The sequence below is a fragment of the Vanellus vanellus genome, assembly GCF_965231255.1.
Source record: "Vanellus vanellus genome assembly, chromosome: 2".
Classification (NCBI taxonomy): domain Eukaryota; kingdom Metazoa; phylum Chordata; class Aves; order Charadriiformes; family Charadriidae; genus Vanellus; species Vanellus vanellus.
This window is the reverse complement of record NC_138906.1, coordinates 66,001,589-66,130,615: the sequence shown is the minus strand read 5'-3', so window position 1 is coordinate 66,130,615 and position 129,027 is coordinate 66,001,589. Positions and strand designations below refer to the sequence as shown.

The following is a 129,027-nucleotide window of genomic DNA, read 5'->3' as shown; positions in this document are numbered from 1 at the left end:
TCTTTTCAATGGTTCCAAGTGACAGGACGAGGGGTAATGGGCACAAGTTAGAACACAGGAAGTTCCGTTCAAATACACGGAAACACTTCTTTACGGTGAGGGTGACGGAACATTGGCACAGGCTGCCCAGGGAGGTTGTGGAGTCCCCTTCTCTGGAGATTTTCAAGACCCGCCTGGATGCAGTCCTGAGTAATGTGCTGTAGGCAATCCTGCTTTCGCAGGGGAGTTGGACTAGATGATCTCTAGAGGTCCCTTCCAACTCTGAAAATTCTGTGATTCTGTGATTTCTCTTTAAAAGGTCTGGGCCTTTTTAAGTACAGCTTCTAAGTAATTAAAATATTTTTAAAATTAGTTTCTCAGTCTTGACACAGAGCACTTGTGTGCTTTGACTTTTCATGGGCAAGAGCAGACCTCAGTGAAGTCGGGATAAACACTCAGCTGAAGTGTAAAGGTTAATATTGATGGAAAACCAGCCTAACTGCCTAGCTGGTTAGAATAGCATTGCTGCGTTATGGCTCAAAGGTGCTAGCAAAGATGCTTATTTCTGTGCAGGCTTAAAGCTGGTTAGACCATCCAAATGGGTGCCTTACTGGACACGTTTGCACTGGACTGATTTCTGAACTGGCTCATGCTAGCAGGGACAAATATGAAAAAACAACACAGTTTATAGCTATAGACAGCCTGCTGGTTTCATGACCCACTTGACGATGCAAGAAAGGCATTATGCATATTGAACTAATTTTGGTAGAAGCCCAAGTAACCTGAAAACATTGTTTTCTATTCATAGATTTTGCATCCTTCATTTTAAAGAACTTCTGGTACTTAGTCCAACAATGGGACTCCATCAAAAATAACAAGTGGCCCCTCAAAATTTACTTATTTTCCCCAATAGCCAGCTGCAGCCAGGAAACACCTGGTACCCATAGATGATAGTTCCTCCACAGAGCACTCTTCCCTTCCAGTTCCCCACTGTCGTGGTTTAGGCCAAATCCACCACTGGGGACCCGAAGGACCCCAGATGGGACTGACAGATGCTCCCCTCTACCCCTCTACAAAGAGAGAGGCAGAGGAGGAAAAAGAGACTTAAGAGTTTAGAAGAAACTAAACTACTTTAATGAAGTATTAATAATAAAATAAAAAGAAATAATGAAAAATATATACAAAACCGTATCAAGCTCCCGAGATGACAATCACGTCACCGGCTGGCACTGGGGCAGTCCCAGGCTGGACTCAGTAACGGACGGGAACTGGATTCCGGATCTGGAGTCAGGATTGGGATCACAGGCAGAGAGAGTCCTCCTCAGACGTCGGCCATTGAAGGAAGAGCCCGTGACCCTTTGGTCCCTCAGCTTTTATACTGAGCATGAGGCAGATGGGATGGAATACCCTGTTGGTCAGTTTTGGGTCACCTGTCCTGTCCGCTCCTCCCTGCAGGTGGGACCCCACTACGCTTTTCCGCTTCCGACCCTTCAACGTGGCAAATAACAAAGTTGGTTGGCCTTGGCTGTTATGGCAATAAGTGTAAGCAGGAGCCTCTCTGCATACCGTGCTGGGCATCAGCTATAAACAATTGGTCTTATCACTCTGAGAGAGTGAACACTGTCTGCACAATATGCAGTTAATTTCAGTTGTTAGAAGAGGCCCAGCTAAGAAGCGAAGTTACTGAACAAAATTGGTTCTGTTTTACCTCAAACCAGGACACCCACGCAGCTAAGTAGATGAGCATCCTTTCACTGGCTGAATGCCTGAGGGAAGCACATCAGTGGTCACCTATCACAGTTACAAGTATTGGCATCACGGCAGAACTAAGCACTGTAACTCCCACTCATTCCCTGAAACCACCATTTGGTTTTAAGGTTAAGGTATATGTGAAGAAAGCATTTTCCTTACAAAATGTATGTACAAACGCTGGAGGTGCAGAATCTACAGAAACAATTAAAAACAAATGAGAAGAGAGCTTTGCCACTTGTTTCTTCCTTCAGCATCTAAGCTTCCTTCCATTTTGAAGGTGATGGGCTGCTTGCTGTTCACAACCTCCTGACTGATAAGCCAGTCAGCAATTCTGCACCCTTAGGTTACCCTTGATGGGAGATGATCTGGAATTAGGGATTGACACTTCTTTTTATCCTCTAGAAATGGTTACAGTTATTGAGATTTACATCTTCTGCAGTTCTTTGAAGAATTTTTTAATCCTTCCATTAACTAAAAAGGATTTTTGAGCTTTGTCCTAAATAATGACGGACCATCTGGTCCCACTGTTGATGCATTTAGCATACCACAAACCTGAGTTTGCTAATAACTGACCAGATAATGTCTGCCTCTCTCCTAAGAAGTTTGTTAGTCTACTGTGGAACAGAATTTCTTGAGCATTATTCAACTCCTAGTCAAAACTTTTATATAAGCCCTGTATTATATGCAACCACGTCTTTTACAGCCATGTCTAGAATTAATGCACATAGCACATTTCTGGCTCACGTTGAAGACCAGACACAAAAGTGGTGATGGGAGTGTGGGTGTGAGAAATGTTGTGACATTTCAAAGTGTGTAAGAGAGACCATGCTAAGTGCAGTGTTCTGTCTACTGACAGAACAGACTTCTGTAAATCAAATCAAGGTTTATTGGATAGCTCTACCGTGTCCCCTGCTCATGGCCACTGATCACATCTGGATCCCCTTTTGAGGAGTCCAGCTCTCTCTGTGTTTTTTGTAGGAGCTTAGTCAGCCCAAGGTTTGAAATTCCACCCTGGAGAGAATTGTCTCATTTTCAGCAGGCAAATGGACAGAAATTGCTAATTGAAACACCATGTGGTGAGTGAATGAAAAAGGTAGGATGAGAAATTAGCCTTAGCAGGCCCTCTGGACCCTTCTTACCGAACACGCAGGCAGGTCTGCACCTGAAGTGAGGAACAGGACAGAGCCCATGGTAGGAAGTGGCTGCTGCTAGAATCAAGTACGGGGGAATGGGATGCAGGGGAAACTGTCAGAGCATGTTAAAAGCATGAGTGCTTGCCTGCATATAACAGAGTAGCAGCAGTGGTCCAACACAAGAAATAGGAAGCAGGAAACTGAGGTGAGTGGGGAAGACTTGGAGGCACTGGCCCAGGCCATACTCTACCTGTATTGCCTTGCCAAAGTCTCACTGAGGGAAAAGGGCTACAGGGCTGCCCTCCCTTGCTTGTGGTTATGTAAAGTGTATTTATCAAATCATATATTTTATGTTATGTATGTGGTTCTGAGGATAAACAATCTTCCTAGGTGAACTTCACTAGGTCCCATTCAGAGCAAAAGGACATTATCTCCTCAATGGGTTAGGGATTTGCTTGTAGCTTAACTAAGCACTAGGGAAACTGCTGTCTGACTACAAATACTGTCCAGACAGGTATCAACCACTTTTAACCATGCCAAAGGGACATGAGCATTTCTAAAGAGGCGAAGGCTGTCAATTACGTAAAGGAAAAGTATTAAAAGCATTAAAATTACCTCCCCAGCTTTATTTACCACCTCCTCCAAGCTTAGGAGCAATGCATCCCTACAAAGAGGAAGGCAGGCAGAAAAGCCAGGAGGCCTGCATGGATGAACAAGGAGCTCCTGGACATGACCAAAAGGAAAAAGGAGGCCTATAGGGAGTGGAAACAGGGGCGAGTAGCCCGGGAGGTATACAGAGGAATTGTTTGAGCACCCAGGGATCAGGTTAGACAAGCTAAAGCCCAGATAGAACTAAATCTGGCCAGGGACATTAAGACAAACAAAAAATCTTTCTTTAAGTATGTCAGGGAGAAAAGAAAGACTAGGGAAACTCTGGGCCCTCTCTGGAAGGAAACGCAAGAACTGGTTACCCGGGACAGAGACAGAGCTGAGGTACTCAATGACTTTTTTGCCTCAGTCTTCACTGGCAAGGACTGCAGCCACACTACACATGATGCAGAATGCAAAGGTGAGGATTGGGCCCCTCTACTCCACTCTCGTGAGTCCCCACCTGGAGTACTGCATCCAGCTCTGGAGTACATGCCAGAGCGTGTCCAGAGGAGGGCCACGAGGATGATCCGAGGGCTGGAGCACCTCTCCTCTGAGGAGAGGCTGAAAGAGTTGGGGCTGTTCAGCCTGGAGAAGAAAAAGATCCAGGGAGATCTTATTGTGGCCTTCCAGTACCTAAAGGGGGCCTACAGGAGAGCTGGGGAAGGACTTTTCACTAGGGCATGTAGCGATAGGACAAGGGGGAATGGCTTTAAACAGGAAGAAGGCAGGTTCAGATTGAACATTAGGAAGAAGTTTTTCACTTTGAGGGTGGTAAGGCACTGGAACAGGTTGCCCAGAGAGGTTGTTGAGGCCCCATGCCAGGAGGTGTTCAAGGCCAGGCTGGATGTGGCCTTGGGCAACCTGATCTAGTGAGACATGTCCCTGCCTATGGCAGGGGTGTTGGAAGTCGATGATCTTCAAGGTCCTTTCCAATCTAAACCATTCTATGATTCTATGATTCTATCTCAGTAATCTCTGGGAGGAGGAAGAGAATGTGGCTGGACTCTGTGGGTCTCAAAATAGCCTGTTCTGCCAATGGAGGAGAGGAAATGCAAGAGGACTTAGTCACAGACCACATGGATTAGGTAAGAGGCTGGTCCCTGGTGTTATCAGCTGGTTAGAAGGAGAAAAAGAGAGACCTTTCAGATTTCTTCTGAGTGGAGGCAGATAAAGCACGTTTTTCATTAGTTATGAAACTTACAAGACTTGTGTTTGTGTTGTCTTTCTTAGATCCTGCAAATAAATCCTCTGTTTCTTTTAATTGGCTGGAGTGATTTGAAATTGGTACCTTGAGAGTCCTTTCCTCTGAGGAGATGGCAAGCTTCTTCACTGGGAATCTGGACTATGATGTGGAGCACCGTACCTGAATGACTGATGTGTGGGTCTCTGTCTGAGCTAGTTGAGCCAGTCTGGGAGCAGATAATGCAGAGATCTGAGTGATAAAAAGAAATCTAAAAGTGACCAAGATGAGTTAGGAAAGCTACCTGTCATGTTGAGGGATAGAGGAGCATTCCCTGAACACCTGACTCTCCAGTGATTTTATGACAGGCCCAACAGGTATCTGCAGAATGTAACTGTTTTCCTCTATTGTTGGAGACACTAGAAGTTAGAGAAGGTGCCTAACCTCTGGTAGATGTCGTTCCTTCTTCAGAAGCTCTGCTACAAAGGATGGCAGCAGTGTAAAATAAGACTCCTGCCCTCAGGTCTTACATGTTTTGTCTTGAGCTTAGTTCACATATTTCCCCCATCACAGACCCTGACAAGGACAAGCCTGTCACAATCAAGCTGTCTGAGCTGAGGATCAGAGCATAGCCAGAGCAGCGCAGCTTCACAGAGCTGAGGGGGACAGTGAGGCAGGCAGGGCTCCCCAACAGGACATGGTCTCACAGCACTTGAGCAAAAAAAAACAGAGCAGGGCTCACAGGCAGCTGTGTTCCAGCGGTCCATAGGGATGAGGCAGGTCTGAGGTCAAGCCAGAAGAGCAAGTCAGCAAGGTATCATTCCTGGCAGAGGTATACCTACAGCCTAGCAGGGGTGAGGACCTTACCTTGGTGGCTTCTCCCAGGTCTCCCAGCTGTTGAACGCTGGGTACGCACCTGTGCTGTGTGAGAGTCGGCCTTGGGTGCAGGTGGTCTCAGAATATCATCAAAATATGCTTGATGGAAACACTGTCTTTAGTGGAACATAAGAGAAAGGCTGAGTAGGTTAATAAGAATCTGCATGTATAAATACTTATTTATCACACAAATTACATGTGACTTCAAGCACTATATGAAACTTATTTGCTGATAAAATTTAAACAAGGAGAAAATACAGGTGGGAAAAATATAACTCATTCTTTGAATATATTCTTCAGTTTAATAAAGTTCAAAATAATGTAGAAACATTGAAGTTCTAGTAGATTTTGTTATTAGCCCTCCTGTGTGAACTGAACATGTACTCCTATAGAGTTATTCAGCTCCCTTTGATGTTTGTAGACATAGAATCATAGAATCATAGAACCATAAAATGGTTAGAGTTGGAAGGGACCTAGTCCCAACTGCTCTGCCATGGGCAGGGACACCTCCCACTAGACTAGGTTGCTCAAAGTCTCATCCAACTTGGCCTTGAACACTTCCAGGGATGGGGCTTCCACAATTCCCTGGGCAACCTCTTCCAGTGTCTCACCACCCTCACAGTAAAGAATTTCTTCCTAATATCTAATCTAAATCTACCCACTTTCAGTTTAAAACTGTTACCCCTTGTCCTATCATTACACCCCCTGATAAAGAGTCTCTCTCCACCTTTTCTGTAGGTCCCCTTTAGGTACTGGAAAGCTGCTATAAGGTCTCCCTGGAGCATTCTCTTCTCCAGGCTGAACAACCCCAACTCTCTCAGCCTCTCCTCACAGGAGAGGTGCTCCAGCCCTCTGATCATGTCCGTGGCCCTCCTCTGGACTCACTCCAACAGATCCATATCCTTGTGTTGGGGGCTCCAGAGCTGGACGCAGTATGCCAGGTGGGGTCTCATGAGAGTGGAGTAGAGGGGCAGAGTCACCTCCCTCGACCTGCTGGCCATGCTTCTTTTGATGCAGCCCAGTTGACCTTTAGCCAAATACAGTTGAACCTTCTGTGCTGTGAGCGCACATTGCTGGCTCATGTTGATTTTCTCATCAACCAACACCTCCAAATCCTTCCCAGTGCTGCTCTCCACCCACTCTCCTCCCAGCATGTATTTGTGCATGGGATTGCCCCGACTAACGTGCAGAACCTTGTACATACACCCATGTACTTCCAGAACAACCTATGGAAAATTGGGGCAAACTTGAAGGGATGATTGACATTAAAAAGGCAACACCTAATACACTGTTATAATTCGTTTTTAATTCATTTTCTAAAAATAGGGAACATTTGAAAAATAAAATATTAGAATTGTATGTACAAAGTGTTGGCAAAAGCAGCAGTGATTTTTTTCTAGCATTTTCTTGTTTACATTTCCAGACTTCAGAAATTATGAAAAGTAGATTGAATTCTGTCCCAATGAAATTCTCTAAGTAGAAATATTTGCACCTACCGAGGAACTGATTTCCTGCATTACTGTGCATGTTTTATGATTAATTTTTTTTGACCAGATATATTTAATATTTCTAGACATACTTTCTTCAAATTTGGCTAAAGTGCTTCTAACATAAATGAAACTGCAAATTTGTTGATATTTGAAATTCAGAAATATCAGATTATTTCTAAAATTAATTTGATTAATTTTGCATGTGAATTAGTGCCTGAGATACTAATTAGTGGATGGATTTGGAAAGATTCCATGTTCTTTTCTGGTTACCTTTACTTCTTAGTGTGTCTGAATTATTAATTATTTTCTACAACATGACCTGGTATTTTAACATCCATCTTTCTTTTAGCCAAATAAGTGACATAGTATAAAACTAATTTTAAATCTATTTTTTTGTGGGTAAAAACATCTTGATAAACATTGTTTTGTTTAGTAAAGAGAGTGATCTTGCTTCAGCTACAATTAACAAGTAATTGCAATAAATTTTTCCTCTGGAAATCTTTACATTATGCTCATACAAAAAAAAAAAATCATATAGAATATGAGGAGAGGTAATTTCATTAAGTATCCAAACTAATACAACTGATGTAGGGATAAATATCAAGGACAAGTTAATTTGTCCTAGATACTGTATTTTGGCGTATGACATGATCTATTGGTTTTGTTAATATTACCTAATGAAGACTGAGGCTAGAGATTGGCTAACGTTTATATTACCGATATTAATGTGTCTAATTTCAGCACAGAAATTAGGTCCCATTATGTACCTTCCCAATGAGACCTTGGGTTTTAAAGAATTCTCAAGAAAGTCTAGTGCCACCTAGCTATGACAGTGTCTCAGCAGAGAGTGAAAACAGGAAGTTGTGATTAAAAAATTTTATTATGGTAAGTGAGAGAAGGTCCCTGGAAGAGAGCTTCTCTATCCATTTTTTATTTTACAATGATAGTTTTTTAACTCTGTCATCCTTTTCATTTCTCCAGCACTGACTCAACAGTGTGCTTTAAGCTGTAAAAACAACCAGACTTGAATATGGTTACTTCTTGCGTAACTTCTGCTTGTCTGGCATTGTGCTTTGCCTTTACTCTGTGTTTTGTTTCTTGGCTTCCTTTTCCTCTTCTAGAAAAGAAGCTCCTTCATTCTTGATAAAAACTTGCTTACATTCAGTAAGAAGCTTTCTAGGTTTCAGTGGAATTTGGGGCTGATTGAAAGGAACGGTCTGTGCCAGCTTGCATCACCAAACCCTGAGCACAGTAGATATCCTGCTATTTCAATTGGACTTAAGCGAAAAGTACCTTATCTCTTAACATATAAAATTTTTTTTTAACTAAATAATTCAGGAGTTGTAACCACAGGGTACTGTTTCTTAGGAAAGATAGATTAGAGAAGGTCTCCTGCAGGGAGCAGAAGAATGGGGTGGCAGTGGGAAACCGGCACATGGCTCCTTTGGAAACACTTCCCAGCTCTTCCATTTCTCCAGAATCATGGTAACACTACAATAATCAATGAAACACCTTTTTTTTTCTGGCAAATTAAATATATGAACTCTGCAAAGGGAGAACCTGTAACTTCTGTTTGTTGGGAAGAACTTTTGTAAAGTAATTACATTAATCTTTAAACTTCTAGAATAGGCCAATGAAAATATTCAATGGGCAGTTTTGAAAATGATCACTGAGACTGGTGTGCTGCAGCATCTGCTTCAAAAACAAAGAGAATTTTGCTACCATTACATTAATATAAATTGATGTAGGAAATGTACCAAAGAGTTGAAGAGAAAACATATTGGCTGAAAATCCCTGTAAAAAGACAGAGCTCCCCTCTGTCCTCTTGCACTTCACCTGAAGAGCCATCTAGGTCAGTACTGGTTTGGGATCTTACTTTAGGACCTGGAAGGCAGATACAGAAATTAATTCTCCTGACTTTATAGAGTCTGAGGAGTCCCTTCTGCCAACCCAATTGTTGGCTGTACACCTGCAGGTAGGTGCTCTTTGCTCCTGCTGTTCTGCTTGGAGACCACTAATGGGAAAGAGCTGACATTGTGAATCTCCCCCACAGGAAGGAGAAGACAAGGAGAAGGCACTCACAAGTCACTGTGAGCTGCCAAAGCTCTCTCTTGCTGCTATTGTCACTTCCTCCAGACCTGAACTATCCAACAGTACATGGAAAAATATCACTTAATATGTTACTGTCAAATGTCACTTAAAATGTTACTTAAAGGGTGTAACTAACTAAACAAATATTTAACTCCCGTATGACAGCAAAGCTACATGTAATTAAAACACAATCACCCAATTTCTTGATGTCTCCTAGTTGGAGAAGTACTTGTCTTGAAATACATTTCCAATGCAAATGACTAATCCCATTGGATTTAGTTGATCAAAACTATTACCTTTATCTAAGAAAAACTAACTGATCTTTTTACTTTTTACTCTTTACTCTGTTGTCCTCATCCCACTTATTTTTATATTTTGAAATTGTTGACTTATAGGAAAAATGAATACATACATTGCTCATCGCTTTTAACCTTATCCATTTTTCTTCTTCCAAGTCTTCCTCTTAAATTAATTTTGCATGTTGTTATCCTATTTGTTTTTTACAAGGGGAGGAATTTGAAGTTTAGTCACAGGTTTCACTTTGGAAAGTGTTAAGCATGCACTGGAGGCTGATGGACCTACTTCTACTGTGTATGATTTAATGCTGGTCCCGCAATGCAAAAATGTAACCTCCTTTCCCAAGAGAATGAGCACTACCTGCACCTCATTTAAATAGGACCTGAGTTTGACAGCTGGAGATAAACAGATAACAGATTTACAACTAAAGTTGTTATGTAGGTACATTTAATTTATGCACTTTATGATGTAGGTCTTATTTTTACTACTGTGATAGCAAACACTGGTTGATTTCAAAAGCTGTCTGGACATGATCCTGGGCAACTGGCTCTAGGTGGTCCTGCTTGAGCAGGTGGGGTTGGACCAGATGGCCTCCAGAGGTCCCTTTCCACCTCAACCATTCTATGGTTCTGTGAAAATCTGGAGATGTTCCACAGTTTTGCAGCAATCTTCAGCCGTGAAAGACCCTTTCACAACTGTTTTCCCTTAATCTCAATGATATAATCTTTTTAACATATCCATTGTTTGAAACACTCCATGATTATTTGCTTTGTTGCAACAGACGTTTAATGTTGATTATGTGGAAGCCATTGGGCATTTCCATTTTGGCAGAACCATATTTAATTATTTTACTTTATGAATTATTAGACAGCAGCTAATAACTTTATTTCAAATGCTACATTTTACCCAACTGGGACATATCCCTCCTCACAGTGTGCAATAATAATTTTTTATATTGTGGTCATATATCTACTATGAGTAATTTATCTTTCATAGATGGCTGCCCTTTGTTCCATTAATGTTTTTGAGTCTTGACTTACCTATACCCTTACTGCATATACAACGGTGCAAAAAAGTACATGGCTAATGAATTTGTATCATACAAATTTTTAATAACAGAGTTATCACCCAAAAAACCTTGGCACTAACTAGGTTTCAATGCACTTATTGGAGTGTTGACTACAAGGTAAAGAATTTTTGTGGCCACTACTGTAAAAAAAACAGAATAATTTTATGCCAAGGTGAATATTTTATTAGTATTACTTTTCGACAAGATACCAGTCAGTCTACTGCTGTGGCCTTCTTTGATGGGAGTTGGCCAACACATTGACCTGCATGTGAGCTGTATGTAGACAAACAGTGAAATTGTATGACCAAGGCCAATGGCAAAATTCCCCTTGGCTTCCATGTGATAAGCACTTTACTCGTACGGTGAACACTCTTTGAAGTAGGTAGTTTGCATACCCTTTGGAGATGGCCTGAGCAAAGCCAGGACAACCTTGTGGGGAAGACTAAAAGCTATGCCAGGAAGATGGCAGGAATGGCAGGGAGCAGGTCCTGGTGGGCCGAGGATGGGATCCAGAATGGCCACACGCGCCTCCACTGCAGCGAACCTCCTGCCATGACCTGCCTCCTGACTGCTCCAGCCACAGAGCCACACCAGGCATCTCAGCAGTGGCGAGCCACCCACACTGCTGATGTGGCCGGTTGTCTTGGTGCTTGTGGCATGGCTGTTACCTGCCAGCACAGGGCATCACTTGTTTCCATTTTGTGTTCATTAGAAACCATCTGCCATCATGGTAGAAGTAAGAACTGCGTTTGCTGCTCAACATGGACACATCTGGTAGACACAGCTCAAGGGACTGACCTACAGATCCATCTTTCATCAGACTGTGGTACCTTCCAGAACCACAGGTGTGATACCACCATGCTCCCAGACAACACCACCGGAGGGGTGTCTGGTGGGGGTCCTCTGCCCAGGACCTGCACCACAGCTCCCACGGATCCTCGCCATGGTGCCCCAGCCTCCTGAAGCCCCAGCTCCAACCCTGCCATGGCTGCCACGCCTGGCAGAGGAGCCCTAGCATGGGGAGGTGTGAGCCACGGGTGGAGGTGCCAGGTGGGATCTCCTCCAGTGGGAAGCCTGGCTGCCAGGCCTCACCTTGCCTGGTAGAGGTGGGAGGGGCCTTCGGCCCCCCCGAGAATCAAATGAGTCTTCATCCAACATCCCATGCAAATCAGGAGAGTGCTGCTGGGGGGTCACGTCGTGACCTCACGTGATGGGCACGATGTCATCAGGCTCCTCCCACTCCAGGATGATGTCACGCCTCCAGCTCTCGCGAGAGTCACCAGTGGTGCCTCTTGGAGGGCGAAGGCAAGAGGGGCAGGTGAAAAAAGGGCAGGTGAACCCCTGTGCCGAAGGGGCCCCCGCCACGTGAGGCCCCGCCCCCAGCCGCGCCCAGCTCCTCTGGGGAGCCAATGGGAGCATTGGCCTAAGTCTTTTCCCATTGGCTGGCTGCCTGGCATGCAAATGAGGGGCAACGTCACTTCCTGGGATAAATCGAGCGCCATTTTCTCTTTCTGGCTCTGGATGAGGAGCGGGTGGAGGCCGAAGGGCGGGCGCGGGGCGACGGGCGCTGCGCGCGGGGGCTGAGGCGAGGTCGGTCCCGGGCCCCGGCGGTGATGATTATGATGATGCTGCCTTCGCCGCCCTCCCGGCGCGCGGACTGAGCACGGCGGCGGAGGAGGAGCCGCGGGGCGGGGCGGCGGGCACGGCACGGCGCGGCGCGGGAGGGGCGCGGCGGCTGAGGCGGCGGCGGCGGCGGTGGTGGGGCCGGCGCTGTGAGGAGCGGGAGGCGGAGGCTGCGACGCGGGCCCGCAAACCCGGCAGGCGGCGGCGGCAGGAGCGGCGGCAGCGCCGAGGCGACAGAGCGGCGTCGGGCTCCCCCTGCAGCCCGGCCGGGTAGGTGCAGCGGGGTGAGGCGGCGCTGCCGGAAGGCGGCGCCCGCAGGCGGCCCGCACCGGGGGGCGCGGGTAGGCGGGGGTGCCCGGAGCGGGCAGGGCGGGCTCCGCAGGCGGAGGCGCGATAGCCGCAGGTGCGAGCGAGCGGGCCGGCGGCTGTCAGTAAGTGGCGGCTTCAGCGCGCCTCGCTGGCAGTGTTCGCTTCTCGGCTCGCCTTGGCGGGGAGCTGGGAGCCCAGGCCCCGCCTCGCCGAGGGCTAGTGGGCTTCATTGGGGGACGGGCGGCGAGGGTCCGTGCGCTGAGCCGTGCTGCGGGGGGACGCGGGGGCCGGGTCCCTGCCGGGGGTGTTGTCTCTTCGGAACAGCGGGGTTTCCGAGGCTCCGTGCCCGGGAAGCACCTGGAGTCGCCGGAGGGGTTGAAGCCCCCGCGGTAGCTGGACCGCTCCGGGCGGGGGCGGCTCCTGTCGGGCCCGAGGGTGTCGGCCCCGGAGCTGACAGCTACCCTGCGGTCATCGGGCGACCTGTCGGGGCTGCCGGGCAGTGCTGGTGCCCGCTGGCGTGCTCTGGAGACCTAGCCGGCTAAGGGGGCGCAGGTGGGGCAGGGCTGCGGGGTCCCTCCCTGCCGGCCGGGCGGGCGGTGACCGCCGGTGTCTTGCGGGGTGCTCCCGCCGTAGGTGGCGCGGCTAAACCACAGAGATGCCCGCCGTGCTTCTCTGCAGCCATCCCTCGTTGGGAGCGATGCCCCTTCCCATGCCCGCAGCCCACTCGAGCGGAGGAGGCACTTCCGGGTTTGCCCATGATCGGAAGTAGAAATTAGCCTAATGAGACGTTTTGACACAGGGAAGACTTGCAGCTTCATGACTACTGTTTGCTAAACAGTTGATTAGGACCACGGTTTTTTTTTAATTTCTGTCAATACTGAAGCGATAGAGTACCAAAGGAACCAATTTAACAGGTTGTGTTAAAGTCTGTGGATGAAGAATCTGAATTCTTTCTAGGCAATGTGGGTATTTGAAATGGTTTATGGAAAACTAATGTACGTGGGAATAGTATGCATGTACAATTAAAACTAAAACGTTAATGGAATGCTGAATTATATTACATATTCTTGTGGTACTTCAGCAATACATAAATTCATGAAAAAAAAAATTTAAGAATAATGTAAACAAACATATCCCATACAATGCAAATCACGAAAACCGTTTGAATATGCTTGCCTTGTGCTTAAGAGCAAGGAGTAGGAAGTTTTTTGTCCTGATCTGTAAATGGAATGAAAGATAGGTATTTGACTTTTGCTGCATCAGTTTATAGTTCTGCACTGTCAAAATTATGAACAGCTCCCTTTCAGCTGATAAATACTCAAGTTCTGACAGGTAACTGCTGGGGGGGAATTGGTCGTTTTCCTTAAAAAATTTCCTATCGTCAAAAATACATGTCTGAACGCCTAAAAGTTTTAAAGACTTAGAGTGAAATACTTAAAGACTCGCTCTTGGGATCCCAAATCCCTGTAGTCTAAAAATATTGGTGCTCCTTTTACAAACTTCCAGTTTAATTTTGAACAAAAAAAGGGATTTAATTAGAGCAATACTTAGACAACCTATGTGTACTAAATATGCTATATAGTCAGTTTCATGGATGTTTTGTGGAAAAAAACCAAACAAACAAAAAAAAAAAAAAACCAAGCAAAACACCACAGTAACTAAAGTTAGTGATCTAAATTTACTTTGATTTGACTTTTTAGGTAAGATGCAGGTTGATGCGCTCTATCTTTATCTATGTAATCACATACCTTAATACTTTTTACTGTGTTAGCAACTATGGAATGATGGCCACCTTTGTGTTGGATTAAATGGCTCTTTTAATGGGTATGTGATATATAGCCAAGTAAAGAGCGAAGTTATTGTGACTGAGATCTATAATTTGACACTCCTAAAGATTTCTGATTTAGTTGCACAAAAAAAAAAGTTTATTTTTTTTTAACCTGAGACTTCTATCAAGTTGCACTTGGATGGAAATTGGAATTTAAGAAGATGAAGTAGCATTATTTTGTTGACCAGAAGTACTCTTACTAAGTTTTATTATTCTATTTTTTTCTGTAGTCAGTTTAATTTTAATTTACAAGAAATGAAATAATAAACAACAATGTCATCCATTCTAATGAATTGACTGTTTTCCTTTCCAGGAGTCAGATCTTTCAAAGCTGTTAAAACACCTAGGGATGTTATATGCATTTCTTCCTGCTCCCTCCAAAAGCTGGATAAGCTTTGATGGTGCCAACATGCTCTTAAATCCAGTTAGGCTTTTCTCAGAAGGCACAGATAAGAGTGGAATGGCACTGTATGTGTAACGTGCAGTTAAGCAGATATCCAGGTGTGACTTCTTGGAGGGCTTGTAAGCGTATCAGAAACAGTACAGAACTGCTGAGAATAAAATTTGGCATGGTCAGCTGAACTCATATTCTTCTAGGGAGTTTCTCAGCACACCTGTTCTCCTAGCTGCTGTCTTTGCCATCCAGTGTTCTTGTTCTTTAGATTCTGAGAATTAGTAGATCATGTGCTCTTATTTAATTTTCAGGAATAAAGCAGTTGTTACTGTTTTCTCAACTAATATTGAACTATCAATGTCTAATGAGTTTACTAAAATGAATATAAAGAATTCTTTTCTTTGTTGGTGCTTGTCAACTCTGATAACGGCTGAAATATAAGTTGGTGAACACACCTTTAAAAATACTCACACCCAAATATCCTCAAACCTGAGAAAATTTTTATAAAAATCTCTTCCAGAGTTGCTAATGACAGTTTACTAGATTAAAAAAAAGTATAACAAACTAAGAGTGATTGAATTTCCAAAGCAGATAATATGAAAGGATAAAATTCCATAAGACACTTATAATTTCCCTACTATAAATGTTTCTATCAGCAAGAGACTAACGAAAGCCAGCTTCCTAGGAACACATCTGGAGATCTGGCTTCTGTATAGATTATCTGGTGTCTAAAAAGGGTTACATTGAAGCTTTTTTCCTCTGTGGATCTTCTAATAGGGTTTCTCTCTAGCTGCCAGTTTTCATGAAATCTCTAGAAATACCCAATTATCTAGTTTACTATTGGATTTTGCTGGATGTATTTGGATGCTTGCTCCAGCTCCATACCAGCTTCATACTTAATTTGCTTGCGTATGCCTAGTTTCCTTAGGAACACAAACTGAAATAGTGCTGATTTGATGTAAGGAAAAAACCTTTCACTGTGAGCACAGTCCATCACTGAAAGAGGTTGTGCAGAGAGGCTGTCAAACCTCTGTCTGTGGAGGTTTTCAGGATCTGACTGGCCAAGACATAGAGTGCCCTGGTTGCAATTCATTGTGGAGCCTGCTTTGAATAGGAGTCTGGACTAGGTGTCCTCTTGAGGTCCCTTCCAAGATTAATGATTGTTCTTCTAAGAAGTAGACTAAAAGGAAGACAAATAGGAACTTTCCATTTTGTGATGACTTTTCACTTTGACAAGGTGCATTGTTAATATTTTTGCTTTTTTAATGCAGAGAAATTAGTCAAGCACAGTTACTTGGCAAACTAGTAGTATTGGACTAGTACAGTACCGACAAGACTGTTAGCTTGTTGTTTAGACGAGTGTTAAAGTACTACTGGAAGGTAAGAGTTATATTTGTGATCTTTGTTGAGAAGCTGAACATAGTTGGATGTTATAATATATAATTACAAATGTAGAAGTGAAGGGAACCTTTAGTGTTGCATAAACTCCAGTTTGCTGTATTGTTATGGAAGTGTTATATAAGTGAACAGTAAATGCAGGAATAGATTGATGGAAACAATGCTTGAGCCAAGGGTTGAATGACCTTTTTAGAACTGAGTTTGGGACATCAGCTGTTACAGTGATATTTTTATTTTGCTGTTAACTTGCCTTGGTTCTTTTTATGAAAAGGTACTATCTGAAAACTCAATGGATTATCACTTTTTTGGAAAGTACAATTAAAAGTAGTTTAAGATAAATTTGTCATTTAGGTAGTCAGCGCACTAAAAGGATCCAAGACTCTTGGGACAGAGTAACTCAGGTTTAATTTTACTGTAGTGATTTCATGTTGAATTTGCTGGTTAAGAATGGGATGTGTACCAACAAAAGATTGGATGTAGTTACGCATGAAAGCAAAGTGCAAGCTAAGGCTTGAAGAATGTCCAAAATACAAGAGAAACTAGTAGTAAGAAAGTATGTATAGTAATCAGGGAATTAAACTGAGGGCTTGAGGCAATAAGCTTAGAAGTTTGAAATTTTCTGACCTTTACGATAGGCCATTGCTGGTCTAATGGATAGAGAGAATGTTAGATAAGTAACTGGGAGTTTTACTCCCAACTTTTTTTAAAGACCAGCTGAATAACCTTGCACATGATATAGAAATATACACCTTTTTGGATTGAAGACCAGCCACCTGAAAACTGGAAAATAAGTAATTTGTATTCAGATTTCTTCGTTGTTGTTGTTTTGTGTTCCTTATTTTTTTCTTTTTCTCCTGGGTTAGTAACTTTAATTTCAAAAGGATTACTGGTTAAGAAAACTCTTGAGATACATGGATGTTACTTACTATACCACAATGTTTCTTTCTTGTGAGATAGACATGTCTCAAGAAATGTCTGCTGGACCTTCTTCAGTAGCATCAGTGTATCAGTTAAAGGACTGAGACTGTTTCCAGTGGAGCCTAACATATTGAAGTGCAAGGTCCTGCATGTGGGTTGGGGCAATCCCAAGCACAAATACAGGCTGGGCAGAGAATGGATTGAGAGCAGCCCTGAGGAGAAGGACTTGAGGGTGTTGGATGAGGAGCTCAACATGAGCTGGCAATGTGTGCTTGCAGCACAGAAGGCCAACTGTATCCTGGGCTGCACCAAAAGAAGTGTGGCCAGCAGGTCGAGGGAGGTGACTCTGCCCCTCTATTCCACTCTCATAAGACACCCCCTGGCTTACTGCATCCAGCTCTGGAGCCCTCAACATAAGGATATGGACCTGTTGGTGTGAGTCCAGAGGAGGGCCATGAGGATGATCAGAGGGCTGGAGCACCTCTCCTATGAAGACAGGCTGAGAGAGTTGGGGTTGTTCAGCCTGGAGAAGAGAAGGCTCTGGGGACACCTTATAGCAACTTTCCAGTTTCTGAAGGGGGCCTACAAGAAGGCTGGGGGGGGACTTTTTACAAGGGCATGTAGTGATAGGACAAGGGGTAACAGTTTTAAACTGAAAGTGGGTAGATTTAGATTAGATATTAGGAAGAAATTCTTTACTGTGAGTAATTTAATTCTCACTTTATGGTGAGACACTGGAAGAGATTGCACAGAGAAGTTGTGAATACATGGAAGTGTTCAAAGGGCAGGCTGGATGGGGCTTTGAACAACTGATCTAGTGGAAGGTGTCCCTGCCCATGTCAGGGGCTTGGAACTGGATGATCTTTAAGGTCCCCTCAAACCCAAACCATTCTATGATTCTATGAAGTGCATCTCCTTCTGGCTGATCTGAGCGTGGTGACATCCTGTCAGCTCTGTTGTTACCTCAGTGGGCCATGGGGTTGGTGCACATAACCTGCTATCATAGACAGGCTGATCATAAAGCTTTAATGAGAGACTATACAAATTCTGTTTCACTTCACTTTAAAAAGATGATTAAGATGTAAAGCATTAATTTTAATCCTTGGATTCTGATAGAATGCCAGACTAGTTACTCTGATTTATTCCGTTCTGTATAGGTTGCTGTTCCACATCCACCCCAATGGTGTCAGAATGTCTTCCAGACTTCTTACTGGTGAAAAACATTAGAAAACAAGACTAGCATCTGTCAAATGGGGCTCCCTCTCCATTTCTCTCTACACACCTTTCCTTTGGGGGGAGAAGAAGAGGAGCATAGCATGTGAGTTGTTTGAATTTTAATTTAAAAAAACACTCAGTTAAGTTTTGTACATAAATTAAGGTTTTTTTTCTTCGTGAGTGATGACATACAGAGTAGAAAGTGTTTGTTTTTTTTTTTTTTTTCTTTTGGTGAGGCTTAGCTTGTAGCTTGTCTTATGTGGGAGGGTTTTTTCCAACTGTTTATAGGAAACTCTTGCCTTTCAAGGCAAAGAGTTCCTGTTACAGTGGCCTTGCTTTTTTTTCTTTTGAGAAGTATAGTTTTTCAAGACCATCAAGGCTGAAGTACTATTTGGGTATTTTCTCTCTCTCTTTTTTTTTTTTTTCTCTTGTTAGAACTTGTCCTGGATGGATGAATTGTTTAGCAGTAAGGACTGATATCTTTTAAACTCTACTGTGTTATGTGCCAGTTATTTAAGAACAAAGGAATACCTGTGAAGCTCCCAGTGACCTTTTTCAGTAATTCTGTGCCCGTTTAAGTTTCTTAAATCTCAGGCTAAATTGCATTTTCCTGTAATTTAGGAAGAGGGCAATAACGGCACATTCTTCTAAAGCTAAGCCAATTGGGATACCTTACGATGTACTGGGAGCTGAAGATAAGCAACGGGTGCATCCATAGCCCAGCTGCATGAGGAGTGATAAAAGCCTAGTTGTTGGGGAAGCATTAGACTCTTCCTGGTGATATGTTGTAGACAGATGGGCAGCCATGCTGCACAACAACCCTTTAAACAGATGACCCACAGCAGATAATCAGTCTTTCTATAATCTTGCTGTAGTCTTCATCCTCCTTTGGATGTTGGACTCCAGCTATCTCAGCTTGCTAGAGTGAGCAGGGTAGGGTATAAATCCAAATTCTGGAGTAGGGGAAAGGTGATAGAGGTATATACACTTCTTTAGAGGAGGAGCATATGGATATTAAAATAACTTGTCCCAATTCAGCATGCTTAGCTATCACTGCCATACATTAATTACATTTTCCTTCTACTCCATTAACATTGTAGTAGCTTGTTTTATGCCAAGGTCCATATCAGCTTACAGCAGCAGGAACTTCTGCAGGAAATTTAGATTTTACTAGCAATCATATTTTAAGCATGTACATACATATCAACAAATCAGATTATCAAAGAGGCTTTTCATTTTGACACTAACATTCAAAGTGATAGGTGTTGAATTCTTCCTTCCGAAATGAGATGGTAGTAATTTTCTGACTAGAACTTGGTAAAATTCTGGTGTTACAAAATAAAACCCCACAAAAACCTGTATAGCTGCCATATGGACACAAAGATCTGAAAGAAAAACTTGGAATTTTGTGGAGATAGGAGAGAAGAAATGTATCAGATTCTGTTTCCTTTAAGAGGAAGCAGGTGATCTGCTGGGAAATATAAATGAGATCAGTTCTTTGGCTGAAGGCTTTTGGGTTTTCATATTCAAGAATACATGTTTCAGACTTCAGTTTTTGTTCTAATGCTGCTAAATGCAAGTGCCTGTGTTCAAGTATTCCATTGTTTTTTTTTTTTTTATTTCTTCTTTCAGGAAAAGTGCAAAATGTTTCAAATTCCTGTTCAAAATCTTGATAATATCAGGAAGGCTCGAAAAAAGGTGAAGGACATTCTTGTGGATCTTGGGCTTGACAGCTGCAGGGAATTGTTGAAGGTAAAGCTTTTGAAGTAATGTAAACCAATCTCTGAAATGTAAACCCTTGAAAATTATTTCACTTTTCAGTGTATATATGATACTCCTCTGTCATAGACCTTGTATGGTGGGGTCTTTACTTGAAGGATTACTCATGACTGGCTACTCATATGCCAGGGGTGAAATTTAGTGTTTTAGTACATAACACTGAAAGAAACTCTTTCTCAACAAGATGTGTTCTAGATGGTGCTGCGTATTCTCTGCTATTAATATTTCAACAAAATGAAACAGTACAGCTTTAGGAAAAACACCACAGACTAATGAAACGTTATTTGTGTGCAACTGTTTTGTGATTCTTTTAAAATCATAAGCAGGTAAAGACTTGAGTCTACTCAAAAGCATCCTGTCACATATCAAGGGTAAGCCTTTGAAGGGTGTACAAATTGTCAATATTTCTGAAAATGTACAAGCAGTTAGACTCAATCTTGATGCAGGCCTTTAAACTTTGTGTCCAGGGAAAAATACCAGACTTGGCTTATTGAGTTCTAGTTCAGTTCTGCATTTTAAAAAGTATATGCGAGTGGCTTGGAGTGATCAAGATGAACCTAGTACCTTTGTTGCCACTTTCAGGAGGCAGTACTGTGCAACAACCAGGAGGAATTCACACCATCAGATTGGCAAGTCTTTTTTTTTTTTTTTTTCTTTGCAGAAAAAACACAAACACAGTCATACACTACTGTTTAGTCACTGAGTTGTATTTCAGCCAGCTGGTACACAGGCGCTTTTAGCTGTTCAGTATGTTCGTGACTTCAAATTGACCATAGTTAGGAGTTTGGATTAATCTTGTATGATGGTATTAAAGTAACTTGACTCTCTGTAGGTATGCTATTGTGTGTTTTGTGGTGTCTTTTTTTTTTTTTTTTTTTTTTTTCCCTGAAGCTGTATAAGTAAATGATTTGGAAAAAAAATGCTTAAGATCTACATGCAAAACTAATTCTGGAACATTCTTGGTTATTGCAGTTGAACAGTGTTTGATTATATCTAAAATGTAAGAGCTCTGGGAAAAGTGTGTTTGTCTAGTAATTTCCATTTTCTTACTGTTTTTATTGTGTTGTATATTGTTTTGTAATTAAACCTCTTAAGTCAGAAGTTGTTCTGTCTTAACCCTTTGAAGCAGAAATGTTTTGATGCTATTTTTTTTTTTCTATGAAATTGATTGCAGTCTAACTTTTTGATTGCAGTATGGGGTTTATTGATGAATGAGGAATAAGGTATTTTGTGGTTGGTTGTTTTTTTTTTTTGGGGGGGGTGGTGTGTGTTTGGTTTTATTTCATTTTTAATAAATGGTGGTGGTGGTGAACCCTAACATTTCCATTCTGGAAAAAGCTATGTGAAATGTGGGCCAAAAATACCATTTTATTATTTTTGTAAATAACTTTCCCTCAACCAAGTTCATAATTTCAGTTTGTTTTTTCCAGGTAATCTGGGACTGGTTTCTTCTTGCTTTAGCAGCAGGAAGAATGGTTTCTAGAACTTGATTTGTACTTGGCTTATATGATGGTGGTATTTCTTTTTGGTATAATAGTGTGTGTGATGTCTTAATAGGTGAGAAGTAGCCTAAGGGCTGTTTTTATCAAATATGAAGTTTGATTTCTGGACATTGTCCTTGTGAGGAGGCTGGACAATTTAGGAAAAGGTATGAAATGATATGGTACAAATTTGACCTACTATCTGGTCTTAAAATTGGCCTTAAACTATTCTAATAAGGCATGATAATGAACAGTAGTTTGTGAGGAAGGTGAAGGAATTTCATGTCTGGCTAGTGTCTCTTTGTAACTTGAAGACCAAATGGATTAGTTTTTAAACTAGAAGTTCTTAATTGATCTCTGCTAGGAGGAAAACACAAGCCTTTTGTGCTAGATTACTAGTTTGATTCTCAAAGTAGTACTCTTAAGTATACTGTAATGTCAGTCTTTCCTTTAGTAAACTATTATAGCTTCTTATTGTGATCTTTAAGTCTTCATTTGAACTCTGGGCATTTTATCTTTTTGTTCTGGGAAACAGTGATGGTAAGTGATACAGAAGGGAACACAATTCTTAGATTTAGAATGTTTTACTCTTAAAACTTAGAAATACCCACAATGCATCAGGATTAATCAGGCTTCTTGGAGAGTGTTTTTCCCCCTTCTTGTTACCTTTCCCTTCTCCTGTTTTCCTCCCCTCAAAGTGAGAAATGTGGGAAGGGTATAACAAGTTAGCCTGTCAAAGCTTGCTTCTGGGACATCAAGGTGGATATCTGTTTTAAGCAAGAGTTCAGAACAGCTGTTTGCAGCACTGACTAATTGTAGTGATAAGAACAGTTAGCTTGCTTTATCTATGGATATTTTTCTCTGTAGGAAATAGCCATTTCAGCAAAATTATCTAGACTTACTATCATGCACATTTCACTTGTGGGAATCTGGTATTCAAGTCTAGGAGCCTCTCTTAGTAGAGAGTACTCAAACCAAAAGCAGAACATGTTTGAGGTAGACCATAAACTTCAAGAAAGCTTTTTTAAGCGTGTAATTCCCTCCAGTGTGTTCAGCTGATGAACTGTTAGTAAATCTTGAGTCTCTTTTGTTTTCTCTACAAAAAAAATTTATTTTAAGAAAAGCATTGTGTTCGCTAAGGCTGTGGGATTTCTCTTATTCCATGCAAGGGTTCTTTCTAAGGTGTGTGTGGTGTTGTTTTTTTTTTTTTTTAAGGCGGTTTGGCTAAAGGGTTAATAGATGACTCATTCAGTGCCTAGATATTGATTTAGAATGGAAGAGTTTTGTTTATTATTGCCCTGAGTTCTTCAGAATTCTCCTTGGGGAAACTTGAAAAGGCTAGAAAGCTTATTGCAAATGTAATCAAGAATTTAGGGAAAATGTAATGAACTTAATTTAAAACAAATTATCACTGACATGACCTTCTGGCTCACTGCAGTCTGTTACACGGGGATGCTCACACTTGCATGGTGTGGACAGGAGCTTAATGCAGACAGAGCCTGCATTAAGTAAGATTTTGTATTTGTTTGACTACTAGAGGCTTTGTTTCTTTTTGTTGCTGAGTATATCCTGTGTTGCTCGCAAATTTCCCTTAAATACTGCATTGTGTTTTTGACCACAAACTGTTAGATTTATGAATTTCACTTCTGTTGATAATCTTTGCAATGGGTTTTGCAGAGGTGAAAACATCTCGCCCTCTCTAAGCATATTGTAGAATTTTGAGTGAAGAGGGGTTTGTGAAAGGGAAGGAGAATGTGAGGGGAGAACAGATGCTAGTTTTCTGTGGGTTAAGCATGAATTTGTAGCCTGTGTTTCATCTAAGATGCCTTAGTGGGCTGTTGAAGCTAGCCTAAGGTCTTCGGAAAAGCATAGCAAACATGAATTTAGTTACCCAAACACAAACTTCATGGAAAAAAAGTATGTGTGGGCCTCAGAAAATTGGAGAGGAACTTAAGATTTTTAGAGCAGTAGCTGGCTTTGGCTTGAGGAACATAAACTGCTCTGATGTGATTGATTAGAATGCTATAGGGAAAGTTGTTTACCCTGACATGGTTGTTCCTGATGCAATAATACTGTTGCTTTTACAGCTTGAGGAAAAAAGTACTGCTGCTCTTTTGAAATAAGCTTCTGGGAACATCTTTGTTTTTCAAAGTTAAAAGCGTAGCAATGCTATGAAGATTTAATATTAAAACCTGTTGCAAAGTAAACCGTTGTGTTAAGTTAATAAATGGAAAGTAAATTGTGAAATATTACATATTTAGGAGGAGGAAAGTAAAAGGAGAAAATCTTTGTGTTCACTGTGAACTTGGCTAGAAGCAATGGAGTTAAAGGGTAAATATTTTATCCATGTATTTTCAATAACTAAGAAGTGTTCAGAATTGCTACTGTATTATGAAGCAGTCATATGAACAAGTGTTTTAAGGTAAAAAACCAGTCAAATAAGGGTGAAAGAAGTAATTTCTTTGAACTGAGTTTTGAGACCTGTATCTGAATACTGGATGGATTTTCCATTTGTCCTCTGTGCAATTGCTCCTTTTTTATTGCTCTGTATTGAGACTAGCTTTGTATTCAGAACAGACTGCGAAAGCAGATTATTTCTTGTTTTCTTTTTTCTTTTAGAATCTTAAAAGTTTTGACCCAGGTGAAAAACACTTTTGTAACACTTCATGGAGTGATGTCTCTCCTTGGGAGTCTGTGGGCAAAAGGAAGGTATGTATATTTGTTAGAAATTCTGGGTAGACATGTATGTGGAGTTGCTGAATTTTATCACTTTCAGAAGTCCTGGAAAAGTTAAAATACACATTTTTATGGTTAAAAAAAAGCTTTAACAGCTGTTTTCTAAATACTATTAGTCAGGGAATGATCTTTCATTTCTTCTGTGTTCTTCCCTTTAATGTATCTGGTTATAAGGACTATATATGCCATTTGCTGTCTCTAAGGATACAACCTTGAATATAAGTATTTAAGATGTCACAATAATGTTCTGCCTTTTTATCCTAATCTGATGTGTAGTCTTAACAAGCTTTTGTGTACAAACTGCTGCTTGTTTCATTGGAAGGGTGAAAATGTCATTGCATAGATGTGAGTGGATCAAATTGAAATTACCATTAGCAGCTTGGGATAGAGTTACAGTGGAAAACATATTCCAGTTAGATTTGGGTATGTGAAACAGCTTTTAGTTATATAGCTGGAATCTTGTGTGAAGCTAGAATCTACAAGAGAGGCAGGGTTGAGATGAACAAACCAAAGGATTTCTACAATTTTATATTCCAGCAACTTTCTAAGTTACTATGTTGAGTCCAGGATTATATCCAGAAGAAAAGGTAGTCTTTTCTGAATCTTGCTGAAGAGTCTTAAGGCTTCTGATTGCTTCCATGAGGAAGGTATGTCAACAGCATGTAAACAGTGGTAGGTCTGCTCTTTTCATCCTGAATCCAAAGGTACTGGTTTAGAATAGTGTGGTGGTGGTTTGCCAGAAGTTTTTTTTTTTATCTGACTTTACCATCTTTAAAACAAACTGAGCCTATCAAGTGCAGTAGTCCATTCTTGAACTTGGGTTTGCACGTTTAAGACTGGAGGTTCATCTGTTCATGTGAATTTGTGGATAAGAGTCAAATGTGACTTGTTTGACTATGTCTGTAGAGACAGATTACATCTAGCCACTTAGCGCCACTTCAGATAAGGCTTACAGTTACTTTCTCAAGACTGCCTGTAGTTTAGGTAAAGGGAATAAATCATGGTAATTACGATGGCCTCTCTTTTTTTTTTTTCCTCCTTCTATATTTCTTCTTTATGCATGTGGAAAACTCCTTTTACCAGGTCTCCTGGCTCCAGTCAGCATGTTGTCTGAGCTCTAGCCGTGCTGATTTTTGTCTTTTTTGCCTTTTCTTCCACATTCTGACTAAAAAAAAAAAGAAACTCAGTGTTGGGAGATCTTCTGGGCTACATAAGCAGGGGGAGGTTATCCTTCCTCTCCAGACATGAAACAGGGAAGAGGAGGATAAAGAAGGAGCAAGTGAAGCCTCCAGTTTAAAACTTAAGATGAAGGTGTGGTGTTTTTTTTTTTTTTTTTTTTCTGTCTTCCTTTCACAGTCCTTTAGGAAAAATGATTAGCTATTTCAGTGAAAATGGAAAAGAACTAAAAATCATTCACTAGAGAGGGAATCTTCTTTCATCCCTATTGTCTGGAGAGAGACCAGGCAGAAGGACTTTATCCCTTACCAGAAGGAAAAAATACAGATTCTGACTCAGCTAGTCAGCATGACCAGTAGTATCTGTATCTGTCAAAAAATAAGACTGGAATCTGATCTGATGAACTTCAGTGTAGAGTTTGTAATGTGTTGCTGTGGAACAGATTTGCCAAGCTGCATCTTCTGGATACTAAACTTAGTCCTATCCATTTTCTTTAAACAACCCTGGTTCCTTGATATAAATCATTCACGTATCTTGGCATCACGCTGCCTAGATTTGGGAGAAAAGAAGTTGGTCCTTCAGGATGTTTATTCCAAAGTTGTTGCCATGAGGGGAAAATAAGTTGTTTGAGCTACATTGGAAGCTCAGTAGACTGGAGAAAGTATCTTTTTGGATGAGTTGGTGGTTTCTACCATTAGTACTATTTTTAGTGAGACCTTACTAAATCTGGAAGAACTTTTGGTTTTTGGAGCCTGTTGTGTCTTTCTGCTTGCCTGTAGTTTATGGGGAATGTGAGGCTACACAGTGGAAAGTGTTACTGTATTCTGGGGTATGTTCTTTGGAGTGGGACTAATTGAGTTTCTGTAAATGTCTCTAATAAGCCTTTTTGCATTCATTTATACAGTTTGGGGTTGTGTTGGCCAATCTCCAAGACGCTTCATTTTTCCTAAGTCGCTTAGAATTCTTATTTTGTCAAATCTTCTATAAAACTGAGATGCCATTAGTAGACTGTAGTAGCACTTGCAAACATAAAAAGCAGCTTAGACGCACATGCAAGGAGAACATGGTGATGAAATGATTTTCTGAGGTCTCTGTGGCAGTGCTCTATTTCATACAGAAAACATCAAAGTAGTAGACTTTCACATACTTCTATTCTGCTGAAACAGATTTTTTTGGGGGAATTTTTTGTTGTTGAGGTTTTTTGAACCTAGTGGGACTTGGGCTTCATCCTCGTTTGTTAGAACTTCAAGTACAGAACTTTTTTCTTTTTCTGGTCTCATAATTTCTCCATCAAAATGATATATGCCTTCTTAGATAATTTATTTTATTTCCCCTAGACTTACCAGTATGCATGTGCTGGGTGGTGATTTCTTGGTGGTATACTGCAATGCTTGTTTATATAAGAAGTAAAACCATAGTTACTAAGGAATAGTAAATTACTTCATCCCTTGGACCACTTCTAAAGTAGAGTGTTCTTGCTGCACCTAACAACAATTGTTCAGGCTTGGCAGCAAGGAGATTATACTATGGTATAAGTATATTATACTATGTGTATTATACTATGGTATAAGTTTGTGGGGATGGAAAGACCCAAACCAGAAGTGGGGGGGGGGGGGGAGTAAAGAGTGTATGGGCCCAGTATTTAAAAGCATATAAGCTTTTCTAAGCCTCAGATAGTGAATTACAATAAGCAGTCACCTCTTTGTCTCCTGACTCCTCCAGAAGTCAAGCTAGTGAGGTTCAGCTTTTAATAATGCTCTGTATGCTTCATTAGTTCGGTAGTGTCAGTGGCTTTTCTATACTCAGTATACTTTAAAAGTAAGATTGAAGCTGCTTCTGGTTTGCTGTGGTGCTGTTTACTAGCATCTGAGACCAGACACCTGGAGTGTAAGTAGAGGATAATTCACTGATACATCACACATCATACTGTACTCATCAGCAGCCTTAGCCAGCCTGTGGCTTTATCTGACCCAGTCTTTTGAATTTGGAGGTTAGATTTTTGGTAATCATCAGGAGATTCTTCTAGTACTGCTAATAGATTACACCTTCATGACTATTTGAAATGACAAAAAGTAACTGCACAAATTTCTGCTACAGTTCTTCATAAAGTGTCGCATGTGTATGTGGGTGATCTAGCTAGGCTGGATGCTGTAGTGGAGCAAACAGCTTGCTCCCTTTGGTATTTCATAAGAGGCAGAAGTCAGTAAAGTAAAAAACACATCTGAGGGAACAGCCAAGTTCTGTTAGATGTTTGAGAGTGTGGATTTGTCTTACCTGGATGTTGCTGTGACTGATTCTGTAGTTTTTGATAGGGTTAACTTCATAGGAAGTTGATAAGAAAAAATGGTTGATAGGGCTACTGTTTTTTCAGAAAGAGCAAATAAAGTTCATCTGGATACAAAAAGCAATGCTGCAAGAGTCATGTAATTGAGGGAACAAACCACTGTTTAGTAGGAGATAGATGTGTTTATTTTTATACAGTTAAAATATTTTTCTGAGAAGCATCTATATAGTTTGTAACGTGTGCTAGAGGAAGTTTCTTAAAAAAAAAAAAAAATCGCTGTGATGGGATGTCCAGTATGTTGTGATAATAAGAGGTCATTGCTGCTCTGTCATAAAAGGGGTTTTTATTCCTTTCTCTTTCTATTATTAATCTGGCTCTGAAAGAATGTTCTTACATTAGTCTTTTGTTGCTTTGCTGGGAGAGGAACTTGCCCTAGATTTACCAGTATGCAGGTACTGGGGTGGTTTTAATGGTATACTGCAATGCTTGTTTGTGGAGAACTCTCAGTGAGGGGTGGGGTATTGAAATACACAAAAAACCCCTACCAAAACCCAAGCAAACCACCCCTTCTCTCTTCTCTCTTTTTTTCCTCCAGTAGATAGGAGGTGGCCCAGAACTAAATAAGGCTTTAAAAGTGTCATATTAAAAGGGCTGAGGCTTCACTTATTACATGCCATGGCATACAAGTTTTTCTTAGCTTGTTCTGTGATTCCCATCACAGGCTTCCCAAAACAGGCTTCAGAATTACTTCCTGTGAACTGGAGTAGAAATGAACTCACTTAAGGCTTCTTAATAAATTATAAAGAAGCAAAAAGGGCACAAAAGTTTCTCTCTTCAAGTAAGTCATCTTTAAGTCTGCTTTTCAAAAACAGATCTCCATGAAACTGAGAAGATGCGTGCTATACATCCAATGAAGGCATTTTAACAGGTGATAGTGCAGACTTACTTTCAAACAGATAACAGGAATTTAGGAACTGGCAGTTTCTAAGTGGATGTTTTTGTTTTGTTTGCAGAGATACAGAACAAAGCCGTACTGCTGTAGCTTATGCAAGTTCTCGTCAAAATTGCTTACTTCATTCAAGAATCACTTGCACCGTTACCATGAGGATGAAATGGACCAAGAGCTCGTGGTTCCTTGCCCAAAATGTGCATTTGCTTCTGATCCTAAAATAGTGGGGAAACATATCCGGATGTTTCATTCATCTAATAAAAGAATACAGAACTATACAGTCAGCATTTTGGATGGCATGAAACAATTCAGGAATGACATCATAAACTTTGCATGTCTAAAATGTCACTTTACAGACACATTGTATTACAATATGAAGAAACATGTTCTGATGAACCATTTTCAAAACTTAATAAGTACATATTTTGGCCAGAAACCTGATGAAAGTAAAGAGAATTCTGTTGAGCACTACTGTAAAAAATGTAATGCTTCTGCAAACAGCCAGGATTCTTTAATGTATCATGTCTTGACAGCTGAAACACACCGAGACCTGGAGAACAAACTTCGGTCTCTGATTTCAGAACATATTAAGAAACCGGGACTTGTGAAACAAATGCATATTGCTCCAAAGCCTGCCCAGGGTGTGGCAGTGGCTGCTCCATCTGCAGGGCCTGCCGCTGCCCCAGCAGGTTCCATCACAGCTCCAGCTTGCATCCAGCTTGCATTTCCACAGAATAATCAGAACCAGAGTGTGGTGCAGCCAAAAGCAGGTCAAAACACAGTCAGATCACTGACTGTTCCAAGTGCCTCTGGTAGCCTTCCACATACAACTTCTGCTCCAGTTGCTACCCCATCGCATGTTACTCTTGTATCTAGTAATCTTCCTGTTGTTCAGAATAACGTTAGTATTCAGCCGTCACCTCAGCCTATCATTGTTTCCCATGGGCTCCCCCTTAATCAGCCTGTGAGAGCTGGAGCTATTCCTCTTAATCATTCTGTTGGGACTGTAAATAGAACTGTAGCCCCTGCAGTCCTTCCTCTTAATCAACCTGTCAGGCCTGGTATTTTTCCTATTAATCAACCCATTGGTACTATAACTGGTCCAGTTGCAGCTGGAGCACTGCCTGTTACTCAGTCTGTCAGCCCTGTAAATCGACCGGTTGCAGCAGGAGTCCTCCCTGTGAATCAGCCGGTTGCACCAGGAGTTCTCTCTGTCAACCAGTCGCTTGGGAATGTGAATAGACCCATTGGTCCCAGTGTCCTTCCTGTGGCACAGACAGTTGCATCAGGGGTTCTCCAGCTTAACCAGCCTGTTGCCTCTGGGGTTGTTCCTGTCAGACAGCCTGTCAGACCTGGGTTTCTTCAGCTTAATCAACCTGTTGCACCAGCGGTTATACCAGTAAATCAGCCAGTTCAACCTGCAGTTTCTCAAAATACAACTTTTTTGACTGCAGGTTCTATACTTAGGCAGTTGATTCCAACTGGTAAGCAGGTTAATGGGATACCTACGTACACACTTGCCCCAGTTTCAGTTACTTTGCCTGTACCTCCCGGTGGTGGAGTAGCAACTGTTACACCACCGCAAGTGCCCATCCAACTAATGCAGTCTGGGACAGTAACTCAGTTGTCCCAGCCACCAGCTAGTGCACCCTCTCCTCCGGTGGTTTTAACATCTCAGAATATATCATTACAAGCCTCCCCCCCTGGTCCTGAAACAAGTCACGCTATCAGACAGGCTAAGCAGTGGAAGACTTGCCCTGTTTGCAATGAGCTTTTTCCATCAAATGTGTACCAGGTGCACATGGAGGTTGCCCACAAACACGGTGAAGTAAAAATGGAGGAAGCCCTGGAACCTGACAAACTTGCAGCTTGTGCCCCCTTTCTGAGGTGGATGACAGAAAAGACAGTCCGGTGTTTTTCTTGTAAATGTTTTCTCTGTGAGGAAGAGCTCATGAAACATCTCTTGATGCATGGCTTAGCTTGCTTGTTTTGCACAGTTACTTTCCATGACTTAAAAAGCCTTGTGGAGCACAATAAAACTACACACAATGGGAAAAAGCAGTTACATGCAGATTATAGCAACAGAGGATTTCAACTAGGTAATGATGCTCAGGGTGACCTTGTATTTCCACACTTTGATTTCAGTACAGTGTTACCAAAAGAAGATATTGGTGAAAGAGAAGTACATTTGGCAGTGCTTGCTGGATTAAATTCAAGGACGCTTGTCCCTGTTTACATCAAAGTGAAACCTCAGACAGCAGAAGTGAACAACAGATGCAACAAAAAAGTGTTAACCTGTCCCTTTTGCTTTGGTACATTTGTTAGTAAAGAAACCTATGAAATGCATTTGAAAGAGCGGCATCATATAATGCCAACCGTACATACAATTTTGAAGTCTCCTGCTTTCAAGTGCATCCACTGTTGTGGTGTGTACACTGGAAATATGACTCTAACAGCTATTGCTGTACACTTGCTCCGTTGTAGAAGTGCTCCCAAAGACAGCAACTCAAGTGTGAAGATGCAGCTTGAGTGTACTGAGAAGAAAGAGCTACTGTTTGTGAATGGTGAAAAGCATGATTCTGTGATGCTGAAAAGAAAGCAATCAGATTCCTGCTTTGTTGCAGAAGACCAAAGGAATAAGGAACAGCAGCCTCTGAGCTTAAGTACTGGCGTAGCTCTATCTCCAGAAAGAGAAGTGAATTCAGGGGTAGTGCCTTTCAAACGACAAAAGATTAATACTAGGACTGAGGTGAAGAAGCTTCCTTCTAGTGAGGATCTTCGCATTCTAGCAGTAGATCCTAAACAGTATGATCATAATTCGTATGAGGCTCAAAACCAGTTTTTGACAGACTACTTTCACGAGAGGCCATATCCTTCTAAAAAAGAGATGGAATTACTTTCCTCACTGCTATATGCATGGAAAATTGATGTTGCATCATTCTTTGGAAAAAGGAGGAATATATGCTTAAAAGCGATAAATAATCGCAAACCGTCTGTGCTGCTGGGTTTCAGTATGTCTGAACTAAAAAATATTAAGCACAGTTTGAATATAAAAGATGAACCATTAGATATGTAAACAAGCTTTTTATAACAGCTAAAAGCAATCCATAATTGCATACTTATCAATTTAGCAGTTTATTGTATTACTTGTTTTAACTTGTAGACTGGCCTGTTGAAGGGTGCAGTAGTACAAAAAGTCTCGTTCAGTTGTGACTGTTATTGTGAAAGGCACACGTAGTTGTGTATTTGAAAAAGCTAAAACCTTCAGACTTGCCCATCTGGAATTTGTTTTAGCTTTTTACTTTTTCTGGACTAGTGGGGTTTTTGGGTTGGTGGTTTGGTTTTTTTTTTTTTTTTTGTTCCATTTCCCTTTCTTCCCCTCCAGGCTTCCATTACACTTTTTATACCACCATGTAAAACATTTGTCCTGTTAAAAACAAATTTTATTTTATTTTTCTGCAATGTCGTCATCTTTTCTAAACAATAAAATGTATAATGTTGGTTAAAATACTGAGGTAAGCTATGTGAAAAACATCTATTTGACTATTTGTCATTTTAAGTCCTAATTCTTTTAACCTATTTTTGTTTTATCTACTGAAGAGGTGATTGTAGCCTTTACATCCATTGCCCATTCAAATCCCAGTGCACTGGTAGCAATAAAATACATGGCAATCTATTTTCTTTTCTCAGTCAAAATACCTGTGCCAGTTAAGTCTGATAACTTGTGGTATCTAACTAGTATTAACATCGTGGGGATTGAGGGGCTTGGGGGTGCCTATTGAAGTGTTATAATTAACTGACTTGAAATGGTTGTGTTATTATCTCTTAAATAGATCTTGCTAACTAGAAGTGTTTATTCTTTGTTGGTGTTGAAGCCTGGTTGTTTAAATACCAATTGTTCAAAGCTTGGTAGCAGCATTTGGTTTTGTTTCTTTTCCAAGAAGCAAAACTTTGGAGAGTATCAGATTGCTTTGATGCGTGGAGTATATGACTACTGTGCACATCACTTATCTGTAGAAGCCCTATCCAAATATCACCCAAGTTTGGTGAAAAAATCTGTTTTTTATTTTAAATTGCTGTTGCATGAGGTAGTAACTGAGCAGTGCATCCTCCCCAGCAAATTAGATACATGGCTTGAAGTGCTTTAAGTCAGAAATTGTACAAACTGAAACTGGAAAAATTGGTAGCACCGAGAGTACCTGAACCAATGATACTCATGCAGTGATTGTTTTCTGTTGTCCTATAGAGAACATTGGAATAGCATAAAACCCAAATAGACTATCTTGTTCAGTATGAACTACCGTCCCTGTTACAGATTACAGAAGAGCTGTTGGAAAGTTTCACTTGAATTGAAGAACAAACTACAGTACTGGTGGCCACATTGAGGCCTTGTTTAGCACAATCCTTTCTTTCTGCGTATGTTTGGTTTCACATGGCTTGTCAAACAGTGCCTCTGATATTCTTTAACAGCCAGTTATAATATGCATTATTTTTTCTTCATACTCTTCATCCCCCTCTCCCTACCCTTCTTTCCCAGAAAAAAAAAAGCAGGCTCTTCTGTCAGTTCACTTGTGCCAGTGTTACAAGGAAAGGGTGACGTGCCCAAGCTTATTTCAGTTTTTTTAAGTGGTAAGCATACTTCTTCCCTGTACAATAGTTTTTAAAGCAGATACAGAATTGGATTTTGTTCTGTTTCTAAAAGGGCATGACATTGCTAGCAGAATTTGGTGACTGTCCACTTAAGGTTCTATAAACTGTTTGAAATTCTGTTTTGGCTACAATCTTGATATTTTCATATTGATAACTTCAAAGAATTTTAACGTATATGTAACATGCAGTTAACTTAAACTGAGAGAATATGCTATTTGGGAAAACCTAGTCATTTAATAGCAGTGTTGAACAAACATGAGCAGCATTTATGGGCTCGGCCACATGCCTCACCCCAAAGAGTGATAGTGAGTTAGAAGCAGTGTGTTATTATAGCCTAGTAATAGCTCATTAAAAAAAATAAAATAGATATATATATTTGTGCATAGCAGTGTTCATGAACCAGTTTGAAGGGCTCTAAGGGAAGAAGAGGGATGTTCTATAGAAGCTCTGAAGTATAGGCACTCTTTCACTATTAAAACCTTGATACTGAGCCCTGTCACCTTTGGGGTAGTTATGCTGGTATCGACAAAACTTCAGCAGGGAGGAATTTGGCAGTGTGCAGAAGGCTTGCCGTGAATGGTGAAAGATTATTTTTGAGATAAGGGCATGGCATGGAGTGAGGAGCTGGGAAGTCATTTCAGGGTTCACCCGTGCTTGGGGCTCCAAGGGAGCAGTCCGGTCTTACCAGAGTTTTCCTACATAGTGTCCAGTGGTGATGTTAAGCATTCTATTTATTGGACTTTGATTTCACAGTTTCACGGAAACCAGCCTTCTAACTTTCTCTTAGGTATATGAGCAAATGATTACCTATTTTAATATATTCAGGGTACTTGATGTGACAGTTTCTTTTGGTGCAAAATAGCTGTTAAAAGGCACAAAAGGAAAGTAAGACCAAGAACTTAGGTCCAGATGGTTTAGGTAGACCTTAGTGCATTATAGTAATAGCTTTTAATATCTCAGATAGTGGCAGCTCTATGTTTTCCTAGAGACTGATGTTCTTAAATTGTGGTACTAATTTCCTGTCACTAAATGCTCCTCTCATTAAATGAGGACTGAAGAAACAAACAAAACCCAGATGAATTTTGAAATGTGAAAGTAGTGACAGAGACACAGTATGTTCCTTGTTTTCAGAAAAGCCAAAGAGCCTGAAAACAGCCAAGTTAAATCAGTAGCTTTAACTTAATTAGGATTTTGCTGCAGGCTTCTCACATGTGAAGTCATTCAGTTAGAACGTGTTAGTCTGGAAAGATGCTGCTGCCCCCGTAGGGCTACGTGTGGGCAGTGTGGTAAATGCTTCTGACACTTCTCTACCTGCAGAGCCAAATAATCCTGGTATATGCTGTTGGGGAAAACAAATCTACCAAAGGAGCTGCCATGTGCAGCGGACTTTCCAAGTCTAAGCAAGTCCTTAAAGCACATGGATAAAGCTCTGGTACACTGTAAAAGAAGTCCAGTTGGGAAGAATACCGGTTGGTTTGCAGGATGATTGTAGCAAGTACTTATTCCTTATAGGAATAAAAAACCTGCATGTATTCTGCTTCTGAAATGTATTGGTCTGGAGAAGTCTCTGTGTTCAAGAAGTATTTTGTTGTGGTGTCTTGAGTTTCTGAGCAGAAAAATTGTGCTTATGAAATAATCTGATAACTTTATTTGAATATGTAGTAGGAAGTATTACTATTATAATGTGCCTTGGTCATGCTTCTTCTGTATAAATGCTGGGAGTTAAGTTAATATTGTTTGCTAAACTGACATTTTGGGGGGGGACAAAAACCAAAACACCCTTGTGATTGGTTTTCAGTACTGTATTCTTGTGTAGAATACTACAATTCACTGTTGCATCAAACTGCTTTTTCCCTTCACTGTTTTAAGTTGTTCAGGAAAGCTTAGGGGCTTACTTAGGTAGCTGTTAAATATAATTTTGGGTGTGCAATTCCCAACAAGTATCTCTATAAAACTGTAATTTTACTGTAGCTGTCTATGCCATTTTCAAACATACATTTATCAAACTTAACTGTGGGCACATTTTTCTAGGAAAGATACTTGATGCTAAGTAGCAAAGTACAGATACATGGAGAAAAAAAGCTGCAGTCTAATAGCAAGTGAAAAAAAAAACACAGAAAAACCTTTAGAAAATGCGCGTGGCTTGTTTTAAAGGTCAGAAGAATTTTCACTCCTTCCTGTGCAAAATGTGAAAAGGACAAATTGAATGAAGCAGAAGTTTGTGGTGCTACATTTAAAGTCTGACCTGACACTTAGCTTAAGTGCAATATTTCATTTTTCATTTCAGCTGTTCTGACTTGACCAGCAAGCCGCAGTTGTGACCATTTCTCTTTTTACTTGTGTACCAGATCCCAAAACATGTATGAGATGTGGAAGACTTTCTCTTGTGAACTGGGCTTGTTAGCTGTGCTGTCAGCATATGGTATGCCAGCAGCGTCACCTTTTAGAAAAGGTGATGCAGAAAGGATGCTATTGGAGCCTCTGTGAGATACTGTCTTTGGCACATAAAGACCTAGTTCTGGAACATACACTGTGAAATCATTTCTAGGTCATGAAGGGCAAGTGCCCATAACAACTTCATTTATTAAAGGACTGAATTACAAGCTTTTCAGAGCTCTCAGAACAGTCTCCTCTCCTGATCTGAGCCAAGATTTAGGGTTGCAAGGGCATTACTTGCACCAAAACAAGTAGTTACTTTTGAAAGCATTGGGGGTCTGCTGTATGTGTTACCATGCACGTGATCAAGTTCGGCTTGATTAATGCTACGGTGGCTGCACATGATCCTGAACGGAGCTAAAAGTGTAAGGTGGGCTGATCAACAATACTACATGTAGCACCATATGTTAGCAGAGATGGAAGGCAGAGCATGAGCAGTGCAGCTGAATCTACTCTGTCTTGGCTTGCTTATTTTGGAATAAGAGCTCATTTTAAGGTAGCTGTTGGGACAGATCTTATTAATGTTATTAATGGTATGAAAAGTGCAAATCTATTAACCGAACTTGTTAATGGAAGAAAAGCTGTCGGGCAGCATTGGTGTAGAGAAGAGCCAGTATTGTATTTGAAGAACTTGAGGGCTGGGATTTAATACAACATCATGATTTATAAACACACAGGCACAAAGCTTAGCCACCATAGACTCACCAACTTGGTTGCCTCTGCTAAAGGCCAGTGGTACCCTTGGCACAAGCAGAGGTTGAAATGTGACCGCTCCATGCATTCAGTGTGGGATCATAGAAAACCAGTGCTTGGGTCAGGGCCATGAGATTCAGAAGCAATGAGTGCGGTTTGGGCAGAAAATGGGCTTTGAGATGAACATGAGAGCGCTTTAGCTGAGAGGAGGTGTGGGATGTGGCTGCACCTGGTAGAAAGGTGGTGGCCGCCCAAGCTTGGGACCTGGCTTCCCGCGTTTTGGTGGGTGAGTGATCCTGGTAGCAGCACCGGTGGAGACGTGAGCCCTTCCTCCAGGTGTGGGCAGGCGAGGGCCTCTCCTGCCGACTGAACTGCTCCATCCACCCTCTTTGGAGGGTGTCCACCTGGCTGAGTGGCCACCTGTGGCCAGGCCTCCAGAGGCCTCACTCCGAGCATTTTGTGTGCTGTTTTTCCCTCTGGGAATCTGCAGAGGATGCCTGAGCCCAAGTGCCAGAAAGTAACGAGAGAAATGAGCTGGTGGCAAGCATAGCACTGTGCAGGGCAGCCTCTGCAGGAGCTGTGACCTGCTGATTCCTGCAAAAAGAACTAGCCTGGTGACAGGCCGAACGTCCAGCTAATGTGGGCAGGGTGGTTGCTGTGGTCAGGACATGCAGGCGCATTTCATCTCAGTGTTACGAAGGGGAGTGGGAACTCCCTGCTAAAAATTGTGTGAGGGGTGGCTACTGCGGGTGAATTTCCAAAACGTCTGTGAGGGCAGGGGGCTGTGCATCACCCTGGCTCGCCCTTTCTGGGGTGTGTTTGGAAGGGCCTGGGTTTTGCTGAACATGGCCATGACCGGAGGGGGGTTTGCGCAGCTCCCTGCAGAGGCAGGGCGCTGGGGTCCCTGGAAGCTGGGGGGCTGCAGGAGTGGGCAGTGCCATGGGGGAGCCTCTCCAGGGCCCCTCTGTGGCACGGGGCCAAGCTGGCCAGTGCCACTGCACCAAAGGGGCCTGGGGCTGCCAGGGGTCCACGTCTTCTCAGGCAGAGCAGAGGTCCTTGCAAGCAAGACCTCTGCCATCAGATTCTTCTGATACCATTCCTGTTCTTTATTGGGTATATTAGCTTGGACCAGAGGCTTTCTAATGAAAATTATTCAAAAGTATTATTCTTCTAAGAAACTAAATGTGAAATACTTATATAAAATTTTAAAATACTCTAATAAAAACTATTTTAAAAACTGCATGTACAATTCTGAATGCTTTAGTTTGGGGGGGTGGGGGTGGGGTGAGAAGGGGATGACCCAGAACAGCAACAGCAATAAAAATATGTTCAAGGCTCCAGGGTAAACAGAATTTAGCAAAAAGATGTATTAAAAAAACCCACAAACATTTTCTCAGAGCAGATGCTTCTGTGTGCTTCCTACTATTTCTGTTGCCCTAAGCCACATGTACCTCTGGGGCAATGAGGTCCACTGCTCATAGAAATACCTGAAAGTATTGGTGTGGTTTTCACACTTTCTATCCACTTTCGGTCTGGTTTTGGAGTAGGTGGAAGAGAAGTGGTAACTGCCTGCAAGATCTGTTATTTGCATAACTTTTGCTTTGTACTACTTTGTGACTGAACATTGTTAGATCTATTTGTTTTTGCTGGTCAGATTTTCATGCTGTAGATGGAGTATTTGCATCGTGCTGAGAAATGTATGTTTCTCTTTAGGAAATCTGCAGCCATAAAACTTTTGATTACGGTGACATTGCTACTAGAAGATGTTTAGCTGGTGGGGCCAGCCCTGTTCTCTTTCTGCGGGTGGAAGAAGGTGGATTTTTAAAGGAATTAGAAGGACGAAGATTAACACAGGCAGTTTTAGGCAGAGGAATTCACAAACCATTTAAGCAGACCCAGATGAGATAGGAGGGATGAGCTGTGCTGGAAATTCTGTGTTGGTGACAAGCCCTGAGCAGGGAGATAAACCCTGCAAGGGTGATTTTTTTTTTTTTTCCTCCTTCCCTTCCCTCCATACTGCTAAATAAAAATATACTATTTGTGCTTGTATGACAAGTCAGCTTCCGCTCACCTATCCCATGTCCATGAGGGGTCTGAGCTGCTGTCCGTAACACTTGGGGGTGTGCAGCTTGAGACTTCCAGAAGCTGGGTCAGAGGTCCCTGAGAGGACAGACCTTCTCTGGAGAATGTGCCTGAAGAACAGTTGAGAGCGAACACGACAGAGAATGATCCACTTACACTGCAACCGGTGCAGGGAGCCCCAGAAACCACGCGGAGAGCTGCAAGGGAGAAGCAAAGGGTCGGGTCAGGCATGTAGTTGAGGCTCAGCCCAAGGACATCCCTCCCTCAACTTACATCCTTTTTCTTTTCTTTCAACAGCAGATTATATACATTGTGCCCAGGTGGTTTCGTATCAAACAATTCAACATTGCCATAATTGGAGCGAGGGGCACTGTGCCCTGATGGTCATCAGCAGGGGCAGGATGTTCAGCTTGGTGAACTGGGGCTGGATTGCGTGCACCTTGGCTCCTCGCCAATTCTCTCAGTCCTCCCCTTGCGGAGGCCCCCGATATCAGAGAAAAGAATGGTGCTGACATCTACTGGTTATTATTCAGATGTTAATGTACTATTAATAAATAATGTCCTTTCTGAATGATAGACAAATGGTCTACTAGCTTGCGACATTGCCAAACACACTGTGGAAGGTTTAGCTTCTCTTGTCCTTTCTGGTTTTCTCTGGTGGCATCTCCAGCTATAACTTGGTTTCCTCATTTGCTGGTTTTCCCTCTTCTGAATTAAGGCAATAATGCTGAATTTACTATAATTTGTGATATTTTCATGTCTGTGCACACGAGTTCCTTGAGCAACCAGGGTTTTTCAAGAATCTTAAAAATAGTCACTTCTTTGCTCATGAGGGGTTGAAACCTTGAGGGGGCGTGTGTGTGTCTATCTATGTCTGTGTCTGATTAGCCTCTTGAAATACCCAGTTAAATGAACTTTGTAGATTGCTAGTGACAAAAATTACTGTTACAGATTTGGCTCATTTCCATCCCAACAATTTAATACATCCATACATGTCCTTGATGTCAGGTATGCTTCTCAAAAAACATTCAAAAGCAACACGCCAGTTTATGTACTGGAGAATGACATTCTTGGAGCAGTCCTGAATACTTCCTGATGGCCATCGGCAGGAGAAAGTAAATTTATGTAAAGTGAGTGAGACTTATCAGGCCTGTGCATATTTGATTTTGAGAATGAAGTGGCTCAGAAGATAGAGCTGAAGCTGTAGGAAAGTGCTAGCTTTAAAACAAAAAGGTGAAAAAAAATCCCAAACCAGTTGCATTCCTTCTAAATTAAAAGCAGCTGAAATGTAATTAAACTTGTGCCATGATGCCACCTACAGGATTTCTGTGGGGAACACAACCCTGGCCACAGTGTTTAGATTTTTAATCTTAGGGTTGAAGTTTTGTTTTGAAACCGCAAGAGCATGATGTCCCTCCCCCTGAGTCTATCAAAGTAAATGTTTTCCACACTGTATGTAGCTATTTCTGTATTTAATTCAAGGAAAATTATATTCCTTCTCAGAAACTTTGGTATACTGCCTTCAGCAAATACAAATCTGAGCCAAACACCTCATACAAAATATGAACCACTTTCAGTTCCTGTTACAGTCTGCAGAAGCATTTCTAAAAAGACCCTTAGCACATACTAGATCTGTCTTGTAAAAAAATTATCAAAGTCATACATGCTACGAAAAATCATTTTGAGTTACTGAAGACATAACAGCAGTGATTTTGAAGCTGTGAAAATGATACATGTTTTGGAGAGTAGAATATTTCTGTATTAAGAGGTTAGCATTTTGAAGCCGTAAATAAAAACAAACCTTAAAAAATAAATCCAAAGTTTTAATACTAATAGTCCAAAGTGAACATCCTAAACCCTAGACAAGTGATCTGGGTTTTAAACATTCAAAGTAGAGGCATCTGGGTTATGGCTGTGAGTCTTTCACTAACCTGTGAATTTGAGGCAAGACCTTTCATTCCACAGTGCAGGAAAGGCCATAACAGATGAGGAAGAAGATGTACCTTTGAGAAATATGTAATATGTATATAATACATTTTCAACTCACGTGACTCTTTTCAACCACAGAACTGTTGTTACTAAATTGTGGCTTGAATTCCCCAAGTAATACACAGAGCTTTTGTTCAAGTCAAGAGGGCTGCAGAATGTGTAGCCACTTTTATTTTGACAGGTAGGGACTGGACAAATTCAACTTTCTTGCTGACTTAGTGCCTTTTTTTTTTTTTCTAAGGTGTCAAATACCTGCCTGGTGGATGCAGCACAGCGCTGTGGAATGGCTACAGGTGGGTTGGATGCACAAAGTAAAACATTTCAAAGGTATTTGATACTTGTTACATGATATGTGTTGCTGCAATGGAATTGTTGATCTGGAATTAACTTGCAAAGAGAAGATATGGCATGGATTAGAACTTCAAATGCTGGAAATAGCCACATTTTTAAAATGCAGAATAAGCGAGGAGACCAGCAAAATGGTCAGCTTGTATAGTGCTACTTTTCAGCTACTCAGAGCTTTATTACAGAATCACAGAATGGTTGAGGTGGGAAGAGACCTCCTCAGATCATCTAATCCAACCCCTGCTCAGAGCAGGGCCACCTAGAGCCCAGGACTGTGTCCAATCGTGTGTTGAGTATCTTCAAGGATGGAAGATATATTCAGCCTCTCCGGGCAACTTGTGCCAGTGTCTGACCAATCCCACAGTAAAAGTGTTTTCTTGTGTTCACATGGAATTTGAGGTTTCTCATTTGTGCCCATGGCCTCTTGTCCTATCAGGAGGCTCTGCTGAGACAAGCTTGGCTCCCACTTCTCCATTCCCTCCTTTCAGGCATCCACACACATCGATGTGCTCCCTCCTTGCCTTCAGCCTTATCCAGGCTGAACAGTGCCCGCTCTCTCAGCCTTTCCTCAAAGGTGAGATGCTCCAGCCCCTTCATCACACTGACATCTGCCAGTTCCCACCATGCTTATGGGTGTAACCCCTCCAGGCCCATCGTCTAATGTATGTCCACTGTGTTTAAATGTGCTCTAGCTGGGTCCTCCTCCACCAAGGAGGATTAAGTCTTCCCTGCTACAGACCTCCCTTGTGACCTCAGGCACCCGGGATTTATGAAGCCTGGTCTTACCAAGTAAAGTGTGAGGTGAAGAAGGCCTCGAGTACTTTGGCCTTGTCTGTGTCCCGTGTCACCACGCCCCTCCGTGCTGCGTTTAGCAGAGGGGCCACATTTTCCCTAGTCTTCCTTTTACGCTTTATGTACTTGTAGAAACATTTTTGGTTGCCCTTCACATCCCTTGCCAGATAATGAATGTGTCCATGGAAAACTGGCATCTGTCAATAATGATGTAAGTCGATTGCAGTATGCAGTAACTTTATCAAAGATCATCAGCAGCTGCACATGCATGTACTAAGAATAAATGTTTCTGCTATGGTCTGGTATGAAACATCTACTCTGCTGTTAAAGATCAGAGTATCACGGGATGACACAGTTGCTGCGTGCATGCTGCCAATGACTTTGTCTTCATCTGGGTCAATTCATGTCTGACATACAACAGTGCTGTACAAAGGCAACTCAGGTGAACTCTTCAGTTTTGGAAATTTTATTATGGCATTGAGAACAAGTACTGAATAATTAATTCACTTCCAGAGTTTGTTCCAGTGATGTTAACTCGGTCTGCTTACTGATGTGGGCATTTTCTATTTTATTTTATTTACCTGTTGGGTGCAAGTGTGAGTGTGCTGCTTCTAACTGCAAACCAGAAAATGAGCATGAGGTATAATGGGTCATGAGTTACACCGTCAGAGCGAGAAGGGTCATAGCAATGGTAACATTTTGTGCTTCAAGCAGCGCTTCTGTACTACACATATCCTTGATGCAATAACAATGATGTGAAAAGTTCAAAGAGAATTTCTGAGTCTCTGGCCTTTGCCCACACCCATGTTGTTTGCCTCTGAAGTTTTTAAACGTTTGCCAAGAGAAACTACTCTCCATGAACATGACGGATGCATATTACCAGATTGTAATCAGGCCCTCGTGTATTTTTGATTATACTTAAACCTGGCTAACAATCGTTCTAAGAATAATGAAATGCATCCTGGTTATGTGTACCACTGTTGAGAAGTTACCCTACGCACTGTTTCTTAGGTCAGGGAGAGCAGCTCTCCTCTGACCAGACAGGCGTTTCTAGAGGGCAATCATTCTTACCCTACAACACATATTTAAAGTACACCATATGACTCATCCTTACAATGCTTATTTCTCTCTGTGGGCAATGTAGGAAACAGAGATGGCTAGTTCAGCTGCAGACCTCGATGGTTTGAATATCTAAATGGCAGGGGTTAACCCAACTTCAGGTTCAGCTTTGCATTTGATAGTTAAAAAGAGAAGTTCCCCTTAGACTTGCAAAATGGCAACCGTTATGAAAGAAAAGTAACAACAAAATAATGGAGTAACAGAATTCAGTATTGTTACAATCAAGACCGCGTTAGTTGTTTTGGCATCACGACTAACTAACCTGGGAGACTTGTAACTTAGGTCCCCATTGCATGCCCCAGCTTGCCTGCCCTGTTACTACAGCTACACATGTCTTTTGCTGTCATCAGCTCTGCCTCGCTCTGCTGTCTCCCAGAGCAGGGCTGAGAAGTCCATGCCCGAGCTTGCTGTGATGGTGCATCCCCATTACGCTACATGTGGATGGGAGTAGTCTCCTTCTCTCTTTTCTGTTAGCCTTTGTAATAAGCATTCTGTTATATGGTTTCATTCCACTGACTCTTTCTGCCTGTACAGTTTCTCTTGTTCTTCTAAAGCTAGAAAGGCAATATTTCATAATTAATACATTTTGTGATATGATTAGAGACCATAATTTCGCTGGCTTTGACTGAAGAGCTAAACTTGGGTGAGATAGTGAAGTTTAGACAGAGTCACAACTCTATATACTGTGTTAATACCACGGTGGTCATTAGTTGTAAAATAATGAGAGCAAACCTTGTACTGCACAGAAGTAGGTATCTATTACTGTGATACTATGTTTTAAATACGTCAAGAATTGCAAGCTGTGTTGAGATAAACACTGGAAGACAGCTAACTGAATTCCCTTTTTTTTTACCCCCATAAGCAGGGGAAGTCTACATTACCAGAATTCAAACAGGCAGTTGTGAAACCACGGCAGTTGTTTCATTTTAAGAAAAAAAAAAAAAAAACAACTTAAAAAAAAAAAAAAGACTTGGAAAACTTAATTCATGACTTGCAATGTGGGATTCAACAGTGGAATATACTGTGCCATGCAACCACGGATACACTAGCAATGCTACACAAGCTTTCATTGCAGTTTGGAGGTAAGATAGGTATTTTACTCTGCAGTTTTCAAATTAATTTAGTGGGGTACAGGAAAAGAGCTGCTGTGGAAATAAAACATTGCTATACACACTACTGTGCACCCAGTTAAAAAGGTGGGACTCATACATGCCAGATACAGAGGACATATCCATTATCTATACTGCAACATCAGGTTAGTTAGCTCATGTAAGACAAAGTAATGGAGCACACAATTGTATTGTCATCAGAGGAGTGCACTCTGCTGAAGAGGAGATCAAAAACTTATTTCTGTTTTTAAAGAACAGGTTTTTCTAAATTGCCGTAAAAACCACATAGCCAAAGTTTTTTGTAATTTTTTAAGTGCTGTGTAAGAAATGTTCATTTGTATTGGCAAGTTAAAGTCACAGTTACTGCAACTAATGGAAAAAGCAAAAAATAAGCTGGAAATGATGGTAGGGAGCTACGTAATGGTAGAAATTGCAGAAATATTCCAAGAATATAGAAAAAAAGATATCCATCTATTTTCATATTCTTAAAATGTCTGTAACGAACTCTATAAGCAACTCTAAATTTTTCCAGTGCCCATAGTGTTTGCTATGCTGCAACAAAGCACTCAGCAACAAGGAGGAGTGATTAAGGGACATGGCATGTAATTTACTTTTACATAGTGCCCTATGTTAACCATAGGCTGAAGAAATAATCAGCAATTCCAAATAACATTTTTCTTTTGGGGAGTAAAAAAACCACCACCAACAAAAACACCCTAGAAAATTCAGTGCTAAAAGCTTTGTAAATGCCAACTTATGGTTTTGTGGTGGTATCCTGTGCCTTTAGGAAAACCAAGTTTCAATCAGATGAGATTTATGAAGACAGGGAATCTACTGGTTTTCTATTGCACAGACAAGGCCACATCTGATATTTCTTTTAATACATTATACTATCCAACACTTTAATCACTTGACCAGACACTAACAATTTCCATGCTGAGAACCACAGAGGGTGCTACTATTGATAACACCTGTGTAGCACAGCACTGGAATTAAGGGTCCGTGTTGTCTTAGACTTTACTAGAAGCCGTCAAAGATCAAAGACACACATGCTCTCCATGTTGCTTTGGAAAGTTAAAACCTGTTACTTCGTCTTCGTGACTGTTCTGACTTAGCTAAACTGAGTTAAAAATACCATAGCTTTATTTTTTACTGGTTTTGAAATGTGTATTTGCATTTCTCACATCTTTGACTCATCTGGGTCTTGTGTGAGCTCTTAAAGCTGTGTTTCAGGGACACCAAGTCCAGCATTACAGGTCTGAGCAGCACTCAAGAAAACACCATGAAAAGCCACGAGCTGCCGATCTGGAGTTTACATTGCCACTTAAATCTGTCAGGTTGTGCATTTTGCTTTTTTAACAGATTTGAACACATGCACAGAGAATGTGTTTATGACAGCATTTGTTTTCCAGCATAAAAACCAGACAGGCAGCTCACTGGATCTTGTGTTCTGGCCAAGTCAGGAGCACGTAGTCATGTGCCTACTTCTGATCCGGATGAAATCAGCACTCAGATGAGCCTGTTGTGCGCGCAGCCATTGCTAGTGACACACCCACAACCTCACTGGCAACAGCTCGGTTTCTGCAAGGCATTAACAGCTGCAAATATTTAAACTTACTTTCTCATGCCAGAGGAACTGAATTCTGCTGGTGGTCAGTGGTTGATAGCTGCTCCTAATGTCAGCACTTGCACTGGTACGCGGAAGCTGCTCTTATTGGCCTGACCAGGAGGAAGGAGCCGGAGTGTTGCTAACTCAGAGGGAAATGAACTGCTGTTGATGGGTGCCTTTTAGAATGCAACAATCCAGAGACATCCTTTTAACCTTTTTGCACACTTATAGCTAGACACCACCAATTACATAACAAATCAAAGAGTTTGATCTTGCATCTTTGATTGCCGTTTGTACTTGAAATCCAAAGTTAAAAGTATTAACTCCCAGAATTTGGATTGTTTGCTAAAATAAATCACTAAATTCTCCACAATTGGCCAAATGTGCTCTTCCTGAAGAGGCTGATACAGAGCCTGATACAGGGCATTGTGAGATAAATATATTTATACATATATATATATGTGTATATAGCAGTGTGTATATATGTGCATATGAATATATCTTTCCCCTGCTGCTGCAGTTCAAAAATTGATTAAAAAGTAAATTTATACACCAAACAGTAGTAATAACCCATCCGCTCGATCCACTGTTAGTGAAGGTGCAGAATTGTAGATCAGCAAGCTGAAGAGCAGGCTTTAATTTGAAACCTGCCACACTAGCACTGGTGAGAAGGCTTTACAAAAAACCTCCAGTTCTGCTGTATATCCTAACCTGCTAATTAAATAATTTAACCCTCTAGGATTATTCAGAACCACTTTAGAAGAATGCTAACTTAGGAGGAGAATCAGAACTGAAAACACAGATTGAAAACCTTCGCATATATTGCAGATGATGCTGAGATCCAAGCACAAAGATGTAAACTGAGAAACCTTGCCAAATACAACAGAAAGCATTTGCCAAAACACAAGGGTGGCTCTTTACAGCAAGAATCTCTAGGATTATTAGGTACTGTCAGAGTTACAGAACCATCAATACCCTTTGGCTCAGGTTACTCTCCTTAACTGGACGGGGCCAAATGAAGCAGGAACCAGCTTTGAGGAAAGCAAATCAGAGAATACTTTGGGGGAAGAATAGATTTAGTCTGTTTTAAAAGTGGACTGGATCTGATTAACAGGTATCTGTTAATATAACAAATTGGAATGTCATTTATATGTTCATAGATATGTTATACATACCTGTATATAATAATCAGAACTGTGCTGTTATATATATGATGAAGAGCTAAGTTCTGATCATTTAATGAAAAATTCACAGTTAACAACATTTCTTTATATAACTCATGATAAGGCTATCCTTTATTTTAGTTCTCCTTTACGTCCTAGGAATCATAAGGAAAACCCCCACCCTTTTACAAAAGCTTTTACTTTTTAACCATTTTAGTGCTGCTCTTTGGGTTGTCTCCTTCACAACGTCTAGAATGAGTATGTTTTTCACCATAACTTTGTTATTATTGAAGAATGCAGAAGGGGGGGGTGCGGCACTCAGTGCGTAGGATTGTGTAGCAGTGATGTGCTAAAACTACATGTACTTAAAATACATGGATCTATTTCTAAATAACAGTAGCCAGTAGTTTGAGAATAATGAACTAATGTAAAGGTTTGATTTTTTTCCTCCCTTGTCTACTTGGAAGAGTCCAAGCAGAAGATAAAGAACTTATTAATTGTAAAAGCTGTTGCTATGTTATGCTTGCAGAAGTCTATTTTATCGTTCATAATTTAAATAAAACTTATATCAGTGTAAAGTATTTAAATATATCCTAAAGGCTTTAATGTATATGTTTTGAAAAAGGCTGTCTAAAGTGGTAAACTCATGTAAATGCTCCCAGGGCTTCCGAGAAATAGTGGCCGGATTGAAAAGTTTTGAAATATACTTTGTTGTGTGTGAAAGGAAGACCTGGAAAAGTATCGTAAAAGTCAGTGAGGATGTATAAATAACACTTTATCTTTCAGTCAAGATGCATACATGCAAATATCCAAGTTATGATGCTGGGTAAAGCAGCATAAAACTAGAGCATGAAAGAAAAGCGGGGCTATGATGTGACACTGCACTTCTAAGTGCTGATTTCGTGCCCTCTCGCAGAACTATTACCTTCTCTGAGATTCAGAGCTCCCAGCTCCTGCTGGACTCAAAACTCAGCAGAAAGTGTAAGCCAGAAATCCTTTGCTCTTTATATTTGCCTCTGTGGCTGACCTACTCCTAGGGGTGTACAAACAGGTACTGGGCATCTCCACTTCGCCGCCACCCTTTTGAGAAGAGCCAAACTAAAAGAACTGAAACAGAACCGAAGCATCTCTCTGCAGCCAGTTACTGACCTTAACTCTGCTTTTCAGCAGACAAGAAAATAATGTTTTGTAAATGTTTCAGCTGAGTCCTGTTATAAAAGCAACAAACAGGCTTGTGCTGCTTTGAAGTGCCCTTGTGCTGTCTCTATTCCTTCTTAAGCTAACCCAGATTTCCACGGAGATGGTGACAGATCATTAGTACTTATATGGAAAACTCATTTGAAACCCGTATCAAATTTGTCCCCATTAGGTTCAAATTTTATAACTTGAAAGTAAAACCGGGCTTGGTTTCTTCCATCTTTTCTCCTAGTTCATTTGAATTCAAAACCATAAGTAAATAGTTTCTTCATTCTTTTGAGGTCGTCTTGAAAAAACCTAGGACATACTTTAGTACTTTTGTTCATCCAGCAAAAAGAACCTAAGCCCTGTACCCTTTGGATGCTGGATTTGTGATCAAGAATTTAGGATTATACAAAATCTCATTGGTTCTGTACATATGTAACATAACCACTCAAAATCTTCACTCTTTTTTAGCAAGTATTGGATACTCCCATGTGAATTAAAAAATCTCTGGGCTTAAATTCTGCTTTTTCCAGATTCATCATACAAATTTGAGGCAACTTTTTTGGTATTATCTTTCATTGAAGAAAATCTTCACAGCTGAAAAAAAAAATCACTATATATTCTGTTCCACAAAAGTTTTTAAGCCTTTAACTTATTTTTCCAGTGTGGCATATATATATATATATATATATATCTGTGTGTGTGTGTATTTATTTTCTTAAGACATTTTCTTAAGCTTTTCAAATGCATTCATTATGCTCTTGTGTCCAAGTTTCTAAAGAATCCACAGAAGAAATTTCAGAAAGAGATGGATTATCAACATATTCAACAAGCTTTTTGTATCCAGACTTTGATGATTATGTGCATGAGTCTTCCTGGAGTTTTTTGGCAAGAACACTTCCAAAGATTATCTGTATTGAACTCATCTACCAAAAGTACTCAGAAACTATATACAGAGTATAACTGCATTTAAAATATAAAAGTGCTCTTCAGTCATTAAGAGACAACAAACAATGGAGAGGTCATGCTTAGAAAAGCAACTGATGGAGGTTTCAACGAAACTTGCTCTGTCAGCTTGTGCATATACACACCTAGTCACTCAGTTTGCTGCAGAGGAGGTTGAGTCTTAAAGTTTAGGTACAAATAAGGGAGTAGTTCTGCACTTAATATTTGTGCGGATTTCCAGCTGTAGGTGAGAGAAGTCTCTTCCAAATCAAAACTGAGGATGACTGTAACCTTACCCCAGAGGGTCCCGTAAGACATCTACACTCTTCTTCTATAGTTAATCGAGTCTGACGCTCATAACAAACTTACATCTGTGTGACACAGATTTGGTAAAATCCCCCTTTAAATGTACTTTATTTGGAAACATTAAACTGTATGAGTCACCAATGTATGTAATTGCAGTTAGTTTTAAGTGTTGATTTGAGAAAGAAAAATTACGCTGTATTGTAGAATTCTATAAAGTTTGCATTCGTATGCAAGGACACATGACATCAAGTGTTTTATTAAAATAAAAAGCTTTAATACTTTTGCATTTAAAAGATTTAGCAGAAAACAATTGCTACAAACATGCTACAACAACATACATGTTCAAAAAGTTTTCAGTGCTTTCAAAGTTCAGCATTTTGGCAAAAATAAGTTTTTCTTTATATACTTCAAAAGTTGGCTATCATAATACTGATATAAAATACTTCATGTAGACTAAGGTCAGGTGCATAAAATACAATAAGTATACATACTGTTTGTATAAACATTTAAAGTATAAATTTCATTAGATAACATGCAAATACTGCAATATTTTAAATGGCACTTAAATACAGATACTGAGATTCTTTATAATTTTGCATCCAATATGAGATTCTGAAATGTACAAAACTATAAAAAGAACATATTTCTTCATTGAAGTCAGGTACTAGTATAGAGCTTGATTGTCATTTTACAAGCATTGAGCCCAATGTCCTGCAAATCTTCACTAGTCCAAGTAAAGACATCTACTGAAATAGGCCCAGGGCTAGTTAGTTTTCTTCATAATAAAATATGAAAGCATATTTACACGAGAATACTCTTAAATTTTTGGTAAGGCATTTAAGTAGCAGCAACTTGTTTCTTCCAAAAATGATGTTTAAAATAGGTGCATGCTTTTCATTGTCACTGATAGGCATCTGAATAATATAAAATCAACATTCTTCAATAAACTCAAAACACTATTTTGTTCATTGCTAAAAAGACCCCTATAAGATCCCTTCTTGCAAAAGTCGTAGGTCCATGATGTCAGAACCTTCCAGAGTATTTTTATGTTTCCAGGATCAATGGAAAAAAATCCAATTGTGCTGAAACAGTCATCAGACTAGTAATGAATAAACTAATCATCTTTTCACATTACTCCAAATACTTTTAGTTCTTCATTGAAAAATGTTAGTTCATCAAATCTACAATTTTTGTTTCCTGGTTCAGTGATCAACAATTCTGAATGTCCTTCACAATATAAAACACCACCACTCACGCATACTTTCTAAGCGGTTATATATAATATATTAATCCTGACAAGGTGAATAAAAGGCTTATGAACAGGGAGTGCAGAACAGGCACCACTTTAACAGAAGGAGAAGAAATGCTAAACGAAACTTGTACTTGAGATGCAATTAGAGCTGACAGCGGTACGTGTGATGCTAATGTTGGACTGTCTGAATTTATCAGTGACTCTATTTTTTCTGCTTCTTTATTGCAGGCTTCAATCTAAGGGAAAAAAGAAGTTATTATTTCTCATCTTGCCATGCTGATGCAAAAATGTTGCTAGATAACAAAATTCAGGAAAGAAAACCTCAGTTATTCCTATCAGCACAGAAGATTTATATAATTTGGGGGAGTATTTCTTAGAAAACATATTGGAGCACTTACCGTAGACTTTGGTACTCTGAAAACTACTGTGGAAGCCCCAAGCAGTAGCAAAAGGGAAGGAAGGAAGCTACATACAAGTTATCGTGGGTGATGTGGTTTGAATGTTAATGCCAAAAAGCTCACAGTAAATTATAACTAAAGTAAGTACCTCTAAAACTGAGGACTTCTTTCCTGATTGACCAAGATACTGCCTTGAAGTCTGCAACAGTGAAAACATCAGGATTTTTGGCTTATTGGGGTTTTTCTTCTAAATCAGGGAAAACTGATTTCTTTTATGGGAAGGGAAGAGAATGGAAGCAACAAGAAAACCTGAGAAGACCCAAGTTTTCATCCCCCCACTAACATGATGATAATTATGAATTTATGTTAAAAAAAATCCATTTTTTCCCACCTTACCTTCTACTGCAACCCAGGAATCAATTTAGTACTAAGTCTCTTTAACAGCTCTGGAAGCTGCCTCTGGTGAAGTTTTAATTTGACAAACTTAATACGTGGACACTCAAAGCTTTGAAAGTTGAGGAACGGGCAAGGGGTGTCACCAGCAAGATGAGCAGTTCCTCCCTGGTTTCAGGTGGCCTCTCTGATTTCAGAGAGTCCTCCTCTTCCCAGGAGTCTTACAGCAGCTGCTACAGATGGAGCGAGAGCTGACCAAACCGGCAAGGCTCCAGACCTTGTTTCCTAAGTCCTGCTAACATTTTGGGCTATTTCTGCTAAAGAAGGAGACATGAGTTGCAGCTGAGTTGGACTAACAGAGTTGCTCCAGTAGCATGGGCACACAATATATCTGCCTGAGAAACAGTTACCCTATTAGATACTGCAGCTTGCAAAGTTTATGGCAGTGATTCTATCCCCTCACACTATACCATAACTTTAGCCCATCCCAGAAGCAATAATGAGCATGCAGAATTAGACTGCAGAAATAAAATGGAAATGGGAAGCAGCCATCAATATAAAATAAACAACAAGGAAATGAACCTGCCTGAATTCTGTTTGTATTGTAAAAGATAAGAGAGAGATTGTGGGCAGGTTTTCTCTCCCCTTCCTTTTCAAAGCTAAATCATTTTACACTAGTACGCTCAGCGTGTCAGGTAACAGAATGAACCAGTCAGATCACTTAATCTCCAAAGGGACTTCATTATAAAGTGCTGTCAGCAGGGCCAGGCAGGACTATTAGAAACAACTACAAAATGGCAAAGAATTATGTTCCTTTTAATAGGAAGAAGATATCCTCACTGGTCTTGCACAGGTTAACAAGCAGAAAGTAAAAATAAAGCAACAGCTCCAAGACAGTAACAATGCAACACACACACAGCCAAAGCCTTGTTTCTATTGCTCTGAACTGCTCCTACAAAAATCCTGTAAGAACTTTGAGCTGCATTTGTTGGTCTACCTTTAGAGTTTAGTACTGTGAATGTTAGGTTCTTGTTTGCTAGCTTGAACTAGCAAGCTTATTGTAATGTTATTTCCTTTTTAAGGTCGTAATAGCATTTTGGGATCTCCTAGCACTTTTCACCATAAGGTGGAAAGGAATATCAAAACCAGAATGGTCTCAGAACATCCTCTTTGCTATAAACTACTGCTGAACGTGTGCCCTTAATGCGCACAATGTATTAATATGATATCAATATGTATGAGGTACTTCAGCCTAATGTCACATATATGTCAATCTACTTTTAACCATTAAACCAGAGACAAAGGTGTACCATTTCATATGCAGGTATGCATTTAATATATAATTAATAGTAAATTAAGAGGTCATTCAGTAATTTATTTATTTTCATCAGTTTGTATTTTCTGTTATTTTAGCCATAGAAAGTTGAGGGTTCTGCATTTATTAATTTTAAACCAAAAATCATGCTACACTATCCTTGGCCTTCCTTCACTTCCCTCCTCTCATTACCAACACTCAAAACCCTCTTATCAGAAAAGCAGGATTCTCAAGACACATTTTACCATCTATAATCCTAGCTATTCAGATTTGAGTCACTAGAGAAATCCCTGTGTACTCAGTACACAGGAAAATGCACAATTTAAAAACTGCTGTGTTGAAAATAGTAAAGTGTACACATATAAAAATGATGTAAATTCATGCTGGGTAAACAAAATAATAACATAGTCTACCTGCAATGGCTTGGGGTTCTGATCCACGGGAATGATGAGAATCACAATTTCGGATTCTATGCTTAAGTATCCAAACACATCACACTGTGGCACTGAGACATGCAGGCGGATTTTTTCAAGTATGTCAAGTACTGTTATAGGCTTTTTATTTGTTACCTGGAAGAAAATAAAAGAACTTTGTGGATGATGTGATATGAAAAATGACATCTCTCTTCTTCAGTTTTAATAATGTTATGTCATGCCAGAATTCAGAATTCAACTACTCGATTCTAATCTCTAGCAAAAAAAAAAAAATAATCCCCAAACCACCCCCCCACCCCCCCCCAAAAAAAAACAACTTTAAAAAGTGAAAGGAAGAAGGGGAGAAAATGTTTTACTTCTTAAATTAACCATGGTTTTGATATGTTTTGTTCCCCACCTTCATGGTTAGTGTGTAAATGTATCATGTACCTCAAAATAATGTAAATGGTTATCTGTTACAGCAGCTTGTATTCCCATGCTGGGAAACAAGAGGCAAAGCACCCATACCAGCTGGCATTCCTTTACCATCACAGAACCTGTTCCAAGAGCCACCAGAAATGAAGAGCTGTGGCTTTGTGAAGACAGATATATGTCTGTATATGTGGGAACGTGACATTTCAAGATCACTACATAACTACTGGGTAAATGTATTTTTCTCTTAAAATTCTTATCCCTGTTCTGCTGTGTGTACCTGACAAACAATAATTTGATTGTGGATGCTCAGTCTGTTTAAAGACTGCCACACCTTAAAGGCTTTTCAGCTTTTTTTCCAGGTCACTTCTGGATGTTTTGAACAGTATAGATGCCAACACAAATAATTACTTGTGACTTCTGGTCATTCTGTTGTGTTCTGTTTTCTAGCATTAGCTGCAAGAGATCCATCCTTCTTCTCTTACTGCAGCTTAATTTCTTTTAAGACTACTGGTAAAGGACCTTAACAAATGGAAATCTGGGAAATCCAAGTAGACTACATGAATCAAATTTGCAAGGCGTCACACACTTCTTTTACCAGATCTTTGAGGGATCTCCTTGTCATAGCCCCATTAAAATGTAGCCTGACACGCTGACTGATCAGCAAACCCTGCTCAAACAGTCTTAAAATGGAAGCACATGAATACTTTAAGGATGACCGATAGTGTCAAACTTGGATTTTAATGTCTTAGATTAGAAATCTACTAGATTAGATTAGAATTTTAGCAGATCTCTAATGTTTCTTTGCTCTGCGTAGATGCTGACTTTTGTTTCCTGCTATGTTTACAAAAAAGGCCAGAGGGGCGGAGGGGTGGAAAAAAAAAGATATTTATAGAACTCTTTGGTAATTGAAGCAGTTTTTTCTCATGTGAAGCACGTGTCTGAACTAAAATAGGCATACATTACTACACCTTGTCCTCTTGGGCTGGTTAAAATGTATGCTAGCATTTCTAGCAATGATTCCATCTATCTGAAACTTCACCACCTCCAGTACAATGGATGTATACGTACACTGTCAAAAGCAAGAGCTGCACACCAGTCCTATCATTTTATTGATGGAATCAGAAGAGATCAATGTTATTAATGTTAATTTCAGGTAGATGACAAAGGTATCATATCAACTCAAATACACAGTTGGGCATCTTCTATTGTTATTATTAGGAGATGTTAGCTGGCCTCTGACTCATGCTGGAGTAACAAAGGCACAGAGCTTCTAACTCTCTATGCTCAGGGCAGTGTCACACCATGCAGTCTCCAGGTGGCTGTGATCAGTTATAGATCATCTCTGGGGGCTTAATGGATGACCCCTGATTGAAGTTTCCAAATGACAGAGCTTCAGTCAAAATTCTGTAATTTCTGGTATTTGCTAAGAGAATGCTGACTTGAATGTTTAAGAGATCACTATTTTAAGTGTAAAGATATATATATTTATATACATGAGTTTTGAAAATTTGAAGATTGTGTATAGTGGTGTTAGGTAAGCAAGAGAAGAAAAAAGTCAGCAAGACTGTGGTGACAAAGGGAAGAAAAAAGAGAGGGGACCAAAGAAGAAACCAAACAACTACTAAGTACCCTAATCCAGGTATTAGGGTACTTAGGTGAGAGGAGAATAGTTAAGTTATCACCAACTACTTGAATAACTACTTGAGTAAGTCCAATAAATTTAACTAGAAAGCTGCCTTCTAACTAAAACTAAAAATTTTTCTTCACAGCCACATATTGTAATGTATGAACTGAGAAGGTGCAATGGTCACCGTGTCCCTGGTACAGAGACGTAACATTCCAGGATGCAGTCATGACCTAACAGACACTGCTTCTCAGCAAAACTGAGAAAAATCTATGATTCTATGATTGACCAGTTTTGCTGAGAATGCACATACACACACACACACACACACACACACACACACACACACACACACAAAATCTCTGAGAGGAAATCAGTAAAACATCAATCAGCAGCACACCCTTGAGATGAAAGCCAACCACACACTGGGCTGCAACAGCAAGAACACAGCCAGCAGAAGTCATAGTCCCCCTTTATTTACACTCCCTCCCACCCCCTACCCCCCAGCCCCAGGCCACACTGGCAAACTGGAGAGAGTCCAGCAGCGTTCAGCTTGTGGAATCTCCACTCCTGGAGGTTTTAAAAACTCAGCTGGCCAAGCTGATCTAACCTTGCTTTGAGCAGAGGGGTAGACCAGACCCCTCCAGGGGTCATGTTCAAGCTAAGTTTTTCTGTGTCTTTACAATGATAGCTAATTTTCTCTACTTCTAAACATACAAATAGGTTAATGTAATTTTATACTGTTTTGGGGAAAATCTCTTTCTTCTTGATATTTAAAAAAATAAAAATCATGTGCAGATGCAAACATGAATTGTTTTGCTTCACTAGGCGTCATTCTCACGTTGCTCTATTTTGTTGTTATGTTGTGCCAAAAATCAAGCATTCTGCTCTGTTCCATATACTGAAGCATAAAAGCAGGGGTCAGTGAAGTGCAATCCTTTTATACACCACCCAGGGAGTCTGGACTGAGTATGTTGTGTTCAGTGATAGACAATCAGTATCAGCAGATCCATCTTACACTGAAGGTTTTCAAAGAGCAGCAATGAAGGATGCTGGTGTTTAACTTACAGAGATGTTAAATTAAACCACAACATTTTAGTTGATGAGCAACAAAAAATCAGTGACAATATCTAGATAACGCAAAGAGTGTAAACCAATCCTATTTAAACATAAGACAATGTCAGAACTAAGTTACCTGCATTAGGAAATGGTGAGCTAGAAGAATAATCTTAACAAAAAGGCCATAAATAACAAATATTCACTGTATTAGTACCATGAGATAGATGCAGTTCCCATATCATTTGTCTTTACTATGACAAGTCACTTAAACTGCAAACCCGAATGTGCTTGTTTGTGCCTACCGTAGTTCTGTTTTGCTTTCCACTGTAATTCAATTTCTATACCTGATATTAAGAAATACAGGAAAGTATAAAAAGTATTAAGAAAAAAAAAAAATCAAATCACACACTATCTACTGAAAAATAACTGGTTTTCTGTTAACTATTCAGGAGAGAGCATACAATGACTTGACTTTTCCATGTACCATTTAACATAAGGCATGATTAAACTCTTTACCCTTGCAAAAGTATCCAGCTTGTCTTTGTCATACAAGATTCTCAGCATTCCAGCACATAGTGGACAGCAGGCTCCTGTGTGAATAAAAAAAATCTCAGAAATAAAAGCAAGTAGTCTTTTCCTTTTTAAGTAAGCAGAGGTCAAAAGTTGAATGTTAACTGAGAATGAAATTAGCAAAACTACCAAAGCAAAGTAAATCTTTAAATTTGATAGCAGAATTGCACCATTTCTAAGATTTTTTAATGTTGAAAATATTTACAGTGCTAAAGCAGTCGCCTTTCAACACACATTTACTACTATCAACACAAAGCAGGAATATGAATTTTCATTTGTTACCAGATGATACAGTATCGTAAGCTAAAAACCACAGGCACTTTGTGTACTACAAACCAAGGTTTTGCATGGATGCATACATACGCAACTACAGAAATGATGAATTTCAAGAGCTGAAATAGCTAGGACATGACAGAAGCAATTATGCACACTGCCAACGTTAATATATGCAGTTATACCATGCACGAGCTTAGAATCTTTATATAATAAGGGGGGGGAGGACTTGTCTAATAGATTTTTGTTTAACACAGAAGTATGTCCTAGTTCTCCTACAGTTTTTCCTCGCTATCTTAGAAACCAAAGGGCTAATATTTCAACTTTCTACCCATGACTGTATATTTATTTCACCCCCCAACTTATTATATATAATTCACATTCATGACTTTTACAATATTAAATGTAATACCAAAGCACAAGCACCCTTTTTCAAACCAGTGAATGAGAAAAATGCATAAAACCATTTATTTTTAAAAACTGAGCTTTCCTTGCTCTCTGTATTACCTGTGATTAGTTTCATAAAGGAAGGAAGTATTTGTGAAAATAGTAAAAAAAAAAAACAGTTCAAAACAACACAACTGCAAAACTATTCCTACTGTCTTCCTCTTTCACAGTACTGTAAATACATACAGTATCTTACTCTGTCTTCTAATTAAATATAATCTTTGTTATTCTGGGAACTCTACTGTGACGATAGTTTGGCATTCCAGTGAGGTATCTGTGCTGCCACTTCCGAAAAATTACTTGTCTGATTCCCAGTGACATTCTACCCTAGACACCACAGACCTCATTTGTTTCTCCCAAGCCAGTCCTGTGGGGACAGCTGCAAGTTTCTAAAGATTGACGGAGCGTGACTCCTAAAGCCAAGGCCTTTCCACTTCGGAATTATTCAGCTGAGTCCTGACACTGGCTTGTTCTAGCCCTAAGTAAAGATCTCTACTTCATCCTTTCTCTTAGATGTCTCAAAGACTTTATGGAAGACGATATTTTAAAGCATAAGTTTTGTTCCAAATATACACCAATTTATACACGTAGCCTGGAGACTCTCTCCTATCTGCAGTAAACTTCAACAGCGAATTAACATACCTGGTGCAATGACCGGTTTGCAGCCAGTAGCAGAAAGCTGGGGACATTTAACAAACGCACATTCTGTATGAAAACCGAAGTCTGAGAGAACACCTACAGCCTGACAGTGTCCGTAATAGTCAACAGCCACACGGTCGGAATAGGCAGCACAGACGCTGCTGTAAGTCTCCCCGTTATGTCCACAAACAGGCTCCACTGATTTGCAAAACGGCTGAAACACACAGAAATGTTTCAAAGATCAATTTATTCATGCTACAGACAAAACTTCAGAGTAGTTTTAACATTAGGAAACACCAAGTTAATGGGAATTCGCTGTTAAATTAAATATTGTTAAACATTCAGAAAAGGATGAGCTACAGTAAATAACCTGCCAGTTTATGAACGGGTAATAATTGCAAAGAATAAATACTTAAAGAAGGTGACAGAAAAATGTATGTTGGAATCTGAGAAATATACAATAAAACATGTTTTGGGAAACAGCATTTTTTGTTCTGTCCTAATGCATAAATAAAATGACCACGTAATTTAAATTAACTTACTTATTAAATTAGAGTATTTATTATGTATTTATTGTTGAGACATTTATTGTGTCCATTTTCTCTCAGAAAAAACATATCTAGCACGTCACTGGATTCAAACACATGCAAAAATCAAAGAAAATTGTCATACAGTTTCTTCCTATCCCGCCTGAGCATGGATATTAGTCCAACACATTCAAGGGGTCAAATGCCAAGAAACTTAAGCTTCTGAACATGGACAGAAGCAAATGGAATTGCTGACTCTTTGCAGACAAGGTATGACTAATACTTTTGTCCAAAGTCTTGTAAAATGACACAACACATTCCATAATTTCTTGCTAAGGTCTGAATTTTTTATTAAACTAACTAATATTTCAATAAGTCACCATAGCTATATAAACACTGTATATCCTCTAAAATAGCAAGACAATTACGGTTTCTATGTTACACACCTAAGCTAACAACAAAACAGATAGAGGACAAGTAAATATGAGCACCCCAAACATCTTCATATCTTGCAGACATAAAAGGAAGAGTGAAACTTAAAGCTACCAGTGTAATTAATGTAATTAATTACCAGTGACTTAATGGACACAACTAGGCGTATAACTGCTGGAGAAAAAAAAAACAGCCATGCAATATTCTTTTGATTCTTATCGTTCAAGGGCTGAACAGTCTCCGAGTATCTCATGAGATACCTGATGTGCAATGAGAAGAATTGTCTGTACTTAATGAGAAGAAGGTATGAAGACAAAAAAGGCAGAAATTAAAAGCGGGTTAAAAAGGCAATAGCATTTACGCTACAGAAAAAGCCTGAAAAAATGTTCTGTACTTTTAAGAATATCCATCAGTTGAGACCAAGAGAAGGCCTCAATCTTCAACATTTGAGAAAAACCTGGAAATGAACAGCCTATCAACAGTAAAGCTGGCAACTTTGAAAAGAGAAGCTCCTGACTTTTCTTGTAAAGGGACAGAAATAGCTTGTCTACCAACACTGTAGGGAGCAGTGGGATGGAAGAACTAAACCTAATCCTAATTCTTCTCAGGGATTAATAAAACGACTAATACAATCCACACAATATTACAGACTGCCTAGTCTCCAACAAAACTTAGGTGTAAATAGATCCTGAACAATGAACTTGGTAAACCTGGGGCACAATCACACAAAATGCTAAAGACTTTCTATATATTTATTTAAAACAAGTTCAAATTGGTGAAAGCTAGCATTTACCTAACCAGGCAACTGCAATAATTACTGCAAACACACCTCAGTGCAAGCTTTAATAGTGAAAAATATAGGAAGACTTAATATAAATATCAAAGTATTAGCATAAGTAAAGCTTTTGGTTGGTTTTGAGACAACTAAAGCAGAGAAACACTTGACAAAATTCTGGATATAATTTTGTGAGAGTATTTTTTATAATAGTGAAAATCATATTTTTAAAGGATTACTTTCAATGAAAACATTTTGTAAGCTATAAAAAACAGAATATTGCAAAGTTTAACATTAAAGAACAAAGAAGATTTGATATTTATTGCTAGAACCACTTCCTACCTGGCATGGGCCTCGGTATGCTAAACTTTTTCCTTTTTGGTACAAAGTACACAAGTTACTGTATTCCACATTGTCTGTGTCACAAACAGGATCCCGTGTCTGGTCACAATTTAACTGCCTTGGCACACATTCATGCTGGCTACATTCAAACTTTCCAAAATCAGTCAGGCAAACTTGTTTCTTTGGTATGCACCTGCATAAAGTAATAATAATTTCATATGATGTCACAGGATTTTTTTAAGCCTCAAAATATTCAGGGATAATATTTTCAGTGAAATCTTTTCCAGTACTTTAGAGCTAACTATGGTTCAGCAGAGCTGCAGGAAATACATGCAATAAAACATTCTGAATAGCCAATTTCAGGTCTCATCACAAACCTGAAACTGCTTCACACCATGTTTAGTCAATGTATGCGAACACAACTACAGTTTCCACTAAAATTAATCTTTTACCAAGTAATTTCCAATGGATTTTTGAAAAAAGTTTGAATAAACTTCTTAGCAACTCCCAAGTTTCATTTTGTAAATGCATATTTAAGGAAAACTAGACACAACATGAACATAAATCCAGTGAACTTCAAGAGAAAAAGATTATATTGCAGAGGTCTAGCTTCACCCTTCCTTGAGAAGGTAGTGAAAACGAGACTTACAAGATTATATGTTTTCAATTACAAATATCTAATTGGATTATAACTTCGTAGGTTCAGTATATTATATCACATCCAATCTTGGGGATAACTGCAAACAAATGGAAAAATCTAGTATTAACACAATTTCCTTTTTTGGCATGTCATCCCTCTCAAGCCTTCACAGACAAGAAGTAAAGAGCAATAAACAGCAGAAATTCTTTCCCCTCTGTATTAAATGTGTACCTTCCATGGTCTTATCTGCAAAACATTTGCCGTACGCCCTGCAAGACATCCCTCTGCTAGAGAAATGCCAGCCAGTAGAGTCTGATGAATAGACTGATGAAAGGCCAATTTTTTAAGTCTCCTCCTTCTATAAATGACAACAATGCTACCACTGGATTATGTAGAATGCATCCTTATTTTCCTGAGTGCTGCTCTCCTATGCGTTTTTCTTTTACGCTAGGGAAGACTCAGAAATTCTGAGATTTAAACACTTTACAAATGGAATATAACATCTTAAATAGACTGTAAACACTTCAGGGACATTTTAAAATGAGCATGTTCAGTTTATGCTACATTATCAAACTGAGCCAGGAAAATGTACTGCGTACAGTCCTTTACTGAAACTACATGCTGAGGTTCTAAGCATAATGGTTATTCTGTAAAACTGAAAAACCTCTCTGTGCTTTCCAAATTAAAAATGTAAAATGTAAAAAGTGTGTATCCACAATTCAGCTTTGAAATTCCAGTTTTCAATGCCGTAATGGCTATTACAGCTACAAAGCTACAGTGTTTTCTCTGCAGTTTTCTGCATCAAGGCATTTAAAGTGCAGAAAAAGGGAAAAATAAAATTGCTATAATCAGTTTTCACGAAAGCAGTATTACACAACTTCTTATGGTGGCTTTCTTTCAAAACAGAAAAATGTACAAATTCAAAGGAGACTGAAATATTGCACAACACTGAGAAAATTGAAGACAGAGACCGATACTATGAGCCACAGAATGACTTCTGCAAGAAAGGTCAGATTTTCTTTTCGCCTGACACTAGTACAGAGGGTATTTTTGTTTTAATATGTCTGTCTATACAGATTTTATTTTTTCTGACACTGAAGAAACAAGAGATTGTATAGACGTGGTTTTCACAAAATAATCAATCTAATTAAGAGAAACTCAAGTCTTCCAAAGTGATTGATGTTTTCCTATATTAGAGACAAAAAGCACAGATTATTGACTAAATAAGCAAGACTGAATCCAAGTCTTGAATTCAGGTGTGGGTTTTCTTTAAACTACTAGAAGAAGATATGAAACAAAGCAGTAAAATTACACTTTTGTCATTTCAACAAAATTAGATTCTCCCATTTTTGAAAGTATGTTAGTGCTCTTTTATTGCTAAAACTGGTATCTGCCTAATGAATTTAAATTATATAGCACTAAATAAACAGAACCAAGAATTGGCAGTTATTAGTCTATTACTAACGATGATAAATAAAAATAGCTACTTCAAACATTTATTTTTATTGGAGTAGCCCAAAAGTAAAATGTTACTATAATATAAAACACATTCAAAGAAAAAGTAAATCTGCTTCACAAGTAGACAATGCCAAAAAAAAAAGCTTAAAAACATATTCTGCTTTTACCTCTGATTTTTACTACAAGGGTTAGGGTTACAAGGATCCTTGGAAATACATGATCCAAATTCAAATTGATTGTCCTGGAGCCCAACACAACGAGCTATACATGCACTTGGATACGTGCGTCCATTTTGACCACATACTGGTACAAACTGATCTACGCAGTTACATGGTAAACCTGTAAAAGCAACACACAAAACAGGAGTTTGGTGCACACTTATTTTCTATGACAGAAGATACACAAAGTGTCACTAAGGTATCTATCTCTGACTTCCAGGAAATGCAAAGATGTGCCCTATCTTCAGCCACTGCCTCCCTCCTGTAAGATAGCAATGCCATAGCACATATGCACTTAGTAGTAGGAAGGGAAGTTTGTGCCCTGCTATGTTGCTAATTCCACTCAGCTTTCTCCATTTTTTTTTTTTCCCCAACTCCTCCTCTCTTGTCCCCAGCGGCATTACCCTGTCTCTACCTATTTTTACATATTACCCGAGGTTTTATTTTTCAGTGCTGTTTTTTTTTTTTTTAAAGGTATGTGTTTTTTCTGAAGCACAGGTTGGACATGAGAAAAATAAATAGTTGAAAGAACATATTAATAACATATTTTTGGGTATTTTCCATTAATATCGTAGAAAGGATGTCAATGCTAATCCTTGCTCTAAGAATACTAAGCTTACAGTTGCCACAGTTTGGAAAGTTACCTGTAAACTTCCGACGTTCATCTTCTGAACTATGCTCAGTTAGACACTGACGCGTAGAACATATCAAGTTTCCAGCAAAACATGAACAGACATTACAATCTATATTAAAGGACGTTCCATGGCCTTAAAATAAAAGAAATAAAGTAAATGCATACAATTAACGCAAATATACCAGAAGACTATATACTCAAATGTATTACATAGATACTACATTTTAAATATTAATTGTTCCTGTATTTTTCCTTATTCAGTTTCTTTTCCCATTGAAATTTCTATCTTTTCTTAGATTTCAAGTTTTGCTTTATTTATTTACAGAAACAGTCTGTTCACATGTGTTTTTGATTAATTAATTAAACAACAAAGCAAGCATTTTATCCTTTCAAAGCCTGTATAAGTTAGCTTTTCTCTTTTTTTCTTTTAAAGAAAAATTGAAAGCTGCAAAAAGAAAATACACTCAGAAAACAAAAGTGGTGGCATAGTACATATTACTTCTATAAATTCTGACAATCATGCTCCATACTTTTAAAGATAAAGCTTTTGTCAAGATACATTCTTCTAAACTAATTTGATGTAAGACTGCTAAACTTTCAGCCATAGTCTCATACACAATGCAGAACGCCTTTGTAGTGCTCATTTCTTTCCTTTGTGTCTACTTTTTGTCAAGAGGTAAAGAGTGCCAATGCTTCATTCTGATCTTTATTGTTTTGCAACATCCGTAATAGTTGTAATTTCACCCTCAACAAGCAGCACAAGTTACGATGCAACGTTGTCCAAAGCAGGGAACAAGAAAGATTGTAGCAAAGCTGAACAGAAACCCAGATCTAGATTCAGCACAAGACACGCACAAATACAGAGGTCTGTGTTCACTCACTGGCTTTCAGAAAGAAGCCCTTAATAATGCAACTGACACCATCACAGCTGTTTTTTGAGCATGGAGCAATCTGCCTAATTTTTGCATTTTATAAGCGAGTAACTTTATTTACACCTGAATCTAAGAATCAAACTGCAAACTTTCGGAATCTTTCTTCAATTTAGCAATTCCGGTTTGGTTTTGTCAACTGCCCATATGTCTGCCCCTCACTGTGTTGTATGCTTTATGTAAAATCAATTCATGTCGATGACAGCCGATCTACTCATAACCAGGTTGGTTATTAAAGACTATGAACAAATACACAGCTCTTCAGGAAAATATACGAGTAACTGTGGCTAACAAAATAAAGCAATTCTCTCTAATCTCCTTTCAAAGTCTTGAGATTAAGGATTAGAATTTTTGAAAAATATTACAGGGGCACAAGGACAATCCTCAGCATTTGAGCAATTTGGAAGAGGTACTCCTAGACAAATGATGGCAGGACAAGAGGGGATGGAAGAGAAAGACTCTGTAGCACAAGAAGCTCTGTTTAAACCACAGTACTACCCAAGGAAGAAGGAATTTGTCAGCAGGAAAGATGAAAAGTTTCCAAGATTTGAAGGTAATGCCAAAAACAAGATCTCTTAGGTCATTCTTCAGGGTAAAGAGTAACTGCCTTAGCACCCAGTTGAAAACTTTGCAAGACTATTGGCTTTCACTATCAAAGAGTGCACACAGCAAACTGTCCTCTTCATCAGTAATCATTTCATAATTGGAGTCAATTCACAACACAAAAAACCCCAGCATCAGATAAAACATCCAGAATTGTTTGGTTTATAGAGAATGGCTTTAAAAACCACAGTTCAGATTTTATGACTAAACCTTAGCTTTTTGCAACTGACATATAAACCAATTAAATACAGTAACTACAAAAAGTTCATATGGTGACCTTAAATTTTTAATTATTTGTTTTCAGTACATCATCTAACAAATCTGGAACTCAGTAATTTTTATCTTTCATTATATAATACCTAGGGTCTTAATCACCACACAAACTTAATGAGTCATTAGGGTAAAAGAGAGGAAGCTGTCTGGTTTTGGTTTTGTGGTGGCTTGTTTGTTTTTGAAATGGACAGCACTGACTGAATACCGAAAACCTATCAGCTACACATATTGTTGTTAGTTACCACAAGTGACAGCCATACACTGCAAATATAACACACAAATACAACTTCAGACATTTTTGTTATTATTTTCACCAATAATCTGGAAAAGTGCAAGTTTGGTCAACCAAAGCTTTCAGTCACCATTTAAATAACATATTTGCTAATGACTGTATTTTAAAAGCACCTACTTTCACCAGATACTTTCTATAGCTGTCCATCAAATGTATCACTAAGGTTAAGATTTTTTCAGTGTTCTGCTTCCATGAACAAATAGATCAATTTGGCAATACAAAATAAGCTTTAAGTGTGTTTCGCTGACTCTGGATGAACAAAAAACTCCAAACACTACAAGCTGTAAATGCATGGAACATTACAAGAAGCAGCATGTGTGTGCATGCGCCTCTGTGCACGCGTCTATTGGAAATACATCCAGTGAACTTTGGTTTTGTTCACTACTAATTCAGGCATCAACAACTATTTTGATAAAACTAGTTTTATGCAACTTTCACACCTACAGCTAGGTTTGCAGTAGGAGGGAGTGAGGCACAAGAAGGGTTAAGTGTAGTAGAACTAATAGGGAGGAATAAGCAGCTACAGCACTGTTCTGGCAGACGATGAAGTTGCGTGAAGCTACTCCTAGATAAGGAGGTGCTGTTCACACAGAAGAGAGATTCCCTTTTCAGTGGGAACATGATCTTTCAGAGTATGCGATGGTGTAAACAAGTAAAGTAGAAAATTACTGGCCTTGGTAGAAAAGTATATAAAGAGCATGCTTGCTTAATAAAGCTGATTTCGATCCTGCATATCAAAGTCCATGCCACTTCATCTCCGACAAACATGTGATCAATGCACAAAAGAATCGCTCAGAAAATAAGTTACCAACAAGAAGAAAAAGTAAAAGATTTTCTTGCATCCCTGTTCCCTGTGGAGGAAATTAAAAGTCTAAGCTAACCACCTTTTTCACAGGCAAGGTGTTAGAGAACCTGACTCAGAAGCAGCTCTTGGACAGACAAATGCTAATGCCTCTGGAAGACCAGAAACATTCACCAAAAACCTCCAGATCAACTCAGGTGTGAAACACCTGCTAATATAAGCAAAGTTATTTATAACCTCTTTAAGTTTCCCCAAGGTTTGGATAGCAATGCAAGTGGCTACTTTTTTTTTCTTAAAGGGTTCCGTGGATAACAAAGGTAAAAATTTTGCACAACACAAATGTGGTAAAAGTATACAAGTTTGCATCAGTGACATGATACACTGATACACTGGGGTAAGGAATCACATTTTTTGTGCAACTCACAAAACAAAACTTTTAGGATTATCTGAAGGACTCAATAAGCATATGGACAACAGAAAATCAGATTGATACACTTCAACACTCAACAGACATTTAATAGCTCTTTAACACAGGCTTTCAAGAAAAAAAGTAGAAATAGGAAAAAAAAGGTGCTTACATGGATAAATATCTGTGAAACAGAATAAATGGACAATGAAGGGAGGTGACTGGAGGAGTCTCCATGATCTACGCAGTGGATGTTCTGTTCAACATATTTATATGTGATCCAAAACACAAATGCAATTATTTACATGACAAAGTCTGTCAATAACATTAAGATACAAAGGACCAAGTAATGAAGAACTGCAGGAAAATCTCACCACACTGAGCAACTAGGAAAGGATATAGCAGAGGAAATTCATTGTACTGAACATAAAGCGATTCTCTACAATTCACAAAATGAGCTGTGAAGTGACCATTTCCACTTAAGAACTGGACAGTGCCTTACAACAGACAGCTCTGTGAAGCATGACATCAATAGAACTAGTAGCCAAAAAAAAGATAATGTTCAGAATAATTATGAAAGGAACATCATTTCGCTATTACATACACTTGATTGGGCACTTGATTGTGAATGGTGAATGAAGTTCCAGTTCCCATTTCAAAAGAAAATGTAAGAACTAAGAAAAGATACGCAGTAGGGTAATAAATATGATCAAAAATTATACAACTCTTTTCATATAAGGAATGAGTAAACATAATAGGAAGTGGTTTGGAGAAAAACCCAGAAAGCTGAGGGGAATATAACAGACGTCTGGAAGAGGAGGCAAATAGGCAACAATCATTCATCAGCTTTTTCAATAGGACTAGGATGAATCTCATGAACTAAAAGGATTTAGATGAAACTAACTGTCAACGCTCAAATGAAAAGACATCCCTTGCAAACCCCACCAAAAAAAAAAAAAAAAAGAAAAAAAGAGGGTTTTTAGGTGCGCATATTTTAAGATGTGGAACTTCTTTCCAGAGGTTATAGCTCATGATAGAAGTTTCTATTTTTTAACCCATATTTAAAATCCATGGAAGGAAAAAAAAACAAAACCACCAAACCAATGAAAACAGAAAACCCCCAAATGATTCAGGGCTAGTAAAGAAACCAGCCCCTGCTCAAGGGGTCTGTGGTTTCAAGTACAGAACAGATTCTGGTAGAATATAATTCAATCTCTGCCTTTTCTCAGACTCTTCCCCAGACACCTCTATTGGTCACTGGATATCCAATGCTGTTGAAAGTAGACTGAGAGTACCCACAAAGTTGGAATCCAGGAAATGGGCAGCCATTTATAGTCAGTTACAACTGTGCTTAAACCTCAGAACTACAGTATGCTTAAAGCAGATGAATTTGTTCTGCTGCTGTTGCTTCATCCCTGTGGCCTACTGGCTCCTCTCAGAACTTTTTCCCTCCTCAGTCCTCAGAGCTCCCACCAGCAAGTTCTTCTACCAGAAAGGAAGCTACCTATTATCAAGTACCACAAAATACAGGGGATGGGAGGCCAGTCAGTGACCTTTCGGTTGAAAAATAGTGTACTAAGAACACCCTTCACACAGGACTTTCATAGATTGAGACAGACACAGTTCAGTATTGATTTAAATGATGGAACCCTCCAGCATATATAAGAATTAAACAAGTATTATATATAAAGATACAAACAGTAACTTTTGTATTTTCTCATAAACTCTCCATTCAGATCCTCTGGGTCTTCATATGTACCTCAAAATTCATTACTTAAGGAACAGGTGCTGTATAAAGATGTAATTGCTGTTCTAATACTTACTTTTTCTTTGCCCTCCAACAATGCATGATTTTTGGAGGTCAACACAACGCATTTCCATGCAGTTTTCTAGCAATCCACTGTGTCCACAGGTACAAATCTTGTAACAACCAACATCACCAGCTGAGGATGGAACCTGAATAAGTGTACCTTGACGGACAATAAAATCTGAGGCTTCTCCCAGTTTGCAACCTATAGACAAGGAGAAATTTTATCTCATTTAGTAAATACTTTGGCAAGTGCCACTACCAGTAATAACTACTACTCTTTGACTTGTGCAAAAGCTAAGGTGTTCCTAAATACGCCATGCTCTTGCCCTTTAGACAAATTCACTCATTTCATTGAGGCAGCAAGTAGCAGAAATAGAAGATATTTGCTTGAGACAATGTTCTGAAGTACCTGTAGAAATGTCACTTCAGAGAAAAAGACTGGTAATTCCAAAAATTCTCAAGTAATCTCATTTTCCACAGTTCTGTAGTAGTATGAAACATATGATATAAAAATTACCACATACGCTTCATTCTCTCCAATATACAAACTGAATTAAAGGGTCTCACAAGCAAAGACCAATCATTTCCCCTCTCTCACATATTTTATTGTGTCCTTCTTCCCTACCTGTACCTCTTATGTGAACACTGAAGGACTCTTACAGGCAGATGTGAAGAGAGGAGAAAGGGAGCAAAAGCAGGAAAATTGGATTAAAAGAGAATGGAAAAGAAGAAAAACGGTTTAAAAAATTGCAAGGAAACAAAAATAAAAGAAATAGTAGATTAAAATTAATCTAGAAGTGATGAACTGCAACAAATGGTCCAAAACATTCAACCAATAAAAAGACTGAATTCAAAGATAAAAGTCAGCTTCCAACCTTTAGAGGAAGTAAAATATCTCTGGGTGAGCTTGTTTTCAGATCACTTTGAATGACTTTTGCAGCAAGTGAAGACCATACAACCTCTGTAGTAATAATGCTCAACTTTTCAGAAAAACAAAAATATTTTGTATGGGTCATAGAAACATAACCACAACAACATCCTTAGGCTTACAAAAAGAACGAGCTGACATCTATCCTCACTTTTAGAAGAGCACAAATATAGCAAATGTATGAGCGAAGCAAAACCCAGTTTTCCTCTCTTCAATTAAAAATCACTGGAGAAACTGCTGATCAGCCACAGAACTTCTGGAACAAAAGAGGCTCAGGGAACCGATGCAAGACAGTTATAGCAATGCTCTCTATCATTTCTCCTAGAAAGGGAGCCACTTCATGCAATTCATTTTAAAAATCAGTGTTGCTCAGTCTCTCTTAACACATGCATCAAATGGTCACCAAACGCAAGCTTTCCTCTTTGCTTCAAGAACCATAGGTGATCCCTCATGTCACTTTTACTTTAAAAGAAGGGGAAAAATTGTGGCAAGGACTACTGGTGTCTAAGGTAGAACAATGAAGGGGCTGTAGAAGTTGGACATGGTACAGTCTCCTACCTCCTTTTGTAAATTTGACCCTTGCTATCAACACCACACCTGTCATTTCAGTTAGTTAGCTGAAATTCAGCTGAATTCTCCCCCCATTCAGCTCATTTATGCATCGCGCTGAAGTTCAAAAACACCTATGTTCTAAAAAAGTAATTCTCAAATGATCATGAATGCCTTTCTAGTGAGTTGCACCTACATTAAAAGTATCACTCAATGGAGTAGCAGCAGAAATGCAGTCAGCTGTGTACTGCTGCATCTCCAGACATCATCTTTAATTAGAAGTAGTACCATGGGTCTCATGGAAGGACAAGGCAGCACAAGATCCATTATTCATATTTTTGTTGTTTCCCAACGTCAGCATCTTTTTCCTCCAAACTATAAGTCTACACACAGTTTTGGGAGACACAGAGCTAATCTGCCTTGTGGTTCTGACTTTTTCTCCAGTCAATGAACTCACAGCGCTGTCAATCATTGAAGATGAAGTGCAGAGATGCTGCATCAGTGCTGGAAGCTCAAGTAGCAGTGAGAAGAAAGGAGAGGCAAATAAATTATGTTCCATGCCACTTCCTTCCCAAGTTCTAAACCTGGGCACTCTGAATCCAGTAAAGCAGCAACAGTGAAGCTCTTAAGAGAAAGTCTGGATATTAATTTACTAGTTACCAATGAGCTGCTGGAGAGATTTTAAGAAGTTGACCTGGCCTATGAAGAAGGATTTGGGACAATTCCATTTATGATACCACCCTGAACTTTAATATAATACCGGAATTGCTGCCAACGCAAATATACATCCCAGGGCACACTGCATTTAATCAAATTCTCAAAGCTTTCAAAATCTTCTCCCAGGACTGACAGCCTGATTTTCATTAATTTCAAGGCAAGACATAATATCCATTTATTTCACCAGTAAGGAAAATATTGTGGATAAGGCTAACAATGTACAGAAATACAGGGCAATACATGTCACGTTGTCTGCAGAAGCAGTGAGCTGCACTGTACTTGCAGTATTGCATGCTTGTAATTTTAAAGAGCAGACAGGCTGCTTAGAGACCATGTATGGACATTTATTTCTTCTGAAAAATAAGTAATATATCTTCTAATAAGACATTATGTTTCAGTGAACAGTAAAAATAGAAACACATCAAGAAATCAGAATAGATAGAAGGTAGGCTACAGCTTTGAAAACACAAGATAATTGCGATAATAGTTCTTTTGGGCAATCAGCAATTCACTTTAAAACTTTCAACAAAATTTCAGTTACATATGTTTATCATCAACATTCAGGTAAACAGAAGTCCCAAACCCCTTACCTGGCACACACAAATATGGAAGACACAGTTCTCCAGATTGACATCCTTTTCTATTTACTTCACATAGCTGATTAGCTGCACATGGATTCGGATTACATGGATGTGTAACATCTTCTACAATGTTACCTAAAGAACTTGGGCCTGAAAACAGAATATCAGTCTACATTGATTTAAATTGTTTCTTTTTCTTCAGTAAAGCATGCCATTTCTTACATTCAGTAAAATAATATTTTTGACAATTCTGTGAAATATTTTTTTGTTTTTTAACTATATTTGTGGAAGCATGACATGACAAGGTAGTTAACTTATTTCAAAAGTTTAGTCCTCAATCCTGGAAATAATGACCCAGATGATTCTTCTAAAGCAAAATATATTTCCCCTATCTTCCTTCCCCAGTAATTTTCTCTATATGATGAAAATAAAAACTAACAATGACCAGCAGTTTAATCAAGAGAGGTCCCATAGTCAATGATTAACAAATCGGAGGTTTCAAGTACACTTGACATTTAACCAAGTTTGCTGTCATTGATAAACTTTTGTTTCTGTTTTCCCTTCAACTCACTAGTAATGTTCTCTTGTTACAAGATTAAGGAAAGGGAAGGCAACATGGAAAAGCATCAGCTAAATGGAAAAAAAAACCCAAAGTTTCAATACATTGTTGCAGCTCTTACTAACTGAAATTTTACTATTTTCAAAGTTCCTGGGATTCTGAGAAAGAAATACCAAAATTTAATTTGGAAGAAGGTCTAAAATGGATAAATCCTATAAAGCTGAAAAGGTCTAAAACCTACAGAGATTAATATGCAATAGGAAGTAGTAATAAGGGTAGACCAGATTTGGAAAATAATGTAAAAATATGCATTTTAATGAAATCTAGAACCAAGACAAAATTTTACTAATACAATTGTGTTCCACAGCGAGGGATAAGACACGCTAGAAGCAAACAGAATCACAAAAACTTAATTATTCCACATACATACTAAACTCATGTTCTGTTGCTCAAAGAGTTAATTTGGGTTTTGGTTATTCTAATTGCACCGTTAAAGAACAGAGTTTATGCATCAAGCAAAAGTGTAATTTTGTACATCAAGAAGTTGTGGTCTAAATCATTATATTGTTTAAGTGACATCTATTTGAGATCAGTCCTCCCAAGCATGATCCATCTTTTGTCCTGTAAATAAATAGTGCTAGTGGTTTTGTTACTATAGCGCTTTTTTGGCATGTGAGATGACTTCTTGAAGAACAGAATTTTCTTAAAGTAAGATTAACAAGCCTGTTCTCAAGTAGGTAAAAATCATTGAAATTCAACAAGACAGATTGTTGGATGATAAAGATTAGTGTACTTGCATTGAATATATGAATTCCTCAAAAGAAAAGTGTGGTGGGTTAGCCCTGGCTAACAGCCAAACTCCCACCCAGTCCTCCCATCCCAAACGGGATGCGGGTAGAAAATAGGTAGAACAGGAAGGGAAAAGCTCATGGGTTGGGATAAAGACAGGGAGATTGTGTAAAAATTACCTTTGCTGGCAAAACTGACATAACTTGGGGAAAATTAACTAAATCTATTGCGAATTAAAATAAAAATCAAATTACAGTTTCAGGTAATGGGAACAAAAGACAAACATTAAAGCAACTTCTTTCTTCCTCCCTTTTCCAGGCTCAGCTTCACTTTCATTCCAGATTTCTCTGCCGCTGCCCCAAGTGACGCAGCGGAGATTAGGAAGGCGGGGATGATGGTGACTATGGTCAGTACGCAGCAGTTTCTCTCTGCCGCTCATTCCTTGTCACACCTTCCCCCTGCTCCACCATGGGCTCTCCACAGGCTGCAGCTTCCTTCAGGGAATACCCACCTGCTATGGCATGGGGTCCTCCACATGATACCTTGTGGTTGTCTTCTCTGCTGTGTAGCACCTGCTCTCCTGATGCTCCTCTGACCTTGGTATTACCTGTGTTGTTTCTTACTCTTCCTGTTCCCTTCTCCTCCACCTGTCCGGCACTTTTTGCCCTTTCTGATGCATGTTTTCACAGAGGCACCACAAACTTTGCCCCTAGTGGGCCCACTGCTGAGCTGGCTGTGTCTGGCGCAGCGCAGTCCCTGACACCTACCCATACAGCCCCTGCAGCCTCCACTGCTACCAAAACAACCTTGCCATATACCCCCAATACAAGAAGGAATAAATGTAATGAGCTATGGCAATTTGAAAAATCCCATTTTCTCTAATATGCTAAATACAAGGTCTCAAATTCAATATAATTTTCTTCAAAAGAAATAACTAAAGTTCTTAAAAGCAATGATAAGCATTCAAAGTATCTTGGCTTCTAGTTTTGTTGCATAGGTATATTGATACTTACTCAGGTATGTATCCAAAGGGATACAGTTCTCCAAGTCATCTGTTGGAGACAGGAGCTCACAAATACTTTCAGCTGAATGGCCTTCAGGGAATTTATTATGATCTCCACATTTCTTCAGTATTTCCACACAATCTGATCTTCAGATAAATAAAGAAACAGGACTTTATGAACATTACTTGAAGAAAAAAGGTCTTGTATGGAAAAGATTTATTTCCATATTCTTCCCTTCATCAAATCCACAACTTTCCCCTCCTGCCTCACAACTAACTGTATATATATAAATATATGTATATGCTACATTTTACATAGAGGGGGAGGAACAAATTTGTGACAGACAGCAACTATTGCTTACACTACTCTACTTCAGGCCTGGTGATATTTATTTTCCATAGCACCATATGCATGTATCTTTCAAGACCAAGCATTTCCTTGATTTACTAATGTCTAATATGGGTTGAACTCTATCTCACTACCTGTACTATCAACTGGTCTCTTTATTTTAAATAACTTTAATGTAATAATAATAAATAAATTTAATAATAAAAAACTTTATTTTTTTCAGACTTTTCCGTCAGCTAAAAATCACTAGTAGGTCCCAAAACTGAAAATAAGGAAAGGTTTTATAGTCACCACAGAAAGCCAAAAAAAACCCAACAATAAATCAACTTCACAATGAAAGCATATACATCCATCTCATTAATGGGGAAGCATCTTACATTTACAGTGATGGAGATTCAAGCAATGGAAACTACACAAGCTCATATTTCTTCTGTGCTTGCCTTGCCATGTTTTCCTAATGTACGTCAAACAGTCCTACAGTAGCTTTTTAGTTCTCATTAAAATCCTTAGCAGAACCTCTAAACCATTTTTCCCCCACAGTACTTACTTGCAGATAATACTTCCTCTAGATTTGCTGTGGCAAGGTTTAATCTGCAGTGAGCAGGCAATTGCCTTCCACATTTCTGGTTGGCATTTTTTAATATCAAGCACAGGAATATTTATAAATGGCATCTTAATACTTCCTTTTTCCCATAGCTTCATGTCATTCATGGCTCCCTGGTCTGACTGAGTATTGCAGCTCCTAAAAAGTTCTGTTGGTCTTTTAAAAGAAGAAGTTAAGATATGGCATGTATACAAGAAAAAGAATACACCACACATTTTACCTTTCAACATATGAATTCTACAACCATAACATGGCTTGCTTTTTGTGGTATAAAGGAAACGAATCCCTTCAACAGTTAAGCAAGATCAAAATCAACTTGAATTCTCTCTTTAAGGAAAATAAGCTCTTTAAGACTTAAGGCTGAAACTCCCTTCTCACCTCTACCTCCTAGATCAAATATCACTTACATTTTTGTTACCTGAGGATAGTTGACTTAAAAGCAAATATCTTAGATATAGAGAATATCTGTGCAAAAGTTTCCTGGTGAATCACTAATGCAAGTTGATTTATCATTTATATTTGCCCAGGCCACATCTATCACATATGTGATTCTACTACTCACATACCATTCATGCCACCGTATACTACTTCAAAGAAAAGCCAGAGATGTCTAATAGCTCACAAAATTTCAAATGCTTTTTTGAAACTCTAACTATTTAATTTGTAACCTTGCAATTACTAATTCAGACACCACTTATAAATCATGCATTTTGTCCTATAGAGTATAAACCCACAGAAATATCTCTGAAAGAAAAGGTATTTTGAAAAAGAGTAACATGTAAATTTAACTAGAATTTTCACCTTATTTATAATACTCAACATTCTAGTAGTTACGCCTTACTTGTCTATACAGTAAGACAGAGGAATATGCTTCTAATACATGATGACATTTTACAAGTTCATGGGTTAGCTTTTATTCTTGTAAGTTTTGTTATGTCTGTTGCTAAGTACATTTCCAAAAGTTTATTCTGAAGAAAAACTATTTATTTTTAAATTATCTAGAAAAGTATTTGCAGAAAGACAGCTATACACAATATGAAAATAAGCCTGAGAAACATCTTATTTTTTAAATCAAAGCACAGGAATTCCTTTATAAAATATTCAGTGTCTCTCTCCTACCTGTTATTAAAATTAGTGCAGTAAGTAAGATTTCTACAGCCCAGCTGACAAGGTTCTCGTACATCTGCTAAACAGGTCAACATGGAAACTTCAACTGCATTATACTCACAAAATCGATCAAATTCTTGCCAGCTCTGTGAATTGCCCCAGCTCGTGCTATAAAGTTTAGTGCAGAGCTCTCTGGAAAAAAAAATGTACAGACAAAGAAAATAAAACTAAAAGAAAAGCAGTTGTTCAGATACAGCAGAAGCCTGTTGTTTTTTTGCTGATCACTACAGCCTACACTCACTGTAAGAGATTGTGTTAGTGTCCACAAAGTCTGCAAAAGTATCCAAATGTTGAGCTCAAAGCAAATAACCCCACTTCACTCTTTTCTACGTTTTCAAGTTTTGCTTAAGAATGCTAGCAAATCTTTAAGCTAGTAAGACTGAAAGACTTCAGAATATAAAACTGAACTAAGGACTTTGAGGCGAGAACTACCCCAGCTATTTTTACTTATAATAAATCTTGGTTGACATGATAATGAACCACTTCTAATCCCATCCTTCAGCTTCAAATCACACCTTCTCCTACAGAAATGACTGGCAAGCAAAATACATTTCTTCTTTTGCCCTGATGTTTGAAACAGGTATCCTGTTTGTTGCTTATGTCTGAGATGTTTCCTGGTTTCAGCAATACCCACGCCACTTCGTCCACAGCAACATCCTACAAACTACAACTGTTCCCATCCCAACTGAAGGTATGGAACTTCACTGTACTATTAAAGTCTACTGCATATTGAAAGCGTGAGGGAACGATCCATTTTTAGAACTCATTGTCAAAGCAATCAAATAAAAGGTATATCAACTGCCCTATGCTACAATGTTCTAGGAAATAATGTAACTCCAAGGCTCTACACTAAACTCATTATAGGATCCTGCTGCATTCAGAATCTATTGTTTTGTTACTGGAAACTTTCATATAAAAGGAAGTAACAGCTCAAAAAAAATCAAGGTATGCAAGTTATTTTGACATGTTGATGCATTTAAAATGCAATAATGATATATTTTGAAAATGGACAGATAAACACTCTAAAAATGCTACAATTACAATTTGCAAGCATGCAACTATTTGCTGAACACTTTTATTTTTAATGTTGGAATTGTTAGTGCCTTTATTTAATTATTAAATAACCTAAGTTATTTTTCATTGACAAAAATCTGAATAGCATCTCATAAGGAATACTGCTAAAGTTTTAACATGCAGCAACCAGGTACTTGAGTTTGTGCAGTTCACTGTCCCCTTGGCTCCCTTTAGCATCTAATTAAGGCCTCTTCATCTTGTTGCAATATTGGGTATTACAGAATCACAGAATTTTCAGAGTTGGAAGGGACCTCTAGAGATCATCTAGTCCAACTCCCCTGCGAAAGCAGGGTTGCCTAGAGCACATTACTCAGGACTGCATCCAGGCGGGTCTTGAAAATCTCCAGAGAAGGGGACTCCACAACCTCCCTGGGCAGCCCGTTCCAGTGCTCTGTCACCCTCACCGTAAAGAAGTGTTTCCGTGTATTTGAACGGAACTTCCTACATTCTAACTTGTGCCCATTAGCCCTCGTCCTGTTACTGGGAATCACTGAAAAGAGCCTGGCTCCATCCTCCTTCAACCCACCCTTTAGATACTTGTATGCCATAATAAGGTCTCCCCTCAGCCTTCTCTTCTCCAGGCTAAAGAGTCCCAGCTCTCTCAGCCTTTCCTCATAAGGCAGATGCTCCAATCCCTTAGTCATCACCTCTTGAACTGGGGAGCCCAGAACTGGACACAGTATTCCAGTTGTGGCCTCACCAGTGCAGAGTAGAGGGGGAGAATGACCTCCCTCGACCTACTGGTCACACTCTTCCCTATGCAGCCCAGGATTCCATTGGCCTTTTTGGCAACAAGGGCACATTGCTGGGTCATGGATAATTTACTGTCTCCCATAAGGACTCCCAGATTCTTCTCCTCAGAGCTACTTCCCAGCAGGTCCACCCCTTACCTATACTGGTGCCTAGCATTCTTCCTCCCCAGGTGCAGGACCTTGCACTTGCTCTTGTTGAACCTCATTAGGTTCTTCTCTGCCCAGCTCTCCAGGTCATGCTGGATGGCAGCACAGCCCTCTGGGGTGTCAGCCACCCCACCCAGTTTGGTATCATCAGCAAACTTGCTGAGGATACACTCTGTCCTCTCATCCAGGTCATTAGTGAATATATTAAACAAAATTGGACCAAGTATTGACCCCTGGGGGACACCACTGGTTACAGGCCTCCAACTAGACTCTGTGCTGCTGATCACAACCCTCTGAGTTCTGTCACACAGCCAACTCTCAATTCACCTCGCTGTTGCCTCATCTAGCCCATACTTCCTCAGCTTCCTAATGAGGATGTCATGGAAGACAGTGTCAAAAGCTTACGACCATAAGTAAGGTATAGGTTTCATTAACTTCATGTGTCTGCTATAATAAGCCAGTGCTAAAAGTGAGGAGAAAGTGATTCCTCTTATGGAACAGCATTTTTTGAGATACAAAGTAAATACCGGACAGAAGGTGACTGACTACCTAAACCTGTGTTTTCCTAAGAATTCACAGGACTCTATTTGATGTACATAGCAGGATTCAGGCAAAGACCTGATATGAGACAACTTCTGAAGCATTTTGACAATTGGAAATGAGAGCAGAGAGATACTGACCTACATGTGGAAGAATTTGCTTTAGAACAGCAATGGAGCTTAGCTCCATCAAGGCCTGTTGAAGGTGGAGGGTGCACAGTGACTCCTGGATGAACAGATCTTGAACTCTCAAGAAAACATTGCCAAAGAGGATCCTGAGGGAGAGGCATTGTTTTACAGCCTTCTATAAGTCCATCAACAATTTCAAGCTCTGTTTTCATTGACATTAGAATTCTTTTACAAGCAGTCTGACATGCATAGTCTTCTGCTCTATCACAGCAATACAAACCTGTTAAAAAATATAAAAATAGTTAATGACCAACCATACAACAACCACCAAGATGCATGGCATAATAGCCCTCAAAGTAAAAGTGGTATAAGAACGCTTTTTACTCCCCCAGATAATCTCAAATAATATTGCTTCATTTAAATGCGAACAGAATCAACTCTGGAAAAAAAACACCAACACGTGGAATTACATAAATAAAAATAAATAAATAACATACCTACAAATAAAAGTTGTCATTATATAAATTCATATATTACAATTATAATATAGAAATACATTAATACAGATTATACAATAGATTTATACAATAACACACTTTTTATATAAAGTGGATACAATCCTCAAACATTTTCAGTATTTTTTATGACTTTCAGTAAAGATGGATTTTTTTATACTTACTATCTGTAGGATTTCTCATTGGATATGACTGTGTATAGTTGTTCACACAGTGTATAAGCTGAGGGCTAATAGATGCACAGTAATTTTCAACTGCTTTAATTTGTGAAGGACCAGGAGAAGAATCTGTCCGAAAAATTGCTTGACAATATTCTCGACAGTTGGTATGATGACCTGCATAACTGCAACAGACTGATCCCACTGGGGAAACAAACAAACAAAAGAAAATCTATGGGTTTGTACACAGACAAATGAAAAAATGAGCATGTCTGTACCACACAGAGTAATGCTCAAGGTGTTACTGTGGAAAAAAAAAAAAAAAAAAAAGACATTCTTCTATGATCTACTAAAATAATCTCTGTTTACAGAATGACTGGGAATATCTGTAACTAGCCAAATTACATTACATCAGCTGTTTTGTTCTTATTTAATGTAACCAGACTTGTCCTGTAATTGAATTATTAGACAAGTATTAATTGTAAACAAATAAATATGAGAGTAGTATCCTAAAACTCATTCAAAAAAATAGACAGATGGTATCATGATTCACCCATTTTTGTTATGTTACTAAATATACAGTTCTTGAGAAATACTTTTACTAGAACTACTTCTGAGACACTGATTTCTTTTCATTTTATACAGACAGACATCAGGCAACAAAACACTTGCATGGTGCATGATTTCATCTGTGCATTTAATTTTGTTACTTAACACTCAAATGAACAAAGCAGAAGGAAAAAAATGAGCTTCTAAGCAATCATCAAAATAGAACAAAAAAACCCCCCACATACAGATACACAAATTAAAAACAGATATAAATTATATGAACAGCCCAATCCCATTATCACTTGAGCAAGAAAATTTATGCATGTGTTTTGTTCTTCTATGGAACTGAATTCACACGATTTGTGTATATATACACCCACATTTTAAAGAAAAGATAGAATGAAATGAGAGAAAAACAAAAAAGACAAACTATTCATTACATACTTACTTTCATTTCTGTTAATACAACTAAAGAGAGCATTCTGAAATCAAAACAAAAATAGTGTTACAAGCCAGAAAACTTAAAAACAAAAATAATTTAAGTGTCCAGTAATTCCTTCTAATGAACTAATAAATCTAACTTGTTATTATTTGTTTCAATTAGATTGGATTAAAACAAAAACACTATACAAAACCACAGAAAGTAGGAAATGAAAAGATCAGGGGTCACTCAAATTCTGTGTGCACTTAAAATACATAAACATTCAAGCAAGTAAATAGGAAGACCTTCCTGGACTAACTTAAAACCAGCATGCTATAATAGGATGTCCCAATTTTAGGTTTTTTTTATTACAATAATTGTAAAGGCTATGTGAAAAAGAGAACCATACACATATGCACACACGCAAAGAAAATCCCAACAAACTAACTCAACAACAATATATCTTAAAAACTAAAGCATGCTATCAACTCCTTCAAACTGTAGCCAAAAGGTACAACTGGGGGATACAGAACATGTTAAATGACAGAAGGGAAACACATACACCCTGCTGTTTTGTTTCAGAGGACTCTAATCCACAAAGCAATCACAGAATCATAGAATAGTTTGGGTTGGAAGGGACCTTTAAAGGTCATGTAGTCCAACCCCCCTGCAATGAGCAGGGACATCTTCAACTAGATCAGGTTGCTCAGAGCCCCGTCCAACCTGACCTTGAATGTTTCTGGGATGGGGCATCTACCACCTCTCTGGGCAACCTGTTCCAGTGTTTCACCACCCTCATCAATAAAAATTCTTCCTTGCATCTAGTCTGAATCTTCCCTCTTTTGGTTTAAAACCATAACCCCTTGTCCTATTGCAACAAGCCCTACTAAAAAGTCTGTCCCCATCTTTCTTCTAAGGCCCCTTCAAATATTGAAAAGCTGCAATAAGGTCTTCCTGGATCCTTCTTTTCTCCAGGCTGAACAACTGCAACTTTCTCAGCCTGTCTTCATAGAAGAGGTGCTCCAGCCCTTGGATCATTTTCGTGGCCCTCCTCTGGACCCGCTCCAACAGGTCCATGTCTTTCCCGTACTGAAGGCCCCAGAGCTGAATGCAGTACTCCAGATGGGGTCTCACCAGGGCAGAGTATAGGGGCAGAATCACCTCCCTCAAGACTATCGAACTCTTGCCCAAAAGATCCACAGTCTTCTCCACACTGAAAAAGCACATTTCTTCTTAAAAAAATAGATGTCGCATATAAACTTTCCGGAACTCCATCAAAGATGAAGTCATGAGGTTGAAATTCCAAAATGTTGCCAATTATCAAAGACTTTAAAATGATATGATTGTGAAAAAAAAAAGAAAAATTTGAACCCCCTCCGCACCCGACCTCCACACATGAGAACACGAGATTATAAGAAGTGATCAAATACATTTAGTGACAAAACACAACCCCCATCTTCATAAAGTTCCTGATCTCCTTCATTTCCCCTATCCTCATCATTAAACAAATTTCTATTTTACACAGCACCTAGAGAAAAAACAGAAACCATCATACTGATCCAAAAACATTATTGTGGGATTAAAATCTTGCTTCAGTACAGCAAAATATCACATGTGCTACTACCTCTACGTAAGAAAAGGAAGAGACCTCAAAATACAGACCTAACTTAAGATCGGTAGTTCACTAGATTCTTCACCTCTATTAGTTATTAGTATTTACTGCACTGCAGAGGAGTGGGTATCCCCAATAATCTTTGAGGTATTTTTGTGAAAATTTGTACTGCTGCAAACAGATGGAAGCTTTACATTCTTACAGTGAATAAAATACAAATGTGTTAGGAATCATCTTCATGTTTTTATTCTTCTTTTTGTCTTAGAGATTGTTTAGAGTGCAGGAGTTTGTTTTTCAATTCATATTCTCTACTTGCTTTCTTCTCAGAGATCATTTGAGTCAATCTGTTTTGGCAGCATCCTTATTTTCCCCTACACAGTCTAGGTAGGATTACAGAAAAAAGCAAAGTAAACATCAAAGTGATCAAATCTCCCAGTGGCTAACTCATAAAAATACCAGTAACTACAACATCTGAATGCTGAGCATTTCCTCTCAAGTAATTGCTCATGTTCTGTTATGCTGAACAGGGTAAATACAGAACATAGCTCTATTCACAGGAGCGGAACAAACAGGCAGCCTCATTTCTACTAGACAGCTTCAGTATATAACCTACACTTTCTGCACCTTTTCCCTTACCCACACACCTTCAGAGGCATCTTAGATCCTGACACCACATCAGTAGATATTACAGAGCCCCAACAATTCATTGAAGTGCTAGTCATTAAGCACATGTATTCCACTAGAGAACTGGAGAATTCTATAACCTGACTCTCCCTTTTTAAAAATATTTTTTTCCTCATGAAAGTTCTGTAAGTACCCAAGTAAAACCATGATTCTTTTTTAAATGTTTGTCTTTTTCATAGCTATTTTCAAAGCTATCTTTGTTGTTTATTTAAGAGGAACCACTTCAGAACACTGATTGACTCTTTATGTGTTAATTAGCATTCAGATGAATTAGCATTCCTGCATAGACAGTTCTGATGAAAATCTGAAGAGCCAAAAGAATTATTTACTGTACAAAAAGATGGAAGACTCACATTTTAACTTAGTTTTGAAAAAACTCAAGCCTTGATATTTCAGTTTGTATCATGCCATTAATGATTTTATTTTGTGCTGTAATTTAAATCACAGGTTCCAACTTGCCAATTAATCTTTATGCCATGTAAATCATAGTGCCACAATCTTGTATTCTACAGTATTACAATTATATCATCTTTTGGATAATATATTTTTGGGTAGTGAAATATGTTAACAGTCAAACGCAAGATTTTAAAGAGGATCGTCCCAATATTGTAGTGAGCAGCATCACAATTTACAGTCAGAAATTAATATAAACCATGGGTAAACTGTGGCAGATGTGGCACTGCAATAATTACTCTAAGAGAATAATCACTAATCTAACTTGAAAATGTTAGTTTTCTATGAACTTACAATTTTAGTGGTCGTGAATGAAAGCACAAGTCTTTTGAGAACACCTCACACAAAAATTCAAAAGTCTGCCTACATAAAACAATGTCCAAAACCTCAAAAAGTAACAATAAAACCTCACAAAGTAACAATTCAGACATTTTATTTTCAGTCTTCTAATATCCTCTACCAAATTTTAGATCTTTTCTCCCAAAAGCACTGATTCTGCATAATTTCTCTGAGACTGAGAATGAATTTGCAGCAACATTCCTCATCCCAGCAGAAAGTTTTCATCTGATTCACTTCAGGTTTTCCCTCTTTACTACCCACAAAGCAAATCCTGTCACGCATTCATCTGTGTAACACGGACGAGGGACAAGAGAACTCATGGGAACAGAACATGCAGACAGAGTCACCATCCCACATCCGTAAAGAATTGATTTATACTGTTGCCTAAAGGCTCATATGTCATTTTTATAGCACCATACAGCCTCCTATATGGGTCCCAGACATTGGTTATCAGAAAGTCACTGTTTCAGTGTGGTCACCTTCTTTGGGACCCTCCATGTATGAAAAAAGAAACAACTGTCAGACAGACATTGCCATACACAACATCACTCTGACCCAAAACTGACCGTCTTCAGAGACTGCCGAAATTAGAACTCTCCACACGCACCCTGTATCAAGCACTGGAACACGGCATAACAAACCACCCAGGTAGAAAGCAACATTGTAACTTTATTAATTAATGCACTGGGACAGTAGAGGCTCCTGGAAAGGTGGAAGTCTGTGGTTATACCTAAGTATTTGACCATACTGTTAGCACAAACAATACTTAGAATCATAATACAATGCTGCTATAAACTTGGCTAAAAATTGTCATATTATTTAAAAGCTGAATGTTACAAAAAAGTTATTAAAAAGCAGTTCAGGGACAATAGTGTCACTGGCCTCGTTAGCTCAGATTGCAGTTTATAACTACACACAAAACAGAGAAGAATGTTGAGAAGATTATGATGTCTATCAACATTCCTCCTCTAAAGAAGGCCTCAAGTTGAGACAAAATTATCTTCTTATAGCAATTTTACACACCAATTTTATACAGGCAGGATGCCCTAACCCAATAATAAATCTTCTTTCTGTACTTTGAAAGTATAGTTCCACAGACTGCTGAATGACTGTAATAATGCTCATATTTCTGTTAAGAGGAGGTGGTCTTACTTCTCTTTTCCACCTTGTTTTCAGCTCTTCTCTCCCTCCTCCCAGTTGTATAGTCTTATGTATACCTTTACACCAGCTCTGGCACTAATTATCTTCTCATGACCCAATTTTTCTCAGTAACCCTGCTGAAAACTTCTTTTTCTCATCTCCTAGGAACTTAAATCAGCATTGTCAACAGGTATAATAGTAAGTTAGAATAGAAGAGTCTTTTAGATGTCATCTTTTAGATATTTCATGAAACTGTAGCGCCTGTAGCCATCACAGAATACAGTGCTAGTTAAGGTGCTGACTTTGCTCTTTGTGTAGGTCTGGGTAACTGTTCAGTTTCCCAGAAAGTACAGGTACACATGTGGGGAGTGTAGTTATAGACATGAGAAAATCTGAAAAAAAAAAAAAAATTAGTGTGTAGTCACCTGCTGATAAATACCAGCATCAGACAGTCAGTCTGATTTGAATTACTATGCATAACTTCATTACAGAATACCGGGTTAGTGCCCATCTCTAGTAAAGTAGCATTCATATTTAAGAAATCAGCAGCTTTTCTGCCCACTCAAGCTTCCTTCTGAATCTGCTAGTGAACTTTCAGAAGAGAAAGACAGAGAAAACAAAACAAAACAAAACAAAAACTCACAAAAAAAAAAAAGAGCAGAAAAGTTGTTCGCTTTAAACAAAGAACTAAGTCATCAAGATCTTGGAAAATGAGGATAAAAAGGCAATACTGTGTACACACACAGAGTCCGATACTCCACTTTCAACTTGTGAATAAACTATTAAGTGAACAAAGATGGCAATATTGAAATTTAAAACACAGAAACATAATGACTTTACTCGTGCATTAATCTCATCTTTCAGAGTTCTTTTTTTTTAAAAAAAACCCCAAATGTTACTGAAACTGGTGATTAAAGCCAGTAAGACTATAAGGAATGGAAAGTGACAGGCAGCCACAGGCAACACAACCATGTATGCCTTAAAGAAAACAGTCTCAAAGATCTTTTGGTGTTATGGAAATTGAAAAAGGCAACTGAAGTTTATCCAGCAGAGAACATTGTCCAGTCTTCCTCACCAGAAGCTCTTTGAAGCAAGATTTTAGCCAGTACTGCAGGACCTAACTGGTTTCGCTCTTTTTGGAGCTCATCAGCTGCAGGTAACGGCTCAAAAAACAAAATGCATGCACACAAACACAAATAGAGCAGAACATTTTTCTAAAGGAAGACACCTTCTTAATTGTAAGGCATGCTTTTATATTCTAAGCACATTTTTTCTAAAGGGCTGCCTCAAGTCTTGAATGAAAAGCGACAGTGAAGCTGTTCTTTCACACTAGAAATTAACAGTATTTTGCTAAAAGTCAAAGATTATTTTCCTCCCTAAAAATTATCATGGTATCTGTATTCTACTAACTCTAGCAGAAAAACAAGAAAGCAGAAAAACTGTTGTCTTGGGCAACATAACCATGTTAAATATTTGAATACAGATCCTATCCAATTAAGGCCATCTTAATTTAGAAGTATTACCTACAGTTAACAAATACACTAGGAAACAAAATGTTTCACTGTATAAGAACAGCAACAAAAAGTCTTGTTAAACTCTCCTTGACTTCATTTAATCTTCGAATTCATCAACAGAAGATAAAGTCAGAAAGTAACATACTAAGGTTTAGTTGAGTCAGCTGAAGTTTCAAATGATGGTGCCCATCTGTTAAGAACTTTAAAAGCTGCAGTTACTAAGAAGTAAGGAAAAGATTTTCATAAATTACATAAACCAGTGAAGAAGTGAGAACACTTGCATAGTGAGGTAGAACAAAATCACCGGAACTTAAATTTCGGCAAGACCACTGAGTGTTCTATCAACCTTCTTTGAACAGTAGAGAATAGAGACAAAAAGCACCAGAAGATAAGATGACAATACTATTAGCTACAATGTCTAGTATGGTCAGAGTCCACCCTGAATTTGTTAAGTAGTACTTCCAGAGGCCACACACAGCCATGTGCCTTAGGACTTCATTAAAACTGTTTTGGAACCTTTTCCTAAACAATGTCCTAAACAGCTCCTTGAGTTATGATCTATTGTGTCTCTGAGTAATCCACCCAAACAATTAGATAAGAGCTAAAAACTGCTGACTGCATTTTTCAGAAGGGGTAATTAGTAGTCAGCGCTCACCAAAACCTCAACATAAAGAAGAATCGTATGAGCTTAGAAGATAAAACAAGCCAATACTGCAGCACAGTGAATACTTTTCTGAATCCCTACTACAGCACTTGAAACTGCAGGCACTGCATTTGAAGGTGTGGTATTTAAAAACTGTGAGAAAACAAAGTCAGATTAAGCTAAATAGTGCTCAAATCTCTGAGAGCAAAAATACCTTTAAACAGTCCAAGGACATCAGAAGTGTTTACTACTGTGTGTCAAAAATACTTTTAAGAGCAGAAGCTAAGTAACTGGCAACATTTCCAATTATATTTTGACCGCATGGCAGATGTTAATAGTGCTCAACTCAGCAAAGCTCTCGCAATGCCAATTAAGTAGAGAAGTTTGAATGTCTTATTTAGTACATGTGAAATAAGAGCTGGAGTTCTTAATGTGAAGAGAGGTGAACTCACAGTATGCAGTGCAGAGACTCAAGAGCTGCAGTCTAGTGGAAATTTTAGTACTAACCTTTCCATGCACAGAACAAAGAAGAGTTATCTTAAACACAATAATAAAGCCTTTACAGCTTATTTCAAGCATTATAAACTATTTTCAGTTACTCTTCCAAGCATGCATTCCATGCGGTCTTTTAAAAAACAAGAACCTCAACTTTACACAAATTTTTTAAAAATCAGGAACTCCTGCACAAAATCCATACAGTCTCCACTTCCTTTTTCTTCTTCCTTTGACTATTACCTACCTTCTTTTTAGAGGAAGATGAACAGGATAGCAGAAAGCTGGAAGAAGTAGTGAAAGATAAAAGAGTTGAGATGCATAGAACTAGAGAAAAAAAGGAAGATGACAAAATGAGTATCTGAGAAGCAGAAGATGGGAAAAAGGACTACCACATAAATTCTTTCAAAAAAAGGGCAAATAAAGTACATTTCAGTAACACTCAAAACCACTCAGCAAGTTGTGTTAAATTTTTTAATTTCTGCAATGCTACTTGAAAATAAAACACACAATCTTCAAAGCACTGATCAAAACCGAATAGTTTATTACAACACAATTAATTTCTAAAATGTGTAAAATCTCCAAATTAGAAGAATCACAAGCTTCATAAATATTTACAGTAAAAGTAAAGGAACGTAAGATTAGCAGGAAAAGCATCTTCAATCAATCTTGGGAAAAGCTAGCACATCAATGTTAAAGTGATTTTGCCTACTGCACAACCTGAGACTCCACCTAGCAACTTCAAACTTTGTGACAACTCCTGCTTGGAGTTTGTTTGTTTGTTTTTTTTCCACTGCTCTGAACCCTATGCCCTATCCTTGAAGACTTACCTTATTCTTCATGATCATTAACTTAGTGGGAAGCTGAGGGGTAACTCATTAAGTTCTTTCCCTAATCTTAAAAGATTACAGAAAAGTACTATGCACAGTTCAGTCAACTATTGCAAGAAGCTTGAGAAAATCCTCTGGGAAATCCTTATGTGAATATATAAGCGAGCTATGAAAGTTGATAAGCTATGAGAGTGTTTACAAAAATGGAATTATACTTTTATATTCTTAATTCAGCTAATTTTTACTTACATGTCATGTACTTGTATATTCAATACGTCACTAACAGACTTGAGAGCTGATGAACAAGCACTATGATCTATATTGTAAACTAATTCTCAGTTTGGATCCTTATTTTTAGTGCATGAAGTATGATTTCTCAAACACAAAAGCAAACATGAATGACATTGCATTTATGTGATTCACAGGCTTTTTCTGATCTTATGTCACCTCTTTCAGTTTTAATTAGCCACTCCCTTCCCATTTGTTGTTTCTGTCCCAGCCAACCCAACTGAGTACAAAGTATGGTACTGGTCACTGACACAGAAGCTACCTACAGACTACAGAGGGAGCAGGACACATTCACCAAGAACAATTTTTTTTTAAGAAAAGGAGAAAGAATGACTAGGGTGTGAAAAAGTGCAGGTTCCCTCCAGAAGTATTTTTTGGAATCTCCTATCTTAGGCAAAACTTCCTTGAATTTTATATAACCAATGGATCTCTTGAAAGCACTGTTAAGTACTATTTTTCATGAGTACCTGTAAGTCTAGCCACATAGGAAAACACATTGTCATACAAAATTCTGTAATAACTGAAGATCTACCACGTCAGATACTTAATTTCTGTCCCTAACACAACAGCTGTATCTACTGCTCCTAGTGCTCATTAAAAAGTTCTCTTTTCTTCTTCACCAACCAGAAGACTGATTCCTTCTTCCATCATTTTTTCTCCCTCTACTTCTCTTTTAGTGTTGCACACATAGAAAGAGTTAAGGTTTCCTTTACACTAATAGCAAGATCACTCCTGAATAAGAGTTAGGGACCCACTTTCCAAAATTCCAGATAAAAACTGGAAACTTTGAAGAACTAGGGAAAGTACATGACTATCACCATTTTGTAGACATTCTTTAATCTCTTACCTTTCCTCTCCCGTTCTTCAACCCATATTGGCCAACATCCTACAGCAATGCAGAAATCCAGAAAAAAAGAAGGAAACAGACCAGCATAACAGAGGAGAAGCTTACAGACGTTGACAGTATAGCATATCACAGCATGAGAGGAGACAGAACTACTTAAAATGAAAATTCATTTTTAAGAGAACAAGCTACGGTAACTTCAACAGTGAAGAGTCCAGGAAAATACTCTGTAGATTAGATAGACAGATAAAAGGACCAAAGGGGGGAAAAAGGAATTTAATGTTTCCTGGAAAAACAGGAAACCCGCTACACTTCTGCCCAAATCAAGACAACAGAAAATTGTCTGATAGCCTAAACTGTTGATTATGAGCAGAAGTTATGCAGGACTACCTAATTCAGGGCAGGAGGAAATGAGATGAAAGGGGGGAAGAGGAATCTGGCTTCTAATTAAGAAACAGACAGAAAGAAAAAAAAGTCCCAGTGGAATAGCATTTCTACAAACTGTGTTAAATAGAATATAGGTAAAGGCAGATTTCTGAAAATATCCTAATGATTACTTTTACGAGCAGAACCGCAAAAATAACTACATGCATTCATAGTTTCACTGATGTTACAAAAAACTATTCATTTGGAATGATTTACATTAGGACAGGATACTTAAAAAGTTATTCTTTCTGGAGTGTAATTCTTTAGGTCACTTTTAAGCTGACTCTTGTACTATAGAAGCCGAAATGTTTCTGACAGAATGAATGCTCACAACGAATGCTGACTTTCATAGAACTCCAATGAAACAAACTTTTTTTTGGAATCCATGTCTCCATTTTGCAAGTTGCATCTTTTTCATTCAGATGAAGATATATGCAAGTCTAAAAAACGACAAGCCCTTTTTATAGAAAAGAATTGTACAAAAACTATAGAGAGAGGTAATTTACAGTTGGATGAAAATGAGTATATCCAAAAATACGACTGTAAGACTGGACTTTCCCTCTTCTACAGGATACCTTTTACAGAACTTACAAAATATTTATAAAATAGTTGATTTTTAATAAGATACATCCATACACATATACACATACCTCGTATTCCTTCCTGCAGACCTTTAAAACATCATTCTTTGCAGAAGCCTGAAAGACAGATAAATTTCTCCATTTGTAGTAGAAAATAATAAAATCATGTTGCAAAATAAAGATGATTCTACCTTTATATTAACTGTGATAGCCATGGATTTATGGTCTATTTAAATGTTCCTTTTTAAGAATCTAAAGAATCCATGTAAAGCTTTAAGAAAAAAAGCAGAAACTGTGACTGTCAATACTACATTTAATTAAAAAACAAAACCTATTTCTGCACCAAGTTAGTTGATATCAGAAGCACACAAAGCAACTTTGTTTTTGTGAAAGGTTTAGCAGATAGAGCAGAATACAGGAAACATTTAGGAAATGAAAGAACTTGAGCATAAAAATCTCCCCGTTTTGCATGCTCAGTACCACTTATGTGCCTCTGTCCCTTCTCCTCCCTCTTGTACGTACAATCCTATGGTTTTTATTGTCAACCTGAGTTGCAGACATTCTCCCCTCAAACTGCAGATCAGTTTCTTCTGTAGGGTAACTCTTGCTCCTTTTTCATGTGACAGATATTCAAGATTATTATTACTACTAATATTAGTTACTTCCCCCTCCAGTAACTTAAAATGCCAGGGTAAAGTCTGACCTTGGACCTATCATATCACCTTCTTCAAAATGCCTCAAAAACCCCCTCAAGTTTCAAGAATCAAAATTAAAATCCAAATATTTCCCATTATCCCTAATGTTTGGCAAGTATCTATATTCTAGTTTAAATGAAAATCATATGAAATGTATCAACCAGAGTCAGCTAAAGTACAAAATATAGCCAAGATTCTGAGACAGTAGACTCTGCAATCAAACAATACAGCATCTGTATTGTGAGAATGAGAAATGATATAACAATCATAAGATTAAATTAACAGACTTTCATAGGACGCTGCAATAAATGGAATTGTTTTTATCAGTTCTGAAAACAAGCGTTAGCATAAATTTGAAAACTTTGCTAAGAAATGCACTTGGGAACACATGTATCTTCTTTTCAGATCAAAAGTACCCAGTTTGTTTACTCACTACTTATCTCTTTTCCACACTACTCAGTTTGTGTATTCACTGCCCATCTCTTGTCAATTGGTTTAAACTCTATGCTTTTGAGTGAAGGTAGCATTTTTTTTTTTTTTTTTTTGCATGATAGCAATTTGCAGTAGGCTGCTGGTCAAAATTAAGACTACACAGGTAACACGCAAGATACAAGGCTCTACAGAGGGATCTGGACAGGCTGGATTGATGGGCCGAGGTTCAACAAGGCCAAGTGCCGCGTCCTGCACTTGGGTCACAACAACCCCAGACAGCACTGCAGGCTTGGGGAAGAGTGGTTGGAAAGCTGCCTGGCGGAAAAGGCTCTGGGGGTGTTGCTCGACAGCCAGCTAAATATGAGCTGGCAGTGCGCCCGGGTGGCCAAGAAGGTCAGTAGCAATCTGGCTTGTATCAGAAACAGTGTGGCCAGCAGGACAATCACTAGGGAAGTGTTTGTCCCCCTGTACTCAGCACTCATGAGGCCACACTTTGAATACTGTCTTCAGTTTTGTGCCCCTCACTACAAGAAAGACATAGAAGTGCTGGAGCATGCCCAAAGAAGGACAACAAAACTGGTGAAGGGTCTTATGAGGAGCAGCTGGGGGAACTGGGGTTGTTTAAGCCTGAAGAAAAGGAGGCACAGAGGAGACCTTATCACTCTCTACAACTACCTGAAAGGTGTCTGGGTGTCAGTCTCTTCTCCCAAATCACAGGTGATAGGACAAGAGGAAATGGCCTCAAGTTGCGCCATGGGAGGTTGAGATTGGATATTAGGAAAAATTTCTTCACCGAAAGGGATGACAAGCATTGGAAAAGGCTGCCCAGGGCAGTGGTTGAGTCACCGTCCCTGGAAGTATTTAAAAGACATGTAGACTGAGTGCTAAGGGACATGGTTTAGCGGTAACGTGGCAGTGCTGGGGTAACGGTTGGACTCAATGACCTTAAAGGTCTTTTCCAATCTAAATGATTCTATAATTCTATACTGCAGTGAATATTAAGAACATCTGTGCTCCAGAACTGAGTTACAAGGATGATGATAAATAATTATATGTTTTTTGACTCTGAAGATGTTTTTAAGGCATATATTTGGGGAAGAAAAAATAATCACAAAATGCTTCACAGATTTTTAATTAAAAGGTCATGGATAAATTTATGTATTATGCTTAAAATTGTCACTTAACAAAAATAGTGATATAGTAACACTAAAACCAACTTTCTTCCATTTGATGAACAAAAACCTGTTGGAAGAGGCATAAAAATCTATTTGAGGCTTTAACCACAATGTTGTATCACTAAACTTTATACTGCAAAAAAAGAGTTGAGAAACAGCCACATGTTGCCTTCCACTCAACATTATTTTAAAATAATAACTTTCATGAAGAGATTGTGACAAAAAAAATTCAAGAAATTAAATTTAGCATAATAAAAGAGAGCTTCAGGATCTTTATGGATTCAGTCAATAAATTACTACGATGTAACAAACTAGAGCACATCAGCAATAATCATGTGCCTACTGTTTGCAAAACAAAATTAAATGGATTAGCTCCATTTGCCAAGTACAGTGGTGCTAGGACATCCCTGCAGCCAGCTTGCTAGCGCTCACACTGGAACTTGTGATGTGTCAAAATTATAAAACCAGTAAGACTTCATTTTAACTGCATCTTCATTACTGAGCAATTAAATGTGGCATCAGAATGTACAAAAAAAGGCACAGCTAACCCTAAGGTTTTAAAATTTCTTCTTCAGGCTCATCAAGTCATAGCAGGCAGCCTAGTCCTACAGCACAGTTGAAATTACATATCCAAACCCAACGCTCTTTTTTTAACTAGGTTTTCATCTCAGTAGACTTGAACTTTCACTTTTTTTACTGAAAATTCACTTTAAAAACATAAATTCTTTGGTTTGGCTTTTGGAATTTGGCTGCTGGCATTTATCACCAGTGGTATTTCCTGGGAAGTATCTAGTCATATTTTGCAACTTAAAAAAGTGTTTATGTGAGAATTTAATTTTGATGTAAAAAATGCATTAAGCCTGAAGTTCTTAGATAGTAATACATAAATTAATTCAACACAGCATCATTTGAGATTAACCACAGAAAAACAATTAGAAAGCCTTACCTGTTTACATGCTTGCCGACATTCCACAGCAATAGCTAGCTCACAGCAACCTAAACCAACCCACCCGTCAGACTTCTTCAAAACTCCTTTGAAAATAAGATTACAGTACATATTACAGTAGAAAAAGAAACTATGCCATCATTTTATCTTCCCTCCCAATGAGTCAGTTACTCTTCAAGTTTGATAATCCTGTTCTCATTCAAGAAGCCTATTTACAGTTTACATTTTTATTGGAATTTATGAAGTCATTCCAAACTAACTTTAAGCAAGAAGAGAGCAAGCCTGTGCCTTAATAAATGCTGAACTTGGCAATTATGAAGTACCTTCTATACACTGAGTTTAAAGATGCTTTATGCAAAGTATTTTATACGCTCACTGGAAGTATCAGAGTTTGAGAATTTGATTTATCTAATCTGAAATATATGACAACAGAAACCAACAGGAGAAAAACCCTTAATTAAAATTAACGTTAGCTCCTACAGACACATCCTCTTGTTGGTTTCAATACTGTATTTTACTATTAGCTTTATTAATCCAGAATATGTTTTTTACTTTTTCCTTCAAGTTTCCTCTACTGGTTTTGGTTGGGATGGAGTTAAATTTTTTCACAGTAGCTGGAATGGGGCTATGTTTTGGATTTGTGATGACAACAGTGTTAATAACACAGGGATGTTTTAGTTATTGCTGAGCAGTTCTTACACAGCATCAAGGCCTCTTCTGCTTCTCATACAACCCCACCAGCGAGTAGACTGGTGGTGCACAAGGAGTTGGGAAGGGACACGGTGGGGACAGCTGACCCCAACTGATCACAGGGATATCCCAGACCATATGACATCATGCTCAGTAATAAAACTGGGGGTGGAGGTTGGCAGGGGCTGCCATTGCCTGGGGACATTGGTTGGTTGGTGGTGAGCAATTGTCTTTTGTTGTATCATTTGTCTTGATTCCCCCCCACCTCTTTTTGTTGTGTTTTTTTTTTTTTCCTTCTATTTTTTAATTCTTAAATTGTCTTTATCTCAACCCATAGGTTTTCTTACTTTTAACCATCTGATTTCCCCCCCATCACATTGGCAGGGTAGTGAGCGAGTGGCTGTGTGGTGATTAAACCATGACACATCCTCTGTAGTTTATCCCCCTGCAATAACATGGTTTCATATCCAGAATTATCTTCACTAAAAGTTTCCCATCTCCCTGTGTCTCTTTCTCCATTTATTTCACTATACTCATTATCCTAGTTTCTTATCATGTTACACAGGTGGTATAGAAAGTCTTACCAGTATCAGTCTTTCATGACATTCTGATGGGCAAATTAAAAAAACACACTAATAGTAAATTTATTAAGATGGAGCAAAATCTTTAGCTAAACTAACATATTTTTCCAGTAAATTAAAATATTAACTACTTTTATTAAAATGCAAATTAAAACATTAATGCTCAACACAAGCAAGGTAGCAGGATTGCATAGCAGGTGGAGGGAACAGAGAGGCAAAGGTGAAGAACAGCTTTTGATTGCAGCCTGCGTTCTGTCAGTTTGAAGTGGCTGTGTACCATCTGAATGGTCCAGACCTTCTGGAAGCACTGCAGGACACCGATTTACCAATCTTTTTGGAGACCGTCCAAATCCTCTTCACATCTATTCAGATTATTGGCTCACCTTTCCAATTCTAAGTAGTTCGAAGCAGCTTTTAAGGCCGCAAACAACTTCAATTTCAGCCCACCTTCCCCTTCCATAACTGGGGTACAGAATTAGTTTTTCAGAGGCTGAGCATCTTTTTGAAAGTGCTAAAGAGATGGCTGTTGTGCACATATCGGTAGTTTGTAATCAATGTTCAAAAAGTCAGGATTTGATGCATTGTTTTAAACTAATTCCAAAAGCAAATGCATGTCTACATGGAAGTAATGCACACATGTTTAACTACATATACAGCTAATTGCCAAATCACCTACCCACTACATCTTATTTTAGGCCTAAAAGTTATGTGGCAGTTGTTTCTGCATAACTCATATGTGGAGCTATACACAGACTTTCAATCAAAACAGTAACGTTCTGTAGAATATTTATAAGTAGGATTGATATTGCAAGGTATAAGCAATTGAAAAAATGTAAAAGAAATATAACGTGCAATATGAAAACAAGATTTCCAGAAATCTATGCTGCAATAATCAGCTATACCCAGGAGAAACACATGATAAATACAGCTGTATAGCTTTAGGGGCAACGTCACCACTGAATAAATCAAGCATCCATATTTTGTGCAATACAGAGCCTGTGGTTTTCAGACATAGTTTTACTGGAACTAAACTGTGCTAAAAGAATGAAGCAAGCTGCAAATACATGCCAAATTAAGAATGCTGATAAGTTTCAGCCATAGTTAGTATTTTCTTGGCAACTGGACCACTCCCCAGAATATTTACGAGTAACAGACAAGTTTGCAGAGGAAAAAAAGTTGATGTCACATCTTAAAGGAACATTGAACTACAATTTTAATACAGCAACTTAAAAATTAGTTTTGTAGCCAAGGTAATTAAAATGCATGCATTTCTAGATGAAAATAGTGCACAATTAATTGACTGTAGTCCATAGTTCTGACTGTTCCTTGAACTATAAAAAAATAAAAGATCATCTAGTTGCATAACACAGGCTCTTGTCCCACATCTTCTCCAAAAAGTTTCCAAAAGCCACATCACATTAGTGACACGGCTTACAACACACGCACATTTTTCTTCCTTATTATAAATATTTTACTGCAGTCTCCACAAGAGCATTGAAGTCAGAAACAGAAGTAAAAAGCTGCAAAAATTAGAATCTCATCTCTAATACATTTATTTTGTGATGAGAGAAACATTCTACATTCTGAAAACATCTGAGAAATGCTGGATCACCATGGCCCTGAAGAAACTGTGGAGGAAAACGAAAAGGAAGATGGAAAAAGAAGAAAGTGAAAAAACAAGTAGGCTTCTCATGTTCAAGAGTTGCATGTGTCAAGAAGAGTGCAAGAAAGCCCAAGTCAGAATAATTTTGTTGTCTCTTTGAAGTCTTCAACAGTCTGCTTACAGAAAATGATAAAGCTTAAAATCGGAACATAGTTGTCATTTGGAATTACAGGTTGCTGGGTTTGCTCTCCCCCTCTCTGCCGCCTCTCCCCAGCTGAGAGTCCCTCGATCATCTTTTATAAGCAGTATCTTGAACAGTATCAGGGTCATAAAGAAACTTTAGTTTCCGAGACAAGTACCAAAAAATAATACACGTTCTGTAGGCCTACTGGATTTAATAAACAACCATTGACAAACTAATGATATTTGCCTTCAGAAAACATGGAAAAGCAATTTCTGTCAGAGAATACTTACATTCTTGAACATCTAGTCTTAAGTATTTAAGGCTTACAACACTGTCTTGGCAAGGATAATAAAACATGACTTACAGTGTTGTTTTGTGAGGATGAGCCATAAAAGAAAGTTAATAGAAGACCATCCTGACGGGTTTAAGGAACTGGAAACAAATGTGAAAAAGCTCAAGTGGTAGCTATGAGAATATTAAAATTTTAAGGTAACTATTGTGATTAAGCTACTGGTAAATCAATTTCAAAATTTTAACATAGATCAGTGATATCAAGTTACTGTGGGAAGGAATGGAACAGGAGAAAACACAAACCATACTGAAAATACACAGAGGATATATAAAGCAGCAAAATTATAAGGCAGAGTTCCAAATTATTTAGCATATATGCTGTGTTATGAGAGGATGTCATTGAAAACCATATGTAAAACAGCTTTCCACCTGCATTCTTAACTAAACTGCCAGGCATATCATACAGCTGTTAAGAAAGAAAAAAACTATCAGTCATCTATTTATCCAGTCAATATTCTGCAACTGTCCATGACAACACTGATGTTGGGAGGGCCGTATACTGTTTCAACATAGTGTCTGTGTGTGCATGTGTACGTGAAAGCTTTGTGGATGCTGTACTATGAAAAATCAGAGATGCTGATCCAGTCAAAACTCAGTTTGTGGCCCCATTCTAAACTCTGTTATGAAATACTTTCTGTACTGAGGGTTGTCAAAGGGAAGAAAAATCAGAAAGAAAAACACAGAATCACTGAGGTTGGAAGGAACCTCTGGAGATTGTTTAGTCCAACCTCCCTGCTCAAAGCAAGGTCAGCTAGAGGAAACTGCCCAGGACCATGCCCAATACGGTTTTGAATACCTCCAAAACCTCTCTGGGCAACCTCTTCCACTGTTCAATCATCCTTACAGTAAAAAAGATTCTTCTTAGGTTTCAATGGAAACTACCCTTGTTCAATCTGTGCTCACTGCCTTTCGTCCTGCCACTGGATACCACTGAGAAGAGCATAGCTCCATCTTCTTTACACACTCCCATCAGATAATTATAAATATTGATCATAGAATGGTTAGAGTTGGAGGAGACCTTAAAGATCATCTAGTTCCAAACCCCCTGCCCTGGGCAGGGACACCTTCCATTAGACTGGATTACTCAAAGCCCCATCCAACCTGGCCTTGAACACTTCCAGGGATCCACAACTTCACTGGGCAACTTCTTCCAGTGTCTCACCACTCTCAGAGTAAAGAATGTCTTCCTAATATCTAAACTTAATCTACTCTCTTTCAGTTTAAAACCATTATCCCTCGTCCTATCACTACACCCCTTGATGTAGTGATGAGGGACTCTTTAGTCCCTCTCCATCTTTCCTGTAGGCCCCCTTTAAGTACTGTAAGGCCACTGTAAGGTCTCCTTGGAACATTCTCTTCACAACAAGCCCTGCTAAAATGTCAGTTCCCATCTTCCTTATAAGTCCCCTTTAACTACTGAAAGGTTGCAATAAGGTGTCCCCGGAGCGTTCTCTTCTCCAGGCTGAACCACCCCAACTCTTTCAGCCTGTCTGCATCGCAGAGGTGCTTCAGCCTTCTGATCAACTTCGTGGCCCTCCTCTGGGCTCGTTCCAACAGGTCCAGGTCCATGTCCAGGGCCCCAGACCTGGATGCAGTACTCCAGGTGGGGTCATGCAAGGGCAGAATAGAGGGGCAGAATCACCTCCCTCAAGATGATGTTGATAAGATCCACCCTTCTCAGCTTTCTCTTCTTGACAACGGTAAGCAATCCCAGCTCTCTTAGCCTGTCCTCATATATGTTCCAGTCCCTTAATCATCTTAAAGTGGCTCTTTGCTGGACTTGCTCCAGTGTGTTCATATCATTCTCTTACCCAGACACCCAGAACTGGACACAGTACCCCTGATGTGGCCTCAGCAATGCTGAGTAGAGGGGAAGGATCATTTCCCTTTATCTGCTGGCAACACCCTCCCTAATGCAGTCTGAGTGCTTGGCCTTCTTTGCTACAAGGGCACATTACTGGATCACGTTCCACTTGCTGTCCACAAAGCTTTGTTTCTACAAAGCTGCTTTTCCAGACTCCTTTCTTGAGGCAGGAGTGACATTTGCTTTTTCCAGTCCTCAGCATCCTCTCTCAATAGCCATGACCTTTCAAAGATTATTGAGAGTGATCTTGCAATGACATCAGCCAACTCCTTCAGCACTCATAAAGGTATCCATCAGGTCCCACAAACTTCTGTTCAGTTTGCTTAACTGAGCTTCAACAAAGATTATGTATTGTCTCCAACTTAAAATTTATCAGGTTTTAGATCAGACAGAAGTACTGCAACTCCAAAAAATATTATTGGTTAAGTAAAACTAGCAAAATATAAGACAGTAAATCTCTTTGCATGCACTGGAACCAACAGTTTGCCTTTGAAGCAGGGTGGGGGGGAAGTCTGAGCAGATGCTATAAAACTGTTACAGCCTCCTCTTTCCTCACTACCAATTTTTCAACCATAGCACGCTAATTTCACTCAAATTCTTTTACAAATGACATATGATACAATAGTACTAGTTAAGTCCAATTTCACCTATTTTTGATCTCTTCTTTTAACACAATAGTTCTGTCTTGTGATTTATGCTTTAACTTTCTAAATCCACCTGTACCAAGCAGTTTAGCTCTTGATCTGAGCCTCTGCACTTCTTGAATTGTTTGTCTAGTTCTTACTATTTCCCCCTGTTACTCAGGTTTTTTTTTCCAAATTATACTGCATCTAGAGCAAAGTTGCAATAATCCATGATTTTATAGGTCAGATTAAGGTATACTGAAAATAAAAATAATAGAAAATCTTTAAAGGAAAGAAACTGCTATTTCTTGAATGTGTCACAGAAGCATACACGTTCAATCATAAAAACATATTAAACATTTTTTAACTAGAAAAAGAAGTGTTAAAAAAAGCACAGGTAACCCAATTTAGACTAAAGGAAACTAGACATAAAATACAGTTTATAATGGAAACATAATGAAAGTAAAATTAGCATGAAATCTATAAGTGCAGGTGATGGACATAACATCAAAACATGCAGATGGCGAAAAAGCAACACGATCCAAAAGCAAACTAGTATTTCTTACCTGGCAAAGAAGAATTTATACAACCCCACACTTCTCCCTGCAAAGTAAAATGCAATTAAGCAAAAGTAAGTCTACAGAATAACAGAGTTTCTAGCAGACATAAAACAGCATTTTCAGCATTTTTGACCAGGGTTTTATATATGCTATGGGAAGAATTCTTATGTCTAAAACATCTTTTGAAAAATTGCTAAGTGATATGAGTATTACTTGCTTTGATGAGAAGGTTGCCATCTACAGTGTACAGAATCAATAGCAGTGCATTGTAGGTGCAGAACATGCTGTGATTACTTGGAATAAGCTAGCTAGTCAACTTTCTCCACCAGTGTTTAGAGAACTAAATAACAACTGTTTCAACAAAGAAAAGATTTATCAAGAACCAAGACCTGTGGAGAAGCTTATTGCCCTAGCACTCTTTTCCACCAGCTTAAAAAAAAACCCAAACAACACAAATAATCACCCACAAAACAAAAGAAAGGTTTTAAGGTACCCTAGCAACCAGAGAAATGCAGCTTCAGGGAAAGATAAATACATGGCAGAAAGAGTTGTATAAGTGAAGTTTACTGACACGAAAAGTTACAATAGGGATCTGTTGGCTTTACCCCAACTGCAAAAGCACTTCTGGTCCTAAGCACATGTTCTGCTAAATGACTTAAGTAGCTGATGGAATTAGGCAGAAGAATTCTGTAAATGTTTTGGTTTTGGTTTTTTTTTTTGGCAGGAAAAAAAAAAAAAAAAGGTGAAGAGCTTACCAAAGAGTTCCTGTCCCTATCTCATTACTATTATTACTGGGACTGCTTGGCAAGCTCAAGTGGAAGAAGAGAGTTTATAGATCATGGAAGGAGGGGCTGACCACTTGGGAAGAGTACAGGGCTGCTGTCAGGGGATGTAGAGAGGCAACTAGGAAAGCTAAGGCCTCCTTAGAGTTAAACCTGGCAAGAGGGGTCAAGGACAACAGGAAGAGCTTTTTCAAATACATGGCAGATAAAACTAACACCAGAGGCAATGTAGGCCCACTACTGAATGGGGTGGGTGCCCTGGTGACAGAAGATACAGAGAAGGAAGAACTACTGAATGCCTTCTTTGTCTTTGTCTACTCTGTCGGGGGCTGTCCTGAGGAGTCCTGTTCCGCTGAGACCCCAGATGAAGATGAAGTCAAGTCAATGGATGAGTTTGCCTTAGTTGATGAGGACTAGGTCAGAGACCAGTTAAGCAACCTGGACATCCATAAATCCATGGGTCCAGATGGGATGCACCCGCAGGTGCTGAAGGAGCTGTCTGAAGTCATTGCTGGACCACTCTCCACCATCTTTACCAAGTCTTGGGAAACGGGTGAGGTGCCTGAGGACTGCAGGAAAGCAAATGTCACTCCAGTCTTCAAAAAGGGCAAGAAGGAGGACCCGGGTAACTATAGACCGGTCAGCCTCACCTCCATCCCTGGGAAACTGATGGAACAGCTTATCCTTGGTGCCCTCTCAAGGCATATCAAGGATAAGAGGGTTATTAGGGGCAGTCAGCATGGCTTTTCCAAGGGGAAGTCATGCTTGACCAACCTCATAGCCTTTTATGAGGAAATAACGAGGTGGATGGATGATGGCAGAGCGGTAGATGTGGTCTACCTTGACTTCAGTAAAGCATTTGACACGGTCTCCCACAGCATACTCATGGCTAAACTGAGGAAGTGTGGACTGGATGATCGGATAATTAGGTGGACTGCGAACTGGCTGAAGGAGAGAAGCCAGAGAGTTGTAGTCAATGGGGCAGAGTCCAGATGGAGACCGGTAACCAGTGGAGTGCCTCAAGGGTCGGTACTGGGGCACATATTATTCAATATCACAGAATCACAGAATTATCAGAGTTGGAAGGGACCTCTAGAGATCATCTAGTCCAACTCCCCTGCTAAAGCAGGATTGCCTAGAGCACATTACTCAGGACTGCATCCAGGTGGGTCTTGAAAATCTCCAGAGAAGGGGACTCCACAACCTCCCTGGGCAGCCTGTTCCAGTGCTCTGTCACCCTCACCGTAAAGAAGTGTTTCCGTGTATTTGAACGGAACTTCCTGTGTTCTAACTTGTGCCCATTGCCCCTCGTCCTGTTACTTGGAACCATTGAAAAGAGCCTGGCTCCATCCTCCTTCAACCCACCCTTTAGATACTTGTACGCCATAATAAGGTCTCCCCTCAGCCTTCTCTTCTCCAGGCTAAAGAGTCCCAGCTCTCTCAGCCTTTCCTCATAAGGCAGATGCTCCAAGCCCTTAATCATCTTAGTTGCCCTGAATATGAATCAATTCATCAATGATTTAGATGAGGGAATTGAGTGTACTATCAGCAAGTTTGATGATGACACTAATCTAGGAGGAGTGGCTGACACACCAGAGGGCTGTGCTGCCATCCAGAGAGACTTGGACAGGCTGGAGATTTGGGAAGGGAATAACTTAATGAAATACAACAAGGGAAAGTGTAGGGTCCTACATCTGGGCAGAAACAACCCCAGGTTCCAGTATAGAATGGGGAGCTACCTGTTAGAGAGCAGTGTAGAGGAAAGGGACCTGGGGGTCCTGGTGGACAGCAGGATGACCATGAGCCAGCACTGTGCCGTTGTGGCCAAGAAGGCCAATGGCATCCTGGGCTGTATTAGAAGGGGGGTGGTTAGTAGATCTAGAGAGGTCCTCCTTCCCCTCTACTCTGCCCTGGTGAGACCGCATCTGGAATATTGTGTCCAGTTCTGGGCCCCTCAGTTCAAGAAGGACAGAGAGCTGCTGGAGAGAGTCCAGCGTAGGGCAACTAAGATGATTAAGGGAGTGGAGCATCTCCCTTATGAGGAAAGACTGAGGGAGCTGGGTCTCTTTAGTTTGGAGAAGAGGAGACTGAGGGGTGATCTTATTAGCGTTTATAAATATATAAAGGGGGAATGTCATGAGGATGGAGCCAGGCTCTTCTCAGTAGCAACCAATGATAGGACAAGGGGTAATGGATTCAAGCTGGAACACAAGAGGTTCCACTTAAATTTGAGAAGAAACTTCTTCTCAGTGAGGGTGACAGAGCACTGGAACAGGCTGCCCAGGGAGGTTGTGGAGTCTCCTTCTCTGGAGACATTCAAAACTCGCCTGGACGCCTTCCTGTGCAACCTCATCTAGGTGTTCCTGCTCCAACAGGGGGATTGGACTAGATGATCTTTTGAGGTCCCTTCCAATCCCTAGCATACTGTGATACTGTGACTACAAGCCAAGTTGACTCTGCCCTATACACTGAGGCTACTATAAAAGAAATCTCAGGTCAGACATCGGTCTGCCACAGGTACTTATGTTATCCACCCAATAAAAGTTACAAATGTCCCGGAAGAAGGAGATTTAGGCAGTAGAGGAAGAATTCTATCTAAGGTAAGAAATTAGTTCAACTCTCAGAAACAAGTATGTACCACAGTTACAGTGGGTTCGCTGTGTTAGAAGCCTGAAGAACTAAAAGCTATGGGAGTTGCTATACACTATACACTAGAAGTTTAATGTCCTACAACTAAAGCCTTACAACACTTAGACAATATGATCACAGCATAGTATTTAAAATGACAAGAGTACAGAAAAGCCTTGAAGGATTATGTGTATTTTAGTACAATGTTATTGAATTCAATTTTTTTTAAGCAAGCACTAGGAAAACCTTAATTAGATTAAATCAGAGGAAAATTCAAAATTCTGCAGAGAGTAGGAAGGCAAGTGACAAGTCTTACGGAGTGTATTGGGTTTAACTGGCAAGGTTTTGGGGGCGGAGGGGGCTGCAGGGGTGGCTTCTGTGAGAAGATGGCCAGAAGCTTCCACTATGTCAAACAGAGCCAGTTCCAGCTCGCTCCAAGATGGATGTGCTGCTGGCCAAGGCCCAGCCAATCAGCAATGGTGGTAGCACCACTGTGATAAGATATTTAAGAAATGGTAAAAACTGCTATGCAACAGCAGCTGGGAAAGGGGAGTGAGAACACGTGAGAGAACAACTCTGCAGACACCAAGGTCAGTGAAGAAGGAAGGGGCGGAGGTGCTCCAGGTGTCAAAGCAGAGATTCCCCTGCAGCCTGTGGTGAAGACTATGGTGAAGCAGGTTGTCCCCATGCAGCCCATGGAGGTTAATGGTGGAGCAGGTACCCACACTGCAGCTCATGAAGGACCCCACACCAGAGTAGGTGGATGTGCCCTGAAGGAAGCTGCAGCCTGTGGAAAGCCCGTGCTGGAGCAGGATCCTAACAGGACCTGTGGCCCTGTGGAGAGAAGCCCATGCTGGAGCAAGTTTCCTGGCAGGACTTGTGGCCCTGCAGGAGACCCACTCTGGAGCAGTTTGTTCCTGAAGGACTGCACCCCATGGAAAGGAACCACACTGGAGCAGTTCTTGAAGAACTGCAGCCCATGGGAAGGACCCATGCTGGAAAGTACATGGAGGACTGCCCCCTGTGGGTGGGACTCCACGCTAGAGCAGTGGAAGAGCATGAGGAGGAAGGAGTGACCTAGACAACATGTGATGAACTGACCGGAACCCCCATTCGCCCTGCCCCTGTGACGCACAGGGGGAGGACGTAGAGAAATCATGAGTGAAGCTGGGCCCAGGAAGAAGGGAAGGGTGGGGGGAAGGTGTTTTTAGATTGGTTCTAATTTCTGTGATTGCCATCACAGAAACGTGGTGGGAGGACATACACAGGTGGAGTGCTGTAATTGATGGCTACCAACTCTTCAAAAAGGATAGGCAAGGAAGGAGAGGTGGCCCTCTATGTTAGGGGCAGTTTTGAATGTCTGGAACTTGACAGTGTGGATGACAACACTGAGTGTGTATGGATAAGAATTAAGGGGAAGGCCAATAAGGCAGACATGGTGATGGGAGTTTGTTATAGACCTCCTAATCAGGATGTAGAAGCCGATGAAGTATTCTATAAGCAGCTGGCAGAGGTCTCACGATCATCTGCCCTTATTCTTGTGGGGGACTTCAACTTCCCAGATGTCTGCTGGAAATACTATGCAGCAGAGAGGGAACACTCATGGAGGTTCCTGGAGTGTGTGGAAGACAACTTCCTAACACAGCTGGTGAAGGAACCAACTAGGGGAAGTGCCCTACTGGACCTACTGTTTGTTAACAGAGAAGGTCTTGTGGGGGATGTAAAGGTTGGAGGTCACCTTGGGCAGAGTGATCAGGAAATGATAGAATTTTCAATTCTTGATCACGTAAGGCGGGGAGCCAGCAGAACTGCCACCTTGGATTTCCGAAGGGCAGACTTTAGCCTGTTTAGGAGCATGGTCGAGAGTGTCCCTTGGGAGGCAGTTTTGAAGAGCAAAGGTGCCCAGGAAGGCTGGGCATACTTCAAGCAGGTGCTCTTAAAAGCACAGGAGAAGGCCATCCCCTTGTCTCGAAAAACGAGCAGACGGGGAAGACGACCAGCCTGGCTAAATAGAGAACTTTGGCTGGACCTCAGGAAAAAAACGAAAGTTTACATTCTCTGGAAAAGGGGGTTGGCAACTTATGAGGACTATCAAGATATAACAAAGGTATGTAGGGGGAAAATGAGAAGGGCCAAAGCTCAATCAGAACTCAGCTTGGCCACTGCAGTTAAAGACAATAAGAAGAGATTCTTTGAGTATATCAATAGAAAAAGGAAGACTAGGGAAAATGTAGGCCCACTGGTGAATGAGACAGGTGCCCTAGTGGTGGAAGACACAGAGAAGGCAGAGTTACTGAATGCCTTCTTTTCTTCGGTCTTCACTGCTAAAGCTGTCCCTCATGAATCCCACACTCTGAAGGCAAAGGGGGAGGTCTGGAGAGAGGAAGATTTTCCCTCAGTTGAGGAGGACCGTGTCAGAGACCACTTGGCCAAGCTGGACATTCACAAGTCCATGGGCCCTGATGGCATGGACCCGCGAGTGCTGAGAGAGCTGGCGGATGTTATTGCTAGACCACTCTCCATCATCTTTGAACGGTCATGGAGAACAGGAGAGGTGCCTGAGGACTGGAGGAAGGCTGACATCACTCCGATCTTCAAAAAAGGCAAGAAGGAGGACCCAGGGAACTACAGACCAGTTAGTCTCACCTCTGTCCCTGAGAAGGTAATGGAGCGACTCATTCTGGATGTCATCTCCAAACACATTGAGGAACAGGAAGTTATTGGAAGTGGTCAACATGGATTTACCAAGGGTAAATCATGCTTGACCAATCTGATAGCTTTCTATGATGTTATAACTGGTTGGCTGGATGAGGGGAAAGTCGTGGATGTCATCTACCTTGACTTGAGCAAGGCTTTTGACACTGTCTCCCATGACATCCTCATTAGGAAGCTGAGGAAGTATGGGCTAGATGAGGTGACAGTGAGGTGGATTGAGAGTTGGCTGCGGGACAGAACTCAGAGGGTTGTGATCAGCGGCACAGAGTCTAGTTGGAGGCCTGTAACCAGCGGTGTCCCCCAGGGGTCGATACTTGGTCCAATTTTGTTTAATATATTCATTAATGACCTGGATGAGGGGACAGAGTGTATCCTCAGCAAGTTTGCTGATGACACCAAACTGGGTGGGGTGGCTGACACCCCAGAGGGCCATGCTGCCATCCAGCGTGACCTGGACAGGCTGGAGAGCTGGGCAGAGAAGAACCTAATGAGGTTCAACAAAAGCAAGTGCAAGGTCCTGCACCTGGGGAGGAGGAATGCTAGGCACCAGTACAGGTTAGGGGCGGATCTGCTGGGAAGTAGCTTGGAGGAGAAGGATCTGGGGGTTGTGGTAGACAGTAAATTATCCATGGCCCAGCAATGTGCCCTTGTCGCCAAAAAGGCCAATGGAATCCTGGGCTGCATAGGGAAGAGTGTGGCCAGTAGGTCGAGGGAGGTCATGCTCCCCCTCTACTCGGCACTGGTGAGGCCACAACTGGAATACTGTGTCCAATTTTGGGCTCCCCAGTTCATGAGGGACAGGGAACTGCTGGAGCGAGTCCAGCGAAGGGCAACTAAGATGATTAAGGGCTTGGAGCATCTGCCTTATGAGGAAAGGCTGAGAGAGCTGGGACTCTTTAGCCTGGAGAAGAGAAGGCTGAGGGGAGACCTTATTAATACTTACAAGTATCTAAAGGGTGGGTTGAAGGAAGATGGAGCCAGGCTCTTTTCAATGGTTCCAAGTAACAGGACGAGGGGCAATGGGCACAAGTTAGAACACAGGAAGTTCCGTTCAAATACACGGAAACACTTCTTTACGGTGAGGGTGACAGAGCACTGGAACAGGCTGCCCAGGGAGGTTGTGGAGTCCCCTTCTCTGGAGATTTTCAAGACCCGCCTGGATGCAGTCCTGAGTAATGTGCTCTAGGCAATCCTGCTTTAACAGGGGAGTTGGACTAGACGATCTCTAGAGGTCCCTTCCAACTCTGATAATTCTGTGATTCTCATTATCCTACTCCGACCTTTTGATTGTTAATAAATAAAATTAATTTCCCCAAGATGAGTTTGTTTTGCTTATGACGGTAGTTGGTGAATGATCTCCCAGTCCTTATCTCAACCCATGAGCCTTTTATCATATTTTCTCTCCCCTGTCCAGTTGAGGAAGGGGAGTGATAGAGTGACTTGGTGGGTACTTGGCATCTAGCTAAGGTCAACCCACCACAAGGGGCCTTAAATCAAAGGGTGTTGAACATGTTCTTAAGACAAAATGAAAAGTTCAACTCAATCACACTGAAACGGCAACCCATATTGTCATGCAATGATTCTGTCATCACAGGAATTAATGACTTTCTAAAGTTGCAATGGATCTGTATCTAATGATCTAAAACTATCCTCCTCCATATCCGTGGGAGTTTCCCCCTCAGACAAAAGTCAAAGTCAGCTCAAAAGAAAAGGGTAAAGAGCTGCTACTTCTACTGGTTCCACCGCATTGATTCATTTGACTTCCTCTATTGCATGAGAAGGCTAATGGTTGAACTCAATGATCTTAAGGGTCTTTTCCAACCCCAATGATCCTAATATAAAGTAGCCTCTTGTATTGGCAGTTACTGTATTACTTGATACCAGGCAATACCCTTTATATCATATTACTAGAAGGAATATAGACAACACAATGTCTGTAACCAGCGTTCCAGAAAACAGACCATTTCACTAAATTCATAACCTATCTGCTCTTCTGTGGAATGTCACTAGAACACCTTTTCAACAAAGACAAGTGGTATCTGAAAACAGCAAATATGGTATTAAGGTGAACTGTTAACTATTTTATAGCTAGATGTCTTTTATAAATGTTTATAAATATTACCAGTTCAGCAGTATTAATTTAAGATACACACTGGACAGTAAACTTGCCACTTATAAAGGTGGTAACTGGGAGTTAGAAAAATCATTGTGTCAATCACTTCCCCATTTTCATAGAATCACAGTCATAGGATGGTTTAGATTGGAAGGGACCTTAAAGATCATCTAGTTCCAAGACCCCTGCCATGGGCAGGACACCTTCCACTAGACCAGGTTGCTCAAAGCCCCATCCAGCCTGGCCTTGAATACCTCTAGGGATGGGGCATCAATTTCTCTGGGCAACCTCTTCCAGTGCCTCATCTCCCTAATAGTGAAAAATTTCTTCCTGCTATCTAATCTAAATCTATCCTCTTCTAGTTTGAAGCCATTACCCCTCATCCGATCATGACATGCCCTTGTAAAAAGTCCCTCTCCAGCCTTCTTGTAGATGCCCTTCAGATACTGGAAAGCCACTATAGGGTCTCCCTGGAGCCTTCTCTTCTCCAGGCTGAACAACCCCAACTCTCTCAGCCTGTCCTCATAGGAGAGGTGCTCCAGCCCTCTGATCATCTTTGTGGCCCTCCTCTGGACTTGCTCAAACAGTTCCATGTCCTTCTTGTGCTGAGGACTCCAAAGCTGGATGCAGTACACCAGGTGGGGTCTCAGGAGAGCGGAGTAGAGGGGCAGAATCACCTCCCTTGACCTGCTGGCCACACGTCTTTTGATGCAGTACAGGATGCAGTTGGCTTTCTGGGCTATAAGCACATGTTGCTGGCTCATGTTGAGCTTCTCATCAACCAACACACCCAAGTCCTTCTCCTCAGGGCTGCTCTCAATCCATTTTCCACCCAGCCTGTATTTGTGCAGGGGATTGCCATGACCTTGCATTTGGCGTTGTTGAACTTCATGGGTTTTACACAAGCCCACCTCTCAAGTCTGTCCAGTCCTCTCTGGATAGCATCCCTTTCCTCCAGTGTGCCGACTGCATCACACAGCTTGGTATTGTCGGCAAACTTGCTGAGTGTGTGCTCAATCCTACTGTCATTGTCACTGACAAAAAAAATCCTACTTTGAGGATCAAATTTTGTTATAAGAATTTTTCTAGTCCTCATAATGAGGAAAAAGAAGCTTGAAGACATACACATGTTCTACCAGCTCAAAACAGAGCGAGTAAATAAAATACAAGTAATTTTAAAACCTTATTTTTGAAAGCAAAAGTTTGTTAATATAAAATCAGTTGTTTTGTTTTCTTTAATTAAAAACTAGACAGCCTTACCATTGATTCTGGACAATACTCAGGTGCTCGTTGCAGTAAGTGCTTCAAACGTGAATCACTCTTAGAAGACAAAATCTGTTAAAAACAAAACATACCTTAAAACATATAGAATGTACCTTAAAACATATAGAATGTACCTTAAAACATATAGAATGTAACTACATACTGAATACTTTTTTCCATTTATTTCTTTGGTTTTAGTTTCACTACTATCTACCCTTGACAACTTTGACTAACAGTTAATATGTAACCAAGGTAAAGTTAAGATTTTCTTTTATATATTTGTAGTCTTTTAAATATGTTCCACTTTTTATGAAGAAGGAATTTTTATATTTAGAAGTGAATGAGAATTTCCTCCTCAAACACGTCAATCAAAAAGTTTCTACTGAATAGGCAGTGCGAAAAACATAAGAGATTTCTGCCCCACATATCAATATATTATACAACTCTTATTTAATTAACTGTCTCCAGCATGTTACATGACCTCAAGCAACTTACCTCCTTTCAAAAAAACCCCGAAGAAAGTAATTTTTGTGGAACAAAGATGATCAAAACCTAAAGAGACTATCAGGGGAATGAATACTACCCACAGCACAGCAAGATCAAGTTAAGCACCACCTAAGTAAACCGAACATCCAGAAGTTCATGGGATGCAAGTGAGGACGTTGAGAAGCTAGCCACTGTCATTGCAAGGTAGCTTTGTTACCCACTTAAAAAGAGGTGGAACTTTCTAGTTTCAATTTATGACTGCTCTCACTTGTCCTCCCACTACGTATCACTGTGAAGAGCTTGGCTATGTCTTCTGAGCAATCTTATTATGTGTATCAGAAGGCTGCTCTGATGTGCTCGTTCTTCCCCTGGCTAAGGGCAGTTCCCTCAGCCTCTCCAGAGAGGACATGTGCTCCAGGCCCCTGATCACCTTGTTTACTCTGCTAACTTGTTCTAGTTAACTGATGTCTTGTAACAGGGGGGACAAAATTGGATACAGTATTCTAGATGTGGTCAGCAAGTGCTGACTAAATGGGAAGAATAATTTCTCTAGACCTACTGGCTATGCTCCTGTTAATATAGCCCAGGATGACTTCTTTATTGTTGGGGCACACTGCTGGCTCATGTTCAACTTGCTGTCTACATACCAGTACCCTTGGGTGCTTTTTCAGCAAATCTGCTCCCTAGCTAATCCATCTCCAACTCATATTGTTGCAAGTGATTCTTTCTTCCCAGGTGCAGGACTTCGCATTTCTCCTTGCTGAATTTCATAAAGTTCCTGTTGGCCAATTCCTTTCATCTGTCCAGGTCCCTCTGGATGACAGACCTGCCATTAAGATTATCAACTTTTCCTTCCAGCTTGATATTGCCTGAAAACTCAACAAGAGTGAAATCTGTCGCCTCCTCCAGGTCATTAATAAAGATGTTAAACAGGACAAGTCCCAGAACAGATTCCTTCGGTATTGCACTTATTAGCCTGCAGGCAGAGTAGGACCCATTAACCTCTATCTCTGAGCCTGATTATCCAGCCAATTTTTTTACTCTTTCAGTTGTCCATCAAAACCATGTTATCCTAAAATGGACAGAAAAGTATTGAGGGAGGCAGTGTTGAAAGTCTTGCTAAAGTCAACACAAATGATATCCACTCCTTTCCCCTCATCCAGAAATCAAGCCTTAGTATCAAAGGCAACAGGGTTTGTCAGGCATGATTTACCCCTTGCATGCCCAGAAATGCATTCTGAGAGGACTCTGTCCATGATTTTCCCAGGCATTTAAGAGAAGGTAACTAGTCTGTAGTTTGCTGGATTGGGAACCATCCTTTGGGGGACTTTTTGGTTTTGTTTTCGAAGACGGGTAAATCGTTTGTCCTTCTCCAGTCATTGGGAACCTCCCCCAAGTTCCACAACCTTTCAAAGATGAGAGATAGTAACCTTGCAGTGACACCAGCCAGTTCTCTCAGCACCTTCAGATGTAGTCTATCTAGTCCCATGGAGTTGTTGGGGTCAAATTTTCTCAAGTAACTCCCGACTCAACCATCACCAGGAGTACTGATAGTACTCCTCCTTGAACCCTGCCTCTATGCACAGAGGTCTGGGAGACTTTGTTAACAAAGGCTCAGGAAATAAGGCATTCAGTACCTCTGTCTTATCTGTGCTGACACTGAAATATGTGCTGCATTCAGCAACAGTTGCACATTTTTCTTTCTTCAGTCTTTAACTACTGCCATAGCTTGTCTTGTCCTTGATATCCTCTGCAAGTCTCAACTCCAGTTGAGCTTTCTTTCCCAATGTAACCTTACATGACTGGGCAAACTTTCTAAATTTCTCTTTTATAACCTTTCCCTGCTTCTACCTTCTCTATACTGCCTTTCTGCATTGAAGCTTCTTCATGACTTTGCTGTTTAGCCAAGGCAGCCTCTTGAAACATTACTGTGTTTTCCTGAGAACTGGGATGGACTATTCTTATGCTTGGAGGAGGATCTGGATAGAGATCTCTGGAGTGGTACAGAGATGAATGCTACCAGGAACCTTATAATTGTGAAATTTCCCAGAAATACACTTAGGAAAAAATATCAGGTAAAGAAAGATAGGCCACTTATTCCTTGCTACAGTATCTGACAGACAATCAAATAATGCAAAATAATTAGATGTCTGAATCATGTTAGTTGACAAACAAATCTGTAATCCAGGTTTTCCTTTTTAAACAGCTCACTTAAATAAGTTCAATTACTAGTTAGCAGAATTCCTTACTCTTAATTAAGCCTTTTTCCTTAACTGGCAGGATCGAGAACACCACCGGGTCTCCTGTGCCCCTCACCCCAGTCCGTGGGCTGTAGTTATCTTTTACCCATGCAAGGCCTCCCTCAATAGTATCACTGGTGTCCACGTAGATGAGCCACCATGATTTAAACTAAAAGTTTTGTTAGTACAATCACAGATAAATATAAACTTAATCATAACCAGGTTTAGTGCTTGAATAGCCTCAAAGCAGGTAATAAAGACAAGAAAAGAGGGCAGGTATGACTTCAAAACAATTATAATATCAAAAAGTATGTATGCTTTACTGATGTAAATTTTTTATGTAAATAAGTTTATAGAAATACACACACAAAGCTGTACAACTTACTATCCAAAGGTACGAATCCAAACATAAATTATATATTCCAAGCTTGAATTTAGCACAAAAAGCTCTTTGTTATTACCTTATGAACAGAGTAAGTAAGCAGATTTTTGCTGGATTCACGAAGCCATATATCATAATGATTATCTAGGATGCTTAGCTAAGAAACAAGCACTGGCAGGAAGAAAGAACAGTACCAACATCTTGTTCTTCATTTTAAATTCCCCAAACCGTAGAAACACACAAGATCCAGAAATTGGGTAAAATACCTTCACCCCTCCCATTTCCTATCACGCTTATCACTTCTTGACCAAATCGTGACCTCAGATTTGTGTCTCTATTTCTCCTCAGCTTTAAACCTTTAAGTTGTCATTTAAATAACACTAATATTACATTTCATGATTCGCCCATACTATTCACACAAAAAATCATTTTCTTATGACCCTAATCTTGCTACATCATTGTTTAGAGGCATGATTTTAACTCTGAGGGATAAACCAAATTCAAAACAAGCTTACCTGTTCACAGACATCACGGCACATTAAGTTGTCCTTTGCATGGTAACAACAAGACAAGCCTATGGAAAAGCAGGGGGAGGGAAAAAGATATTTAAAAGACTTGAAGCACTTAGCTATCACTTCTCAACAGAAGCACCCACTTGACAACCCATCAGGACGATTTGTCTGGTCCACAGAAGACTGTGAGAAATTTTCCTTCCCAGAAGGCAAAAAAAAAAAAAAAAAAAGAGAGAAATTTTTGTTCCGAAATTGATGCAGATCTGTTCATCAAGTCTCACAGAATTACCCTTGAACACTCATGGCCACCAAAAGGAGATCTCACTCCCCTTCCTTCTGCTTCTAGCCACATTTCTGCTGCCTAACCTCTCCTAGTTTGGCACCCTCCAAATCCCTTCATCAGGCAATTCAATTTACTAACCCAGGGAAAACAAAAAAGAAAAAGAACAGAATAATAAAAAGTGAACAAAAGCCCCACCAAAACACTCCATAGAGACTATATATACCTTTGTAAATGGAAACATCTCACAGAATCTGAAAAGTGACAGAACCAGTTAGGAACAGGTGGAAAAGGAAATCAGAGGAGGAACACAGCTGCTCATTGAACTCTGGCTTCTTAAAGACTTGGAACAAATTGTTTCACTGTGGTGATGGATGATTAAGAGTGGTTTTGACTGACTAGACTGAAGTCGCAGAGCAAACACAGACATGAACACATAACAGGAAAACACACGAGAACTGAAGCACTGAGAAGTCATGAAGCACCGCGGTTTAAAGCAGCATTTCTAAGGTTACACTTTGTTGTGCTTTGTTCCCCCTACCATCCAAGTATTTCCTTCATTCAGAGTTAAGCTTGGTTGATACAAAATTAATTGTACAACACCTTGATATTAATTTCCATCCTTACTGCCCAGTGTTTGGAACAATGTATTAGAAAACTGACAGACAGAGATTTCCTTCAAAGCTTTCACTTCCATGCACATTTTCATATACAGGATCATTTAATGACAGATTTCTGCTCAACTGTCTGTATCTGAACATAAAACATACAACACAAAAGCAATACTGTACAATGATACCACACATATAAAGTTATATTTCACAATACCTAGTTACTAAATAGATTTTGACCCAACCAGTAAGAGGGATCTTAGGCATAAATTCCTTGATAATTTCACAGCTTACAAGTGTTTTCATCTTAAAGCCTATAGCTGTTACAAGACAACAGCCAGTTAAAAAAACAAAAGAATCCACCACCGCCAAACCCAAAATTCTCAAATATTGAAATGACAAAAAAAAAAAAAAAAAATTCAGCCTGAAAATATTGAGGAACAGGAAATCACTGAAACGGTTGTCTGAAACACTCAGAATTTAAAACAGCTACTACAGGATTGAGCTATATTTTAATGCAGAAATCTATTTCCTGAAGAGGAAAGAAGAGAAACCAAAGTAGGACTTGTAATTGGTGAAACTTTTCATTAATAATTAAAAACAGCACAGCAAAATGCCAGTAATAAATGGGGGGGGGGTGGGGGGGGTGGGGGGGTAGAGGGGTGACACATGACACAGCACCAAAATCCTGCTTACAACATGATGAAAGAATGAAATTGTAAAATTGAATTGACTTCAAAGTTTTTTGCCAATTGTCCACCATCACAGAAAAGGACTGAGATATGATACAGATGGCTTAAAAATCTTTCTGATTTGAGAGCTACACATGGGATCTTACAGGTTTTCCTGCACTATGTTCAGTAAGCTAATCTGTGCCAAAAATCAACTTCATCATGAGCAGGCTCCACCATGTTCAAACTTCAGTTATTATTTCACTTAACTCAAAAGCTTTGCTTTACACTTTCTTAGTCCTGTTATAAAGCCATGGTATTAGAAATATTAGAAACAGCAATAAAAAAACATTAACTTTGAAGGACAGTTTTTCTTAAGGCAAGAGTTGCACTTATTTTCAGAAATGTTTCTAAATTTCAGTGCCTATGCAATCAGTCTGCAAGCACATTAACACAGTGCTGGAGGAAACATTCAGCTTCACAATAAAAAGACATCCAGCAAACTAATTGTTATAAAGAAAAAAAAACTCAACCAAATGTACTTAAATATAAGCTTTACTACAAGCAGAAATACTGGCTACTCAATCATGTTTTTGTTGTTTTGTTTCACCCTAAATCCTAGACATTTTTCATTACATAAATTTTTATTGAGAGCAACTGCTACATTTAAAAGGGCGAAGAATTCAGAGTTCCCAACCTATAAAGAGAATTTACCTTGGCTTAGGTGGCAATGCATAGGTTTAACTGCATATGTCACGACGATTTGAGTTCATGAATATCTTAGGCAAGATTTTATTAAACACTCTTTCACATAGATTATTTAATACTCTGTGACATTTTATCCATTAGTTTTCAGTGGCTCTCAACCCTCCCATGATGAACTAACACACATCCAGGATAGTTCTCCTTCTCAATCACTTCCACTGCTGAGTTTCAAGTCTTATCAATTATATTAGAGTGTAACAACAAAGTAATAATATACTAAACTTTATGGTCTTTTTATTCCTTTTATACAAAATCCTAATCAATTGATGGTATTAGCAGCAAATTAAACTGGCCCAGAGTGATCTTTAGCGCTTAAGTCAGAAACAGAAGTTATCAACAACATCCATTCAAAACGCAATTCCTCAATACTCTTTCCAGTTAACCTCTTTTGAAATGTTTTATGACATCTTTCAGTCAGTCCCTTACTTTCTCATTCCTACTTTCTCTAGTTTTACTAAAGAATTTCCAGTTTTATTGATGTCCAACTATGAAATATCTACACCTCCTTCTTTGATAAGATCTGCTATCTCAGCACTATGAGTAGGTTTATCAAGGGAAAGTTGGGCTAGAGTATGTCATATTTCATTCCGCTAGCTGTTTACTGCCTTATTCCTAAAACTGTACCTCAATAGAAATCAGAACTATAGAACAATGAAATGCTATAAATGCCTCAGCGATTGCAGTCTTCTGCTTGAAAGTATTACATATTTTGTATTTTCCACTCCTGTGACAGCACTACCAACATGATCCATTTACTGAAAGCTATTTGCCAATACCTGTACTTTTTCTGCTTTCTTTTTTCATTGCTCTTTTTTGGTTCTGTCAAGAAGTTATCTGCTACCACAACTTTAATGCAGGAAACTATTTTACGATTATATTTCTCCCTACAAAGCACCTTTTCTTCACTGTTTAAAAAATTCAATACCTTGTTCAGTACCATTCTTCTTATTTAAAACGTTAGCAAAACCACAGGGAACACAAGCCCTGGAAGACACGGGCTGTTCTGACGTTTCACAAGGCAATCCAGAAATCAGGTTTCACCCACCTGGAGCAAGACACCAGGTCTTCTCCATTTCAAACCCCAACCTTGGGAACTGACCTGTTGCCAACACAACAGCCGAAGACACAAATCCCGGCCCCGAGTCACGTAACCCGCCGGGGTAAGAGCAGGGATGTACCCCCATCACGCTGCCAGGCGGGGCCCGGGAAGACGGCCGTACCCCTGCATCCCGCCCCCCGCTACCTCTGCTATCTAAGCCCCCCTCTCTCTGGTTGCCGGCCTTCGCACCAGGGTTTCAGGCGGGCGCTTCCCGGGGGCGGGGGGGCGGACACCGAGACAGTGGGAAGAGGACCGACACCAGGAAGGCGACGCTGCCCCTTCCTGGCAGCGCCCCGCGGGCAGCCGGGGAACCGCCCTCGACCCTCACCTGCTGCGGCCCCGCGCCCGCCGGCCTCCCGCTCCCGCGGGGCAGGTGCGGGCGGCAGCTGGTGCCGGGGTGTCCCTCTCTCCCCCGGCTCCAGGCAGGAGGGACCCACGGCGCCGGACCGCGCCACATCCCCGGGGGCGACGCCACCCCCCCACCTCCCAAAGTCTTGGCACCCCGCGGACGGCCTCGCCGCTGCGCCATGTTGTTGAAGAGGGACCCGCGGAGCCGCCTCTCCCCGTCCCCGGCTCGCTACTCACCGGCCGCCCCAGGGAAGAGCAGCGGAGCCGCCGCCAGGCACAGCAGGGCCCAGGGCCACCGAGCGGCCGCTACCGCCATGGCCCGGTCGCGAACCCTCAGCGCGCTGACGCGCCAAGCGCCCGCCGCGCGGCTCCGCCTCGCGACCCCCGCCCGCCCGGCGGACAGGCTGTGACGCGGGCAGCGCCCCCTCCCCTCCGCTGCGCTCCGCTCCGCTCCCCGCGCGCCCGCTCCCAGCCCCGCTCTGCCTCCCACCGCCCCCATTGGCTGCGGCTCCCCCGCCACGCCACGCCCTCTCCGCCTTGGCCGCGGCGGACATTCCAGTGGGCGAGAGCCGCCGCTGCAGGGAACTGCATCCCGCCCCGCCCCGCCCCGTAGGCAGAAAGGGGCGGGGCCCGCAGCGGAGCGGTGTCCTCTGGCGGCGGCAGTGGCAGTGGCAGTGGCAACGCGCCTGCCGGGGCACCGCTGGCTCATCTTCGGCCTGGCATCGCGGGGCGGCCGGCACTGCCCCGTCCCCGTCCCCGTCCCCGTCCCCGTCCCCGTCCCCGTCCCCGTCCCCGTCCGCGTCCCTGTCCCGTCCCTGCCCCGTCCCAGCTGGGGATGGCTCCTGTCTAGGTGGAGGGTGTCGGGCAGGGAAGCTGCTTTGGCTTCCCAGTGACAGCATACCTTCTTGCTGGTACCGCTTTTGCTCTTCTTTGGCCTTTCGTACAGGTTGTGTGTGGGGTTTGTTGGTTTTCTGTGTTTGGTTGTCTGCGGTCTGGGGCAGCGGTGGGACGTTCCTAACCCTGGCAGCAGGAAGGCAATCTAGCCTCTGGAGACTGTCTGCTGCGTAGACGGTTAGAAAAAGTCTGTAACTGGAGAAACATCTGTACAGTAGGGCCACCACTGCAGTCTCTTTTCCCTGTAGAGAGCAAATTATCTCTTTTTTTTTTTTTTTTAGAATTCAAGAGAAATTAAATGTAAGCTATCAATGAAGTCAAGCCAAACTACTGCTCATTTCATAGCTAGTAACTATTTTGCCTCAAAGTCTGGCCATTCCAAGGTGAATGGATCAGCTTCTCGCAGCTCTAGGCTTCTTGGATGAGCATCTTAGCATCCCATTGTTGTTTTTTTCTGGCAATAGTAAAATAGATTTTTAATAACCCAGAAAATTCGGCGTCAAACAAACTGCTTATATCCTTTTTCCAATCTGTCATCCCAATTAACTCCTTCTCCAAAGACAGTCTGACAAGCTACAAAGCTATTAATGAGTCCATGGTCTTCTATAGACTGGGGAATCTGTAGGAACCGTGTGCTCTTTAATTCCAGTATCAAATTCATAAATAGTCCAGAAAAAAAAACCAAAAACAAGGCAAGGCAAGAGAACACTCCAATGAGATGACAAAGTTTTGTGTCTTGTCTATCTGCCCACCAGTATAGAGTGATTAAATTGTGCTAGTTCTTTATGGAGCAAAGCCTTAAGAAACAACAGTTGTATTTTGATTTGAAGTCTAATAGATTAAAGTTGTTGCTGTATTTGTGAATTCAAGAAACTGAAAAGTGGCAAATGTAACCTGATTATAAAAAAAAAAAAATCACACCAGGACAGAAATCGTGCTTATATGTGAGTGGTCTTATATGTCACTTAAATAGCTGGGCTTTTCCACCAAAACCCAAGGTTAACTTTTGTTAATTTTCTGCCTACTATCTCGGGATTTAAAAATCATCGTGGGTCCACGAGGTGGCAGCAGATCCAAAGGCAAAATTAATCAGATGGCCAAATTTGCGGGCTGGTTTTGTTTCTTTGAAAATACAAGGGACCCGAGCAGATTAGATGCGTTTCCCCCCAGTTATGCCAAATAGTTTAATTTGGCTCGACTTTGGAGGAGGGTGAACTCCTGTGCTGTCTGCTTCCCCTGAAAGCCATTTATGTGCAAAGGCATTATCAACAATAATTTACCCCACAAGTGAAGAGGCAGAGAAAAGATTCTGGTATGTCTGGTAATTTCAAGGCTCAGCATTGTCACTCCAAGTCACCGCTTCAGTTCCAGAAGAAATAACGGACCACTGAAAGTATTTCCTTCACTTTAAAGAAGTAAACTGAACTTTGAAATTATATAAGATTTTAAAATTTGGCTTTCAGTAACGACAGTATAGATTTTAACCTAATTGTTGTAGAAAGCAAAGACTTTTGTTCCTTAGGCATTTGGACGTTGAATCTGCAGGCTCCTGTTTTCAAGTTAAACCATGCATATCAGTCCTTTTAAAACTGAACCCATTTGAAATTGATTCCTACTCAATGTTCAACTGGAATTTTGGGGCTTGAAAATTCCTCAGTGTACAGCAGTTTGCTACAAATATACCCTCAGCATACTTTTTCAGTCTGGTGGTAAGACAGAAACCCTCCTGCAAATGTATCTTGTTTTTTTTTCTGCTCCTGTCAACTGCTAAGGGGAAAAAAAAGTATTTCTTGTTGCTTAGAATATAATAAAATCTGCTCATTTGGCTCCATTTTTTTGTATTATCTTCAATAGTTAGTTCATTATATTTTGTTCCAAGCAGCGTTTGATCCTGTTTCCTTGTCCTGAAAATTGCTGAAACCCTAAAAGGTTTGAACGTTACTCTGTATTTTATGTTGAAGCCTCCCTCAGCGATAGGTGAAGATTCTGATGTAGTCATGGTCTGAATTACTGGTCCAAATGTACATTTTACTGAAAGAGATCTGACCTGATCAGGATTCCCTCAGAAAGTAAAATGATGCTATATTTTTCTTAAATCCGGAGAACCATATTGTCAGTGTGGCATGTCTCCATACGTTTCAGCAGAGTACTCTCTGGAATGAAAATATACTATTGTATCTGGTTTGAGATGTACATAAATTCTGTGCACCATATAATTGGCTTCCCAACAGAGCTACAGAGCTACCCCTCTCAACACAGTACTTTATCAGACAAAAGGTTGTTTTTACCTTCTGTGAAACCTTCTGTTTCTATTTTTATCTCATTACTGGAAGCCAGTAGCATTTTCCTTCTCAGTAATTTTAAAACCATTGTATTTTAGCTCAGAGTATTTTCTGGAAAAAAATTGCTTCGCTGCAATTCTTAGGACATCTGCACCTTAAAATCGGAAAGGCACTTATAACATTTGTAGACTTACCCTAATCAGCATTAATTGGTCTAATCTGTGTATCAACAACCAGATACCTGCATGATAAGCCAGTGCCAGATTTTTAGCGTGTGTTGAATAGCTTTCCTGTGCTGAGGCTTGTCCTGTTTCGCCTCTCTGTTGGACCGAGGTAGGGCTTTCAGCTACCTCAAATGCATGCGTGTGAATTGGTGGGAATTGTGGGACCAGTTGTGGGACTGTCCCTAACAAGCTGCAGGCTAGTAAGCGATGCTGTTGCCTGTTTCTTCAGCCTAAGGATGGATTGCCGCAAGAAAGCCTCTTTCAAAGAGATTCTGTTCTTATACAGGCAAACCTTTTTGTTCAGGCAAACCTTAGCTACTTTATTTTTTCTCCATTAGATTTCAGGCAGCATTTTACAGCTGACTTTCCAAATAATGAGTAAGAAATAGTAATTTATTTTCAAATTACTTCACCTTTTTAAAACCAGAAAACTAAAATGTGGGTATTTTTCATAACAATTATATTAGAAGGTACAACACAAGTACAAAAGCAAGGTTTGGTGGCTGCTATTACACACATCAGAATCAGTATGCAGTTACACTGATAAAGAGTTGTATATAAAACAACACAGATGTGAAACTAGAGCCAATGAAGATGTACATTAATGGTAAATACAATGTCCACAATTAATTTTAAGCGAGTTGAACATGTGGTGCATACTGGAGTTCATAAAATCTTGCTATAGGCAAATAATTAATATCAAGTCTGGAAGGGTAGCCAACTGAAAGTGATTAAATAAATGTGGAGGATATAATTAATTACTATGAAGGTAATAAAGAAGTAAATAAGATTCTGGCATCATCAGTGAGCATAAGTTGAGAAACTATTCTATAGTTTTGGAAAGGAATTTGAAATAGATCTCATGCACACTGAAAGAGGCAGTTTTGATGTTCATGAAAGGTACCATAAAAAAATCTGGGTCTGCTTTACATTGCATAACTTTTCTCAACAGAGCAAAAGACCTGAAACTAAAGTCACCTGTCAGTCTAAATTTTAAACTCCTGAAATCAGTTATGGGATTAGAGACATGTCTGCTTCTCTTCCAATGAGAATGCTGAGTTAAGTAAAACATACTTCTTGATAAAAGAACGTATGAAATGGCTAATTTAAAAACTGGTTGTGGACTGGTGGAATCATCAAGACCGTTCATTCTCTTTGACATAGAAAAACTGTGTCAATGAAGCCTAATTACAACGTGCTTCCATGTTAAAGAAGGCGATGCTAAAAGTAATGCCTAAAAAATGTCACCAAGATACATTTACGGTTATGCTATTTGGTCAGATGCTTTTTACTCTCTATAATGCATTGTATGCTATACAGTCTTTATACTGTATACTCTCCATAACGGAGTTACGTATTAATGTAACTATCAATTTGCTGCTATAGGTAGGCCAGGGTTACTAGCAAGTGTGTGGAGTAACTTCATGTAAAACGCTCTCAAATGGGACAGAAGATCATTTCAATTTGATTTCTGGAATAACATGAAGGGATTGATAGAAGAAAAAAAATATTTTTCAGTTTGAGAAATTGGAAACAAGGGAAACTCTGCTGGAAGATTCTGGACTTTAGGCAGTAGAAAACTGATCCCTTCAAAACGTGGAAAAAAGTTTTTCAAATGGAATCATGTTCAGTCCAGTCAAATCCTTCAGCCATCCTAATGATCTAAATCCAAATCTAAACTCCAATGTCTAAATATAAAGTCTGCCACACCTGTACCATAGTAGAGACGGGCCGTGCTCATGCCAGTTGAAATCCTATCTTCTTTCTGGCCTTGGCTCACCATACAAGAGGACAAATAACAGCATTTAGCAAGTGATGACGCATGTATGTCTTTGAATACAGATAAAATGGATATTCATTTTGCTTTTCAACACAGGCTTCAGTATCAGCAGTGCATCTGCCAGTGCATCATAAGCAAGGGTTGGAGATAGAAAAGGATGTGCTGAAGAACATTGAGAATACCATATGGAAATTCTTCTGTGGATTATCCCTCTGAATCATTGAGTTGTGTATAGGATTAGTTATTTCTCCATATGGTGTTTAAGGACCACATTGCTCCTGGAATATTTTCCAAAGGTTATTTTTATGTTTTGCTGTACTATGGAATTGTGTTAAAAATTACATCATAGCCTACACCTACAGTGAGACATTTTAAAGCACCCAAAGAGCTTTATACATTTTCTTCCACATTTTAGCAATTATAATACTCTCTCAATTAGTAATCTTGGAAGAATTGTAATTCATTCACTGCTATACATACATTTCCATACGAACGCAGTTGCAAGCTTTGCAAAAAATGGGTGTGGGCAGTATGAAATCATTTATGTTGCTAATCTGCTAATTGACAATTATGCGGTTGCTTCTAGTTTCAAACAGAAAAAAATCAATGTAGACTGGCAGATAAAATAAAAAAGAAAGGGGAAGGCATAAATTCCATTTTTTGCAACCAGTTTGTGTCATGCAATTTAAATCAGTTTTAGTTAAACTAGCTAAAACTCATCAGTTTCAGCTAAAATAAAATTATTTTATTCTTGCAATTCCATACATTAGCTAGCAAGTTCTGTCAAGATGACATTATAATTACATGAATTGCAGATCAATGCCTATTCCCATTTGTACCTACATTTGAGTGACATGAGTGAATTAGGGTAGAACTTTGCTAGTATGCATTAATCCTGAATATGTCTCAAAATACCTTAATAAAAATGTCAAAAGGTACTTTATTTATTCTAACTTCTGTAACTTTTTTGTAATAAAAATATATGTGCATAATTTACATCTCAACAGCGAAGGACGTTATCAGAGAGCTCTGGTGTCTTTGCTGGGAAAGGAAAAGCCACGCGTGTCTGAGAAGAACAGAGAGAGGGTGTCATGGTTTTTGATGAGAACAAGGAGTAGTGCACGGGGACAAAGGATGCGGGGCTGGCAAGAGCGAGTGCTGCCGGCAGGTTTCTTGCTTGCGGTGAGCTGGCTGAATTTATGGCGCGGCCAAGAGCCCCACGCAGCCTCGGTCATGCTGTGGCATGGGTCACTGGGTCCTCCATGGGCAGTAGTCCTCTCCTCACCGTCACTACACAGGGCCATGAGGATCAAATGAAACTTCTTCTGCTAGGCAGCTTTAAATAATATACACTGTAGCAAAATAACTTGTTAATTTTGAAATCGTATACAATAGATCAGAACTCAGATCTTAAAGAATAATTTTAAAACCTCCCCCACCATATATTAAAAAGTTTGTAGCTAAATTCTTATTGTCTTTGATAAACAAGACTGAAAAAAAAAAAATTACTTTTTCCTTTAAAATGCTCATGTTTACTTTTCTTGGGTAGTCAAACTAAACCAGACCTTAAAAATCGCTAAGCACCCGATCTCATAACTGATATCCAAAATATATATATATGTACACAAAACACAGAAAGATCCAAGTAAAATTTAGTGACCTAAATCAAGACTGAAGATACTAAAAACGAAATTGGAAAAAATATATTGACTGCTTGGAAGCACATAAACATTGTATACACTTCATGCTTCAGTTTCCTGGGTTTCTCTGGCACCTGCTTATTCCTAGATCCTCAGCTGTCCTGGTGGATTGCCGACCTCTGAATGCTTGCTCCGAATGGATTGCTCCTGCAGTGGAACAGAGGCAGGATGCGGGTATCTACACCCAATAAAAAATAAAACTTATGAGCCCCTCACCTTTCTGGATGCCTACACTCTTCTCAGGGAAAGCCTGAGAATAAAAAACCTTTGAAAAACATAATGAAGTCCTACGCGTAGTGTCTTGAAAGAAGTATACCTTCATTTAAAAATGATCTTACTAGTGCCCAATAGGTAAATCAAGTAATACTTTAGTCATGTCACAAATTAGATGATATAAGTGATCTCCTTTATGCGTACCCATACACCTCACATGAACTGCAAACTGTTTTAACTCAGTAGATAGCAAAGAAGGAAGACACAACAATGGGATGAAAGCTGGGGAAGGGGGAACTGTCTGTGTACTTTTATCAAGCTTCATTTTATTATACGTGTTTAGAGGTACAAGAGTATTTTCAAAAACAGAACTAAAAGTTTATCTTTAAAATACTTACAGGTTCTGAAAGTCATCTGGTGTGGTTTTTGCTGTTCTGTACATCCTGGCTTTGAAGATAAGAGAAAAATAGTTGAACTATTTTTCCAGTAATTTCAGGGTTTAATTAACATAGATAAAATAATCTGCCACTTCCTGTGAGAGCATTTCTGCTTTGCTCTAGCACTTCAGCCTTTCTACATACCTGATTTGGTACTAAATAGATAATACTGATTTATTATATGTGATAGTGCTAACTTCAAATGTATATGAATTCAACTTTCAATTTGAAGTGCTTTTTATCTTAATTTTAGGCCTGATCAGGTGTTGGAAACAATCCTAGACTTGGTACAAAATTGTATATGACACCAGACCTTGATGACTGGATTCTGGTTGATGGCTTTGATGCCCATAAGCATATTGACACGTGGGCATTTATTCTTGTTCTATGGGCAATAACAAGAAGAACATTCAGTAATGGTGAGCCTGTGAAAAAGAAAAGAAAAATTAAAATCTGAGTTTCTCTGCACCTAGAAGTAGAATTATGGATTCCTTGTCAATGAGTTAAGGGTTTTAATGACTAATTAGCAATATTAGAACTGCAGTACTAATATAAAATCTGTCCTGTAGCAACAATAAACACAGAAAAAAAAATAATGTTAACTTAGCCAGCCAGAAAATCAATATGGCAGAGTGCTTTTTTCCCTTACCTGCATTGCATTATAAGCATGCCCTCAGTGCTTTCTAGAAAGAATGGGTTTGCTCTGTTTGTTGCATACCACCTTCTTAGGAGCAAGATGGGAGTCTTGGCATTTTGTAGAAATGGTATCTTCAAAATTGCACTGTTGTTTAAGACGGCATGTTTTGCTCATATGTATTCAGAAGCTGCAGCATGCTTTACAGGGATACATGAATGATAATAGGCTCCTCTGGGAAAAATTTGGGGAATGCAAGAAGAAGTGGGGCAAGGAACACATAACGATTCCTGCAATACTGTACTAGCTCTAGACATGTGGTCTGTTTTCAGCTGTTTTTTTTCCCATTCATTGGGGTTTTTTTTAAACTTTTTCTACTTCTATTGTTGCATATTTTCTTCAATTTATATTCTGAGTGACTTCTAATAGGTATCATAATTTATTTTCCCCTGTTTTGGTTTCCTAGCATAACTAAAATCTTTCACATCCTTTTCAAAGGAGAGGATCTCAAGCCTCATAAGGCTTGATCCAGAGGCAGCTAGCTGATTATGGGTCCTGGTTTTCTTTGGCTTGCAGATAACACATTAAGAGATCTCAAAGTGGATTATATTATTTGGGTTAACGTTGGTTTATGCGATAAAGAGCTCATCCCCACAAACACGAGCACAGAAGCACAGCAGCAGGTGGGTGAACGCCTATAGCCCAGTAAGAGGAATGGAAACCCTGTCCCAGCCCGTCCCAAAGCTCTCCTAGGAGAGCCATCAGCCTCACTGTCCAGGTGTTGAGACCCAGACGACAAACCTGCACGAGAGGCTCTCTGGATTACCTTGCAGACCAAGCTAGGGTCACCGCTGGCAGGGCTACGGCACATGGCATGGGATGCAGCTGAAAAGCATGTTGGGGCTGTGCTAGACTTTCATGGCATGTTTAGGGGATGAACCAAAGGTGGGGAAAGGGAGGGGTTGAGGTGGTTTGGGGAGGAACAAGCATGGGAACAGAGAGGGGGAAAAAGGGATAAAAGGAGCTGGTTGTGTGTAAACAGGTAGAATATTGCCTTCAAATTAGTTCAAGGTGATTTGCTGAAGCAACGTTGGAACTTGGTGTTATTTGGATGGCTTATGAAGGATTGGGAATGTACCAGAAGGCTGGGATAGTGGGCAGTGATTCTTTTGAAGAGGGTCAAAGGAAAGATATGAGAAATTATATACCAGTCAATTTTGTTTTGATTGTTTGGGGGAAAAAAAACCCAACACCCTGGAATGAACCATCCAACATTACTTTTAAGTACCACCAAGCAAGAGTCAACATGCATTTTGTCGTGAACAAGTTGTGGCAAACGTACCTTGTTTCACTTCACAACAACTAAAGCAAGGAAAATTGAGGTTGGACATAAAGAAAAAAGCTTTTTAAAGATAAGGCCAGTGAAGCAACGAAACGTATTGCCTAGGTAAGTGGTAGAATATCCACAGTCTGGCAAATCTTTCAGAAATAGTCTAGGCAAATGTTTGCTAAGCACATGGATATGGTTTATCTCGCTTTGGAGGAGTGTGAAAGGTTTGACGATTTCTGGAATCTTTTTCAGGCCTATTTTAATCTGATTCTTCACACAGACCTCCAGTCTATGTCTCAGAAATGAATGGGCCTTCACTAGCAGGGCAGAGGCTACTGTAAAGGGCTTTTGGCTGTAAAGGGCAGATCTGAAGGTGCTCATAAAAAAAACTGAAGCAGCTTAAAAGGCCCTCATTCTGTCTGGACCTTTGTAAGTGACTGCCTGTAAATGTGTTCTGGAAGAGAAACCTAGCAAAGGAAGCTGTTGAAATTTTTCAGCCTTTCTGGGGATTAAAACCCAAAAGTTATGTTTTCAACCTCAGAATAAGACCTAATCACCACAAAAGACAGCAACAAACAAAATTGTTTCATCTCTAGGAAACACTCTGCATTTGAGAACATTTTGTAAAGATCAAGACTTATTTCCCATGTTCAGAACCTCCCAGATTTCATCTCTTTCTACCATGAAGTTCAAACTCCTTGTTGCATATCTGCTCCATCCATTTTCTCTGACACATTCCTATATTTAAGATATAGTAGAAACAAACTGGGATTACATATCATATGAGTTGTGGCCTCAAATGCTTCAAAGGAGACAGCCAGAAAATAACTTTTTTTTCATTCGATTATTACACAGTTGCAGGAGAAGTTCTGTTTGCTCTTGTGAAAACAATTGCTAGATCTTATCAAATCAACTTAAATTTTGTAAAAGGTTCCTTCAGCAGTCAGTGAAAGTTTTCATGACTTGTCTTTAGCCTTAGTGCAGGCACTCTATATGCTGCAGTGCTGTATTCAGTTGACAACCGCAGCAACCTCTTAATACCAGTACTCTCTGGTTCATAATATAAGGAATTTTTGAAAAAAAAAAAACAAAAAAACAAACCACAAACAACAAAAAACAACAAAACAAACAAAAACCCCCTACTAATCCCAGTAACAGAAACCAAAGGAATTATAGATACTATGAAAAAGTGAGAAATAACCCTTCAGAATTAATTCCAAGAAAATTCGTTTATATATTTTCCTTTCTCTATTGCTACTGCAGATGCTTTGAGAGTATGATGGACAACAGTAAATCTTGGCAAAATCTGTGCTTTGAGTTAAATATATTTATAGAACTATTTTCTTCAGAAGAACATATAGCATACATCTATCTGAGAAAGCACAGTGCAGAAAATACATAGCTAAATAAAATTACCTGGATACCAAAAGATATAAAAGAATTAGTTTTGCACACTTATGAATAGATGGGCAGTAGTTTATACTTTTTAATGTAGGATATTCCAAAGTTTAATATTTAATATTATATTAATTACTACATATTTATCAAATATTTAATTATGTTAAAACAATTGTTCAATTATTTTGTTGTTTAATCTTAAACGTCAAGTGGCAAAAATCAGGAAGGTTTTGAAAAAATTTTATCAATAAAGGCAGTTTAGATTAAGAAACCTTTCTTGTACTATTTCTAATTTACTGACATGTTATCCTTGCTAGATTTCTGCCTTGCTTCTGGATCATTAATTTTATAATCACCTCAATTATCAGCATTGGTAATTAAAAGACATAACATTCGTTTGTGAAATATAATGCAACCAAACAGACATTATATATTTTCATCACAGTCTTTCCATCCTGTTTAGCATTTTCTGTGTAAAAGTGAATAAATCATGAACCACGCGTTATCAATTGTGAGGTATTAGGATTAATACAGTAGGACTTCTGATCAGATTGATGTATTATTCCTAAGACTAAATATCATGTAGTGTTTTGTATGCAACATGAGTTGTCTAATAAATGCTACATTTTCGTCATAAAAACACATGGCAGATCTACTAACTACAAGGAGAACAGCTTATTTTTAATCCAGAATTTGTTATAAAAGAGATTATTTTTCAAACAATGAAAATCTCTTACTGAGATCAGCAATGCAGCAGCACAATTCTTAAGAAAGATATTTTTACTTTGTAAAGCCTATGTGCTGTTGCTGGTGTATCTTCTGACCCAACTATTTTAATATGTAGATATACAAGACCACTTGCAACAAAAAGTATAAAATGTAAACAACCATAAATTATCAACTGTATGTCACTGCAAGTTTTGACTCATTTTTGTGGTAGCAAGGCTGAATTTCTACTGGAATTTCTTGATGTTGTGTCTGATGCAACGAACCCTAAAACAAAAAGGAAATTCTTCTCAGTAACTTGTGTTACTATGCTTGCGTTTGAAAATAATTTAATATGGCAAGAGTAGATCAGTAAATCTATCAGTAGAGCTACTAATTAACTCCAGTGTTTTTTGTTGTTTTTTTTTTGTTTTGTTTTGGTTTGGTTTTTGTTTTTTTTTTTTAAGAAAAAAATCAAAACACAATCCTTGTTTCTTATCAAACCATCTTTTTTGTGCCGATCACTATGAACTCACTGAAGAATTGTACCCTATTAAGAGAGATCAGTGCCTCCTAGGTCTTATTCTAAAGACTACTTTTCTGTTTCTCCAACTTATTAGTAAAATTGTTTTTGCTTAGGATTTAATTAAATGAATAAACTATGAAAGCAATAATTTTAGACAGATTTGTAATGGACACTTTTCTCCAGTCCCATAACATATGAGGGACCCTGAATGTTTGTTGCTTTAGTTTGAAAAAAGGAAATTAAAAGCCTCAGTATCATATAGACCATGTTCTTTTCTAACCTCTCTTTAAGAAACAACAAACAAAACCAGAGAGATAACCATCTGCAAAATTACAGGCTTGTGGAAAAAGTATTTCAAAGCCATATAATTCAGATACTTCAAAAGTTCTTTTCTCTATAAAAAATATCAAATTATAGACTTGAACAAAAATTAAGTACAATGTAACACACCCCCCACACCCCCAAATGCTAAAAGTACATAAATAAGATTTTTCTCATGAAGAGATAAATATATAAAAAAATAACCTCTTTACTTGGAAATAATGATACCGGTATACACTTATGTTGAAGTAGCATGGTACTAAAAATGTCAGCTTCTTTAAATCATGAGGTTTTTTTTATCCCTTGATGAAAAGATTTTCACAGCAACAATCTGTCCTTGCCACTGAGCTTTTCAGACTTCTCCATTGTGACCTTTGCTTAAAAAAAATAATACCAAATTGCTGAATAATGACACATTTTTTTTCAGAGCTAGGCACAGTTTAAGTAGATGTGTATTAAGGACTTTGGTTGTTTTTCTCTGTGACTTTTTAGCATTTATAATAAGATTAAAGATGGGAGATAGACTCAGGATTTTTAAGTGGTGCAGCGAGTCTTCTGGACAGTAGACCATCTAGCTGCAACATTGCAATAGGTTTTTGTAAAGAAGTTCACTGGTGTTCA

The 129,027-nt window shown here is 39.6% G+C and overlaps 2 protein-coding genes across 5 annotated transcripts; one reads left to right on the top strand and one right to left on the bottom strand.

Annotated features, from left to right (window-relative positions):
- The first annotated feature begins 12,050 nt into the window (after positions 1-12,050).
- Positions 12,051-32,449, top strand: ADNP2 (ADNP homeobox 2). Of its 3 annotated transcripts, none has more exons than XM_082479870.1 (5): positions 12,051-12,108; positions 18,146-18,306; positions 19,836-19,955; positions 24,083-24,172; positions 28,673-32,449. In XM_082479870.1, exons 3-5 carry the CDS (start codon positions 19,848-19,850, stop codon positions 31,682-31,684), a joined length of 3,210 nt encoding a protein of 1,069 aa, XP_082335996.1. In that variant the 5' UTR covers positions 12,051-12,108; positions 18,146-18,306; positions 19,836-19,847; the 3' UTR covers positions 31,685-32,449. The 3 variants fall into 3 exon arrangements, with proteins under 3 accessions (XP_082335996.1, XP_082335995.1, XP_082335997.1); XM_082479869.1 differs by lacking the exon at positions 12,051-12,108 and adding an exon at positions 12,267-12,411; XM_082479871.1 differs by lacking the exons at positions 12,051-12,108; positions 18,146-18,306 and adding an exon at positions 12,267-12,411.
- A 16,862-nt stretch (positions 32,450-49,311) lies between these two features.
- Positions 49,312-116,278, bottom strand: RECK (reversion inducing cysteine rich protein with kazal motifs; the record flags this gene model as incomplete). Of its 2 annotated transcripts, XM_082479872.1 has the most annotated exons (22): positions 49,312-50,516; positions 52,800-52,955; positions 56,434-56,507; positions 57,850-58,060; positions 59,923-60,115; positions 62,188-62,359; positions 62,883-63,005; positions 68,001-68,189; positions 70,772-70,912; positions 73,124-73,260; positions 74,010-74,222; positions 75,186-75,365; positions 77,887-78,154; positions 78,554-78,751; positions 79,545-79,578; positions 88,360-88,398; positions 89,433-89,480; positions 92,612-92,697; positions 99,074-99,110; positions 108,566-108,640; positions 112,192-112,250; positions 116,200-116,278. In XM_082479872.1, 22 exons carry the CDS (start codon positions 116,276-116,278, stop codon positions 50,301-50,303), a joined length of 2,928 nt encoding a protein of 975 aa, XP_082335998.1. In that variant the 3' UTR covers positions 49,312-50,300. The 2 variants fall into 2 exon arrangements, with proteins under 2 accessions (XP_082335998.1, XP_082335999.1); XM_082479873.1 differs by lacking the exon at positions 88,360-88,398.
- Positions 116,279-129,027: the final 12,749 nt, after the last annotated feature.

What these genes read in the sequence shown, in the direction of transcription:
- ADNP2 (XM_082479870.1), top strand. Translation starts at nt 19,848, where the DNA reads ATGTTTCAAATTCCTGTTCAAAATCTTGATAATATCAGGAAGGCTCGA. An exon ending in GCTGCAGGGAATTGTTGAAG is followed by an intron (nt 19,956 to 24,082) that starts GTAAAGCTTTTG and finishes TTTTTCTTTTAG; the next exon opens with AATCTTAAAAGTTTTGACCC. An exon ending in AGTCTGTGGGCAAAAGGAAG is followed by an intron (nt 24,173 to 28,672) that starts GTATGTATATTT and finishes TTTTGTTTGCAG; the next exon opens with AGATACAGAACAAAGCCGTA.